Source organism: Ranitomeya variabilis, chromosome 1, assembly GCF_051348905.1.
Source record: "Ranitomeya variabilis isolate aRanVar5 chromosome 1, aRanVar5.hap1, whole genome shotgun sequence".
Classification (NCBI taxonomy): Eukaryota; Metazoa; Chordata; class Amphibia; order Anura; family Dendrobatidae; genus Ranitomeya; species Ranitomeya variabilis.
In genome coordinates this window covers 300,334,542-300,478,720 of record NC_135232.1, presented here as the reverse complement: position 1 = coordinate 300,478,720, position 144,179 = coordinate 300,334,542, and the positions used below count along the sequence as shown (strand labels likewise).

The 144,179-nt window shown below is 45.2% G+C and overlaps 1 protein-coding gene across 1 annotated transcript; it reads left to right on the top strand.

Moving 5' to 3' along the window:
• Window positions 1-54,565: 54,565 nt before the first annotated feature.
• Window positions 54,566-126,606, top strand: LOC143794439 (uncharacterized). Its single transcript, XM_077280962.1, has 6 exons — window positions 54,566-54,604; window positions 54,684-54,737; window positions 54,895-55,090; window positions 60,555-60,919; window positions 125,012-125,235; window positions 125,694-126,606. The coding sequence occupies exons 1-6, from the start codon at window positions 54,566-54,568 to the stop codon at window positions 126,604-126,606; spliced, it is 1,791 nt and encodes a 596-aa protein (XP_077137077.1).
• The last annotated feature ends 17,573 nt before the right edge of the window (window positions 126,607-144,179 follow it).

The following is a 144,179-nucleotide window of genomic DNA, read 5'->3' as shown; positions in this document are numbered from 1 at the left end:
AATAGCACAACCACATAGTATATCGCACAGCCACGTAGTATATTGCACAGACACATAGTATATAGCACAGCCACGTAGTATGTAGCACAGCCACATAGTATATAGCACAGCCCACGGAGTGTATAAAAGCCCACATAGCATATAACACAGCCACGTAGTTTATAACAGCCCACGTAGCATATAACACAGCTCACGTAGTATATAACAGCCCATGCACGCAGTATATAACACAGCCCATGTAGTGTATAACACAGCCCACGTAGTGTATAACTCAGCCCATGTAGTGTATAACACAGCCCACGTAGTGTATAACACAGCCCACTTAGTGTATAACACAGCCCACGTAGTGTATAACACAGCCCACGTAGTATATTGCACAGCCCACGTAGTATATAGCACAGCCCACACAGTATATTGCACAGCCCACGTAGTGCATTGCACAGCCCACGAAGTACACTGCTCAGCCCATGTAGTATATTGCACAGCCCACGTAGTAGATTGCACAGCTCACGTAGTAGATTGCACAGCCCACGTAGTATATTGCACAGGCCATATAGTATATTGCACAGCCCACGTAGTATATTGTACAGCCCACGCAGTATATAGCACAGCCCACGTAGTATATTGCACAGCCACGTAATATATTGCACAGCCCACGTAGTACACTGCACAGCCCACATAGTATATTGCACAGCCCACGTAGTATATTGCACAGCCCATGTAGTATATCGCACAGCCCACGTAGTATATCGCACAGCCCACGTAGTACATCGCACAGCCCATGTAGTACAGCCCATGTAGTATATCGCACAGCCCACATAGTATATCGCACAGCCCACGTAGTATATCACAGAGCCCATGCAGTATATTGCACAGCCCACGCAGTATATTGCAGAGCCCAAGTAGTATATTGCACAGCCCACGTAGTATATTGCACAGCCCATGTAGTACATTGCACAGCCCACGTAGTATATTGCACAGCCACGCAGTATATAGCACAGACCATGTAGTATATTGCACAACCCACGTAGAATATTGCACAGCCCATGTAGTATATTGCACAGCACATGCAGAATATAGCAATGTGGTCATCATATCCCTGTTAAAAAAAAGAATTAAAATAAAAAATAGTTATATACTCACCTTCCGTTGGCCCCGGATCCAGGCGAAGCGGTTACCGACGCTCCTCACGCGCTGCGGTCCCAAGAGTGCATTGCGGTCTTGCGAGATGATGACGTAGCGGTCTCGCGAGACCGCTACGTCATCATCTCGCAAGACCGAAATGCATGGAGCGGTCACCAGAGCATCGCTAGGAGCGGGAAAGGCCTGTTCTGGATCCGAGGGGCCGACGGACGGTGAGTATATAACGATTTTTTATTTTTTTAATTATATTTAACTTTAGATCTTTTTACTATTGATGCCGCATAGGCAATGTAACGGGGTCTACTGTGCTGTAGTACCTCTTCAGTACCACCCCGGGTATCAGGAGGTCCACTCTGGTTTGGCTGGATTCTGAATGAAGGACACTGGCTGGAATTCCTTTGTTACATGGGTGCATATAAAATCTCACTGCTTCTCCACGTATTTCCAGTCTAACCACACTTTATTCACAGGACACAGAATATATAACACAGATACAGAGGGCAGGCCAATAGAACAGCAGCAGGCCAAACATACATTACAATAGCTGCAGGTGGCTGGAGCCTGCCGATATTTACTGTGGGAATTACAAAGGTGGGGGAGGACAGAAGGAGAATATCTTGTCCCATCTGCCCAGGAGCGCAGCCTGTGGGCTGATGCCTTAGGGACATGCATCTCACATGGAACCTATTATACCTATATATAACGGCCCAACATATTTTGGGTGCTGGGGGATCCTGTAACAGGCAACATCAATAGCAAAAAGTTGGTCACACAGGATTAATAGCAGCGGTAACGGAGTGCATTACACCGCGGCATAACGCAGTCCATTACCGCTGCCATTAACCCTGTGTGAGCGCTTACTGCGGGGAGTATGGAGCGGGCACTGACTGCGGGGAGGAAGGAGCCATTTTGCCGCCAGACTGTGCCCTTCGCTGATTGGTCATGGCCGTTTTGCCGTGACAAATCAGCGACTTGGATTTCCATGACAGACAGAGGCCGCGACCAATGAATATCCACAACAGACAGACAGAGAGACGGAAGTGACCCTTAGACAATTATATAGTAGATTTGCTTTTGAGATTGAATTCGGAGTAATGGAAAGTAATGGAAAGTAGGCCTATTTGTGGGAGGATGTCGAGTCCATATGGGTTAAAATACATGGAGGGAAAAATAGTAACAAAATTTTCATTGGGGTCTGTTACAAACCCCCAAATATTACAGAAATCATGGAAAGTCTACTACTAACCCATAGCAACAGGTTTCTGCTAATAACCAAGAAAAATTATCTTTCGCAATTGGTGCAAAATCCAACCATAGGAGCTGCACTTTTAAACCTAATACTATCTAATAGACCTGACAGAATAATATATCTGCAGGTCGTAGGGTATCTAAGAAATAGCGACCACAATATTGTACAATTTCACTTGTCTTTCGCTAGGGGGACTTGTCAGGGAGTAACAAAAACACTGAACTTTAGGGAGGCAAAGTTTGACCAGCTTAGAGATACCCTTAATCTGGTTTACTGGGACAATGTCCTGAAAAATAAGAATACAGATAATAAATGGGAAATGTTTAAGAACATCCTAAATAGGCACTGTAAGCGGTTTATACCTTGTGGGAATAAAAGGACAAGAAATAGGAAAAACCCAATTTGGCTAAACAAAGATGTAAGAGGGGCAATTAACAGTAAGAAGACAGCATTGAAACTACTAAAGCAGGATGGCACCGTTGAAGCGCTAAAAAACTATAGGGAGCACCTTCTACCAACGTAGTCACTGAAATTTTTACTACTGATTTCGAGTATACTTGCTTATACTATATGTTATTTGTTCATTGCTTCTACGTTTATTCAAAAAATAAAGAATTTACACAAAAAAAAAAACTATAGGGAGAAAAATGGTTTATCTAAAAAACTAATTAAAGCTGCCAAAAAGGAAACAGAGAAGCACAGAGAGTAAAACTAATCCCAAACTGTTCTTCAACTTTATCAATAGTAAAAGAATCACAAGTGAAAGTGAAGGCCCCTTAAAAAATTGTGAGGAAAGAATGGTTGTAGATGACGAGGAAAAAGCTGATATATTAAACACCTTCTTCTCCCCGGTATTCATGGAGGAAAATGAAATGCTAGGTGAAATGCCGAGACAAAGAAAACCCATTATTAAGGGTCACCAATCTAACCCAAGATGAGGTGTGAAACCGGCTAAATAAGATTAAAATAGATAAATCTCCAGGTCCGGATGGCATACACCCACAAGTACTAAGAGAACTAAGTAATGTAATAGACAAGCCATTACTTGTTATTGCAGCGCCCCAGAGTCCTGGTCGTTGCAGTATTGTCGCTCCGCCGCTAAGGGGAGTGATGGTTCGTCTGATGGCACTAAAGGAGTTCACCTGACCAGGTATCACAGTCACACATTACACTTCACACGCCGGCCACCAGGGGGAGCAAAAGGTTCTATGTATTAGGCCACTTCTCACACTCTGGTAAAACTGGGGGTTGGATAGGAAGTTAGGGAGAAAGCTGACTGGGTTTTGCCCAGGCAACATCCAGTAAGAGAGGGTGTTGCGGGGAAAAATTCAGGGGGGTCCCTGTCAGGGATGGGATCCTGACAGAGGCCTAGCAAGAGACAGATCGTTAGGGAGCCATGCCTGCACTTCATTGCGGCGGTATCTTAAGAAAGGACAAGAAGCGAAGTATATTGTGGAGAAGTGAGAAACGAGATCACAGCAACAAAGGAGATAATACCGGGAGGAGTCATGCCCTAAGATCGTGGCAACATCCTTCTGAGGCGCGTAGCCGGTGGCCGGAACACCGAGGGAGTACTGGCTCTACGCTTTACTTCAATCACGGCAGGACAGTTGACTTTAGGTTGGCTGTCTCACCTTTTCACCTAAGCAGGCAACGGAGGCAAAATGTGGGAGAGGGGCGTCTCTAGGGTCCCTATAAAATAGCTCCAGGCCTACCCCCATCATACGGGTGCGTCCTATCCAAACTGGGGGACGGAGAGAGAGAACATCAGAAACAGATAGAAGAGTTGTGAGGACTATCCCGTGGTGCTCAGCAGGGAGGTACTACAACACACAGGCGCAAGTAGGAAGGCTACTGATTTCCACCTGCAAAGGGAACTCTGGATGTGCCTTCGGACTGGCCGGTTTCAGCAAGCCCTGTTAGCAGTGCTCTGGTTTGTGGATGCCGAAGCCTACAGTAAAAGGTAAAGAGACTGCAACCTTGTGTCCTCGTTATTTACCGCGACCTAAACCACCACCACCTACACTTTTAATTGGACGCCCCTTAGCAAGGCCACGGACCGGGTCGGGCCACCGTGACATCCCCAGAACCGAGACAGAGGGACCCGGTACCGAGTACCCCATTGCCCTGCATCTGGGGGCGCTCCATTATATTTAGGGACTCTATAGCAAAGGGGTCTGTTTCACAAGACTGGTGCATAGCAAATGTGGTACCAATATTCAAAAAGGGCTCTAAAAGTGAACCTGGAAATTGTAGGCCAGTAATGTTAACCCCCACATGACCAGGCCAGGGAAGAAAAGTAGAATTCAAATCCCGACTTGGATCATGACACCACCACATCAAAATCCTGTCATGGGCAGCCCAATCTCCAGACCTGAACCCCATTGAAAACCTCTGGAATGTAATAAAGAGGATGATGGGTAGTCACAAGCCATCAAACAAAGAACTGCTTAAATTTTTGTGCAAGAAGCAGTGTGAAAGACAGGTGGAAAACATGCCAAGACGCATGAAAGCTGTGATTAAAAATCATGGTTATGCCACAAAATATTGATTTCTGAACTGCTCCTGAGTTAAAATATTAGTATTGTTGTTTCTAAATGATTATGAACTTGTTTTCTTTCCATTATTTGAGGTCTGAAAGCACTGTTTTTTTTATTTTGACCATTTTTCTTTGTCAGAAAAAAAATGCTAAATTTATTGCTTGGAAATTCGGAGACGTAGTTAGACGTTTATAGAATAAAAGAACAATTTACATTTTACTCAAAAATATACCTATAAAGAGAAAATCAGACAAACTGAACATTTTGCAGTGGTCTCTTAATTCTTGCCAGAGCTGTATGTATGTGTGTGTTTGTAGAGACTGCTTTTCCTGTGAATACATGCGCTGTTAATCATATTCTGTATTCTGTGAATTAAAAAAGTTAAGACTGTAATAAAATGTTTACAGATTATATAAAATCCTGAAATCGCTGATCAGTGCCAGGGAAGGCAGCAGCGACTAAAAGTATGTTAATTCTAATGCATGTTCACAGGTGGTGCCAAGAGGTAGGAAGTAGCTTTAGTGCTAAAAAGTAAATGGTCTATTCGATCACATAGGAAAAGGAGCAGAGCTCACCATACATGTACAGTACATGGCCTGCTCCTAAAATTGGCCAAGGCGTATGAAGGTCCAATTTAATTATGCACTAAGAGCAGATATCAGGAGAAGAAAGAATCAGACACATTGGATTTTAACATTTGTTCCAACATAACAAAAGCCACAGCCAGAGATTTCTAGTAGCTGCTTGTTCCTCATTCCCCATTGAAATATACATAAAACAACTGAATTGATCTATAATTCTACACATTTGTATGAGAGTGTAAATAGCAATTGGATTAGTAAAACTTAACCTTTATTAGGTCTGATAAAACTGACTAACAATAACATATAGATGAAAAAAGAGGAGGGAAAGAACCCCTGTGCAATGAAGTGCCCTAATACCAACGCAGCATGGGGAGGACAAAAACAATAACAAACAATTATGCTCCCTCTTCTTACAATCAGGCTTCCGGTCACACAACTCCACTGGAACTGCCCTAACTAAGGTCACCAATGACCTATTAACTGACAAGAGCAAGCGACACTACTCTATCCTCCTCCTCCTGGACCTGTCCTCTGCCTTTGACACAGTGGACTATTCCCTATTACTACAGACCCTCTCATCCCTTGGCATCACAGACTTGGCCCTATCCTGGATCTCGTCATACCTAATTGACCGAACATTCAGCGTCTCCCATTCACACACCACCTCCTCACCTCGCCCCCTATCTGTCGGAGTCCCGCAAGGTTCAGTTTTAGGGCCCCTGCTCTTCTCCATTTACACTTTTGGCCTGGGACAGCTCATAGAATCTCACGGTTTTCAGTATCATCTCTATGCTGATGACACACAGATCTACATCTCTGGACCAGATATCACCACCCTACTAACCAGAATCCCTCAATGTCTATCCGCTATTTCATCCTTCGTCTCCGCTAGATTTCTAAAACTTAACATGGACAAAACAGAATTCATTGTCTTTCCCCCATCTCACGAGACCTGCCCAACGAACCTATCCATTACAGTAAACGGTTGCCCACTCTCCCCAGTCCCATAAGCTCGCTGTCTCGGGCTAATCCTTGACACTGATTTCTCCTTCAAACCACATATCCAAGCGCTTTCCACTTCCTGCCGCCTTGAACTCAAAAATATTTCACGGATCTGTACATTCCTAAACCAAGAATCTGCAAAAACTCTAGTCCATGCCCTCATCATCTCCCGCCTTGACTACTGTAACCTCCTGCTCTGTGGCCTCCCCTCTAACACTCTCGCACCCCACAACCATCCACAACCTGTCTCCTCCATACATCTGTGACCTCGTCTCCCGGTACTTTCCTGCACGCAACCTCCGATCCTCACAAGATCTCCTTCTCTACTCCCCTCTTATCTCCTATTCCCACAATCGTATACAAGATTTTTCTCACGCATCACCCCTACTCTGGAACTCTCTACCACAACATATCAGACTCTCACCTACCATCGAAACCTTCAAAAAGAACCTGAAGACCTACCTCTTCCGGCAAGCCTAGAACCTGCAGTAACCACCAATCGACCAAGCCACTGCATGACCAGCTCTATCCTCACCTACTGTATCCTCACCCATCCCTTGTAGATTGTGAGTCCTTGCGGGAAGTGTTATGACCCCAATGGCGAGGGTCTCAGAGATATCAGCAAGTCTGCGAAGTACAAAAATCCAGCTCATAGGGCAGTGGTAACTAGGTTGACCATATATCTACTCCTAACGCCAACACTAGAAGTAGCCGGGGAACATGCCTACGTTGGTCGCTAGATGTCTCGCGCCAGCCGGAGGACTAACTACCCCTAGAAGAGGAAAACAAAGACCTCTCTTGCCTCCAGAGAATAGACCCCAAAAGTTGGATACAAGCCCCCCACAAATAATAATGGTGAGGTAAGAGGAAATGACAAACACAGAGATGAACTAGGTATAGCAAAGAGAGGCCCACTCACTAATAGCAGAATGTAGTAAGATAACTTATATGGTCAACAAAAACCCTACAAAAATCCACACTGGAGATTCAAGAACCCCCGAACCGTCTAACGGCCCGGGGGGAGAACTCCAGCCTCCCTAGAGCTTCCAGCAAGGATAGGATACAGATTATGTACAAGCTGGACAAAAATGCAAACAAAAACAATAGCAAAAAGCAAGAAAGCAGACTTAGCTTAATCAAGCAGGAACCAGGATCAGTAGACAAGAGTACTACAGATTAGCTCTGATATCAACGTTGCCAGGCATTGAACTGAAGGTCCAGGGAGCTAATATAGCAACACCCCTGACCTAACGACCCAGGTGAGCATACAAGGGATGATAGACATACCCAGAGTAAAAACACTAGTAGCCACTAGAGGGAGCCAAAAGGTAAATTCACAACAGTACCCCCCCCTTAGTGAGGGGTCACCGAACCCTCACCAAGACCACCAGGGCGATCAGGATGAGCAGCGTGAAAGGCGCAAACTAAATCGGCCGCATGCACATCAGAGGCGACCACCCAGGAATTATCCTCCTGACCATAGCCCTTCCACTTGACCAGGTACTGAAGCCTCCGCCTGGAGAGACGAGAATCTAAGATCTTCTCCACCACGTACTCCAACTCGCCCTCAACCAACACCGGAGCAGGAGGCTCAGCAGAAGGAACCACAGGCACAACGTACCGCCGCAACAAGGACCTATGAAATACGTTGTGAATGGCAAACGACACCGGAAGATCCAGGCGAAAGGATACAGGATTAAGGATCTCCAATATCTTGTAAGGACCAATGAATCGAGGCTTAAATTTGGGAGAGGAGACCTTCATAGGAACAAATCGAGAAGACAGCCATACCAAATCCCCAACACGAAGTCGGGGACCCACACCGCGGCGGCGATTGGCAAAACGCTGAGCCTTCTCCTGTGACAACTTCAAGTTGTCCACCACATGATTCCAGATCCGCTGCAACCTATCCACCACAGAATCCACTCCAGGACAGTCAGAAGGCTCCACATGTCCCGAGGAAAAACGAGGATGGAAACCGGAGTTGCAGAAAAATGGCGAAACCAAGGTGGCAGAACTAGCCCGATTATTAAGGGCAAATTCAGCCAACAGCAAGAAGGTCACCCAATCATCCTGATCAGAAGAGACAAAACACCTCAAATACGCCTCCAGAGTCTGATTAGTTCGTTCCGTTTGTCCGTTAGTCTGTGGATGAAAAGCGGACGAAAACGACAAATCAATGCCCATCCTACCACAAAAGGATCGCCAGAACCTGGAAACAAACTGGGATCCTCTGTCCGACACAATATTCTCAGGAATGCCGTGCAAACGAACCACGTTCTGGAAGAACACAGGAACCAGATCAGCAGAGGAAGGCAGCTTAGGCAAAGGAACCAGATGGACCATCTTGGAGAAACGATCACATATCACCCAGATGACAGACATGCCTTTAGACACCGGGAGATCCGAAATGAAATCCATAGAGATGTGTGTCCAAGGTCTCTTCGGGACAGGCAAGGGCAAGAGCAACCCGCTGGCACGAGAACAGCAAGGCTTAGCTCGAGCACAAGTACCGCAGGACTGCACAAATGACCGCACATCCCTTGACAAGGAAGGCCACCAAAAGGACCTGGCCACCAGATCTCTGGTGCCAAAAATTCCCGGGTGCCCTGCCAACACTGAGGAATGAACCTCGGAAATGACTCTGCTGGTCCATTTAGCAGGCACAAACAATCTGTCAGGTGGACAAGAGTCAGGCCTATCAGCCTGAAATCTCTGCAACACACGTCGCAGATCTGGAGAAATCGCTGACAAGATAACTCCTTCCTTAAGAATACCCTCAGGTTCAGCGACTCCAGGAGCATCAGGCACAAAGCTCCTAGACAGAGCATCGGCCTTCACATTCTTAGAACCTGGTAAATACGAGACCACAAAGTCAAAACGGGAGAAAAACAATGACCAGCGGGCCTGTCTAGGATTCAGGCGTTTAGCAGACTCGAGATACATCAAATTTTTGTGATCAGTCAAGACCACCACCCGATGCTTAGCACCCTCGAGCCAATGACGCCACTCCTCAAATGCCCACTTCATGGCCAATAACTCCCGATTGCCCACATCATAATTTCACTCTGCCGGCGAAAACTTCCTAGAGAAAAAGGCACAAGGTCTCATAGTAGAGCAACCAGGGCCTCTCTGCGACAAAACGGCCCCTGCCCCAATCTCCGAAGCATCCACCTCAACCTGAAAGGGAAGTGAGACCTCAGGCTGGCACAAAACAGGCGCCGAAGTAAACCGGCGTTTCAACTCCTGGAAAGCCTCCACGGCAGCAGGAGCCCAGTTAGCTACATCAGAGCCTTTCTTGGTCATATCCGTCAGCGGTTTAACAACGCTAGAGAAATTTGCGATAAAACGATGGTAGAAGTTAGCAAAACCCAAGAACTTCTGAAGACTCTTAACTGATGAGGGTTGAGTCCAATCATGAATAGCTCGGACCTTGACTGGATCCATCTCCACAGCAGAAGGGGAAAAAATGAACCCCAAAAAGGGAACCTTCTGTACACCAAAGAGACACTTTGAGCTTTTTACAAACAAAGAATTTTCACGCAAAATCTCAAAAACCATCCTGACCTGCTCCACATGCGAGTCCCAATCATCAGAAAAAAACAGAATATCATCCAGATAGACAATCAAGAATTTATCCAGATACTTCCGGAAAATGTCATGCATGAAGGACTGAAAAACTGAAGGTGCATTAGAGAGCCCAAATGGCATCACCAAGTACTCAAAATGACCTTCGGGCGTATTGAATGCGGTTTTCCATTCATCACCCTGCCTAATGCGCACAAGGTTGTACGCACCACGAAGGTCTATCTTGGTGAACCACTTGGCACCTTTAATCCGGGCAAACAAATCTGACAACAACGGCAAAGGATACTGAAATTTGACAGTGATCTTATTTAAAAGCCGATAGTCAATACAAGGCCTCAAAGATCCGTCCTTTTTGGCCACAAAAAAGAATCCAGCACCAAGAGGGGAAGAAGAAGGACGGATATGCCCCTTCTCAAGAGACTCCTTGATATATGAACGCATCGCAGTATGTTCAGGTATCGACAGATTAAACAGTCTCCCCTTAGGAAACTTACTGCCAGGGATCAAATCTATTGCACAGTCACATTCCCTATGAGGAGGCAGTGCACTGGACTTAGACTCGCTGAAGACATCCTGATAATCAGACAAATACGCCGGAACTTCCGAAGGCGTAGAAGAAGCAATAGACAAGGGCAGGGAATCTCCATGAATTCCATGGCAGCCCCAACTTGACACTGACATAGCCTTCCAGTCCAAGACTGGATTATGGGTCTGTAACCATGGCAAACCCAAAACAACCAAATCATGCATTTTATGCAGAACAAGAAAACGTATTACCTCCCGATGTTCGGGAGTCATGCACATGGTAACCTGTGTCCAAAACTGCGGTTTATTTTTTGCCAATGGCGTAGAATCAATACCCCTAAGAGGGATAGGATTTTCCAATGGCTCAAGAACAAATCCGCAGCGCTTGGCAAATGACAGATCCATAAGGCTCAGGGCCGCACCTGAGTCCACAAACGCCATGACAGGATACGATGACAGTGAGCAAATCAAAGTTACAGATAGAATAAATTTAGGTTGCAAATTACCAATGACGACCGGACTAACAACCTTAGTAAGACGTTTAGAGCATGCTGAGATAACATGTGTAGAATCACCACAGTAGTAACACAAGCCATTCTGGCGTCTATGAATTTTCCGCTCATTTCTAGTCAGGATTCTATCACATTGCATTAATTCAGGTGCCCGTTCAGACAACACCATGAGGGAATTTGCGGTTTTGCGCTCCCGCAACCGCCGGTCGATTTGAATAGCCAGGGCCATAGAATCATTCAGACCTGTGGGAATGGGAAAACCCACCATCACATTCTTAATGGCTTCAGAAAGACCATTTCTAAAATTTGCAGCCAATGCACACTCGTTCCACTGGGTCAGCACGGACCATTTCCGAAATTTTTGGCAATACACTTCAGCCTCGTCCTGGCCCTGAGACATAGCCAGCAAGGCTTTTTCTGCCTGAATCTCAAGATTGGGTTCCTCATAAAGCAAACCGAGCGCCAGAAAAAACACATCAATATCAGCCAATGCCGGATCTCCTGGCGCCAGCGAAAAAGCCCAATCCTGAGGGTCGCCCCGTAAAAAAGAAATAACAATCTTCACTTGCTGAGCGGAGTCTCCAGAGGAACAGGGTCTCAGGGACAAAAACAATTTACAATTATTCCTGAAATTTCTAAACTTAAATCGGTCTCCGGAAAACAGTTCAGGAATCGGTATCTTAGGTTCTGACATAGGATTTCTGGTAACATAATCTTGTATGCCCTGCACACGAGCAGCAAGCTGGTCCACACTTGTAATCAAGGTCTGGACATTCATGTCTGCAGCAATCACAAGCCACTCAGAGGTAAAGGGGAAAAGAAAAAAAAATGAGAGAGAGAAAAAAAAAACTCAGAACTTTCTTTCTTATAATCCCGCTTCTGCAATGCATTTAACATTTAATACCGGCCTGGCAAACTGTTATGACCCCAATGGCGAGGGTCTCAGAGATATCAGCAAGTCTGCGAAGTACAAAAATCCAGCTCATAGGGCAGTGGTAACTAGGTTGACCATATATCTACTCCTAACGCCAACACTAGAAGTAGCCGGGGAACATGCCTACGTTGGTCGCTAGATGTCTCGCGCCAGCCGGAGGACTAACTACCCCTAGAAGAGGAAAACAAAGACCTCTCTTGCCTCCAGAGAATAGACCCCAAAAGTTGGATACAAGCCCCCCACAAATAATAACGGTGAGGTAAGAGGAAATGACAAACACAGAGATGAACTAGGTATAGCAAAGAGAGGCCCACTCACTAATAGCAGAATGTAGTAAGATAACTTATATGGTCAACAAAAACCCTACAAAAATCCACACTGGAGATTCAAGAACCCCCGAACCGTCTAACGGCCCGGGGGGAGAACTCCAGCCTCCCTAGAGCTTCCAGCAAAGATAGGATACAGATTATGTACAAGCTGGACAAAAATGCAAACAAAAACAATAGCAAAAAGCAAGAAAGCAGACTTAGCTTAATCAAGCAGGAACCAGGATCAGTAGACAAGAGTACTACAGATTAGCTCTGATATCAACGTTGCCAGGCATTGAACTGAAGGTCCAGGGAGCTAATATAGCAACACCCCTGACCTAACGACCCAGGTGAGCATACAAGGGATGATAGACATACCCAGAGTAAAAACACTAGTAGCCACTAGAGGGAGCCAAAAGGTAAATTCACAACAGGGCAGGGTCCTCTCTCCTCCTGTACCAGTTGTGACTTGTATTGTTCAAGATTATTGTACCTGTTTTTATTATGTACACCCCTCCTCACATGTAAAGCGCCATGGAATAAATGACACTATAATAATAAATAATAATAATAATAAAATGACAGTACTAAACAGTTACTAGGTATGTGACTTTGCAATCAAGTGAGCCTAGATAGAACTCAACTTGTTAGGAGGCTAAGCAAAAATTGGGCCAACTTTCCATTCATAGTTGCACTATATTCATCTATCCCACATGATAAGGGTTTATTGGCTGTGAACCATTATTTGAGCACTAGAGGCACACAATTTGAGAGACAAAAGAGATTTGTGTTGGAAGCATTACAATTCTGTTTGACCAGAAATGTATTCTTGTTTGATCGCAAATGCTTCCACCAGCTCAGGGGCACAGTGATGGGCAGCCCCTGTGCGCCTTCATATGCCAACTTGCTCCTGGGCTGGTGGGAGGAAACTGTCGTCTTTGGAGATCCTATGGTTTGTCCAGATGAGAGGATAATTTTGTGGCTACGATACATCGATGATGTTTTGGTCATCTGGAGAGGAGATGTCATAGAGTTTGGGAATTTTGTTAAAAGCCTTAATGTTAACAACATAGGCCTCCACTTTACCTATGAAGCTAGTTCCACCAAACTAACATTTTTGGACATCTGTATTGAAAGAAATGAGGTGGGTGAGATAGCAACAAGGACCCACAGAAAGGATACAGACACAAATTCCCTTCTCAGATGGGAAAGTAACTACCCGGTTCCACTTAAAAGAGGGATTCCCAAGGGACAATATCTAAGAATGCGTAGAAACTGTTCCAATCTGGACACTTTCCATGAACAAGCAAATGAGCTTAAAAGCAGGTTTCTGGAGAGAGGTTATCCAGAGGGGATTCTCAATAAGGCCTATAAAGAATCTATAAAAAAGGAAAGGAAGGAATTATTGATACCCAAGTCAAAGGTGGAGGAAGACAATATCATTCGGTTTATCACTAGATACTCTAATGGAGCAAATGACGTCAGGGACATTTTTCAAGAGCACTGGCCAATTCTCTAGATGGACAAAGACATAAAAAACATATTTCACCATTTCCACAGATTACTTGCAAGAAAGGGAGATCTCTAGGTGACAGACCCAAACTAAGGGTTGTTTCAAATGTGGTAGCTGTAAAGCTTGTGCCTCTATTACATCTACCAAAAACTTCATCAGCAATGTTACCGGCACCATCTACTCCATTCATCATTCCATCAATTGTCACACTAAAGGTGTCGTTTATAGAGCCACATGTGAATGCGGTTTGGAGTATGTGGGGAAAACAAAAAAGGAATTACGTAAGAGGGTTGGGGAGCACCTTCGAGACATCATTAATAAAAGAGAAACCCCAGTGGCAACCCATATGAACCTGTTATGGTTCTCAATGGCAAGAGAACATAGCCCAGCAAACAAGAACTAGCTCTTGGAAGGATGGAAACTAAACTGACCATGAACTAAACCTGCCGCACAACTAACAGTAGCCGGGTAGCGTTGCCTGCGTTTTATCCCTAGACGCCCAGCGCCGGCCGGAGGACTAACTAATCCTGGCAGAGGAAAATATAGTCCTGGCTCACCTCTAGAGAAATTTCCCCGAAAGGCAGACAGAGGCCCCCACATATATTGGCGGTGATTTTAGATGAAATAACAAACGTAGTATGAAAATAGGTTTAGCAAAATTGAGGTCCGCTTACTAGATAGCAGGAAGACAGAAAGGACACTTTCATGGTCAGCTGAAAACCCTATCAAAATACCATCCTGAAATTACTTTAAGACTCTAGTATTAACTCATAACATCAGAGTGGCAATTTCAGATCACAAGAGCTTTCCAGACACAGAAACGAAACTACAGCTGTGAACTGGAACAAAATGCAAAAACAAACAAGGATTAAAGTCCACTTAGCTGGAAGTTGTCTAGCAGCAGGAACATGCACAGAAAGGCTTCTGATTACAATGTTGACCGGCATGGAAGTGACAGAGGAGCAAGGCTAAATAGCGACTCCCACATCCTGATGGGAACAGGTGAACAGAGGGGATGATGCACACCAGTTCAATTCCACCAGTGGCCACCGGGGGAGCCCAAAATCCAATTTCACAACAGTACCCCCCCTCAAGGAGGGGGCACCGAACCCTCACCAGAACCACCAGGGCGATCAGGATGAGCCCTATGAAAGGCACGGACCAGATCGGAGGCATGAACATCAGAGGCAGTCACCCAAGAATTATCCTCCTGACCGTATCCCTTCCATTTGACCAGATACTGGAGTTTCCGTCTGGAAACACGGGAGTCCAAGATTTTTTCCACAACGTACTCCAACTCGCCCTCAACCAACACCGGAGCAGGAGGCTCAACGGAAGGCACAACCGGTACCTCATACCTGCGCAATAATGACCGATGAAAAACATTATGAATAGAAAAAGATGCAGGGAGGTCCACACGGAAGGACACAGGGTTAAGAATCTCCAATATCTTGTACGGGCCGATGAACCGAGGCTTAAACTTGGGAGAAGAAACCCTCATAGGGACAAAACGAGAAGACAACCACACCAAGTCCCCAACACAAAGCCGAGGACCAACCCGACGCCGGCGGTTGGCAAAAAGCTGAGTCTTCTCCTGGGACAACTTCAAATTGTCCACTACCTGCCCCCAAATCTGATGCAACCTCTGCACCACAGCATCCACTCCAGGACAATCCGAAGATTCCACCTGACCAGAAGAAAATCGAGGATGAAACCCCGAATTACAGAAAAAGGGAGACACCAAGGTGGCAGAGCTGGCCAGATTATTGAGGGCAAACTCCGCTAAAGGCAAAAAAGCAACCCAATCATCCTGATCTGCAGACACAAAACACCTCAAATATGTCTCCAAGGTCTGATTCGTCCGCTCGGTCTGGCCATTAGTCTGAGGATGGAAAGCAGACGAGAAAGACAAATCTATGCCCATCCTAGCACAGAATGCTCGCCAAAATCTAGACACGAATTGGGTACCTCTGTCAGAAACGATATTCTCCGGAATACCATGCAAACGGACCACATTTTGAAAAAACAGAGGAACCAACTCGGAAGAAGAAGGTAACTTAGGCAGGGGAACCAAATGGACCATCTTAGAGAAACGATCACACACCACCCAAATGACAGACATCTTCTGAGAAACAGGAAGATCCGAAATAAAATCCATCGAGATGTGCGTCCAGGGCCTCTTCGGGATAGGCAAGGGCAACAACAATCCACTAGCCCGAGAACAACAAGGCTTGGCCCGAGCACAAACGTCACAAGACTGCACGAAGCCTCGCACATCTCGAGACAGGGAAGGCCACCAGAAGGACCTTGCCACCAAATCCCTAGTACCAAAGATTCCAGGATGACCTGCCAACGCAGAAGAATGAACCTCAGAAATGACTTTACTGGTCCAATCATCAGGAACAAACAGTCTACCAGGTGGGCAACGATCAGGTCTATCCGCCTGAAACTCCTGCAAGGCCCGCCGCAGGTCTGGAGAAACGGCAGACAATATCACTCCATCCTTAAGGATACCTGTAGGTTCAGAATTACCAGGGGAGTCAGGCTCAAAACTCCTAGAAAGGGCATCCGCCTTAACATTCTTAGAACCCGGCAGGTAGGACACCACAAAATTAAACCGAGAGAAAAACAACGACCAGCGCGCCTGTCTAGGATTCAGGCGTCTGGCGGACTCAAGATAAATTAGATTTTTGTGGTCAGTCAATACCACCACCTGATGTCTAGCCCCCTCAAGCCAATGACGCCACTCCTCAAAAGCCCACTTCATGGCCAAAAGCTCCCGATTCCCAACATCATAATTCCGCTCGGCGGGCGAAAATTTATGCGAGAAAAAAGCACAAGGTCTCATCACGGAGCAATCGGAACTTCTCTGCGACAAAACCGCCCCAGCTCCGATTTCAGAAGCGTCGACCTCAACCTGAAAAGGAAGAGCAACATCAGGCTGACGCAACACAGGGGCGGAAGAAAAGCGGCGCTTAAGCTCCCGAAAGGCCTCCACAGCAGCAGGGGACCAATCAGCAACATCAGCACCCTTCTTAGTCAAATCAGTCAATGGTTTAACAACATCAGAAAAACCAGCAATAAATCGACGATAAAAGTTAGCAAAGCCCAAAAATTTCTGAAGACTCTTAAGAGAAGAGGGTTGCGTCCAATCACAAATAGCCTGAACCTTGACAGGATCCATCTCGATGGAAGAGGGGGAAAAAATATATCCCAAAAAGGAAATCTTTTGAACCCCAAAAACGCACTTAGAACCCTTCACACACAAGGAATTAGACCGCAAAACCTGAAAAACCCTCCTGACCTGCTGGACATGAGAGTCCCAGTCATCCGAAAAAATCAAAATATCATCCAGATACACAATCATAAATTTATCCAAATAATCACGGAAAATGTCATGCATAAAGGACTGAAAGACTGAAGGTGCATTAGAAAGACCAAAAGGCATCACCAAATACTCAAAGTGGCCCTCGGGCGTATTAAATGCGGTTTTCCACTCATCCCCCTGCTTAATTCGCACCAAATTATACGCCCCACGGAGATCTATCTTAGAGAACCACTTGGCCCCCTTTATGCGAGCAAACAAATCAGTCAGCAGTGGCAACGGATATTGATATTTAACCGTGATTTTGTTCAAAAGCCGATAATCAATACACGGCCTCAACGAGCCATCTTTCTTAGCCACAAAGAAAAAACCAGCTCCTAAGGGAGATGACGAAGGACGAATATGTCCCTTTTCCAAGGACTCCTTTATATATTCTCGCATAGCAGCATGTTCAGGCACAGACAGATTAAATAAACGACCCTTAGGGTATTTACTACCCGGAATCAAATCTATGGCACAATCGCACTCCCGGTGCGGAGGTAATGAACCAAGCTTAGGTTCTTCAAAAACGTCACGATATTCAGTCAAGAATTCAGGAATCTCAGAGGGAATAGATGATGAAATGGAAACCACAGGTACGTCCCCATGCGTCCCCTTACATCCCCAGCTTAACACAGACATAGCTTTCCAGTCAAGGACTGGGTTATGAGATTGCAGCCATGGCAATCCAAGCACCAACACATCATGTAGGTTATACAGCACAAGAAAGCGAATAATCTCCTGATGATCCGGATTAATCCGCATAGTTACTTGTGTCCAGTATTGTGGTTTATTGCTAGCCAATGGGGTGGAGTCAATCCCCTTCAGGGGTATAGGAGTTTCAAGAGGCTCCAAATCATACCCACAGCGTTTGGCAAAGGACCAATCCATAAGACTCAAAGCGGCGCCAGAGTCGACATAGGCATCCGCGGTAATAGATGATAAAGAACAAATCAGGGTCACAGATAGAATAAACTTAGACTGTAAAGTGCCAATTGAAACAGACTTATCAAGCTTCTTAGTACGCTTAGAGCATGCTGATATAACATGAGTTGAATCACCGCAATAGAAGCACAACCCATTTTTCCGTCTAAAATTCTGCCGTTCACTTCTGGACAGAATTCTATCACATTGCATATTCTCTGGCGTCTTCTCAGTAGACACCGCCAAATGGTGCACAGGTTTGCGCTCCCGCAGACGCCTATCGATCTGGATAGCCATTGTCATGGACTCATTCAGACCCGCAGGCACAGGGAACCCCACCATAACATCCTTAATGGCGTCAGAGAGACCCTCTCTGAAATTCGCCGCCAGGGCGCACTCATTCCACTGAGTAAGCACAGCCCATTTACGAAATTTCTGGCAGTATATTTCAGCTTCGTCTTGCCCCTGAGATAGGGACATCAAGGCCTTTTCCGCCTGAAGTTCTAACTGGGGTTCCTCATAAAGCAACCCCAAGGCCAGAAAAAACGCATCCACATTGAGCAACGCAGGATCCCCTGGAGCCAATGCAAAAGCCCAATCCTGAGGGTCGCCCCGGAGCAAGGAAATCACAATCCTGACCTGCTGAGCAGGATCTCCAGCAGAGCGAGATTTCAGGGACAAAAACAACTTGCAATTATTTTTGAAATTTTGAAAGCAAGATCTATTCCCCAAGAAAAATTCAGGCAAAGGAATTCTAGGTTCAGATATAGGAACCTGAACAACGAAATCTTGTAAATTTTGAACTTTCGTGGTGAGATTATTCAAACCTACAGCTAAACTCTGAAAATCCATTTTAAACAGGTGAACACAGAGCCATTCCAGGATTAGAAGGAGAGAGAGAGAGGAAGGCTGCAATATAGGCAGACCTGCAAGAGATTCAATTACAAGCACACTCAGAACTGAAGAGAAGAAAAAAAAAAAAAAAAAAAATCTTCAGCAGACTTCTCTTTTCTCTCCTTTCTCTGTCAATTAATTTAACCCTTTTGTGGCCGGTCAAACTGTTATGGTTCTCAATGGCAAGAGAACATAGCCCAGCAAACAAGAACTAGCTCTTGGAAGGATGGAAACTAAACTGACCATGAACTAAACCTGCCGCACAACTAACAGTAGCCGGGTAGCGTTGCCTGCGTTTTATCCCTAGACGCCCAGCGCCGGCCGGAGGACTAACTAATCCTGGCAGAGGAAAATATAGTCCTGGCTCACCTCTAGAGAAATTTCCCCGAAAGGCAGACAGAGGCCCCCACATATATTGGCGGTGATTTTAGATGAAATAACAAACGTAGTATGAAAATAGGTTTAGCAAAATTGAGGTCCGCTTACTAGATAGCAGGAAGACAGAAAGGACACTTTCATGGTCAGCTGAAAACCCTATCAAAATACCATCCTGAAATTACTTTAAGACTCTAGTATTAACTCATAACATCAGAGTGGCAATTTCAGATCACAAGAGCTTTCCAGACACAGAAACGAAACTACAGCTGTGAACTGGAACAAAATGCAAAAACAAACAAGGATTAAAGTCCACTTAGCTGGAAGTTGTCTAGCAGCAGGAACATGCACAGAAAGGCTTCTGATTACAATGTTGACCGGCATGGAAGTGACAGAGGAGCAAGGCTAAATAGCGACTCCCACATCCTGATGGGAACAGGTGAACAGAGGGGATGATGCACACCAGTTCAATTCCACCAGTGGCCACCGAGGGAGCCCAAAATCCAATTTCACAACATGAACCACTTTCACCAAGGTAATCCCAAAAAGATGTTTGTGGGAATTGATAAGATATTGCCACCAATAAAAGGAGGGGATTGGGATAAACAGATACTTCAAAAGGAGAGTAGATGGATTTTTAATCTTAGAACTGTCCAACCTTTGGGGCTGAATGAGCTTCATCCCTATAGTTGTTCCATGTAGTATTCAGTCAGATATAACACCCATTCTTCAAGTAATAGAAACTTTAGGCAGGGACAGCGGCCGTGGAGTGGGGGCGCCTGTTGCGCAGGATTCTAGGGCGCCATCCCCTGCATTAGGCAGGTCTCCAGTGCTAATCTGAGAACTAGCCTTCATTAGGCACACTGATAAACCCCCCCCCAGTATGTAAGATAATCCCAGTACAAACATCCCTGTTGCTTTACTTTTTTCCTCACCCTTATAACAGATCATTATAATTTCTGACTTTTCTGTGCACATCTTAGGGATTTGTAGGGACAGATATTTTGGGACAGTCTGCATTGAGTGGGGGTGCCACATGCGCAGGTTTCTTTTAGGGTGCCAACCTCCACGTTAGGTAGGGTATAAGGAGTGTAGGTTGATTATATATGGCACAATATGCTCACTCTTTTAGAATCTGTCATACGAGGGTATGAGGTGTTCTGTATATATTATTCTCTTTTTTTAGGAATCATATTTTTATCCCCAATGGGATATGTATGATATATGTACATATCCCTTTATTTTTCCATAATTGCTTAGTCTGGTATTCTATTTGAACTTGTCCACTCTCCATCCCATTATCTGATGTGTTTGGTAACAATTAGGTATACTACATCTCTGTATTCCCATATTGGTGTTATCATAATGTGCTGAGAAAACGCTGAATCATGCTAAAATGGTGTATAAGACAGCACTGCAAAAATTTGTGTCTGTCTTATATTTTTAGTTGCCTTTGCTCAAGAATGAATGTTTTTTATGGATTTCCAGACATCTATCAATGTATGAGCGGCACTAACTGGGACCGATCCACACGGTTTGCCACTCACCATAGTGTGGTATACGATCCGCAATTTAGGTATGGGGTATATGAGGCTCTAGATACGGCGAGGCACACTTGTTCCGCCCATGGAAACGCTTGCGTTCCATTGTAGCGGTGACTTGTGTTTCATGAAGCCGGGCGTGCACTCCCTGAATACCGGAAGCACTTTTCACAAGCGGCAGGCGCATCACACGCCGGGGGCGGAGCCTCCCCTGACGCGCCGCTCTGCTTAATCTTCAATACCACAGATCGGGGAAGACCTGTAAAGTGGCAGATGCAGGTACCATACTCCCCTGATAATTCAGTGTGGATGAAACACGTCGGAAGACGCCATCCAGAGCAGAGGCTTTGATTCCATCTTACCCTGTCTGAGAGATCTGATACTAAGCAGAGTCTCTCCAACTTGTGGTGAGATCTGTCCACATCGGTGGACTTATTAACATCATGTTGCACTATATTTGTCTGCGCTTTGAGAAATGATCCATTGTATAATGGGCATAGTGATCGCACAATAAATAACCATAGGGGATGCTCACAATTATTCATGAGGTAGCATGGTCCCATTTTTCTGGTTGGATAAATCACCTTGCTTCAATTACATTTGTATGAGAGCCATGCACATGTCAGCTTGATTTAATTGATTTAACACAAATCAAATTCATGTCAAAGTTTTGGAAATTCTGTAGATCCGGCAATTTGAAAGACTTGCGATTTGATTCACACAAATCGCTAAAAATGCCCACCAATTTTATACACAATGCAGAAGATTGCATCAACCCAAGAATGCGCACATAACCTCAGAAGTGACCAATAATCCCTTGTAGCTATAACATCACAATGTATAGCACAGCCATCAGATAGTACAGTACATCACATTGTTGAGCACAGCCTATCATAGCGTGCATAAAAGCTAAGGCAACAGAGCAATCATTTTAGGGTGAATCTGTATAGTGAGAGGATTCCAAAGCTCACAGTTTAGTGAAAGAAATAGGAGAAAAAATAGAAAAAATAAAAAAAACTTCAGCAACACAGAAGAACGATTAGCATTCATTTACCCATTGACATACCGTATCTGTGGATGTCACTTTGATATTACCAAAACTGTGTTTGCATTAAAGAGATTGAAAGAGATTAGATGAAGTTCTAGGAGACCTAAGAGTTTTATACACGTCTTTTCAGGCAATTGGAGTACCTGCAATTCTCGGCAAATTTATTTTGCTTTGAATCAATTTTTTTTTTAAAGTTTCCTCGAAGCCGGCAAATTCGAATTTCAAAAAATTCAATCATCTCTATGAGACTTCTTTCTCCAAGTAAAGATATTGCATGGCATACCCTGTGATTTTGTGGAATATATTTGACTTCAATAATGTCCTACAGAATAGGTCATTGTACTCTGATGCCAAGTTTATTTTGCAGTGCATTGGTAAAAGTTTCATTTCTTATTTTCTAAAAAAAACGAAGATGTATACTGGCTACGGAGCAACTGTGTCTAACTCTGCTGCAGGCTTAGAGGATGACGAGAATGGGGGTCTGGGTGCAACTGCATGACCTATAATTTTTGGAGTTATTCCTCTCTTTGTACCCTTTCTTAAACAACCCTTTTATCCACACTATTAGTATTCACATTACCCCTTATATGAATAAACATTATGCAGAATCTGCTACATAAAAGTGTTCTTCTTTTTTGATTCTGAAGGGTCCACAGTGCACTGACCTGAAACTTTTAAATGAATATCATATCATAAATGCGTTTTCCTAATGCATTAGCATGATCTGCCTACAAATTCTTGTTGGTTCAAACAGAGCATGTTGAGCAAATTACACCCAGGAGTACACAGGATTTCTTAGTCTTTGATGTTTCTTCGCATAAATTCAGCACAAAAAAAAATTCTTTTTTTCCCTCTTCCTCCATTTTTGCAATGCAGGCTTTTGATATCTCATGGAATATGTTAGTAAAGTGGATCAACCGCAACTAAATTTATGATTTTCGCAGAAATTGAAATTGCTCACAGACATTACCAAAATACATGTGCCTATTAGCAGTTTACATGGAAATAAAAGCACATTATGTTCCATTTCCAAACCTGAAAATATCATCTTTTCATTAAAATGGCATCTTCTGTTTCAAGAGAGATTACTGGAAGATAATTGGAGACAATAACATTGCATTCTGTAAGCTCAGAGGCAGCATTACATTGTAAATGAAGGACTATTAAAAATGAATTTTCTGGCTTTGATTGAAATTAGTTTCACAGATTAAGATTTAAATTTATCTTATGATATAGAAAATATGAATTCCGGTCTGCATCCATAGATGGTAAAATAAATGCTACCAAGACAAACTGTCAGGAAAATACTAATTTATAGAAACTGCACCTAAATATGAGACAAAGCCGCATTACAGAAAAAATGTGACCTAAGTAAGTTATAGAAATTGAATACAAGACAGGGCAGGTAACTGATATATATGGCAGCTTACTATGCATAGAAGTAAGGCTAGGCATTTACCATAGTCAGCTATTTCGTTCCGAGGTACCATTTGACATGGATTTGGTTATTAAAGTCTAGGGGGGTTCTACTGTCTTCTTGTAATAAACTCTTGTCTAAAATGTCAAATAATTGTCAAAGTTAACATCATGAGGTTACATGCAAATATAATTAAATGGAATGTGTCACCAGGTTTTTAACTACCCCATCTGTGAGCTGCATAACGTAGGGGCAGAGATCATGATTTCAATGAAGTAATTTACTGAGCTGCCTGATATCATTTTGATAAATTCTCTGTTTTACATGCTGCAGATGTAGCAGTTGTCTGAAAGCAAAACTCTATATAACCCCGCCCACAATAGTGATTGGCAGCTTTCTGCCTATGAACAGCAGTGACAGAAAGCTGACAATCAGTGGTGGAGGCGGGATTATACAGTTCTCATGAAAATGCTTGACTACCTGCTGATAAAGAATGATTTTATCAAAACTACATTAGGCAGTGGCATATCCCTGGCATCTTTACCACTATGTTATGCTGCTTTCAGATTAGGTGGCAAAATCCTGGTGACAGTTTCCATTTAAGGATTTTCTTCATGTTTTTCTTCTGAAATATTGATAAATATGTGCCTATTGCTATAATTCTCCTTCTTGACTGGTTGATGTGCTATACTATTCATGTGGTGCAAATTATCAAAGCCTGGACAGAATCTCAACAGACACCATTGTAGGGAAGTAGAGATGCTGCCCAAACTGCCAGCTTCCATTTTTTCCATTGAAGGAGATATGTGACAGATTGGATCCCAGAGCTAGAAGGCTGCCTAAACGGTACGGAACTTAACCAAGGGGAAGTAAAAGTCCCACTTAAGCGGGATTGAATGAGAAGGGATTGTATCAGTAGTACTTTAACGAACAGTTGTATACAGTGAAAGAAAACTCAATTGTGTGTATTGAAAGGAAGCAATGGTCACCATATTGGGACTTATACTCTCCAAAAGAAGGACAGCAGACTTTCAAGGTCCTTGTGAGGAGTCAAACCAATGCACCTAAAGCAGTTGGGCCATCATTAGTTAGTTGGGAACTGAGAGTAGCTGAGAGCGGTTGTAGTGTTACACCTCGACCCGTGTGGCCCTCTCAAGGGAAGACAAATTCTCCCATAAACATTTGCTGGATTGTCATGAGATGCAAGAGTGTGAAAATCAGGAGAAGTTAAGTGTTATTGAACTTACGTAACTATGAAGTGTCCATTCCTGCTTAAAGCAAGAGAAACCTTTGTGAAGAAACATATCTATTATCTGATGTACATAATTGTTATCAAGATCATTTTCTCCATGAAGTCTGCAGATGCTTATCACCCTACAGGAAGAACACACACTCACAGCCAGGACCTCTCCTTTTCATGTAGCATGCCAGGGCGTGGAAGATGAGTACCTCACCCACGGCTATCGCCCCATGCCACGTTACACCATTATACGTGAAAGAGTCTTTCCATCACTATTTAGCCTGAGTGATACAACATGGGAAATGTCTCTTTATCGTCTTGGCAGGGGTGGACATATCATTGGTGTAATGTGTGCATTTTGCCAAACAATTAAATATATTCATGGAAATTTAAATTAGTGTGTGAACATATATTTCCATTAAAAATTAACCTTTAATAATTCAATAAAAAACACCAACCCAATGAAATAAAGATATATTGTATATATACCAAAATATGAGACGTAATGATAAACTGACCTGCCAGATACCCTGCACTAGGCCTTGATTGCCCCTACCTAACTGTGGGGTTGGCACCCTAAAAGAGCAATTTGGCGCCCCCACTCACCGTGGGCTTTCCCTCACTGCCCTATTCCAACCCTATAAATATAGGTGGGAAAACAATTTATCAATAGTACAGAGATGAAGAAAAATGTTTAGACTATTCACTAGAATTTACTAAACAGGCAACAAAATACTAAAAATTCATCAAATTTTTTGATTAAAACTCCATAATAGCAATAATTTGTCACATAATGAATTTGACAAATAGGCTCAGATGCATCTCCTCAATGGGTTACCATTAGTGATGAGCGAGTATATTCGGTACTCGAGATTTCCCGAGCACGCTCGGGTGTCCTCCGAGTATTTGTAAGTACTCGGAGATTTAGTTTTTTGCGCCGCAGCTGAATGATTTACATCTGTTAGCCAGCTTGAATACATGTGGGGATTCCCTAGCAACCAGGTAACCCCCACATGTACTTATGCTGGCTAACAGATGTAAATCATTCAGCTGCGGCGCAGAAAACTAAATCTCCGAGTACTTACAAATACTCGGAGGACACCCGAGCGTGCAAGGGAAATCTCGAGTACCGAATATACTCGCTCATCACTGGCTACCATCAAAAGTGATTTAGAGGACAAATAATAGTATTGATTAAACCTCCTTCAAAATCAAAATTAAGTAAATATATTTATAATACCAGCAGCATTAGTGCCAAATAGGCAAATCTAGCCTGAAAGCTATTCAATGAGCATGATAAAGCAGCTAGGATCAGATGCAACCCGATGCGTTTCCCCGTCAGTAGCACGGTTCATCAGGAGGTATCACAATATAGATGCTGGATGCCATGATAGCTGATGACAATGTGTGCAGTCTCATAGTGTAATGCCCCAAAATTGTTGTGTATGTACACTACCGTTTGCCATTGCCGCTTCCAATAATTATAATAAAAAAACACTTCCTCCTTACCTGGCCGTGGTCCAGGGGCGACGACCCCTCCATACATTTCAAGCACATACTCGTCAGCAAATGACAATGCCTTCATATGCCGGCGACGTGCGTGCTGACTACAGTGGGGCAATAGTTAAACTCGGACGCAGGTTCAGCTACTGCAGCGGCAGAATCCTGCCACTGGGGCACGGTGAGTGGAAGAGAGGGGGCCCATCTGCTCATCGGGTCCCATACTCCAGTCTGGGCAGTAATGCCCTGATGCTGGCCCTGCATGGGTGTGCTGGGTGTGACACACCTGCTGATCTAATATTGATGCATGGTTGCCAAGCGTCCAGAATCAAGCCCATAAAAAAAGAAATGTAAGGCGTCCATGATTTTTTTTTTTAAGCTGAAGAAACTTAACTGTAATTACCAACATTTTTACAATTTACAGTGTATGCACCTGTTGTCTTCTTATCAGAATCATAGGCTATACACATTTATCTCTTATAATCATAACAATTTATTACAGTTTTCCAATGTGTCCGTAAAAAATATTGCTTGTTTGTGATTTTTTGATAAGCTGTGCAAAAAAAAAATGTCAATTTGGCACCTCTTTATTGATGGCTTATCAGAAGGATAGGTCATCAATATCACAATGGTGGAAAACCGCTGTAAACAAAATACAGTATTTATTGTACTGCTGTTTCCTAATTTTAGCAACATAAAATAGTATAATGACCCATAATAAATACATCTATATGTAGTTCTAGTGAATGCATTTCATTAATTTAGTGTCCTTGACATCAATTTTCTAAAAGCAGGAAAAGGGAGCTATATATTAAAGCTGTCATGTGCACTACCTATGATTCTGTTGTACACGTGAATATAAAACAATTTATTTGTCCTCTGTCCTCGTATCTGTCTCCCGGTAGAGAAAAGGCTGCCTTATTTATTTTCATCTATATGTATAACCTTGCTGTTACCCCAGGTGTAAAAGAAAAAGCTCCAAAATTGCATAGTTCCTACTGCAACTAATACATATTTTTTAATTTTAGACACCATGTATCTTTTTTTCTAGCTTTATATCGTGAACCATGTAAGATATCTAACACCATCATTGCTAACTCAATTCTGTATTATGCCAGACATCAAATACTAAGGAAGATGAGTTCAGACAATATGCTTTCATCAAGTAGGGAAATACATAGTTTTGCATAGCAGTGATGGATTTGACTGCTACATGCTCATCCAGATGTCCTTACTCTCTGGGTAAAACGGAAAGGTTGATTCTAGCAGTCACAACCGGTGCTTATTTGCATGTTTCTTCACAAAATACAAATACTTTAATCTAAGGTAGAAATACCTTCATAGCTACTGATGGTAAAAGTGCTGGGCATAACCTTACAGTAAACAAACTGGTTCCTAAAGTAATGTTTCATGTCTATTTCTCCAAATTGAGCATTTTCAGGGGAGATGATGACTTAAAATGTGGAAAAAATGCAAAAAGTGTCTGAAATGTCTGACCTCTGTGATTGCAAAGGTTTCTGTGCCAAATATTGAGTTCTGTTTTTCTATTGTATCGAATGCTTATTTCATGGAATGAAATGAAAATTAACTATGTAAAAAATCATACATTATTATCTTTAGATTCTGTCTTTCACAGTTGAAGTGTACCTATGATAAAAAATAAAGACCTCTCCATTCTTTGTAGGTGGGAAACCTTGCAAAATCGGCAGTGTATGACAATACTTATTTTCCCCACTATATATGTGGTATGATCTGTATGACTTTTAAGGACAGTGCCAAGTCTTCTAAGCATGGACTTAACAAGTTTGATACCTATTGCAACATCTATCTTTTTTCATTCTACAAGAACGAGCTCTTTTCGAGTCTAGATGCTGGATGGAGAGTGATGCTCAAATTGTCTCTTCAGAATTCCTCAGATATTTGGCTGGGTTCAGACCAGGAGACATACTTGGTCACTGAATTACTTTCACCCTGTTCTTCTTCAGAAACGCAACAGTATGTTTTTGAACACTGTCATGTTGGAAAAGTACGAGTTTACCAAGGGCGCAGAGTCAGGGCCGGCCCCAGAGATTACGGCGCCCTAGGCGAAACTATTTTGTTGCGCCCCTACTACTTTTAACATGCCTCTCAACTTTTGAAGATGGGAAAGAGGGACAAAGTTTGCGGCGCGCAAAGTTTAGGCCACGCCTCTGACCACACCCATTCATAACTAGCCACACCCATGTCCACGTCCCAACCACACCCATTTAGCACTGCTGATCACACTGTTTCATAAAGAATAATTATAAACAAAAAATATGGCCACACAGTGCTCCATACTGTATGATGGCCACACATGATGCTCCATACTGTATAATGGCCACACATGATGCTCCATACTGTATAATGACCACACATGATGCTCCATACTGTATATTGGCCGCACATGATACTTCGTACCGTATTATGGCCACACATAGCTACTCCTACACACGCGGCTGTGCTCCGTACACACGCGCTCCGCTCCATACACCTCGTACACATTTAGCTCCGCTCCATACACCTCATACACACACGACTCCACTCCGTACACCTCATACACATGGCTCCGCTTCATACACCTCATACACACACGGCTCCGCTCCATACACCTCATACACATTCAGCTCCGCTCCATACACCTTTTGCCTTTTGAAAAGATTTTTTATAATTTTTTCTATTTTTTCTCTGGCACCCCCTTAGGGTCAGTGCCCTTGGCGGCCGCCTAGTTCGCCTATACGTTCGGGCTGGCCCTGCGCAGAGTGATGGTAGCACCTTCTGTTTCAATAAAGAGCAGTACACCTGTGAACTCATGATTAGAGTTGAGCGACTTTTACTTTTTTCGGATCGAGTTGGGTTTGGCAAAACCCGACTTTGTCAAAAGTCAGGTCGGGTGAAATCGGCCGATTATTGCGAAAAGTCGGGGGGCCGACTGAAACACGAAACCCAATTCAAGTCAATGGGGAATCAAAGTCGGCAGTGAGTGGAGGACAGGAAAACACCTACAGTGCCCATTTTAATGCCAAAAACATCAATTCTTATTACTTAGCTTGTCAATCTTAATTTACTTTCTAATAATAGTTAGGCATTGAAAACTGAGGGTCATTTGGCTAAAGTTGTGGAGGGGTAGGGCTGGCTCAAGATTTTCGTGGGCCCAGGAAATGCGGAATACGTTACGGCAGTGGAGCAGGGAGAGGTAAGTATTTCAACTTTGCAAGTGCTGTGATCCTGAACAAGCAGGGGGGCCCACTTGTTCGTAGGAAGGTGCAGATGAAAGTGCAGGTTCCTTCATCAGGTGGAGGGGCATACTCGTTGGCGACGTCACTGGCACAGGGTCCCTCATAGTACGGCGCCTCTCACTGGCAGAGACACTTTTGCGTACTATGAGGGGCCCTGTGGCAGTGACATCGCCAATGAGTATGCCCCCCACCTTATGAAGGAACTTGCACTTTCATCTGCACCTTCCTCTTTGTCCCCGTGTAAGGTGGTATAGTATGCGGGAAGGGGAATCTGACTTTCAGCAGGGTCAGATTCTGGCTGTGTAGAGTGCAAGGGGAATGTAGTGGTCTGGGTCAATGTACCAGCAGACTCATCTAGCAGTGCCTGGGCAATGGGCAGGATGAGGAGGAAACACAGTTAGTAGACCCAAATAATAAAGTAGGCTAAATGCAGTTCAAATGTGGTAACAGGACTAAACAGGCGGCATTGCTTTGTTCAGTGGAGGAAAACTGTAATGAGTGGCAGACACAGTTAGTAGGCCCAAATCATAAAGTGGGCTAAATGCTGTTCAAATGTGGTAACAGGACTAAACAGGCGGCATTGCTTTGTTCAGTGGAGGAAAACTGTAATGAGTGGCAGACATAGTTAGTAGGCCCAAATAATAAAGTGGGCCAAATGCAGTTCAAATGTGGAAACAGGACTAAACAGGCGGCATTGCTTTGTTCAGTGGAGGAAAACTGTAATGAGTGGAAGACACAGTTAGTAGGCCCAAATAATAAAGTAGGCTAAATGCAGTTCAAATGTGGTAACAGGACTAAACAGGCGGCATTGCTTTGTTCAGTGGAGGAAAACTGTAATGAGTGGAAGACACAGTTAGTAGGCCCAAATAATAAAGTAGGCTAAATGCAGTTCAAATGTGGTAACAGGACTAAACAGGCGGCATTGCTTTGTTCAGTGGAGGAAAACTGTAATGAGCGGGAGACACAGTTAGTAGGCCCAAATAATAAAGTGGGCTAAATGCAGTTCAAATGTGGTAACAGGACTAAACAGGCAGCATTGCTTTGTTCAGTGGAGGAAAACTGTAATGAGTGGCAGACACAGTTAGTAGGCCCAAATAATAAAGTGGGCTAAATGCAGTTCAAATGTGGTAACAGGACTAAACAGGCGGCATTGCTTTGTTCAGTGGAGGAAAACTGTAATGAGTGGCAGACACAGTTAGTAGGCCCAAATAATAAAGTGGGCTAAATGCTGTTCAAATGTGGTAACAGGACTAAACAGGCGGCATTGCTTGGTTCAGTGGAGGAAAACTGTAATGAGTGGCAGACACAGTTAGTAGGCCCAAATAATAAAATGGGCTAAATGCAGTTCAAATGTGGTATCAGGACTAAACAGGCGACATTGCTTTGTTCAGTGGAGGAAAACTGTAATCAGTGGCAGACACAGTTAGTAGGCCCAAATAATAAAGTGGGCTAAATGCTGTTCAAATGTGGTAACAGGACTAAACAGGCGGCATTGCTTTGTTAAGTGGAGGAAAACTGTAATGAGTGGCAGACACAGTTAGTAGGCCCAAATAATAAAGTGGGCTAAATGTCTGCCAAAAAATTGTTCATAAACAGGTGGCATAGCTAGGTACAGGGGTGGGCTCCTCTGCTGAGTAGCAGACAGTGGTAGTTGGCGCAAAGTATTAACTGGTCTAAATGGAGGCCAGGGCCCCTGTATATTTTAACTATCATCTATCATTTCAACAAATTTGTATTGGCAGTGCCATTGAAGGATTTAACAGCACAGACTACACAGTGGTGGAGCAGGGAGAGGTAAGTATTGCAAGTGGTAGAGCACTGTTCGAGCTGGGGGGGAACACTCTCTTGTTGGCAGTGGTACTGGCACAGGGCCCCTCATATTACTATGGTGTGTCTGACGTTGGTTGTGCACCACCACCGTCAGAGACACTTCATTGTACTATGAGGGACCCTGTGCCAGTGCCTTCGCCCAAGAGTGGGCCCACCCACCAGTCCAAGCAAACGGTACTCTCACGGGTGCTTGCGCCAGGTGATGACCACGGCCCTGTGGGGGGAGTCAGCCCATTTAGGGAGCTATAAAAATGGCCTATGGTGGACATTCAGCAGGTGCAAATGGAGGAATTGGAGAAGTCAGTAAGAGGTGGCCAAAAGCAAGACATTTTTCAGGCAAGCTGCGTATCAGCAGGGGAAGGTGGGGCAAAATAATTTGAAATCGAAGATTGGTTCATTTTAATGAAGATTAGATCATCAACATTTTGGGTAGCCAGACGTGTCCTTTTTTCAGTCAGTATTGGACCAGCAGCACTGAAGACTCTTTCTGATAGCACACTAGCAGCAGGGCAGGCGAGCCCCTGTAATGCATATTCTGCCAATTCAGGCCAGGTGTCTATTTTAGATGCCCAGTAATCAAAGGGGAATGACCTGTGAGGGAGAACATCGGTAAGGGAGGAAAAGTAGTTTGTAACCATACTGGAGAAATGCTGTCTCCTGTCATTTTGAATCGATGCAGCAGTACCTGTCATGTCAGCGGTCATTGCGAAATCACTCCACAGCCTGGTCATAAAACCCCTCTGTCCAACGCCACTTCTGATTTGTGCACCTCTAACACCTCTGCCATGTTGCCCCCTACGGCTCGTGTGAGAACCATCACTGCTGCTGTGTGCTGGGAATGCCTGAACCAAACGGTCTACAAGAGTTGCTTGTTTGGTAGCCAATATTTGCTCAATGTTCTCATGTGGCATGATATTTTGTAATTTTCCTTTATATAGTGGATCCAGGAGGCAGGCCAAACAGTAATCGTCATCGGTTATCATTTTGATAATGCGGGGGTGCCTTTTTAGGATATGCAAGGCATACTCAGCAATGTGGGCCAATGTTCCAGGTGTCAATTCACTGCTTGTGCTGGGTTGAGGAGCACTTTCTTGCAAATCAACATCACTTGTGTCCCGCAAAAACCCTGTACCTGACCTTGCAACACCACCAGTTTCTATTGCCCCCTGAGAAGCATCCTCCTCCCATAAATATTCATCCCCATCATCCTCCTGCTCCTCCTCTTCGTCCGCCACTTCGTCCAGGAGAGTTCCCTGAGCAGACAATGGCTGACTGTCATCAAGGCTTCCCTCGTCCTCGGCTGCAGACACCTGCTCCTTAATGTGCGTCAAACTTTGCATCAGCAGACGCATTAGTGGGATGCTCATGCTTATGATAGCGTTGTCTGCACTTACCAGCCGTGTGCATTCCTCAAAACACTGAAGGACTTAGTGCATACTGCGATTGGACCATCAGTTTATGTTAAAAATCATTGCTGTGCACAGGCATACTCTCTAGTATTGGATCAGTATACTGTCTGGAAGCCACACACCGCATCTTTGCCAAAAGTACGACAGTCTGAACTATTTCTTAGGCCGGGGTCACACTTGCGATTGCAATACGAGAAACTCGCACATCAATACCCGGCACTGCCGCCGGCACTTGGGTCCGGAGAGTGCGGCTGCATAGAAATACATGCAGCCGCATGCTCCGATCCTGAGTGCCGGCGGCAGTGCCGGGTATTGATGCAAGGGACTCGTGCGAGTTTCTCGCAGTGCACTCGCAAGTGTGACCCCGGCCAAACAAGGTTATTTAGACTTAGCTGGTAAGCAAGCTAAATGTTTGCCCTAGCTAAATGAAAAAAAAAAACGAAATTATTTAGAATGACACACAAGTTAAATCTCAGACGCTGCTGACAGCCAAACATTATAAAAGCTACATCAAGATATACAAATGCATAATAAAAAGTCCAACAGGCAATTTCAGGAGGAATATAATTCTATAGGAAGAAATGTCACAAGAAAAGGACAATGTCCAATGAAAGACTGTACATTACAATTTCAACATGTAAATTATCAAGTAGCAAATTTCACAAGTAAAAGAAATGCTCCCCGTTGTGAGTGAAGTTTGATTTTAAAGAATCTTTATATTTGTTTTGCTTAATAGTTAAAGAAGCACTCCCATTAAGGTTTTTATTCATTAAATGTGCATATATATGCATGCAATGTAGTGTGAGTGTCTTAATATACTCCACTACCACTGCTTTTTCCGGGATCCAGTGCTGTTCTTCTTTTCTCAATGACGTCACCACAATTGCGATCACCTTGCTCACTCTGAGTGAACCAGAAGTCTCTTTTACAATGAATGCTTTGCACCTGGTTCTGATGCTCCATAGATAGTCATAGACATAGTGACCCAGAGTCTGCAGAGCGGTGACGTCACTGAGAAGAGAAGAAAAGCGCTGGACACCGGAGAGAGCAGCGGTAGGTGAGTATATTAGTACACCCACACTACATTACATGCATATATACACATTTAATGAATACAATTCTTAATGGGAGGACTTCTTTAATACATTTACAGAGCTATTTAAAAGGACTCCACCTTAATCAAGATAATGAATGAGACTATAATTAGATAAATAGATAGATAGACATGTTTTTTATATACTTGTTTATTTCCTTTGTGTGTATTGGAACGACACAAAAAAATAAGAGAAATAAAGGTAAATTGGATATAATTCCCAACCAAACCCCCAAAATGCGCTTGACAAAATTGTTGGCACCTTCAATTTAATATTTGGTTGCACACCCTTTGGAATAAATAACTGCAATCAACCGCTTTCTTTAACCATCAACAAGTTTCTTACACCACTCAACACGAATTTTGAACCATTCTTCTTTTGCAAACTGCTCCAGGTCTCTCATATGTGAAGGACACCTTCACTCAACAGCAATTTTAAGATCTATCCACAGGTGTTCAATGGGATTTAGATCTGTACTCATTGCTGGCTACTTCAGAACTCTCCAGCACTTTGTTTCCATCCATTTCTGGGAGTTTCAGCTTCTTGAAATATGTTTGGGTCATTATCCTGCTGGAACACCCATGACCTAGGACGCAAACCCAGCTTTCTGACACTGGACACAACAATGCGACCCAGAATCCTTTAGTAATCTTCCTAATTCATGATGCCTTGCACACAGTCAAGGCACCCAGTACAATAGGCAGCAAAACAACCCCAAAACATCTTTATCTTTGCACCTCCACCATATTTGACTGTAGGGACTGTGTTATTTTCTTTGTAGGCTTCATTCCGTTTTCATTAAGCAGTAGAATGATGTGCTTTGCAAAAATCTCTATCTTGGTCTCATCTGTTAGCAAGACGCTTTCTCAGAAGTATTTTGGCTTCCTCACATACATTTTAGCAAACTGCAGTCTAGCTTTTGTATGTCTCTGTGTCAGCAGTGGGGTCCTCCTGGGTCTCCTGCCAATTGCGTTTCATTTAATTTAAATGTCAATGGCTAGTTCGTGCTGACACTGATGAACCCTGAACCTGCAAGACAGCTTGAATTTCTTTGGATCTTGATTAGAGCTGCATATCCACCATCCAGACTATCCTGTGTTGCAACCTTTTGTCAATTTTTCTCCGGCGTTCACATCCAGGGAGATTAGCTATGGTTTGTAAACGTTTTAGCTATGTTGCGCACCATGGCTTGTAAACTTCTTAATTATGCTGTGCACCATGGACAAAGGAATATCAAGATATCTGGAGATGGACTTGTAACCTTGAGATTGTTGATATTTTTCTACAATTTTGGTTCTCAAGTCCACAGACAGTTCTCTTCTCCTCTTTTTGTTCTCCACGCATAGTGTGACACACAGACACACCATGCAAAGATTAAGTCAATTTCTCCCCTTTGTATCTGGTTTCAGGTGTGATTTTCATATTGCCCACACCTATTACTTTCACAGGTGAGTTTGAAGGAGCATCACATGTTTGAAACAAGGTTGTTTACCCACAATTTTGGAAAGGTGACAACTAGGGTTGAGCGACTTTCATTTTTTTAAGGTCGAGTCGGGTTTTGTGAAACCCGACTTTGTCCAGAGTCGAGTCGAGTGCAGTCGGCCGATTATCGCTAAAAGTCGGGGATCGACCGAAACACGAAACCCAATGCAAGTCAATGGGGAAGCATAGTCGGCAGTGAGTGGAGGCCAGGAAAACACCTACAGTGCCCATTTTAATGCCAAAAACATCCACTCTTGTTTCTGAAGCTTGTCAATCTTAATTAACTTTATAATAGTTGGGCATTGGAACTTGGGGGTCATTTTGCAAAAGTTGTGGAGGGTAGGGCTGGTTCAAGCTTTTAGTGGGCCCAGGAAACGTGGACTACGTCACGGCGGTGGAGCAGTGAGAGGTAAGTATGTCAAGTTTGCAAGTGCTGTGATCCTAAGCAAGCAGGGAGGCCCCCTCGTTGGCATTGGCACTGGCACAGGGCCCCTCAAAGTACAGCGGTGTGTTTGTACGGCGGGGGCGCCGCCCACCAGCAGCGACACTTTTGCGTACTCTGAGGGGCCCTGTGCCAGTGACGTCGCCAACGAGTATGCCCCCCCCACCTGATGAAGGAACCTGCACTTTCATCTGCACCTTCCTCTTTGTCCCTGTGTAAGGTGGTATAACATGCGGGAAGGGGAACCTTACTTTCAGCAGGGTCAGATTCTGGCTGTGTAGAGTGCAAGGGGAATGTAGTGGTCTAGGTCAATGTACCAGCAGACTCATCTAGCAGTGGCTGGGGAATGGGCAGGATGAGGAGGAAACAGATATAGGGCCAAATAATAAAGTAGGCTAAATGCAGTTCAAAATTGGTAACAGGACTAAGCATGCGGCATTGCTTTGTTGAGTGGAGTAGCAAACCCAGGAGCAGCAGACACTGTTTTAAGGGCCCAAACACACTAATAGGCCAAATGCAGTTTAATATTTGCTACTGTAGGCCAAAAGCCAGAAGGTGGAAGCTCAGCTTTGTTCAGTTGAGGACAACACCAGGGAGGGGCAGACACCGTTAGTAGGCCGGAACCACCAATTTTTTAAAAAACAGCACTTAATGAGAGCCAGAAGGTAGAAGCTCAGCTTTATTCAGTTGAGGACAACACCAGGCAGGGGCAGACACCGTTAGTAGGCCGGAACCACCAATCTTTTAAAAAACAGCACTTAATGAGAGCCAGAAGGTAGAAGCTCAGCTTTATTCAGTTGAGGACAACACCAGGCAGGCGCAGACACCGTTAGTAGGCCGGAACCACCAATCTTTTAAAAAACAGCACTTAATGAGAGCCAGAAGGTAGAAGCTCAGCTTTATTCAGTTGAGGACAACACCAGGCAGGGGCAGACACCGTTAGTAGGCTGGAACCACCAATCTTTTAAAAAACAGCACTTAATGAGAGCCAGAAGGTAGAAGCTCAGCTTTATTCAGTTGAGGACAAACACCAGGGAGCAGCAAACAGAGGTATTAGGCCCCATCCAGCAATTAAAAAAAAAAAAAAAAAAAAAAAAAAAAAGCTTAATCAGAGCCAGAAGGTAGAAGCTCAGCTTTATTCAGTTGAGGACAACACCAGGCAGGGGCAGACACCGTTAGTAGGCCGGAACCACCAATTTTTTTAAAAACAGCAGTTAATCAGAGCCAGAAGGTAGAAGCTCAGCTTTATTCAGTTGAGGACAACACCAGGCAGGGGCAGGCACCGTTAGTAGGCCGGAACCACCAATTTTTTTAAAAACAGCAGTTAATCAGAGCCAGAAGGTAGAAGCTCAGCTTTATTCAGTTGAGGACAACACCAGGCAGGGGCAGACACCGTTAGTAGGCCGGAACCACCAATTTTTTTAAAAACAGCAGTTAATCAGAGCCAGAAGGTAGAAGCTCAGCTTTATTCAGTTGAGGACAACACCAGGCAGGGGCAGACACCGTTAGTAGGCCGGAACCACCAATCTTTTAAAAAACAGCACTTAATGAGAGCCAGAAGGTAGAAGCTCAGCTTTATTCAGTTGAGGACAACACCAGGCAGGGGCAGACACCGTTAGTAGGCCGGAACCACCAATCTTTTAAAAAACAGCACTTAATGAGAGCCAGAAGGTAGAAGCTCAGCTTTATTCAGTTGAGGACAAACACCAGGGAGCAGCAAACAGAGGTATTAGGCCCCATCCAGCAATTAAAAAAAAAAAAAGCTTAATCAGAGCCAGAAGGTAGAAGCTCAGCTTTATTCAGTTGAGGACAACACCAGGCAGGGGCAGACACCGTTAGTAGGCCCATAACCACCTATTTTTAAAAACACAGCACTTAAAGAGAGCCAGAAGGTGGAAGCTCAGCTTTGTTCAGTTGAGGACAACACCAGGGAGGGGCAGACACCGTTAGTAGGCCGGAACCACCAATTTTTTAAAAAACAGCACTTAATGAGAGCCAGAAGGTAGAAGCTCAGCTTTATTCAGTTGAGGACAACACCAGGCAGGGGCAGACACCGTTAGTAGGCCGGAACCAACAATCTTTTAAAAAACAGCACTTAATGAGAGCCAGAAGGTGGAAGCTCAGATTTATTCATTTGAGGATAACTTGAATTAGGGACTGCAGACAGACTTACCAGGCTGTCCCCTGTGTGGACCATGCATCCAATACATTAACCCATTGCGCCACAAAGGACACGTAACCTTCCGTGGCCATGCCTACCGCTCCATGTGTCTGTTGTCAGGTGTACCTTTGGACTCACAGATTGACAGAATGAAAAGACAATGTGGTCTTTAACATGCTGGTGGAGGGGTGGGATGGCTTTTCTCGCAAAAGAATTGTCAACTGGGTAGCTCATAGCGTGGTACAGCGTAGTCCATCATGGCTTTATTAATATTAAATAAAATAAAAAAATAGGCTCTATGCACTGTAAAATAGGTTCCAGGGGTACACGGGCAGCAGTGGTCAGGTCAGTGGAGGCCTAGTGGAAGGAGGGACCGCAGACAGGCTTCCAAGGCCTAACATAATAAAATGGGCTGGCTGTAGGCACTTTATAATTGGTTCCAGGGGTACACGGGCAGCAGTGGTCTGGTCATTGGAGGCCTAGTGGAAGGAGGGTCCGCAGACAGGCTTCGAAGGCCTAACATAATAAAATGGGCTGGCTGTAGGCACTTTATAATTGGTTCCAGGGGTACACGGGCAGCAGTGGTCAGGTCAGTGGAGGCCTAGTGGAAGGAGGGACCGCAGACAGGCTTCCAAGGCCTAACATAATAAAATGGGCTGGCTGTAGGCACTTTATAATTGGTTCCAGGGGTACACGGGCAGCAGTGGTCTGGTCATTGGAGGCCTAGTGGAAGGAGGGACCGCAGACAGGCTTCGAAGGCCTAACATAATAAAATGGGCTGGCTGTAGGCACTTTATAATTGGTTCCAGGGGTACACGGACAGCAGTGGTCAGGTCAGTGGAGGCCTAGTGGAAGGAGGGACCGCAGACAGGCTTCCAAGGCCTAACATAATGAAATGGGCTGGCTGTAGGCACTTTATAATTGGTTCCAGGGGGACACGGGCAGCAGTGGTCTGGTCATTGGAGGCCTAGTGGAAGGAGGGACCGCAGACAGGCTTCCAAGGCCTAACATAATAAAATGGGCTGGCTGTAGGCACTTTATAATTGGTTCCAGGGGTACACGGGCAGCAGTGGTCTGGTCATTGGAGGCCTAGTGGAAGGAGGGACCGCAGACAGGCTTCGAAGGCCTAACATAATAAAATGGGCTGGCTGTAGGCACTTTATAATTGGTTCCAGGGGTACACGGGCAGCAGTGGTCTGGTCAACGGAGGCCGATTGTAATGAGTGTCTGCCAGTTAGTAGTCCAAAACAACAAATAAATGTGAATGTCTCGCATTAAAACAAAACAAAAACACTAAAGAGTGCAATCATTAGGTTCAGGGGTGGGACCCTCTGCGTTGTTTCAGACCTACTAATTTAGCGCAAAGTATTTACTGTGGTAAATAGAGGACACTGCCCCTGACTATGTTAAGTACCATCATACATGTCAACACAATGGTATTGTCAGTGGCAGGTATGGAAGGATATCAGCGCATAGACTAAACATTGGTGGAAGTGTGAGAGATAACTGTGGAAGTGGTAGAGCAATGTTTGACCTGGGGGTGGGTGAACTCTCTTGTGGCCGGCGGTACAGGCCCAGGGCCCCTCATGTTACAACAGTGTGTCTGACGTTGGGTGCGCACCACCACCGCCAGAGACACTTTATTGTACTATGAGGGACCCAGTAGCAATGCCGTCGACCAAAAGCGAGCACACCCACCTCTTCAGACAAACAGCAGTCTCACGGGTGCTTGCGCCAAGTCGCGATACCACGGCCCCGTGTGGGGAGTTTGGCCATTTAGGGAGGTGTAAACATGTCGTATGCTGGACAATCAGCTGCAGCAAATTAGACATTAGAAAAGTAATTCACAGTAGTCCACAGGCAAGAGCTTTTCATAGGAAAGCTAGGTGTCGGCCGGGCAAGGTGGGGCAAAAGATTTCGAAATCCAGTTGTGGTTCATTTTAATGAATGTTAGATCATCAACATTTTGGGTAGCCAGACGAGTCCTTTTTTCGGTTAATATTGAACCTGCAGCACTGAATACTCTTTCTGATAGGACACTAGCTGCCGGGCAAGCAAGCTCCTGCAATGCATATTCTGCCAATTCTGGCCAGGTGTCTAATTTTGATGCCCAGTAATCAAATGGGAATGATGGTTGAGGGAGAACATCGATAAGGGATGAAAAATAGTTAGTAACCATACTGGACAAATGTTGTCTCCTGTCACTTTCAATTGATGCAGCAGTACCTGTCCTGTCTGCGGTCATAGCAAAATCAGTCCACAACCTGGTCAGAAAACCCCTCTGTCCAACGCCACTTCTGATGTGTGCACCCCTAACACTCCTAGTCTGCTGGCCCCTGGAGCTCGTGTGAGAACGATCACATGCGCTGTGTGCTGGGAATGCCTGAAGAAAACGGTCAACAAGAGTTGATTGTTTGGTTGCTAATATTAGTTCCAAGTTCTCATGTGGCATAATATTTTGCAATTTGCCTTTATAGCGTGGATCAAGGAGGCAGGCCAACCAGTAATCGTCATCGTTCATCATTTTCGTAATGCGTGTGTCCCTTTTTAGGATACGTAAGGCATAATCCGCCATGTGGGCCAAAGTTCCAGTTGACAAATCTCCGGTTGTGATTGGTTGAGGGGCAGTTTCAGGCAAATCTACATCCCTTGTGTCCCTCAAAAAACCAGAACCCGGCCTTGCCACGCAACCAATTTCCAGTGCCCCCGGGAAAGCTTCCTCATTAAAAATAAACTCATCCCCATCATCCTCCTCGTCCTCCACCTCCTCTTCGCCCGCTACCTCGTCCTGTACACTGCCCTGACCAGACAATGGCTGACTGTCATCAAGGCTTTCCTCTTCCTCTGGTGCAGATGCCTGATCCTTTATGTGCCTCAAACTTTGCATCAGCAGACACATTAGGGGGATGCTCATGCTTATTATGGCGTTGTCTGCACTAACCAGCCGTGTGCATTCCTCAAAACACTGAAGGACTTGACACATGTCTTGTATCTTCGACCACTACAGACCAGACAACTCCATGTCTGCCATCCTACTGCCTGCCCGTGTATGTGTATCCTCCCACAAAAACATAACAGCCCGCCTCTGTTGGCACAGTCTCTGAAGCATGTGCAGTGTTGAGTTCCACCTTGTTGCAACGTCTATGATTAGGCGATGCTGGGGAAGGTTCAAAGACCGCTGATAGGTCTGCATACGGCTGGAGTGTACAGGCAAACATCGGATATGTGAGCAAAGTCCACGCACTTTGAGGAGCAGGTCGGAGAACCCAGGATAAGTTTTCAATAAGCACTGCACCACCAGGTTTAAGGTGTGAGCCAGGCAAGGAATGTGTTTCAGTTGGGAAAGGGAGATGGCAGCCATGAAATTCCTTCCGTTATCACTCACTACCTTGCCTGCCTCAAGATCTACTGTGCCCAGCCACGACTGCGTTTCTTGTTGCAAGAACTCGGACAGAACTTCCGCGGTGTGTCTGTTGTCGCCCAAACACTTCATAGCCAATACAGCCTGCTGACGCTTGCCAGTAGCTGGCCCATAATGGGACAACTGGTGTGCAACAGTGTCATCTGCCGATGGAGTGGTTGGCCGACTGCGGTCTGTGGAAGAGCTGTCGCTTCTGCAGGAGGACGAGGAGGAGGAGGAGGGGGTGCGAACGCCTACAGCCAACTGTTTCCTAGACCGTGGGCTAGGCACAACTGTCCCGAAATTGATGTCCCCTGTGGACCCTGCATCCACCACATTCACCCAGTGTGCCGTGATGGACACATAACGTCCCTGGCCATGCCTACTGGTCCATGCATCTGTAGTCAGGTGCACCTTTGTACTCACAGATTGCCTGAGTGCATGGACGATGCGCCTTTTAACATGCTGGTGCAGGGCTGGGATGGCTTTTCTGGAAAAAAAAGTGTCGACTGGGTAGCTCGTATCGTGGTTCAGCATACTCCATCAGGGCTTTGAAAGCTTCGCTTTCAACTAAACGGTAGGGCATCATCTCTAACGAGATTAGTCTAGCTATGTGGGCGTTAAAACCCTGTGTACGCGGATGCGAGGATAAGTACTTCCTTTTTCTAACCAGAGTCTCATGTAGGGTGAGCTGGACTGGAGAGCTGGAGATCGTGGAACTTTCGGGTGTGCCGGTGGACATGGCAGACTGAGAGACGGTTGGAGACGGTATTGTTTCCGCCGGTGCCCTAGATGCAATATTTCCTCCTACAAAACTGTTGATTCCCTGACCCTGACTGCTTTTGGCTGGCAAAGAAACCTGCACAGATACTGCCGGTGGTGCGGAAAATGGTGGCCTTACAGTGACGGAAGGGATGTTGCGTTGCTGACTAACTTCATTGGCCGACGGTGCTACAACCTTAAGGGACGTTTGGTAGTTAGTCCAGGCTTGAAAATGCATGGTGGTTAAGTGTCTATGCATGCAACTAGTATTGAGACTTTTCAGATTCTGACCTCTGCTTAAGCTAGTTGAACATTTTTGACAGATGACTTTGCGCTGATCAATTGGATGTTGTTTAAAAAAATGCCAGACTGCACTCTTCCTAGCATCGGATCCCTTTTCAGGGATTGCAGACTGAGCTTTAACCGGATGGCCACGCTGTCCTCCAACAGGTTTTGGCTTTGACACGCGTTTTGGCCCAGATACGGGATCGGCAGATGGAACCTGTTGCGATGTTGATGCCTGTTGCGGCCCCTCCTCCACCTCCGCTTCTGAACTACTGCCGCCTACACCCTGTTCCCCCAATGGCTGCCAATCAGGGTCAACAACTGGGTCATCTATTACCTCCTCTTCGAGCTCGTGTGCAACTTCGTCTGTGTCACCGTGTCGGTCGGTGGTATAGCGTTCGTGGCGGGGCAACATAGTCTCATCAGGGTCTGATTGTGGATCAGTACCCTGAGAGGGCAATGTTGTGGTCTGAGTCAAAGGAGCAGCATAGTACTCTGGCTGTGGCTGTGCATCAGTGCACTCCATGTCAGAATCTACTTGTAATGGGCATGGCCTGTTAAGTGTTTCACTTTCTAAGCCAGGGACGGTATGTGTAAAGAGCTCCATGGAGTAACCCGTTGTGTCGCCTGCTGCATCCTTCTCTCTTGTTGTTGTTTTTGCTGAAGAGGACAAGGAAGCGACTTGTCCCTGACCGTGAACATCCACAAGCGACGCGCTGTTTTTACATTTACCAGTTTCAGAAGAGGAGGCAAAAGAGCTAGAGGCTGAGTCTGCAAGGTAAGCCAAAACTTGCTGTTGCTGCTCCGGCTTTAAAAGCGGTTTTCCTACTCCCAGAAAAGAGAGCGTTCGAGGCCTTGTGTAGCCAGACAACGAACCTGGCTCCACAGCTCCAGACTTAGGTGGAATATTTTTATCCCCACGACCACCTGATGCTCCACTACCACCTACCACTACCATCATTACCAGCTGACAATGAACGCCCACGGCCATGACCTCTTGCACAAGACTTCCTCATTGTTTTAAAAACTTAACCAAAGTAACTTTATTTGTTGCTGTCAAACAACTTACACGGTGAGCTATAACTTCAGTATGATTTCAATATCCCTTTACAGGTTGGTGAGACCACAAGGAAAATCAGGCCCAATGTTACACACTCTGTTTTCTGTGGCACCAAATCACAGAGATGCCACACACGCAGGACTGTAACTCAAGCACAAATGTCAATATTAATCTCCCACCTATTTTATTTGTTATTTTTTTTCAGGGAGACTTTAGAAACCAAATAAGATAAAATGATTTTTTCAGGGACAATTTAGAAACCAAATAATAAAAAAAATAAAAGGCTTTCTATGGCCCACTGAGTGAGAGATGGCACACACAGGAGTCAGGAGTGGCACACAAGCCCTGAGGCCAATATTTTTCTCCCACTGATTGATGTAGTGATTTTTTTTCAGGTAGATTTTAGAACCCAAATAAAGCAAAAAAATTAATAGGCTTTCTATGGCCCACAATTTGAGAGAGAGAGATGGCACACCCAGGAGTCAAGACTGGCACACAAGCAGAAAGGGCAATATTAATCTCCCACTGTTTTAATTTTTTTTTTTTTTTTTCAGGGAGACTTTAGAAACCAAATAAGATAAAATGATTTTTTTCAGGGACAATTTAGAAACCAAATAATAATAAAAAAAAGGCTTTCTATGGCCCACTGAGTGAGAGATGGCACACACAGGAGTCAGGAGTGGCACACAAGCCCTGAGGCCAATATTTTTCTCCCAATGATTGATGTAGTGATTTTTTTTCAGGTAGATTTTAGAACCCAAATCAAGCAAAAAAATGAATAGGCTTTCTATGGCCCACTGAGTGAGAGATGGCACACACAGGAGTCAGGAGTGGCACACAAGCCCTGAGGCCAATATTTTTCTCCCACTGATTGATGTAGTGATTTTTTTTCAGGTAGATTTTAGGACCCAAATCAAGCAAAAAAATTAATAGGCTTTCTATGGCCCACTGAGTGAGAGATGGCACACACAGGAGTCAGGAGTGGCACACAAGCCCTGAGGCCAATATTTTTCTCCCACTGATTGATGTAGTGATTTTTTTTCAGGTAGATTTTAGAACCCAAATCAAGCAAAAAAATTAATAGGCTTTCTATGGCCCACAATTTGAGAGAGAGAGATGGCACACCCAGGAGTCAAGACTAGCACACAAGCAGAAATGGCAATATTAATCTCCCACTGTTTTAATTTTTTTATTTTTTTCAGGGAGACTTTAGAAACCAAATAAGATAAAATGATTTTTTCAGGGACAATTTAGAAACCAAATAATAAAAAAAAAAAAGGCTTTCTATGGCCCACTGAGTGAGAGATGGCACACACAGGAGTCAGGAGTGGCACACAAGCCCTGAGGCCAATATTTTTCTCCCACTGATTGATGTAGTGATTTTTTTTCAGGTAGATTTTAGAACCCAAATCAAGCAAAAAAATTAATAGGCTTTCTATGGCCCACTGAGGGAGAGATGGCACACACAGGGATGGCACTCTAGCAAAAATGCCAATCTTAATCTCCCACAAAAAAAAAAAAAAAAAACAGGGACTGTCCTACAATTACTATCTCCCTGCAGTAATCTCAGCCAGGTATGGCAGGCAGCAATAAGGAGTGGACTGATGCACAAATTAAATAAAAAGTGTGGACAAACAAAAAAGATAGCTGTGCAGAAAGGAAGGAACAAGAGGATTTGTGCTTTGAAAAAAGCAGTTGGTTTGCACAGTGGCGTACACACACAGCAATGCAGCTATCAGGGAGCCTTCTAGGGCAGCCCAATGAGCTACAGCGCTGAGGAAAAAAAAAAAAAATGTAGCTTCCACTGTCCCTGCACACCGAAGGTGGTGTTGGACAGTGGAAATCGCTACAGCACAAGCGGTTTGGTGGTTAATGGACCCTGCCTAACGCTATCCCTGCTTCTGATGAAGCGGCAGCAACCTCTCCCTAAGCTCAGATCAGCAGCAGTGAGATGGCGGTCGGCGGGAACGCCCCTTTATAGCCCCTGTGACGCCGCAGACAGCAAGCCAATCACTGCAATGCCCTTCTCTAAGATGGTGGGGACCAGGACCTATGTCATCACGCTGCCCACACTCTGCGTTCACCTTCATTGGCTGAGAAATGGCGCTTTTCGCGTCATTGAAACGCGACTTTGGCGCGAAAGTCGCATACCGCATGGCCGACCCCGCACAGGGGTCGGATCGGGTTTCATGAAACCCGACTTTGCCAAAAGTCGGCGACTTTTGAAAATGAATGACCCGTTTCGCTCAACCCTAGTGACAACAATTTTGTCTGGCCCATTTTGGAGTTTTGAGTGAAATGATGTCTAATATGAGTCCAGTTAAGGTAATAAACATGTATGTTGCAAAACATGCGTAACTGCAATAATTTTCAGGGAGAAATACTTTTCTGGAACAATTTTAAGGATGCTGACGCTTCTTCATGGCTATAGATAATGATAGATAGTAAACTTTTTTTCATTTACATCTGCATTTCGGTATATAGTAAATTATTTTTGTATATATTTTAGATTTCAGTTTATATCTAACACATAACACGAATTTAAGCATACTAGATGGACTTTGATACCTGACTCACAATAAGATTTCTAGACAGAAAAATATTGTTAATATGTTTATTGTTTTATTTTAATAAGAAAACAATGAGATTTGCATCAGATCCACAGGAACACACACCGGGACATGTATATCACCTATATTTCATCTGCTTTTCCATTCCTAGTGTTTCTCTTTCCTCTCACTACATTATTAAAGCAATAACCCACTTGCCAGTGACACATTGACCCAGAAAGATTCTGCAACCTCCTCATGCAGCTTGGGTGAAAATTGGCTTATAAATCATGAGTAAAACCATGTTTTTACTCTGCTCTGTGCAGTACTTTGTATCCTCTTAACACATTGAGTACCAAGAATACTTGGGATGTTGTGTGGTACAGTAAGGAATTTCTCCTATTAGTATAGAACAGAGTTTGGTCATGTCTCCTGGCCAAGATACATTAATATTACTTCTGGAGATGAGGTAATCAATTTGGTGAAGAATCAATTTCATGTTGAATTTTATGACATGGCCCTGGTAAATTTGAGCAATCTTAGATTCAATTTGCATGAATTGCCTCCCAAAATTCCCACCGCCATTTTACACAAAGCCAAAGAGGAGGCTCACATGACTTCATGCACGGTCATACAGGCTTTCCCACAATGCTTTTCAGATATCACATGGTATTGCACAGCCAATCTGAAGGGACTATCAGAGCCTGTAGAAAAGCTGACATGGAATTCAACAGCCATTTTGTAGTGACTCTGGATAGTGAGAGGGAAAGAAAGCCATAAAACAGTGAATAAACATTACAGATAATATGTGACAGTCATGCAATGAAGAACAGTTACCATTTGGTTACCCACAGTCGTGTATATGTTGAGGTCATTTTGATATTACTAGGATTGTGCTTGTGCTAAAGCAATTGAAAAGTGTTCCATACAGTCCCATGATATCTCAGAGTACTGTACATATTTTCATGGCAATTGGAGGCTTTGCAGTACTAGGGATTCAGAGCAAATCAGCTGACCGCAAATGGAATTCTTTAGACAAATTTCAAAAGGTTTGCTCATCTCTTGTACATTTTCACCATCTTGTATCTGATAAATCAGGACTTATTTCCTAATATTTTTAAGACTAAAACAGGATTGACAACCAACAGAAGGATTGCTAAGATTACAGCGATGCCATTAGCATACTATAGTTGTTACTGGAGGTCAAGAACTTAGAAACATTCATCTGAAAATGGGCTGCCACTCTACTATCAACTTCTACCCATTATACTGTAACGGTATCCACCACTGTTTAATAGGGTTCCATTAACTCCATCAGGTGCGGGTGTATAGAGCGGGCTAGGGAGCTGAGCCCGCTTCAAACACAGCGAATGCTGGCTACACTACAGATTTGATACTTGCCTGCAACAGCTTGCTTCTATCACTGCAGCTTAACCATTTACGTGCTGCCGGTAATCATTTAAATAGCATGATTTCCAGTGTGCGTGTGCACTAGCTTCCTTTGGCGCTCTTGCGATGCGATCGCAGGATGCCGATGAATTGTCATGGCAGCTGTGAGCCTGCTGAACACCTTCAATGCTGCCATGTTAGTCCATCAACATCATTTTGATGCAATACAGTAATATATAGAACAAGCAATCAAACAATTAAAAGCTCGAGTTCCCTAAAGGCACTAAAAAAATATAGTAACATTTTTTTTTTAAAGTTTTACAAATATTAAAAACAGTAAAGAAAATTCAAATCACACTTTTTTACCTTCTTTAAAAATACCGGTAAGTAAAAAATAAGATTATTTGGAATCCCCGCACCCATAAAAGTTTGAAAATAACCCCGAAATATCTGAATTGGGTTTACAAATTTATTTTTTATTAGTAATTATTACTATTCAGTTTATATTATGGGTTTTAAATGCATTAATGTATAGTAAAGATTTTGAGTGAATATTTTCTGATGAGCTAATAATGAGCTAAAAAAAAAAAAGATCAGAATTTTGGGGGGAACTAGGTGTAGGGTTAATTATGGACCTAGGTTAGGTTAGCCAATGCCTTTTTTCATTATCCTAAAACAATATGCATTAATTTACAGCTCGTAGCAATGTCTGTAAGTTAAAACAGAATACGGAATTACGGTAATGGAAAGTGGTCCTTGATATTTTTGCTATCATTACTTTGACATCCATGCAGCTCATACCATATCATTTTGTATAATGTCATATAGCAGAGCACAATCCCATCTTGGAAGTAAATTATAGCATATCTCTGATTGCAACAGATTGAAGAGGAAACTTATAAGTGATAAAGTTGCACAAAATGTATCAAAATAGCGCACATGGTATAAATTTGTCCCATCTAGTTAGGCATTTTGGACACATTTCTTAAAGGGAACCTGTCATCCCCCCAGGGCCTATTAAGGTAAAAGAGCCACCTTCTGCAGCACTAAGGCTGCGTTCTGTGAATGTGGCTCTTATGTTTTTGATCCCTAATAACGCTGAAATATTCACTTTTATAAATTGTGCGCCATACCTGTATTGAGTCCGGGGGGTATGTTTTCTCCCCCTGACTCAGCCGCCTCGTAGCCGTCCATCATCTCCTCAGTGCACCATGCGCCACCTCCTCTGTGTTTCATCACGTCACCAGCGCCGGTGCTGTGCCCTCATTTTTCGGGCATGCGCCGTGCGCGCTGCCCTGGAGCTCACATCAGCTGATGTACTGATATCGCGGCTGCGTGTAGCAGAGGCCCGAGATCCTGCCCCGCAGTATGTTATGATTTATTCACACTGTGGGGCTGGGAATGCCCGAGAAATATTTGCAATGTGCAGGCGCCAGTGATGGCACATGACAGAGAGGAGGCGGTGCCCGATGGGATGATGGATGGCTGCGAGGCGGCTGAGTCAGATAGTACCAGCGTTTCATTGCAGTATATCTGTTGTCTTAGACTACATCCACCAATCAGACCATACCTGATTCAGAAGTCTGTGCTAATTCATCTCAGCACAAACCACTAAGGCCGGTTTCACACGTCAGTGATTCCGGTACGTGAGGTGACAGTTTCCTCACGTACCGGAGACACTGACACACGTAGACCCATAAAAATCAATGCATCTGTGCAGATGTCATTGATTTTTTGCGGACCGTGTCTCCGTGTGCCAAACACGGAGACATGTCAGTGTTCGTGGGAGCGCACGTTTTACACGGACCCAATAGAGTCAATGGGTCCGCGTAAAACACGGACCTCACACGGACATTCTCCGTCTGGGGTCCGTGTGCGTGCAGGAGACAGCGCTACAGTAAGCGCTGTCCCCCCCACATGGTGCTGAAGCCGGTATTCATATCTTCCCTGTAGCAGCGTTTGCTATAGAGAAAATATGAAGAATAGTGTTAAAAATAAAGATCCATGTGTCCGCCGCCCCCCCACCCCCTGTGCGCCCCCCCGCTGGTCAGAAAATACTTACCCGCTCCCTCGCTCCTTCCTGGTCTGGCCGCGCCTCCTACTGTATGCGGTCACGTGGGGCCGATCATTTACAATCATGAATAGTCGGCTCCGCCCCTATGGGAGGTGGAGCCACATATTCATGACTGTAAATGATCGGGCCCACGTGACCGCATGCAGGAGAAGCCGCGGCCAGACCAGGAAGCAGCAAGGGAGGCGGGTAAGTATTTTCTGACCAGCAGGGGGGGCGCACAGGGGGTGGGGGGGGCGCACAGGGGGCGGGGGGGGGCGCACAGGGGGTGGGGGGGCGCCGGACACATGGATCTTTATTTTAAACACTATTCTTCATATTTTCTCTACAGCAAACGTTGCTGCAGGGATGATATGAATCGCAGCTTCAGCACCATGCAGAGTGGGTACCACACGCTCCGTGTGGTACCCACTCGCCATACGGGCGGCACACGTGTGCCGCACGTATGGCCTCCGTGAGTTCCCAGGCACACGGACACGGATAACTCCGGTACCGATTTATTCCGGTACCGGAATTATCTGGACGTGTGGGACAGCCCTAATGTGCAGACGGCCACAGCTCTCCTGACTTGAATTTGACAGCGTCATATATTGCTATGAAGCTGTAACATTGGGGTTGAGAGAGCTGTGTTCTGTCTGTACATTACAGTCCGATCTTGGACCGATATGCACAGAGGTTTCAATGAGCCCTAAGACATTTGCTTGTTTGTTAAAAAATAATGCTCAGATTTCATAATTTCCAGTATATTTTTTTTTTGCTACTGCTGATCTTCCATTCCTTGTATTCCAAGTTTCAGTGTAAGGGCTCGCTCACACTGGCGTATAATATGGAGGAGTGCAATGCGAGAAAACATCGCACTGCACTCAGACCAATGTTATTCAATGAGTCAGTGATTATCTGCAAGTTTTTCCCTCAGATCTAATCGGAATGAGAAAAAAAATCGCAGCATGCGGACTAGACTCTCCAATGCAAGTCAATGGGTCAGAGAAAAAAAAAATTACTCAGGCATCTCAAAGGAACCGCAAAATGTCATCAGCCAAGTACAGTAAATTCACAGGCAGAACTGTCAGAATAGATAGATAGAATATACAGATATACAGAATAGATAGATGATAGATAGATAGATAGAATAGATAGATAGATAGATAGATAGATAGATAGATAGATAGATAGATAGATAGATAGATAGATAAATAAGATAAATAGAATAGATAGGACAGATAGAATAGATAAATATACTGTAGATATATAATTTCACAAGTCTCCTACATATAATAAACTTGCACTCTTTAATTCCTTTCATGTGGCACTAAATTATGTTTTGTTTAGCCTTATTTAACCTAATAAATAAATAATAAAAAAAATACATGTGAATCCCCTTATTTTTAATAACCAGCAAAGGTAATGCAGGCAGATGTGGGCAGGGAAGGTCCATGGTTATGGGGCCTTTCCCAGCCTAAAAACACCAGCCTGTAGTTGCCCCAGAAGTGTTGCATCACTATGCTCCAATTACTATCCCAGTATTCAAAAGGATGTGACCATACAGCCTGCCATCCAGCAGAGACATTGAGCAGCATCTGCTACCACTGCTCAGTGTCTCCCTGTGAACTCGTATTCCCTGTCTGACAGCTCTGCAAGCATGAGAAAGTTCTCCTGCTCGCGGTGTTGTCAGGCAGATCCTGGAAGTTCAAAGACAATGATCTCACTTCACCTATCTGAGGTCAGCGCGAGCACCATGGGAAATTTCCCACTGCACTTGCTCTGACAACAGAAAGGTGAAGTGAGCTCATTGGCTGTGAATTCCCAGGACCTTTCTGACGTCACCGCCAGTATGTGAACTTTCTCACACTCGCGGTGCCATCAGACAGAGAATAGGAGTACACAGGGAGATACTGAGCACACGATGCTCAGAGTCTCTGCTGGATGACAGGCTGTATGGTCGCATGATGCAACCATGCAGCCTGCCATGTAGAATTAGCAGTGCTAGACCCGTTCTGGGACAAATGGATTTTATCTTCTCTGCGGAAAGGTGAGGAATATTTTTGTTTGTTTTTCAACCTCTTTTGCAGACAACAATGGCATTGGTGGAATGGGCGAGGTTGTAAACCATTATTTCTTATATTTAGGGACTCTGTAGCAATGGGGTCTGTTCCACAGGATTGGCGCATAGCAAATGTGGTACCAATGTTCAAAAAGGGCTCTAAAAGACACAAAATGAGAATGCTGGGTCTGGGGGACAATGTATGTAAATGGGTAACTGGCTTAGTGATAGAAAGCAGAGGGTGGTTATAAATGGTATATTCTCTAACTAGGTCGCTGTGACCAGTGTGATACCGCAGGGTGTCGGTGTTGGGGGCCTATTCTCTTCAACATATTTACTAACGATCTGGTAGAAGGTTTAGGCTACTTTCACACTAGCGACGAGCACTGCAGCGCACCGACGCATAGTGTGGAAGCGCCGCACAACGGGGGCAGCGGATGCTGTTTTTCAACGCATCCGCTGCCCCATTGTGAGGTGCGGGGGGGCGGGGGCGGAAATGCTGCAGACAACACACCAAAAAACGTTACAAGCAACGTTTTTTGGTGGCGACGGTCCAACGCAACACAACGCAACCGTCGCACGACGGTTGCGACGTGTGGCAATGCGTCGCACTGCATCGCTAATGCAAGTCAATGGAGAAAAAAACGCATCCTGCAATCACTTTTGCAGAATGCGTTTTTTCTTCAAAACGACGCATAGCGACGTGCAGTGCACGACGCTAGTGTGAAAGTAGCCTTACATAGTAAAATGTTGATATTTGCAGATGATACAAAACTATGTAAAGCAGTCAATACAAGAGAAGATAGTATTCTGCTACAGATGGATCTGGATAAGGCTACGTTCACATTAGCGTTTTTGGGCGCAGCGTCGTCGATGCATGCCGACGCATGCGTCATGCGTCCCTATCTTTAACATGGGGGGGCGCATGGATGCGCCGGTATGCGTTTTCTAGCGTTTTACGACGCATGCGTCGTTTGGGCGCACCAGACAGGGCGCGGCCGACGCTACATGTTGCAGTTTTCCGGCGTCATATTATTTAAAAAAAACGCATGCGGCGCACTTGCATCGTAAATGCGCCAAAAAACATTACTGTCTATATAAAATGCATAGGGCGCAAGTGCCTGCGTCGACCCGCGTTGTTCGACGCATGCGTCTTTTGTTTAAAAAACAAGTGAAGTGTCTAGACGGTGTCTAGACAGTGACAAGACAACCCATAGATATAAAAAAAAGTGTTTTGCATTGTACACTCACTGGCCACTTTATTAGGTACACCTGTCCAACTTCTTGTTAACACTTAATTTCTAATCAGCCAATCACATGGCGGCAACTCAGTGCATTTAGGCATGTAGACATGGTTAAGACAATCTCCTGCAGTTCAAACCGAGCATCAGTATGGGGAAGAAAGGTGATTTGAGTGCCTTTGAACGTGGCATGGTTGTTGGTGCCAGAAGGGCTGGTCTGAGTATTTCAGAAACTGCTGATCTACTGGGATTTTCACGCACAACCATCTCTAGGGTTTACAGAGAATGGTCCGAAAAAGAAAAAAAATCCAGTGAGCGGCAGTTCTGTGGGCGGAAATGCCTTGTTGATGCCAGAGGTCAGAGGAGAATGGGCAGACTGGTTCGAGCTGATAGAAAGGCAACAGTGACTCAAATCGCCACCCGTTACAACCAAGGTAGGCCTAAGAGCATCTCTGAACGCACAGTGCGTCGAACTTTGAGGCAGATGGGCTACAGCAGCAGAAGACCACACCGGGTACCACTCCTTTCAGCTAAGAACAGGAAACTGAGGCTACAATTTGTACAAGCTCATCGAAATTGGACAGTAGAAGATTGGAAAAACATTGCTTGGTCTGATGAGTCTCGATTTCTGCTGCGACATTCGGATGGTAGGGTCAGAATTTGGCGTAAACAACATGAAAGCATGGATCCATCCTGCCTTGTATGGAGCATCTTTGGGATGTGCAGCCGACAAATCTGCGGCAACTGTGTGATGCCATCATGTCAATATGGACCAAAATCTCTGAGGAATGCTTCCAGCACCTTGTTGAATCTATGCCACGAAGAATTGAGGCAGTTCTGAAGGCAAAAGGGGGTCCAACCCGTTACTAGCATGGTGTACCTAATAAAGTGGCCGGTGAGTGTATTTCACTTGCCTGCAGGATAGTACACAAGACACAGCTCTGCCTTCAAGAGATGTAAGTATATAATTTCTCTGCCCATTATTTTTTTATTGTTTGCAATGGTTTTTCTTTGTTATTTTTTTTTATGTGTTTTTTTTTTTATTGCAATTTATGGAGGTTTATTTAATGTTTATTGGGTTGTTCTGTACTTTAATGCGGCTGTGCCATTGTGGTTTTTTTTTTATTGAAATTTGTGTTTTTTTCTCTGGGTCTGATGTATTTCTGTTGTTATATTTTACCGTATGGCGTTTTCTTGGCTCCGGCCTTGTTGTTTTTTATTGTAATGTATGGCGGTTTCTACTGTATTTCCTTTTCTGTGCACTTTCTTTGTTTTTTTATGTGTGTGACTTTTTTAATTTTTTTATTTCAATTTATGGTGGTTTATTTAATTTTTATTGGGTTGTTCTGTACTTTAATGCGGCTGTGCCATTGTGGGTTTTTTTATTGAAATTTGTGTTTTTTTATCTGGGTCTGATTTATTTCTGTCGTTATATTTTACCGTATGGCGTTTTCTTGGCTCCGGCCTTGTTGTTTTTTATTGTAATGTATGGCGGTTTATACTGGATTTCCTTTTCAGTGCACTTTTTTTTTTGCAATTTTTAAAAAAAAGAAAAAAGGTATATGTGTTTCTTATTTTTTTTAAGTAAGGGGCTGTTGTATTGCAATTGATTTTTTTCTTTTCTGGGACTGGTATTCTGCTTTTGCTATACTCTGGCATTGTGTCGGCTCTGCCATTGATTTTTATTTTAATGTATGGCGGTGTGGTGTATCTGCAATTGCTCAGCGATTGTTCTGTTGGCATTGTCCTATGAGTGCACTGTTCGTTGTTGTCGTAATTTTATGTAGGGTATTTTTGCTGTTTTCTTCTATGTGGCTGCGTATTTTGCATTGTGTAAATGTAATAATTTTTTCCACTTTTCCTTGCAGAATTATCTTGGTCAACAAAAAAAATGGCCACAGAGTCAAGCAACACCTCACAGGGCAGTAAAGTGAGTACATTATCTAATGTTGGTCAGTATTCAGTGTCATTTGTACACGTGTCATTTAACTTTTTTTTAAATTTAACAGAGTTCTTCAAGTGAAGAGGAAGAAACCCAGCAGGTTCAGCGACCTCGGGGCCAAGTTGCGGTGGCAAGACGGCGAGTAAGTATTTTTTAAAACAAAATTTGGAATGTTATTTATTTATTTATTAATTTTTTTTCAGTATATTTTTTTGGGGGTGGGGGGGTTAGCAATTTTTATTTAGCTTTCAAACATTAATGTCTTTCTTTTATTCTAGGTTTCACGATGGGAACAAGAGGAGGGGGTCGACATAGATCTCCTCATCACCTGTATCCAGGAGCGAGTCCCGTTGTGGGACAGCCGTGACCCCCAGCACTCGGACCAAGTGGTGTTGAGGCAGCTGTGGAACGAGGTTGGCCAGTCGCTGTGGGATGGCTTTGACAGCGCTTCTGCAAAGGACGAGGAAGAGTTTCGTAAGTATTGTAGAAACGCAGCTCTGACCCATCAGGCCAAGATCACACAACCGTGTGTGATGTGATCAACTCCTGCAAGTTGGTTGCATCGCACACAGTTGTGTTATCATGGGAAAATGTACAATTTCTAACCTTTTTTTTTGCTTTCACAGTCAAAAAATTGAGAACAAGATGGCGTTCCATGAAGGACCGTTTCAATCGGGGCCTGCGAAAGGAGGAGGAACAGGCTGGAAGTGGTGCTACTGCGGCAAGGACAACTACATATAAATATAATAGGCTGCTTAACTTCCTGAGACCGGTCCTTGCCCGCCGAGCATAAGTATTTGGTGTACCGATTCTAACGCATCGGGTATTGTATAATATGCATGTCCTCGTAGTATATTGCCCAGCCACGTAATATATTGCCCAGCCACGTAGTATATGCCTAGCCATGTAGTATATTGGCCAGCCACGTAGTATATTGCCAAGCCACATAGTATATTGCCCAGTGACGTAGTATACAGCACAGAGCCACGTAGTATATTGGACAGTCACGTTGTATATTTCCCAGTGACATAGTATACAGCACAGAGCCACGTAGTATATTGCCCAGCCACGTAGAATATCGCCCAGTGACGTAGTATATTGCCCAGCCAGGTTTGTCACAGCTTAAAAAAAATAACATATACTCACCTTTCCGCGGGAGCCCGTGTAGTCCACAGCAGTTTCCGGTCCCAGGGTTGGTATGAGCGCATTGAGCGCAGGACCTGTGATGACATCTCGGTCACATGACCGTGACGTCATGGCAGGTCCTTCTGCCACCGTAAAAGATGGCGGCCGGCGCAAACGCCTACGGAGGGTGAGTATAGCAGGTTTTTTATTTATTTTTTTATTTTTTACATTACATTTTTTAATATTGATGCCGCATAGGCAGCGTCAATAGTAAAAAGTTGGGGACACACAGGGTTAAGAGCGGCGGTAACGTAGTGCGTTACCCGCGGCATAACGCGGTGCGTTGCCGCCGGCCTTAACCCTGTGTTTAGCGATGACAGGGGAGTATGCGGGCGACAGGCACTGACTGCGGGGAGTAAGGAGCGGCCATTTTCTTCTGGACTGTGCCTGTCGCTGATTGGTCGCGGCAGCCATGACAGGCAGCTGGCGAGACCAATCAGCGAATGAATAACCGTGACAGAAGGACAGACAGACTGCCAGACGGAAGTGACCCTTAGACAATTATATAGTAGATAATTACATTGTGTTGTGTTATGTAATGTTAATTTTATATTCCACAGGAGGTGGCGAATGTGAAATGTTATTTTTTGTATACTAATGTTGTCCTTTTATTTTCACAGAACACACAGCAGCACACTCGAACCTGGTCGGCCATCTGGAGCGGTCCTTCATGAAGCGCCATCGGACCCGTCAAATCCATCCCACAGCGAGAGCAGGCATGCACCACACTCTGGAGAACCGGCAGCCAGTCCACCTGGTGTTCCCCTGTATGAGGCCTCAGGCGCTCCTTCTTTGGGGTATTCCCGCCAGCGTCAGCGGGCCTCGGACAGGCCGCTAATGCCCGAATATTTTCATTTGGGCACGGTTTTCCAAAACTGTTTCAAGGTGCTGGGAGATAGGATGGACACTGCTCTGGCCACTATCGACCGGCGCCTTGAATCAATGGAATCCGAGCTCATGAGGCCGACAAAACATTTTTTTAGTGCCATTGCAAAGGGCATGGTGGAACACCTTACACCGGAACTCCAGATCTCGGTGATGCAGGCCTGCAACAACGCCTATGTGAGTGCTCTGCAGCAGGCTAGGATCATGCAGTCAGCGACTACAATGCCTGTAGTACCAACGCTGGCTAGCATGACACCTAGTCCTGCTGCACAGCAACTCTACAGAGGTCCGGGTGCTGAGGGACGCCGCCACCAACACCATCGCACCGAGCCGCCGAGTCCTGCTCCTGCCAGGACCTCAAGCACCAGACGACGCCACACAAAAGAACACCAAGAGGGAGAGAGGCCCAATAAGAAAAAACGTACATCAGCGGCGGCTCCGGCTGCTCCAAATACAAGTCAAAGCACAAGGTCGGGATCAAGCCAGAGCAGGAGTAGCCAGAGCCAGTCCAGTACATGCAGAGTGTTGGTGCCTCCTCCCTCCCCTCCAGAGGTGGCAATGTCCCCACCGTCGGCAACTGTATGGTCCGAAATCCCCTCCAGTATAATGGAATACGGTTCTTCCTCCTCTTCCCACTCCCCAACAAGAAGCTATCAGTCCCCATTGATTGCTGACATCCCTTCCCCGTAATCTTTCCCCTTTTTTTTTTATAATGTTAAAAATAAAAAATGTTATGTTTAAAACCATTTTTATTTCTATTGTTCAAAATTCGTCGCCGGCAACACACACCGTGTGCCGTGTACACAAATCTTTTTATTTTTTACACTTCATATCTCCAATGTCAGACACTATTTTATCAATTGTTTAATCGCCAGCTTTTCTGTGTCTTTCCTGGAACTATGAGGTGTTAAAAACACAAAGAGCATAAAAAAATGTTATATTTTTAAAAATACAATAAGGTCATGGGTCAGGTGAGGTGGTAGCAATGGTCACGTGGCCAAGTGTCGCCAGTATTAGACTCAGGATGTATTTCAGCATCCTGAGTTCAATAGTTTGAACTCACTAGAGTTGAGCGAACATGATCGGCTCCCTCCTTGGCAAGCTATAACGCTTGCCGACTAGTTGCATATGGAACCCGGCTTCCTGGAGCGCGTCGGCTGATCAGCTTTTTTCCGCCGCCGCAGCTGCATGTGCCACGGCTGTGTGACAGGCACAACACATGCACAACACAAGCCTATTTGTTGGGCTCGCCATGCATGTATAGTGCCTGTCACACAGCCACGGCACTTGCAGCTGCGGCGGAAAATAGCTGATCAGCCGGCGCGCTCCAGGAAGCCGGGTTCCATATGCAACTAGTCGGCAAGCGTTATAGCTTGACAAGGAGGGAGACGATCATGTTCGCTCAACTCTAGAACACATGGCTATGTGACCATAAATGTGGTGGTTTTGCATAGTGTATTTGGGAACTGGTGATCACCTGAGTACATTTTTTGTGGTGTTGGACACTTTGACCAGGTATTAGGAAAATGGACATTGGAATAGTTTAAACATGGTTTTATTGACAACAACATTTGAAAAAAATGCGAAGCAGGTATTGAAAGTAAAAGCACAATAAAGTAGTTTTATTCAAAGCACAAGACAGTCGAAAATCTAGTTACATTACAAAATTGAAAGAACATTACATTATGCCACTTTGAACTGGTTTTAGCAAACATTGAATGGACACAATAGTGTAAAAGTCTTTTATTGTCATTACATTACAATCAAACAGGTACTACTTTATTTTATTCTAAGCACAATAAAGTTATTTTCAGTTAAAAGCACAATAAAGTATCACATTAAAACCTAAACACTACACCATTTCATCTTGCCATGACACACGCCCAATATCAGAAACAAAATAGGAAGCAAATCGATCCCTCATCTGCCCAATTTCAACAGTTGTCCTCAGAGGATGATGTTGGTAATCGGGCAATGGGTTTGATATGGGTTCATCTAGTTCCACGTTTGGTCTCTCTTTTGCCATAATATAATTGTGTAGAACCACACAAGTCTTCACCACCTCATCCACTGTCTCAATTTTGAGATTAATGGCGGATCCTAAAATACGCCATTTGGAGACCAGGATCCCAAAGGCGCACTCCACAGTTCTTCTGGCCCTGGACAGTCTATAATTAAAAACTCTTTTGGTGTGGTCCAAGCCCCGACTGGAGTAGAGTTTCAGTAGGTTGGCACACATTTGAAATGCCTCATCCCCAACCACAACAAATGGCATTGCCGGGCCTTCTGTGTTGGGAAGAGGTCGTGGCTGGGGGAAATTAAAATTGTTCCTATATAACCTTAGGCCCATATCAGACTCTTTAAATGTCCGTGAGTCATTTGTACTGCCAAACGCTCCAATGTCCACGGCGATAAACCTGCAGTCCGCACCTGCAATTGCCATGAGCACGGTGGAAAAGTATTTTTTATAATTAAAGAACTGAGATCCAGTTCTTGCAGGCTTTGTAATCCGAATGTGCTTCCCATCCACAGCTCCAATGCAGTTCGGGAAAGAACAAAGTTGATCAAATTTTTGGGCGTTGGCCTCCCATAATTCTGTTGTTGGGAGGGGTAAAAATTAATCCCGGAGATTGTCCCACAAAACACGGCATGTGTCGGCAACAATTCCTGAAAGTGTGGAGACTCCAATCCTAAATTGAAAATGCAGGGATCTTAAGGTCTCTCCGGTAGCCAGGAAACTGCCAAACAGATGAATTAAAAAATTTCATTAAGTACATTGAAAAAAAAACAGAATTTAAAAAAAAAATAAAAAATTACATTGCTGAACATATGACAGGCGTTTACATTGCAATATAACGTACCATAGGGTCACCAGCAGCCGTTCCTCTGCAGAAATTGATCTCCGTAGCTGTGTGTCCTGCCTGGTAATGGCTCCTTCCACAAGACGCAGCAAATAGCGGAAACTGTCTTGAGACATCCTGGTAAATTCGAAATATTTTTCACGATTGTCATTCAACTCACCAAACAAGCAATGGTAGGCTCCACGGCTCTCCCGGACTTCAACTATAGGGTGTAGCCAAAAGCGCCCATGACTCCTTCTCCGTTTTTCTCTTTTCCTTTGTTCGTAATAGGCAATAGCATAAGCATTAGCCAAGGCAAAATCCAACTCCATATTCATGTAGATACTCTCCATGGGACGCTCCATCTTGATGCTGGAAACACAAGCAAAATGGGAGGAATTCATCTTTGCCAGGGTATATATACACAAATTCCATTACACCCACCCTCTTCTATCCATTGGTGGTCTTTACCTAGTGTCTAGACACTTTTGGGGGCTTTTTTTTCTTCAATTGTGTGAAGAATGTCATCATTTTAGGGTAACGCATGCGTCAAAAAACGCAAGCGTTGTCACAAAACGCAGTATTTTTCGACCCATGCGTTTAATGCATGCGTCAAAAAACGCTGCGTTTTGTATGCGTTTTTATATGCGTTTTGTGTTGCGTTGATCGTCTTGATCGTCTTGAAGGTACTAATCGTCTACATGACTCTCTCATTCTAGATCTTCTGAGCTTTGTCCTCCATCACAATTATTTTCTTTTTGATAGGGCATACTACAAACAGGTCTCAGGCGTGGCCATGGGCGCACGCTGTGCGCCGGCCTACGCAAATATTTTTCTTGGATGGTGGGAGGAGACTATTGTTTATCGTTCCCGGGGATTTCAGGACCATATTAAACACTGGTACCGGTTCTTGGATGATATCTTTCTTGTTTGGGTAGGTACGGAAACGGCCTGTGTACAATTCCTTAGGGAATTGAATGATAATATGCTGAATATCTTTTTAACATATTCTTGTTCTTTGGATTCAGCAATATTCTTGGATCTCCGTATTCGGATTGATGGCAACAGATTGGTGACAGATTTATTCCGTAAGCCCACAGCCACTAACAACCTTTTACAGTATCAAAGCTTTCATCCACTACACACTCGGAGGGGTATTCCTATCGGACAATTTCTACGGACCCGCCGCAATTGTACGACGGATGAGGATTTCCAACAGCAGGCAAAGGATCTAACTATGAGATTTCAACAGAGGGGATACCCTCGGAGGACGATATCGCAGGCTTTCCAGCGGGCTAGAACCTGGAATCAGACCTCTCTCTTGATGGCACAGCCTCGACCGCAAGAAACCACTGTGAGGTTCATCACGGAATTCAGTACCAACTGGCACCAGGTGAGAAACATTCTTGCAAAAAATTGGGACATCTTGACGTCAGATGCTCAAACTTCGACGTGTGTCAGTCCTAGACCCTTGATGACGGCTAAAAGGGCTCCTAATTTACGGGACATATTAACAAGGAGTCATTTTTCACGACCAGTCACTAGACTGAATCGTGGTATCCACCTCATTCTGGCACTTGGCCACTCTCTTCCCACTCCCTGTAGCGGTGGGATATGGGGTAATGAAGGGTTAATGCCACCTTGCTATTGGAAGGTGACATTAAGCCAGATTAATAATGGAGAGGCGTCAATTATGACACCTATCCATTATTAATCCAATTGTTGGAAAGGGTTAAAAAACACACACACACATGATTTAAAAGTAGTTTAATGAAATAAACACAGCGGTTGTTGTAATAATTTATTGTTCTCTCAATCCATCAGGAACGCCCTCGCTTGGAAAAATAATAAACGCACAAGATACATACCTTCTGGTGAACCGTCTCATCCCACGAAGTAATCCATCTGAAGGGGTTAACTAATATTACAGGCACGAGCCCTGCTAAATGCAGCGGTGCTCGTGCTTGTAATTCCCCGGCGAATGAATGAAATGTAGGTCATTGACCTACATTTCCTTCAGTCGCGGTGATGCGCCCCCTGGTGGATGTCCTCATATGACCTGGAGCGTGGGAAAAAGTTCCCAGGCTGCAGTTCATGAGAACATCCACCAGAGGGCGCCTCACCGCGACTCAATGTAAGTACAGATCCTGCTTTCCTTTCAGCACCCGGGGATTACAGGTACGAGCGAGTGGTTTATCGCAGCTCGTGCCTGTAATATTGGTTAACCCCTTCAGATGGATTACTTCGTGGGACGAGACGGTTCACCAGAAGGTATGTATCTTGTGCGTTTATTATTTTTCCAAGCGAGGGTGTTCCTGATGGATTGAGAGAACAATAAATTATTACAACAACCGCTGTGTTTATTTCATTAAACTACTTTTAAATCATGTGTGTGTGTTTTTTAACCCTTTCCAACAATTGGATTAATAATGGATAGGTGTCATAATTGACGCCTCTCCATTATTAATCTGGCTTAATGTCACCTTCCAATAGCAAGGTGGCATTAACCCTTCATTACCCCATATCCCACCGCTACAGGGAGTGGGAAGAGAGTGGCCAAGTGCCAGAATAGGCGCATCTTCCAGATGTGCCTTTTCTGGGGTGGCTGGGGGCAGATGTTTTTAGCCACGGGGGGGCCAATAACCATGGACCCTCTCCTGGCTATTAATATCTGCCCTCAGTCACTGGCTTTACCATTCTGGCGGAGAAAATTGCGCGGGAGCCCACGCCAATTTTTTCCACCATTTAACCCTTTATTTCAGCAGCTACAGCGCTGAAATTTTGCACATACACACTACTAACACTAGTAGTGTGGAATATGCAAAAAAAAAAGGGGATATGAGATGGTTTACTGTATGTAAACCATGTCTCATATCCTGTCGGGTTTGTGCAGGAGAAATGAAAAGCCGGCAATTGAATTACCGACTTTTCACTAACAGCGCTGCGTATTTCTCGCAAGTCACACTGCTGGTCCGTGTGGAATCCGTATTTTTCTCGCCCCCATAGACTTTCATTAGCGATTTTTTTGCGCAATACGCTGACAAACGCAGCATGCTGCGATTTTGTACGGCCGTAGAAAGCCATATTATACTGAACCGTAATATACGGCTAATAGGAGCAGCCCCATTGAGAATAATTGTGCCGTTTATTTTGCGAGTTTTACGGACGTAATTTCTGCGCTCTTACGTCCGTAAAACTCGCTAGTGTGAGGCCGGCCTTACTCTGCATACCAAAAGGTTTATTTCATTGTGGGCGGCTGTGCCTCATGTGTGTTTTTTATATCTAGGACATGCTGGGTTGCACCTTATGCGTTTAGTCCACTTATCATTTCTAGGAGCTGCTCATTTGCACCACTAGTATGCTCCGTATTTGTGGCTATTTTGGGGTGCAGCTATATATCCTTTTCTGACTCCAGCAGGGACTTAATCTATTTGCACGTTTCTCCATAATTACATGGACTGTCTGTGACCATTTTGAGCAAGTTTGGGGACGCCCTTATTTGGCTCTCTGATACAGGACCAGGGATCTGGTACAATACGGTATACTTACCTTGTCATGTTCTGGGGATATATAATATGGAATTGTTGATTGTTATTTAATTCGGATTATATATATATTTTCTTTGTTCTCTACAGTTTCATATATATGTGTATATATATATATATATATATATACAGTGGGGCAAAAAAGTATTTAGTCAGTCAGCAATAGTGCAAGTTCCACCACTTAAAAAGATGAGAGGCGTCTGTAATTTACATCATAGGTAGACCTCAACTATGGGAGACAAACTGAGAAAAAAAAATACAGAAAATCACATTGTCTGTTTTTTTATCATTTTATTTGCATTTTATGGTGGAAAATAAGTATTTGGTCAGAAACAAACAATCAAGATTTCTGGCTCTCACAGACCTGTAACTTCTTCTTTAAGAGTCTCCTCTTTCCTCCACTCATTACCTGTAGTAATGGCACCTGTTTAAACTTGTTATCAGTATAAAAAGACACCTGTGCACACCCTCAAACAGTCTGACTCCAAACTCCACTATGGTGAAGACCAAAGAGCTGTCAAAGGACACCAGAAACAAAATTGTAGCCCTGCACCAGGCTGGGAAGACTGAATCTGCAATAGCCAACCAGCTTGGAGTGAAGAAATCAACAGTGGGAGCAATAATTAGAAAATGGAAGACATACAAGACCACTGATAATCTCCCTCGATCTGGGGCTCCACGCAAAATCCCACCCCGTGGGGTCAGAATGATCACAAGAACGGTGAGCAAAAATCCCAGAACCACGCGGGGGGACCTAGTGAATGAACTGCAGAGAGCTGGGACCAATGTAACAAGGCCTACCATAAGTAACACACTACGCCACCATGGACTCAGATCCTGCAGTGCCAGACGTGTCCCACTGCTTAAGCCAGTACATGTCCGGGCCCGTCTGAAGTTTGCTAGAGAGCATTTGGATGATCCAGAGGAGTTTTGGGAGAATGTCCTATGGTCTGATGAAACCAAACTGGAACTGTTTGGTAGAAACACAACTTGTCGTGTTTGGAGGAAAAAGAATACTGAGTTGCATCCATCAAACACCATACCTACTGTAAAGCATGGTGGTGGAAACATCATGCTTTGGGGCTGTTTCTCTGGAAAGGGGCCAGGACGACTGATCCGGGTACATGAAAGAATGAATGGGGCCATGTATCGTGAGATTTTGAGTGCAAACCTCCTTCCATCAGCAAGGGCATTGAAGTTGAAATGTGGCTGGGTCTTTCAACATGACAATGATCCAAAGCACACCGCCAGGGCAACGAAGGAGTGGCTTCGTAAGAAGCATTTCAAGGTCCTGGAGTGGCCTAGCCAGTCTCCAGATCTCAACCCTATAGAAAACCTTTGGAGGGAGTTGAAAGTCCGTGTTGCCAAGCGAAAAGCCAAAAACATCACTGCTCTAGAGGAGATCTGCATGGAGGAATGGGCCAAAATACCAACAACAGTGTGTGGCAACCTTGTGAAGACTTACAGAAAATGTTTGACCTCTGTCATTGCCAACAAAGGCTATATTACAAAGTATTGAGATGAAATTTTGTTTCTGACCAAATACTTGTTTTCCACCATAAAATGCAAATAAAATGATAAAAAAACAGACAATGTGATTTTCTGGATTTTTTTTTTCTCAGTTTGTCTCCCATAGTTGAGGTCTACCTATGATGTAAATTACAGACGCCTCTCATCTTTTTAAGTGGTGGAACTTGCACTATTGCTGACTGACTAAATACTTTTTTGCCCCACTGTATATATATTTATAGAGGGCCTTGTATTGTACATCTTTATGCGGGCAAGGGTATGTGGTTGTTACTGTTTTTAATTGGTTTTATATTTTGTGCTGTTTGGTGTTCACATTAACCCCTTCACCCCCAAGGGTGGTTCGCACGTTAATGACCAGGCCAATTTTTACAATTTTGACCACTGCCCCTTTATGAGGTTATAACTCTGAAACGCTTCAACGGATCTTGGCGATTCTGACATTGTTTTCTCGTGACATATTGTACTTCATGATAGTGGTAAAATTTCTTCGATATAACTTGCGTTTATTTGTGAAAAAATGCATATTTGGCGAAAATTTTGAAAAAATTTCGCAATTTTCCAACTTTGAATTTTTATGCCCTTAAATCACAGACATTTGTCACGCAAAATACTTAATAAGTAACATTTCCCACATGTCTACTTTACATCAGCACAATTTTGAAGTCATTTTGAGGGGTCTATATGACAGAAAATACCTAAGTGTGACACCATTCTAAAAACTGCACCCCTCAAGGTGCTCAAAACCACATTCAAGAAATTTATTAACCCTTCAAGTGTTTCACAGGAATTTTTGGAATGTTTAAATAAAAATGAACATTTAACTTTTTTTCACACAAAATTTATTTCAGCTCCAATTTGTTTTATTTTACCAAGGGTAACAGGAGAAAATGGACCCCAAAAGTTGTTGTACAATTTGTCCTGAGTACGCTGATACCCCATATGTGGGGGTAAACCACTGTTTGGGCGCATGGCAGAGCTCGGAAGGAAAGGAGCGCCATTTGACTTTTCAATGCAAAATTAACTGGAATTGACATGGGACGCCATGTTGCGTTTGGAGAGCCCCTGATGTGCCTAAACATTGAAACCCCCCACAAGTGACACCATTTTGGAAAGTAGACCCCCTAAGGAACTTATCTAGATGTGTGGCGAGCACTTTGACCCAACAAGTGCTTCACAGAAGTTTATAATGCAGAGCCGTAAAAATAAAAAATCATATTTTTTCACAAAAATGATCTTTTCGCCCCCATTTTTTTATTTTCCCAAGGGTAAGAGAAGAAATTAGACAACAAAAGTTGTTGTGCAATTTGTCCTGAGTACGACGATACCCCATATGAGGGGGTAAACCACTGTTTGGGCGCATGGCAGAGCTCGGAAGGGAAGGAGCGCCGTTTGGAATGCAGACTTAGATGGATTGGTCTGCAGGCGTCACGTTGCATTTGCAGAGCTCCTGATGTACCTAAACAGTAGAAATCCCCCACAAGTGACCTCATATTGGAAATTAGAGCCCCCAAGGAACTTATCTAGATGTGTTGTGAAAACTTTGAACCCCATGTGTTTCACTACAGTTTACAACGCAGAGCCGTGAAAATAAAAAATCCTTTTTTTCACACAAAACTTATTTTTTAGCCCCCAGTTTTGTATTTTCCCAAGGGTAACAGGAGAAATTGGACTCCAAAAGATGTTGTCCAATTTGTCCTGAGTACGCCGATACCCCATATGTTGGGGTAAACCCCTGTTTGGGTACACGGGAGAGCTCTGAAGGGAAGGAGCACTGTTTTACTTTTTCAACGCAGAATTGTCTGGAATTGAGATCGGATGCCATGTCCCGTTTGGAGAGCCCATGATGTGCCTAAACAGTGGAAACCCCCCAATTATAACTGAAACCTTAATTCAAACACACCCCTTACCCTAATCCCAACGGTAACCCTAACCACACCCCTAACCGTGACACACCCCTAACCCTAATCCCAACCCTATTCCCAACCATAAATGTAATCCAAACCCTAACCCTAACTTTAGCCCCAACCCTAACTGTAGCCTTAACCCTAGCCCCAACCCTAGCCCTAACCCTAGCCCTAACCCTAGTCCTAGCAATAACCCTAACCCTAGCCCTAACCCTAGCCCTAACCCTAACCCTAGCCCTAACCCTAGCAATAACCCTAGCCCTAACCCTAGCCCTAACCCTAACCCTAGCAATAACCCTAGCCCTAACCCTAACCCTAGCAATAACCCTAGCCCTAACCCTAGCCCTAACCCTAACCCTAGCCCTAACCCTAGCCCTAACCCTAACCCTAGCCCTAACCTTAACCCTAATGGGAAAATGGAAATAAATACATTTTTTTTATTTTTTTATTTTTCCCTAACTAAGGGGGTGATGAAGGGGGGTTTGATTTACTTTTATAGCGGGTTATTTAGCGGATTTTTATGATTGGCAGCCGTCACACACTGAAAGACGCTTTTTATTGCGAAAAATATTTTTTGCGTTACCACATTTTGAGAGCTATAATTTTTCCATATTTGAGTCCACAGAGTCATGTGGGTCTTGTTTTTTGCGGGACGAGTTGACGTTTTTATTGGTAACATTTTCGGGCACATGACATTTTTTGATCGCTTTTTATTCCGATTTTTGTGAGGCAGAATGATCAAAAACCAGCTATTCATGAATTTCTTTTGGGGGAGGCGTTTATACCGTTCCGCGTTTTGTAAAATTGATAAAGCAGTTTTATTCTTCGGGTCAGTACGATTACAGCGATACCTCATTTATATCATTTTTTTTGTTTTGGTGCTTTTATACGATAAAAGCTATTTTATTGAAAAAATAATTATTTTGGTATCGCTTTATTCTCAGGACTATAACTTTTTTTTTTTTTTTGCTGATGATGCTGTATGGCGGCTCGTTTTTTGCGGGACAAGATGACATTTTCAGCGGTACCATGGTTATTTATATCTGTCTTTTTGATCGCGTGTGTTATTCCACTTTTTGTTTGGCGGTATGGTAATAAAGCGTTTTTTTGCCTCGTTTTTTTTTTTCTCACGGTGTTTACTGAAGGGGTTAACTAGTGGGGCAGTTTTATAGGTTGGGTCGTTACGGACGCGGCGATACTAAATATGTGTACTTTTATTGTTTGTTTTATTATTTAGATAAAGAAATGTATTTATGGGAATAATATATTTTTTTTTCTTTATTTAGGAATTTTTTTTTTTTTATTTTTTTTTTACACATGTGGAAAAAATTTTTTTTTATTTTTTTACTTTGTCCCAGGGGGGGACATTACAGATCGGTGATCTGACAGTGTGCACAGCACTCTGTCAGATTGGCGATCTGCTGTGCAGGGCTGCAGGCTTACCAGCGCCTGCTCTGAGCAGGCACTCGGTAAGCCACCTCCCTCCCTGCAGGACCCGGATGCCGCGGCCATCTTGGATCCGGGACCTGCGGCGAGGAGGGAGGTAGGAGAACCTCGGAGCAACGCGATCACATCGCGTTGCTGCAGGGGTCTCAGGGAAGCCCGCAGGGAGCCCCCTCCCTGCGCGATGCTTCCCTATACCGCCGGTACACCGCGATCATGTTTGATCGCGGTGTGCCGGGGGTTAATGTGCCGGGGGCGGTCCGTGACCGCTCCTGGCACATAGTGCCGGATGTCAGCTGCGATATGCAGCTGACACCCGGCCGCGATCGGCCGTGCTCCCCCCGTGAGCGCGGCCGATCGCGTATGACGTACTATCCCGTCGGTGGTCATACGGGCCCACCCCACCTCGACGGGATAGTACGTCAGATGTCAGAAAGGGGTTAATAAAAATTATATATATATTTTCATAATTTTGTAGTAGGTGTGCACATATTTATGCATGGGCTTTCTTCTTTGGTCTGATATTGCATATTCCATGCATTTGGTAGCACCCTGCCCCAGTGGTATTAGAATTATATATTATTGTGGAATAGTAGTGCACTTGAAACTTTAACTATCGGTTGTGTTGCGTTGACGACGCTGCTCCAAAAGACGCTAATGTGAACGTAGACCAAGTTGGAAACTTCAGACGAAAGATGGCAGATGCGGTTTAATGATAAATGTAAGGTTATACACATGGGAAGGAATCAATATCACCATTACACACTGAAAAGGTAGGGATGAGCGAGTATAATCGTCGGTATTCGGTACTCGGTGAGTAATGAAGTACTCGCAGCACTCAGAAAATAGTGAGTATTTCACTACTCGCCTCGTACTATTTGGATCTCCCGCCCAACATATAGTTTATATATATATATATATATATATATATATATATATATACACTCACCGGCCACTTTATTAGGTACACCATGCTAGTAACGGGTTGGACCCCCTTTTGCCTTCAGAACTGCCTCAATTCTTCGTGGCATAGATTCAACAAGGTGCTGGAAGCATTCCTCAGAGATTTTGGTCCATATTGACATGATGGCATCACACAGTTGCCGCAGATTTGTCGGCTGCACATCCCAAAGATGCTCCATACAAGGCAGGATGGATCCATGCTTTCATGTTGTTTACGCCAAATTCTGACCCTACCATCCGAATGTCGCAGCAGAAATCGAGACTCATCAGACCAAGCAACGTTTTTCCAATCTTCTACTGTCCAATTTCGATGAGCTTGTGCAAATTGTAGCCTCAGTTTCCTGTTCTTAGCTGAAAGGAGTGGTACCCGGTGTGGTCTTCTGCTGCTGTAGCCCATCTGCCTCAAAGTTCGAAGCACTGTGCGTTCAGAGATGCTCTTAGGCCTACCTTGGTTGTAACGGGTGGCGATTTGAGTCACTGTTGCCTTTCTATCAGCTCGAACCAGTCTGCCCATTCTCCTCTGACCTCTGGCATCAACAAGGCATTTCCGCCCACAGAACTGCCGCTCACTGGATTTTTTTTCTTTTTCGGACCATTCTCTGTAAACCCTAGAGATGGTTGTGCGTGAAAATCCCAGTAGATCAGCAGTTTCTGAAATACTCAGACCAGACCTTCTGGCACCAACAACCATGCCATGTTCAAAGGCACTCAAATCACCTTTCTTCCCCATACTGATGCTCGGTTTGAACTGCAGGAGATTGTCTTGACCATGTCTACATGCCTAAATGCACTGAGTTGCCGCCATGTGATTGGCTGATTAGAAATTAAGTGTTAACAAGAAGTTGGACAGGTGTACCTAATAAAGTGGCCGGAGAGTGTATATATATATATATATATATATATATATATATATATATATATATATATATATATATATATATATATATATACAGTATATATATATATATATGTCATTGACACACATATACAGTATATATATAATCCAACTGAAGCCCTTCATTCTTCTGTAAAAAAAAAAAAGCAATATAAAAAAGCAACAATATCCCATACCTGTTCGCCGAACAGTCAAGTCCCACGCTGCAAATCCATCTCAAGGGGTTAAATACATTTACAACCAGGAGCGCTGCTAATGGGGAAGACAGGGGAATGAATGAAATGCAGGGAACAGAGGTGGCATGAATTCATCTGTCCTCTGTAGTGTGGGAAAATATTCAGAAACATTCCCATGCTACAGTTCATATGAGTTCATGCCGCCAGGGAGTGGAGCTTCAGTAACGGCACCGCTAGTCACCGAAGCTTCGTTCCCTGCATTTCATTCATTCCCCAGTCTTTTACAACCAGGATCAACCACATAAGCAGTGCTCTCTGTGGCAAATGTATTTAACCCCTTGAGATGGATTTACAGTGTGGGACTTGACACTTCAACGGACAGGTATGGGATATTGTTGCTTTTTATTTTGGATTTTTTTTACAGAAGAAAGAGGGCTTTGGTTGGATTGAGCGTACAATAAAGATGTACCGTATTTTCTGGTGTATAAGATGACTGGGCGTATAAGACGACCCCCAACTTTTCCATATAAAATATGGAATTTGGGATATGCCCGCTGTATAAGACGGGGGTCATCTTATACGCCCAGTCATCTTATACGGCGTGTGGTTCCCAGGGTCTGAAGGTGAGGAGACTCTCCTTCAGGCCCTGGGATCCATATTCATGTAAAAAATAAAGAATAAAAATAAAAAATATGGATATACTCACCCCTCCGAGAAGCCTGGCTGTCACCGCTGCAAGCGTCTGCCTCCGTTCCTAAGAATTGCAGAGCTTGAAGGACCTTCGATGATGTCGCGGTCTTGTGATTGGTCATGTGACCGGTCACCTGACCGCGACATCATCGAAGGTCCTTCACGCTCTGCAATTGTTAGGAACGGAGGCAGACGCTGGCAGCGGTGACAGCCAGGCTTCTCGGAGGGGTGAGTATATCCATATTTTTTATTTTTATTCTTTATTTTTTACATGAATATGGATCCCAGGGCCTGAAGGAGAGTTTCCTCTCCTTTAGACCCTGGGAACTTAGACCCTGGGAACATCCAGGATCGCTCCCTGCACACGCCGTACCCGGCGTATAAGACGACCCCCGACTTTTGGGACAATTTTTAGGGGTTAAAAAGTCGTCTTATACGCCGGAAAATACGGTACTTAAAACCTGTGTGCTTCTTTCATTAAAATACTTTATTCTTAATGTGTGTGTATTTTTATCCCTTTCAAACTATTGGATTAATAATGGATAGGTGTCTTATTGACACCTCACCATTATTAACCAGGCTTAATGTCACCTTACAATAGCAAAGTGACATTAACCTCTTATTACCCCATATGCCAATGCCACAGGGCAATGGGAAGAGAGAGGCTAAGTGCCGGAAAAGGCGCATTTTACAGATGTGCCTTTTCTGAGGTGGCTGGGGGCAGTTGTTTTTAACCAGGAGGTGGCCAATAACCATGGTCCCTCTCTAGGCTATTAATATCTGCCCTCAGTCACTGGCTTTCTCTCTGGCAGAGAAAATTGCGCAGGAGCCCACAACAGTTTTTTCCGTGAATTAATCCTTTAATTTAACCCCTACAGCTCCCAAATTTTACACAAACACACTACTAACATTACTAGTCAGGGACCTATAAAAATCTAACAGATATGCAATGGTTTACTGTATGTAAACCATGTCTCATATCCTGTCGGGTTCTGCTATGATTATGCAGAAGCCGACAATTGAATTACAGGCTTTTCTGCTACCTAACGCTCTATGAAATATAAAGATATATATATATATATACGTATGTGTGTGTGTGTGTCAATGAGGGTCCAGCAGACAATTACTCGCATTTTCCATTGACTAACATTGGACTCGCTACTCGTACCGAATACCCGAGTATTATGGTATACTCGGTACGGGTATAGCGAGTCCGAATATTTCACTACTCACTCATCCCTATGAACAGGAAACCACTGGGTAAATCTGACAGGGAGAAGGACTTGGGGATCCTAGCTAATGATAAACTTACCTGGAGCAGCCAGTGCCAGGCAGCAGCTGCCAAGGCAAATAGGATCATGGGGTGCATTAAAAGAGGTCTGAATATACATGATGAGAGCATTATACTGCTTCTCTACAAATCCCTGGTTAGACCGCACATGGAGTACTGTGTACAGTTTTGGGCATCGCTGCTCAGGAATTATATAATGGAATAGAGCAAGTACAAAGGAGGGTAACAAAATTAGTGAAGGGGATGGGGGAACTACAATACCCAGAGAGATTAGCAAAATTAGAATTATTTAGTCTAGAAAAAAGACAACTGAGGATCTAATAACCATGTATAAGTATATAAGGGGACAATACAAATATCTCTGCGAGGATCTGTTTATACCAAGGAAGGTGATAGTCACAAGGGGGCATTCTCTGCATCTGGAGGAAAGATGGTTTTTCCACCAACATAGAAGATTTTTCCTTACTGTTAGGGTTGTGAGAATCTGGAATTCCTTGTCTGAGGAGGTGGTGATGGCGAACTTACTCGAGGGGTTCAAGAGAGGCCTGGATGTCCTGGAGAGCGTAACAGTATTCTATCTTACAGTTATTAGGTTCTTTAGAAGGACATAGATCTCAAGATTTATTCTGCTGGAATATAAGCTGAACTGGATGGACAAATATCTTTTTTCGGCCTTGCTAACTATGTTACTATGTAAGTATGGTTTAATTAAGATTTATTAAAGGAGTCTGTATCATTCTTTCAATTAAAGGACTTTTTCTGTGTGTGTGTGTGTGTTTTTAAACAATATGACTATGGGGTTAGTAATGGGGTTGTCTTATTGATGCCTCTCCATTACTAACCTCGGGGCTTGATGTCACCTGACAATACAAAGGTGACATCAACCCCCCAAACCATATCCCACTTGCTAGCGCTACAGGGCAAGTGGGAAGAGTGAGGTTAAGTGCCAGAATTGGCACATCTTAGAGATATGCCTTTTCTGGGGTGGCTGAGAGCTGATGTTTTTAGCCTGGGGCAACCAGAATCCATGGCCCCTTCCTAGGCTACTAATATCAGTCCGTCTGCATAGCCTTTGCTGGCTATTAATTATAGGGGGACCCTATGTCATTTTTTGAGGGTCCCCCATTTTAATAGCCTGTCAAGGTTAAGTATATGGTTGTGAGCTGATATTAATACCCTAAACATCAGTCCCCAACTGTCGGCTTTCCTTCTGTTGGTTAAGAAAATTACGAGGGAGCCCATGCCATTTTATTCAGAAAATAATAATGGTTTATTAAATAAATACATGTACAGCAAACTGCACACACACTGCACTAATTGTATTTGTCACTGACATCTGTATATCTTCCTATTCTATGTGTATTTTTTCATGTAATCCATCTCTTCTATCCTGTCGGCTCCTGCTGTGATTTTACACTACGTGGCCTGTTGTGAACTCTGTTTTTGGGCTCCCTCTTGTGGTCACAAGTGGTACTGTGTGAGTGTTGTCTTTGGGCTCCCTCTGGTGGCTCTTTGTGTCATTCTGCAGGTCTGAGGCTGTTTCAGCTGTCTCGTTATCTGTTAGCTGGTTTCTATTTAGCTCACCTGGACTTTCAGTGGTTGCCTGCTGTCGATGTATTCAGTGCTATTTTGATCTCTCCTGAATCCCTTCGTTATCAGTCTCGCCAAGAGAAGCTAAGTTTCTGTTTGGTTATTTTTTGCTCATCAGTGTTCAATATGTTTCTTGGTTATTTATTTGTCCTTGTCCAGCTTGCTAATATGTGATTTCCTTGCTTGCTGGCAGCTCTAGGGGGCTGAGTTTCCCCCCTCACACCGTTAGTTGGTGTGGGGGTTCTTGTATTCTCAGCGTGGATATTTTGCATAGGGTTTTTTACTGACCGCACAGTTCCCTGCCTGTCTTCTGCTATCTAGTATTAGTGGGCCTCATTTGCTGAATCTGTTTTTATTTCTACGTTTTGTATTTTCCCCTTACCTCACCGTTATTATTTGTTGGGGGCTTCCTATATCTTTGGGGTCATTTCTCTGAGGCAAGTGAGGTCTTACTTTCTCTATAGGGGTAGCAAGTTTCTCAGGCTGCGTCGAGACGTCCAGGAATTTAGGCACGTTCACCGGCTACCTTTAGTGTGTTTGTTAGGATCAGGTTTTGCGGTCAGTCCAGTTACCACCTCCCTAGAGCTCATTCTATGTTCAGTAACTTAGCTAGTTCTTTCTGTGATCCTCAGCCACTAAGGATCATAACAGTGGCCACTGAATTGACGGCTTTTAGCCTATCAATTTATCTATCTATTATCTGCTAACTATCTCTCTATTATACAGTGGGTACGGAAAGTATTCATACCTCTTTAAATTTTTACTCTTTGCTTCATTGCAGCCATTTGGTAAATTCAAAAAAGTTAATTTTTTTCTCATTAATGTACACTCTGCACCCCATCCTGACTAAAAAAACAGAAATGTAGAAACTTTTGCATATTTATTGAAAAAAAAAACCTGAAATATCACATAATAATCTTAATAATCTTTATTTTTATATAGCGCTAACATATTACACAGCGCTTTACAATTTGCACACATTGTCATTGCTGTCCCCGATGGGGCTCACAATCTAAATTCCCTATCAGTATGTCTTTGGAATGTGGGAGGAAACCGGAGTACCCGGAGGAAACCCACGCAAACACAGAGAGAACATAAAAACTCTTTGCAGATGTTGTCCAAGGTGGGATTAGAACCCAGGACTCCAGTGCTGCAAGGCTGCTGTGCTAACCACTGCGCCACCGTGCTGCCCATCACATGGTCATAAGTATTCAGACCCTTTGCTCAGACACTCATACTTAAGTCACATGCTGTCCATTTCCTTGTGATCCTCCTTGAGATGGTTCTACGCCTTCATTGGAGTCCAGCTGTATTTAATTAAACTGATAGGACTTGATTTGGAAAGGCACACACCTGTCTATATAAGACCTCACAGCTCACAGTGCATGTCAGACCAAATGAGAATCATGAGGTCAAAGGAATTGGCCAAGGAGCTCAGAGACAGAATTGTAGCATGGCACAGATCTGGCCAAGGTTGCAAAAGTATTTCTGCAGTACTCAAGATTCCTAAGAGCACAGTGGCCTCCATAATCCTTAAATGGAAGAAGTTTGGGACCACCAGAAGTTTTCCTAGACCTGGCCCTCCAGCCAAACTGATCAATCGTGGGAGAAGAGTCTTGGTGAGAGAGCTAAAGAACCCCAAGATCACTGTGGCTGAGCTCTAGAGATGCAGTAGGGAGATGTGAGAAAGCTCCACAAAGTCAATTATCACTGCAGCACTCCACCAGTCGGGCCTTTATGGCAGAGTGGCCCGACGATAGCCTCTCTTCAGTGCAAGACATATGAAAGCGAACATAGAGTTTGCGAAAAAAACACATGAAGGACTCCCAGACTATTAAAAATAACATTCTCTGGTCTGATGAGATGAAGATAGACCTTTTTCATGATAATTCTAAGCCGTATGTGTGGAGAAAACCAGGCACTGCTCATTACCTGCCCAATACAATCCCAACAGTGAAACATGGTGGTGGCAGTATCATGCTATGGGGGTGTTTTTCAGCTGCAGGGACAGGACAACTGGTTGCCATTGAAGGAAACATGAATGCGGCCAAGTAAAGAGATATTCTGGGTGAAAACCTCTTCCAGAGTGCTCTGGACCTCAGACTTGGCCAAAGGTTCACCTTCCAACAAGACAATGACCTTAAGCACATAGCTAAAATAACAAAGGCTTCATAACAACTCTGTGACCATTCTTTTACTGGCCCAGCCAGAGCCCTGACCTAAACCCAATTGAGCATCTCTGGAGAGACCTGAAAATGGCTGTCCACCAACGTTCACCATTCAACCTGACAGAACAGGAGAGGATCTGCAAGGAAGAATGGCAGAGGATCCCCAAATCCAGGTGTGAAACTTGTTGCATCATTCCCAAGAAGACTCATGACTGTACTACCTCAAAAGGGTGCTTCTACTCAATACTGAGCAAAGTGTCTGAATACTTATGACCATGGGATATTTCAGTTTTTCTTTTTTAATAAATTTGCAAAAATTTCTACATTTCTGTTTTTTTTTCAGTCAAGATGGGGTGCATTAATGAGAAAAAATTAACTTTTTTGAATTTACCAAATGGCTGCAATGAAACAAAGAGTGAAACATTTAAAGGGGTCTGAATACTTTCCGTACCCACTATATATATATATGTTTTGAAGAATATTTCCTTTGAAAACTATGTGTAAATGATAGAGAATTTCTTTATGTAAAAGCTCATGTTAAAATCACATTGCAATCAGATGGCAATCACACTGCATTCGGATGTAAAATGGCTGCTAGGTGTGAAGCATGGGATTGTACCCATATGACACTCGCATGACACTCGCATTACACTCGTGGGACTCGGACTGATTTTTCATATGTTTTGTGTGACTCCAGCCTTATTGATTTAATTTTCATTTTAAACTTTTTTTTGCAGTAGATGAGTTGTGTATTGTAATGAAGAATATGGCTTCTATTATAAATTATTAAGGATATTAGAAGTCACCTTGCAGCTCTGTATAGAGTATTATAGCTGTCACATGCAGCCTCCTGCTTTTATATGATCACAGAATTACTCACTGACTTGTCATATAATTTATAGCAAGCCTGATAATATACCTTGTATAGCACACATATATTAAACCCTGTATGTAGTTCTCACTAAGGACCTTATATTGAGGACAATATACGGTAGATATGAAATGCCATTTTGTGTTAAAGTTGCAGTTTTTATGTAGCCTGAATAATCCAAAGCAAACCCTAAAATTCAAACTCTAGGCCAGTGCAAACCCATTATACATACTTCAGACTTTATTCTAGATCCAAATATTCAGACCTCAGAAGGTAATCCAGACCAGACCACAATGTTTAGACTTTAGATCCCATAATTCAGAACCCAGATGGGACCCCTTTAATTACTCAGCCATCCTGATTCCTGGAACAGCTTCTACAATCCAGCCTTCTCTCTAAATATGGGCACACCTGGCTGGCTAGAACCAAGAAATAGGACCACTCTCTTAATAAAAAACTGTTGTTGTGCTCCATAAATGTTGTATTGTCTAGCATGGGAAAGAGAATGTTTCATCCAAAAGTGTTTGAAATTCCTTAGCTGCTTCTTTCTTTAGATAGAACAGTGTCCAAGGGCATTTTCCATTTCAATGTATCCTGCACAATTCATACTACGGAAACTAGTTTATTCAACCATAAATCATAAGCCACAATATCAGTCTTCTGAAAGCTGGTATTGTAGAGATACAGCGGGTTTTGAGTTAAGCGTAGATGGGGCAAATGCCCTAAGCTCTGGGTGTCAGAGCTGGTGCCAGAAAACTACTCTCCATCAAGACAGCAATTTTTTTCCACATGGAGTCTAGTTATAACTCTTCTACTAAAGAAAGCTATCTCTCCCTCTCGAAAGATGCATGCTTAGCTTGGCAACGGACACATGTATTCTAAGTAGTCATCAGGGAATAAGCCTCTTTCAGTCTCCACTGGCAGTAACAGATCTCTCAAAACAAAGGTTTGGGCTGTTGGAATATAAGAGCTCGATTCTCATCTCCTGTAATATCTGCTGTAGGCTTAGAGTTGGGAAGACTCTTTACACATTAGATGGTAGGTTTAGATGACTTTTATCTTATGTGTATGGCGGCCTAGCCACAGGAAGATTAAAGGGGTTGTCCGGGTTTGGTACCGGATTCTTTGGTGCTGGTGACGAGATTGGGCAGTCATATGACCGCAATTATGTGGGATGCATCCTTTCGGCCACAGTCCAACTAGACATGCCCAGCCTCACTCTATTCACTTTTATTGAGCAAAAGCCAAGCATGTCTAGTCAGAACGTGGCCAAAAGTATGTATATCACATAATTTCAGTCACATTACCGCCCACTCCGGCATCAGATAATCCTGACAGCGTGTAATGTGCATGCTGTGAGTATTCACAAGTCTAGTCACATAGAGTGACTGCAGACTTCTGTGCCAAACCTTGCTAACCTCTTTAAGTTAGATAACAATCAACTTACATGGTTGAATAGAGTGAGAGAGCTTATTTCCTAGATTTTGAGCTTCAAAGTATAGGGTTAATTTTGGAATATTAAATTGTATGAAATAACAAATGTTGCGACCACTTATATTTCAATTTGTGCCACAAGCAGGTCCCAGATCTTGTGCTGCAGTTCGGGAAATGTTATTAACTCTAGTTGATCAATGAATTGTTTAAGGTGTCAGACACTTAAAGTCCTCAAACGTTGTCTCCTTGCGATAGTGGCAGTGGGTGGATCAGGCTTTTCTTTGATGAAGGCTCCATGGGTACACTTATGCTTTGTAAACTAAAATTTGGTTTTGCAAGATTGTTTAAAGTGTTTGCGAAACCAAAGATTAAAAAGACTTATTTAATCTTAGCGCGTAGGTGCCTCTTACCTCATATTGTACGGGGTCTGTATTCAGGCTAGGTTCATTGAAAGGCCATTGAAAGATTTTTTTAATGTTAGTAAATAGTATAACTAATGTATTCAAGGTAACAACACAAGGTAAAATTGCTTTTTCTTCTCTTTGTAGATACTGGACCCTAGTGGATTTGCTTATTTTTTCTATGTGTAACGAAATGCATCATTTATGCTATTTAGCCGGGTTCTATAATAAAGTCTGCTATATTAATGCTGGTGGGAGTCCAGTGTTATATGACTAATTTAAAAAATACAGGCTCATGTCCGGTGCCAGACTGCCCTTTCAACGTAGCTCTCTACTGGGTTTCCATAACCAGTGTCACTAGTTTACCTGGCATGTCTTATGCTGCAAATGTCAATTTATTTTCCCTATTAAGTATTTTTTTTAACAGAACTCTGGTCATGTGGATAACCAATTAAAGGACAACAGCAGGAATACAATTTAAAACAAGAGCTGCTTAATTAAGAAAAAAATGCTTGCGTTAGAGATTTGCATCCCCAGACTTTGTACCACTTTTCCATTATAATTGTGTTGGTTTTCTTTCCTGAAAAAAATATAAGGCTTTGGCGTGATTTCCTATATTGCACATTTGAGGTTTATGACCTAAGAATATTTTATCTTTAATTTTTGAACTATTATCACACCCAGACATACATCATATACTGTATATGTAAATGGATGAACGATGGCCACAATTATAGCAGGTCTGAAATACTAGTAAATATTCTAAACATATATATCTTTCTCAGATATGGTACAAAAAAAACCTTGTATAGATGAAAAAAAGGACATATTGTCCATTCTGGCAGGGAATGAGTTACCAGTGGGTACCACTAAACAGATGAGTATATGTCCTCCTCCTTCCCTCACCACCCCTGCAGGGAAATGTTTCAAATTGAGCAATCACAGAATCCCCAGGCAATGCTTTTTATCTTGGCCTCGCTCACCTTTACCTACCTAAAGTGTGTTCCAGAAGCTGCAGGAGGTGCAGTTACCGCTAATGGAAGAGTCTGGAACAGAGTTTTTCTTTCATATCATCTCAGAACGCCAAAACTGGGGATCACTGAAAGATACAGACACAGGAAGCCAACAAAAGTTCTACACGCGGAGCATATCAACTCTATTATCAAAGTGAACTTTTCTAACTTTTGGACATTTATTTTGTATACGTTTATCGCTAAACTGACCTGAGACTTTAATCCATCCTGTCTTAGAAAGTAATAATAACCCCTCATGGTATACTATACTGTGTGTTTAAAAAAATAGAGAGAGATTCTGCAGTGCAAAATACAGTTAATGTAAAATAAAAATATAAAAAATACATATTTTTTCCCATTAAACCAGTAATCGTTCTAAAAGGTGGCATCATAAATAAGTCATGGGTTAGATACATGGGTTGTGGTGGAGAGTGTGTATCGTGCATGTGTGTAAGTAGATTTAAATGATCTGTAGAAGAGTTTAGATTGAATCATTTTTCTCATATTGTAAATGAAAACAGATATCAATGGTCACCGCGAACCATTCGCAAATAATATAAGGGCACAATATAATGATTGCTTTTTTATGTCATGGAAAGTGTAGCCGGAATTGATCTTTGAACATGTCAGGCTAACACAATAGTAGGGGCTCGGTGAGCTCAGATTTCCGCTGATTCTCAATATAATGAGGTTGTACTGCTCTGTAGAGGACCTGGGTCCCTTTAGTGCTGATCGAAGATTTCCTTCACAGAAAATCTCAAAGTCAACATTCTGATCAAAGTTCTTTAGAGATCAGTGATATTTTGCTGAGACTATTGTAACAGGGATTTTCTTTGACAAAAAATCTCAAACTGGTGCCAAAGGAATATGAAAACTCTTTACACAACCACACCTTCTCCCTTTTCTGTCAAATTTAGGCCTCCAAAGTAACCATAAATGGGTACTAAAGAAGAAAAGATTATCACTGTTGATTACCAGAATGAGGAATGTCTGTCTCCCATTTGAGTGGAGTGCTCATGTTTGATTATCAAATATAAATTTCACCGCACTCTCTCAGGGAATATGATGCCAAATTATTAACAATTTTATTCAATGTGTTCAGGGAGCATAACAGAATATTTCAAAAAAGCGATAAGAGACGTTTCGGCTCCACCAGAGCCTTCATCATACTCGCTGTAAACAATAAAAGAAAATAAACAAAATAAAATAACAAAAATAAACAAATAATAAAATGACAATCAATACATGGTAGATCCTTATATCCGTAAGAGTCCCCAGAGATCCAGGTCATCCTATTGGAGATAGATCAATAAGCATATGAACATCTATTTACACATATATACATATATACACACAGATGGGACTCCCTATATAGTCAATCAGGGACTGGTATCCAAAAAGTAACATACTATTACCTTGTTCAGAGAGTTTAGAGCGTATAGGGCGAATAGGGATAAGGATCCCGGTGATGCTGCAGAGAATTGGAAAAGTACATTAGTAAATTAGAACTGAAAAGAAGAGCCATGGAAGAGAGAGGGTTGAGTAGAAGGGTAAATACCTATGTTTGCGTAGTGCCCAGGCGTATTTGCGCAATGTTTGGACAGCTTTAAATCTGTAATAGCAATTATGTTATGTGAGTGTGCATATAGCAGAAGTGCTGGGTAGGTGAAGGCATCCATGCGGTCGCCAGAGTATTTACCTGGATAAAGGAAGGAAGTAGCGGCTCTCCCGTGCCTAGCTGCGGTGATTGCTGCCTCTCTGCCTGTAGTACAGCGTTATATAGCGCTATAGAGCGCGGGACCGGAAGTGACCGGTCCGAAACCGGAAGTGACGTATTGCTAAGCTTGGGGCTAACTGCGCATGCGCTGGCTGTTGCTACGGAGACAGGAATGCCAAACAAGAGCTAGGAATGGCCGTGGAGGGAGTGGTGTGAAGTGGATGACATCAGTATAGTCCCAATGTAGACCGGAAGTGACGTATCGCCATGTTTGAGTGTGTGTTGTGTACACTTGCTATTGTAATGGAAGCAGGAATGTTTATCAAGCGCTAATGATGACAGTGAGGAGGGCAATATGGTGTAAAAAGGAGGAATAGAGCGCTATAGGCTGGGCAGGTATTGTGAGTTTGGAGGACTGATATGCAAATGAAAAGAAAAGGAAAAATGATAATAATAATCCAAAATAAAGAATTAAAAAATAAAAATAATGTAAACTTGCAAAAATAAGTAAAGAAAGAGGAGGAAATGAAGCAAAAAAAAAAAATGACAAAAATAAATAAGATGATGCAAATAAAAAAAAATAAAAAAATTGGAAAATAAAAATAATGAAAAAAATGAAAAAAAGGGGATAAAAAGGAGCTGAAAAAAATGAATAAAATGAATGAAAAAACTGAAGTCTAAGCATGGAGCAAGAGCAAAACTCACCTAGGGTCGCGGTATACTAGCGAGTCTGGAAAATAATAGAGAAAAAATATTAATAAAGATGTTCACAGGAGCCAGTCCACTTCCCTATTGAGACCCTTTGGTGCCATTGTATCCAATTTGTGGATCCAATATGTTTCCTGTGATTTGAGTAGTCTAATGTGGTCCCCTCCCCTTCTGGGGCGAGGAACATGTTCGATAATTTGGAATTTTAGCTGTGCCACTGTGTGTCTGGATTTGATGAAATGGTCTGGCAGGGGTAGCCAGGTCCTGCCACACCTAATTGTTGATTTGTGGCTAGCAATTCGGTCTTTAATTCGTTGTGTGGTTTCTCCCACGTATAGGAGGCCACATGGACACTTCACTAAATATACCACAAAGTTTGAATTACAGGTAAAAAAACCTTTTATTGGGTAGGAACGTCCGGTCCTCGGGTGGGCGATGTTTTCTGACCTGATCACATTTGTACAGGCAGCGCAACTAAGGCAGGGGAACGTACCGTTACGGCGAGAAGATAATAGTTTTTGTGTGGTATTAGGGCGTGTACGCCCTATATCGGCTCTCACCAACTTGTCCTTTATGTTGGGTGGTCTTTTGGTACACATTAGTACAGGTTCCCCAAAGGTCTTGATGTCAGGATAGGCCCTGGATAGAAGCGGCCAGTGTTTTCTGATAATGGAGTGTACTTTGGGCATGAGCGGGTGGTAGGTGTGCACGAACGGAACTCTCTCGATCGTGGAGAGGGAGATTGCGGTACTAAGGCATGTGTTTTCTCCTCCTGGAGCAACCGATTGGGGTAGTGTCTTTGTTGAAACCTCTGAGCAATTGTGTCCAATCTATCCTTGCGGGTTATTGGGTCAGAGACAATACGTGAAACCCTGTTAAATTGCGAACATGGTAGACTGTTTTTCATGGATCTCGGATGGCAACTGGTATAGTGGAGTAGGCTATTACAGTCCATTGGTTTGCAATACAGGTCTGTAGTGAGATGCCCCTGAATATCTAGAAGAACTCTAGTGTCTAAAAATGGTACAGATTTTTTGTCATGATGGATGGTAAATTGGAGCTCAGGGAGAATGGAGTTGAGTTGGGAATGAAAAGACATCAGTAAATCTGTTGTACCCGTCCAGACGAAGAATACATCATCAATGTAGCGATGATAACCTAGAATATGTTGCCGAAACAGATCATTGGTGTATACATGCATGATTTCGAAAAGATTCATGAAGGCGTTGGCGTAGGCTGGAGCAACGTTCGAGCCCATTGCTGTGCCGCATCTCTGGACGTAGAACGTGTCCCCCCAAAGAAAGTAGTTTTCATAAAGTACTATGTGTAGGAGGTCCAAACAGAATTGGATGGCGTCATTAGACATGTTGGATAGTTGTAGTAGGTACTTAGTGGCTTCCATGCCCTTACTGTGTTGGATAGAAGTGTAGAGGCTGTTGACATCTAGTGTAACCAGGGTACTGTCAGGGGGTACTGTGTCTAGTTGTCTAATGATACTGAGAAAATGTCCGGTGTCTAAGAGGAAGGATTGGGTGTTTTTGATGAGTGGCGTTAGGGTTTTCTCAAGGAAGGTGGAGAGAGGAGATAATACGGAGTCAGTTGAGGCTACAATCGGTAGGGGCTACTCGAGATTACCGAGTCTAGTACTTGGCTATTTCTGCCAGTTCCACAAAGAATGAATGGAGCGCGGGGACAGTATGAAGCGATGGCCGGGGGACCACCACGGTGCAGGAAGACTACTGTACACAAGATGAGGTGCAAACAACAAAGGGTAGATTTATTGAGAGGCAAGGAATGAAGTGGGTGAGGAAGATGCAAACAGGGGTATACAATGGCAAGAGACACTTTACAAGACTTATACACTTTATCTTGTCCGTAAAGTAGCACGGTGCTCCAACTATTACAGACTCAGAAAATGTCTCACAAGCAACTTTAAACAATACACAAATAACGATGCTACTCTATGTATAACCTCCCTGGCCCTTACTAAGCAGGCCACACGGCTGCCGTGTACTGACTACTCAAGCCTACACTAGGCCCTAACAGGTGCACCAAACAGGAACAGACTCACGGTGATGTTGGGGACTCAGGTCCAGTCCCAGGGGGCCCCCAGCAGTCTATACGGTGGTGCGCACGGCTTTCTGTCAGCTCTGTGAAGCGTGGTCTTCTCCTTGCTTCTGGATCCTAGGGATGCTCCTGGAAACTGTAAGTCCCTTTCTCAGTATCTTCGTGGCTTCACAAACTAGCACAGAACAGCCACCTTTGCTGTACCCGGAAAAGTCTTGCAAATTTCACAAGTACACTCTGTCCCAGCCTGGGACCTTTCTTGTAGCAAACAGCACACAGTTCTCTCCAGCAGCTTCCGCTCACACACACAGTTCAGGCTCAACTCCTCCCCTAATTCTAGGGCAGTTCATCTTCACAGCCTAAAGCAGGGGGAAGCAGGACATTCCATCACACCAGACAAGGGGTGCTGTCTCTTAAAGTGGCAGCGTGTTACTGTCCATAACAGCACCACCCTCTTACAAGTATATGCACTGCCGCTTCATTGAAACTAGTGACAGTAGTCCCCTGTTATGGAGGAAGGAAGGGAGTTTCCAGCACGTTCATCCCGTTTGAATAAAATTTCAATTTTATTTGAATATTTTAAAAACCATTAAAAAAAAGAAAGAGAGAAAGACTCTCTGCCTGACGCATTTTTGGTGCACCACAGTGCCCTTAGTCTCATAACGTGCTGGAAACTCCCTTCCTTCCTCCTTTATTTGGCTGAAGTCACCAGCAGGTACGGCACCCACCAGCTATATTCAAATTGCAATGGCTTATTATATATGTCTCAGCGTGTCAAGCTCCAACTTTTTCCCTCTCCCCCCCTCTCTCCCATAGTCCCCTGTTATGGTGAGTGGTAGAGGACTCAGTGGTCAGACCCTCACCGATATACAAGTGGATAGGTGGCCTTCTTACCAAATACTGGATGCCAAAGAGGTCACAGCTTTGAGAGCAAAGGAATGGTGTTTCTCAGGTAGATAAGTATGTCTTTTTTTACTTTATTATACCATCAGAGCTAAAGGAGTGCACAATGCACAATCAGTTCATAACTGGATACACAAAGTGTTCAAAAAAAGTCGAAAGAGCAGTTATTTATTTATTTTACTCACTTATATAGCGCCATTAATTCCACCTCGCTTTACAGAAATTATCATCACTGTCCGTATTGGGGCTCACAATCTAAATTCCCTATTAGTATGTCTTTGGAGTGTGGGAGAAAACCAGAGAACCAGGAGGAAACCCACGCAAACATGGGGAGAACATACAAACTCCTTGCAGATGTTGTCCTTGGTGGGATTTGACCCCGGCAAGGCTACAGTGCAACCCCCTGAAACACTATGCTGCCCTCTGTTCATCTATTCTGTAATGTGAATATATTACTGGCAAGACCTGTCAGACCTGCAAAAAAAGTTACTATCTGATCTGAGATTATGAGAAAGAAAAATTCTTCAGCTTGTCATGTTGGCTGAATCAGAATAGCTGACCTTGACAAGCCGTCATCATGTTCATTTGGAAACTTCCAAGAAAGTCACAGGATTCTTGTTTACAGCATGCAGATAACACAGCGGCTATGTATAAAGTGCATGGGTCTCTTATATTTGTGTGTTTCTAAATACAGTATAATAGCTTTTTAACTCTTAGGCCATGTGCACACGTTCAGGATTTTTCGCGTTTTTTTCGCATTTTTTCGCTATAAAAACGTGATAAAAACGCGAAAAAAATGCTAACCTATGCCTCCTATTATTTACAGTGTATTCCGCATTTTTTGTGCAAATGTTGCGATTTTTTCCGCGAAAAAATCGCATCGCGGAAAAAAAGCAACATGTTCATTAAAAATGTGGAATTGCGGGGATTCCGCACACCTAGGAGTCCATTGATCTGCTTACTTCCCGCACGGGGCTGTGCACACCATGCGGGAAGTAAGCAGATTATGTGTGGTTGGTACCCAGGGTGGAGGAGAGGAGACTCTCCTCCACGGACTGGGCACCATATAAGTGGTAAAAAAAAAAAGAATTAAAATAAAAAATAGTGATATACTCACCTTCGATGTCTTCCCGCCTCTCAGGTGCATGCTGCCGCTTCGGTTCCTGTAGCTGGTGTGCGGTGAAGGACCTGCGATGACGTCACGGTCCTGTGATTGGTCGAGACCGGTCATGTGACCGCTCACGTGACCGCGACGTCATGGAAGGTCCTGCGCGCACACACCATCTATACGGAACGGACACCGCTGAGGTCTGCAGGTGAGTATAAGCATTTTTTTTATTATTTTTAAACATTTTATCTTTTACTATAGATGCTGCATAAGCAGCATCTATAGTAAAAAGTTGGTCACACTTGTCAAACACTATGTTTGACAAGTGTGACCAACCTGTCAGTCAATTTTCCAAGCGATGCTACAGATCACTTGGAAAACTTTAGCATTCTGCAAGCTAATTACGCTTGCAGAATGCTGAAAAAAACGGAAAAAAAACGCAAAAAAAATGCGGATTTCTTGCAGAAAATTTCCGGTTTTCTTCAGGAAATTTCTGCAAGAAATCCGGACGTGTGCACATACCCTTAGGGTATAAGTGTCACACACTAGACACTGGATTGTTTAGAAAGAAAATGACTCCTGACAAGATGTAATATATAGAATAGCTGCCAGATACAGCAGTGCAGCCTCATACCATGTGGCTACACCTGGCAGTCGCCAAAGCATAAACCCGATGAACGGTGGGGGTGTAGGGTATTGAACCCCTACTCATCTCTTACTGATGACGTATTTTATGTATACTATAGTACAATGCCAAGACACAGGGCTGTCACCAGGAATTTCGGGGCCCAATACTGGTAACATTTTCGGGCCCCCTTGAGACTCCACCCAGGCTCCACCCCAGCCCTGCCTTTACCCCTCGAACCTTCCACAGTCCCACCACCCACTCTTGGAAAAACTCTTCTGCACCACGTTCTCATCAATCACACACAACAGTTCCCATCTAACATCAGATCACATACACAGCCATCAGCTTTTGTTATGGCCATAAGATATTTTCAGCCACCACCACGACAAGGTAGACTCTTTTAGCCGTGCCCTACTTTAACCTATTAAACATTTCTTTAAATATCCAATAATATTTTTAGGTATATTTTTTTTTTATTCAAGAGAATGAGTCACATACATTTTTTAAAATGACCAATAATACCACTTACAAGGGACAAATACCGTCACACCATGACCAGATCACATATTACCACTACATAGTGACCGAATAATACCACATACAAGAGACAAATACAGCCACACCATGGCCGGATCACATATTACCACCACATAGTGACCAAATAATACCACGTACAAGAGACAAATACTGCCACACTATGACCAGACAAAATATTACCACCATATAGTGAACAAATAATATTGACAAACTGAAAGGATCTGACATATAGTGTATGTCTGTATGTCTGAATAATGTTCCACTGCTGAACAGAAAAAATTGAGAGCCAGCAGTGGCTTCCAGAAAATGAACGGTGATAGCTCATGTGTGGCTCTCTCCATTCATTTCTGTATATAGATGATATAGGAATATAGATGATATATCCTCATAATATACCATAAATATCCATGATGGGACAAACTTTCTAATTATATGGTCAACATATACAGATATACACTTGGACTTAAAGGGGTTGTCCACTACTTTCAATTAACCCCCCAATGTACCCCCCCCGGGGCCCCTAATGAATTGTGCCATTACCTTCTGTTGACGTTTTCGCCTGTGAGCGGCGCTATTCCTCCTGCTGAGTCCGGGTCACATGACCCCCAGACTGCAGCCGCCGCTCATTTCCGCCGACGTCACGTCAATTTCCAGGCTCTGAAAATTGACGTGACGTCAGCAGCAGGCGTGACCAGCCCCCACAGTCAGCAGTCACTCAGCAAGAGTGACTGGGCTGTGGGCGGTGCTGGGGGCTGCCTGCAGGGCTGTGCTGGGGGCGGGCGGGGCTGTGTGTGCTCACTGCTCAGTGCTGGGATCATGATGTGTGGCTGGGCTGTGCTTCGGTCGCCGGGGGTCTGCCGGTGCTTGTGCCCGCCGGCGCCGGTGTTTCTGCCCGCCGGTGCATGTGCCCGCCGGCGCCGGTGCTTGTGCCCGCCGGTGCTTGTGCCCGCCGCTGCCGGTGCTTGTGACCGCCGGTGCTTCTGCCCGCCGGCGCTGTGTGTGTGTGTGCCGGCGCTGTGTGTGCGTGTGCCAGCGCTGTGCGTGTGTGTGCAGGCATCGTCCGATGGGACTACAAGTCCCATCGGGCTCTGCCTGCTACACTGACAGTGAGTGACACATTAGCCAATGATGGGACAGTAGTAGTCCCATCATCCGGCTAATGTGTTGAATGTAAAAAAAAAAAAAACACAGTACATACATACATACATACATACAACACCATGCGACGACATGCACCATGCGACGACATGCGACAACATGCACCATGCGGCGACATGCACCATGCGCCGACATGCGCCATGCGCCGACATGCGCCATGCGACGACATGCGCCATGCGACAACATGCACCATGCGACAACATGCACCATGCGACGACATGCACCATGCGACGACATGCAACAACATGCACCATGCGGCGACATGCACCATGCGGCGACATGCACCATGCGACGACATGCACATGCGTCAACATGCGACGTGCACCATGCGTCGACATGCGCCATGCGTCAACATGCACCATGCGTCAACATGAGACATGCACCATGCGACGACATGCACTATGCGTCGACATGCACCATGCATCGACATGCACCATGCAACAACATGCGACATGCACCATGCGACGACATGCAACATGTGACATGCGACATGAAACATGCCACATACAGTACGTACATACAACAGACATACAGTACATATAACATAGATTACATACTCACCATCACTTGTCACTTTGATCCCCGAAGCCATTGTCATCTGTAAAAAATATTAAAATAATAAACAACCAATATACTCCCTGATCCGCAGAAATCCAATTAAAACAAGTGTCCCACGACGATCTCCCGTGGAGAGCAGGAGCCTCTGCTGATGCAACCACTCTCCAGGGGCTCTAGGAACACAATGAGGGGACGAAGGTATCCTTCCACAATGTATTCCCCACAATGTATTCCTACACCCCTGTGAGAAAATAGTCCCTAGTCTCACTTTATGGCATGCTGTATGAGAAAGTTCCCACGCAGCTTTTTGCCATAAAGTGAGACCAGTGAACTTTAGTAACCTCAGTGATGCACTACAGGAGCCATTGTCTTCTGTCAGTGTGTCACTGAGGGTCCTATAGAGCAGTGACACCACCCAATGTCACTGTTCTATAGGGGAGATCGTCGTGGGACACTCGTTATTAATTGGACTACAGCGGACAGGTAGTATACGGTTTATTATTTTACTTTTTTGCAGGTGCTGGAGTATGGTAAGTATGGTTAAATGAAGAATATTAAAATACTTTTTCCTAATGTGTGTGTGTTTCATTAACCCTTTTTTAGTATTGGATTAATAATGGATAGGCGTCTTATTGACGCCTCTCCGTTATTAACCCGGCTTAATGTCACCTTACAATAGCAAGGTGACATTAACCCCTTATTACCCCATATCCCACCGCTACACGGGAGTGGGACTGAAATACATGGCACTTTAATACGTGGCACTGAAATACGTGGCACGTGGCACTTACGTACGTGGTACTGAAATATGTGGCACGTGGCACTGAAATACGTGGCACTTACATAGGTGGCATTTAAATCCGTGGCACTTAAATCCGTGGCACTTACATACATCGCACTTGCATACATGGCACTTAAATACGTGGCACTTACATACGTGGCACTTACATACGTGGCACTTACATACGTGGCACTTATATACGTGGCACTGAAATAGGTGGCACTTAAATCCGTGGCACTGAAATACGTGTCACGTGGCACTGAAATACGTGTCACGTGGCACATACGTGGCACTTACATACGTGGCACTTACATACGTGGCACGTGGCACTTAAATCCGTGGCACTTACATACGTGGCACTTACATACGTGGCACTTACATACGTGGCACGTGGCACTTAAATCCGTGGCACTTACATACGTGGCACTTACATACGTGGCACTTACATACGTGGCACTTACATACGTGGCACGTGGCACGTAGCACTTACATACATGGCACTTACATACGTGGCACGTGGCACTTACATACGTGGCACTTATATACGTGGCACTTACATACGTGGCACGTGGCACTTAAATCCGTGGCACTTACATACGTGGCACTTACATACGTGGCACGTGGCACTTAAATCCGTGGCACTTACATACGTGGCACTTACATACGTGGCACTTACATACGTGGCACTTACATACGTGGCACTTACATACGTGGCACGTGGCACTTAAATCCGTGGCACTTACATACGTGGCACTTACATACGTGGCACGTGGCACTTACATACGTGGCACTTACATACGTGGCACGTGGCACTTACATACGTGGCATGTTGTGAAATTGGATTCTGGGCTCCCCCGGTGGCCACTTGTGGAATTGAACTTGTGTGCATCATCCCCTCTGTTCACCTGCTCCTATCAGGATGTGGGAGTCGCTATATAACCTTGCTCCTCTGTCAGTTTCTTGCCGGTCAACAATGTAATCAGAAGCCTTCTGTGCTTGTTCCTGCTACTAGACAACTCTCAGCTAAGTTGGACTTTTGTCCTTGTGTGTTTTTGCATTTTGTTCCTGTTCACAGCTGCTGTTTCGTTACTGTGTCTGGAAAGCTCTTGTGATCGGAAATTGCCACTCTGGTGTTATGAGTTAATGCTAGAGTCTTAAAGGAATTTCTGGATGGTGTTTTGATAGGGTTTTCTGCTGACCATGAAAGTGTCCTTTCTGTCTTCCTGCTATCTAGAAAGCGGACCTCGATTTTGCTAAACCTATTTTCATACTACGTTTGTCATTTCATCTAAAATCACCGCCAATATATGTGGGGGCCTCTGTCTGCCTTTTGGGAAAATTTCTCTAGAGGTGAGCCAGGACTGTCTTTTCCTCTGCTAGGATTAGGTAGTTCTCCAGCTGGCGCTGGGCATCTAGGGTTAAAAAACGTAGGCATGCTACCCGGCCACTTCTAGTTGTGCGGCAGGTTTAGTTCATGGTCAGTATAGTTTCCATCTTCCAAGAGCTAGTTCTCATATATGCTGGGCTATGTTCTCTCGCCATTGAGAATCATGACAGTTTGACCGGCCCAAAAAAGGGTTAAATTACTGGCTGAGAAAGGAGAGAAAAAAGAAGTCTGCTACAATTTTTTTTTTTTTTTTTTTTCCTCTAGTTCTGAGTGTGCTCTTAATTGAATCACTTGCTAGTCTGCCTATACTGCAGCCTTCCTCTCTTTCTCTCCTTCTAATCCTTGAATGGCTCTGTGTTCACCTGTTTCAAATGGATCTTCAGAGTGTAGCTACAGGTTTGAATAATCTCGCCACAAAGGTACAAAATTTGCAAGATTTTGTTGTTCATGCACCTATGTCTGAGCCTAGAATTCCTTTGCCTGAATTCTTCTCGGGGAATAGATCTCACTTTCAAAATTTTAAAAATAATTGCAAATTGTTTTTGTCCCTGAAGTCTCGCTCTGCCGGAGACCCTGCACAGCAGGTCAGGATTGTAATTTCCTTGCTCCGGGGCGACCCTCAAGACTGGGCTTTTGCATTGGCACCAGGGGATCCTGCGTTGCTCAATGTGGATGCGTTTTTTCTGGCCTTGGGGTTGCTTTATGAGGAACCTCATTTAGAGCTTCAGGCGGAAAAGGCCTTGATGTCCTTGTCTCAGGGGCAAGATGAAGCTGAAATATACTGCCAAAAATTCCGCAAATGGTCTGTGCTTACTCAGTGGAATGAGTGCGCCCTGGCGGCGATTTTCAGAGAAGGTCTCTCTGATGCCATTAAGGATGTTATGGTGGGGTTCCCTGTGCCTGCGAGTCTGAATGAGTCCATGACGATGGCTATTCAGATCGATAGGCGTCTGCGGGAGCGCAAACCTGTGCACCATTTGGCGGTGTCTACTGAGAAAACGCCAGAAAATATGCAATGTGATAGAATTCTGTCCAGAAGCGAGCGGCAGAATTTTAGACGAAAAAATGGGTTGTGCTTCTATTGTGGTGATTCAACTCATGTTATATCAGCATGCTTTAAGCGTACTAAGAAGCCTGACAAGTCTGTTTCAATTAGCACTTTACAGTCTAAGTTTATTCTATCTGTGACCCTGATTTGTTCTTTGTCATCTATTACCGCGGACGCCTATGTCGACTCTGGCGCTGCTTTGAGTCTTATGGATTGGTCCTTTGCCAAACGCTGTGGGTATGATTTGGAGCCACTGGAGGCTCCGATACCTCTGAAAGGGATTGACTCCACCCCATTGGCTAGTAATAAACCACAATACTGGACACAAGTGACTATGCGTGTTAATCCGGATCACCAGGAGGTTATTCGCTTTCTGGTGCTGTATAATCTACATGATGTTTTGGTGCTGGGATTGCCATGGCTGCAATCTCATAACCCAGTCCTCGACTGGAGAGCTATGTCTGTGTTAAGCTGGGGATGTAAAGGAACTCATGGGGACGTACCTTTGGTTTCCATTTCATCATCTATTCCCTCTGAGATTCCTGAATTCTTGTCTGACTTTCGTGACGTTTTTGAAGAACCCAAGGTTGGTTCACTACCTCCGCACCGGGAGTGCGATTGTGCCATAAACTTGATTCCGGGTAGTAAATACCCTAAGGGTCGTTTATTTAATCTGTCTGTGCCTGAACACGCTGCTATGCGAGAATATATAAAGGAGTCCTTGGAAAAGGGACATATTCGTCCTTCGTCATCTCCCTTAGGAGCCGGTTTTTTCTTTGTGTCTAAGAAAGACGGCTCTTTGAGGCCGTGTATTGATTATCGACTTTTGAATAAAATCACGGTTAAATATCAATATCCGTTACCACTGCTTACTGATTTGTTTGCTCGTATAAAGGGGGCCAAGTGGTTCTCTAAGATTGATCTCCGTGGGGCGTATAATTTGGTGCGAATCAAGCAGGGGGATGAGTGGAAAACCGCATTTAATACGCCCGAGGGCCATTTTGAGTATTTGGTGATGCCTTTTGGTCTTTCAAATGCCCCTTCAGTCTTCCAGTCCTTTATGCATGACATTTTCCGCGATTATTTGGATAAATTTATGATTGTGTATCTGGATGATATTCTGATTTTTTCGGATGACTGGGACTCTCATGTCCAGCAGGTCAGGAGGGTTTTTCAGGTTTTGCGGTCTAATTCCTTGTGTGTGAAGGGTTCTAAGTGTGTTTTTGGGGTTCAAAAGATTTCTTTCTTGGGATACATTTTTTCCCCCTCTTCCATCGAGATGGATCCTGTCAAGGTTCGGGCTATTGGTGATTGGACGCAACCCTCTTCTCTTAAGAGTCTTCAGAAATTTTTGGGCTTTGCTAACTTTTATCGTCGATTTATTGCTGGTTTTTCTGATGTTGTAAAACCATTGACTGATTTGACTAAGAAGGGTGCTGATGTTGCTGATTGGTCCCCTGATGCTGTGGAGGCCTTTCGGGAGCTCAAGCGCCGCTTTTCTTCCGCCCCAGTGTTGCGTCAGCCTGATGTTGCTCTTCCTTTTCAGGTTGAGGTCGACGCTTCTGAAATCGGAGCTGGGGCGGTGTTGTCGCAGAGAAGTTCCGACTGCTCCGTGATGAGACCTTGTGCTTTTTTTTCCCGTAAATTTTCGCCCGCCGAGCGGAATTATGATATTGGGAATCGGGAGCTTTTGGCCATGAAGTGGGCTTTTGAGGAGTGGCGTCACTGGCTTGAGGGGGCCAGACATCAGGTGGTGGTATTGACTGACCACAAAAATTTAATTTACCTTGAGTCTGCCAGGCGCCTGAATCCTAGACAGGCGCGCTGGTCGTTGTTTTTCTCTCGGTTTAATTTTGTGGTGTCGTACCTACCGGGTTCTAAGAATGTTAAGGCGGATGCCCTTTCTAGGAGTTTTGAGCCTGACTCCCCTGGTAATTCTGAGCCCACAGGTATCCTTAAAGATGGAGTGATATTGTCTGCCGTTTCTCCAGACCTGCGGCGGGCCTTGCAGGAGTTTCAGGCGGATAGACCTGATCGTTGCCCACCTGGTAGACTGTTTGTTCCTGATGATTGGACCAGTAGAGTCATCTCTGAGGTTCATTCTTCTGCGTTGGCAGGTCATCCTGGAATCTTTGGTACCAGGGATTTAGTGGCAAGGTCCTTCTGGTGGCCTTCCCTGTCACGAGATGTGCGAGGCTTTGTGCAGTCTTGTGACGTTTGTGCTCGGGCCAAGCCTTGTTGTTCTCGGGCTAGTGGATTGTTGTTGCCCTTGCCTATCCCGAAGAGGCCTTGGACGCACATCTCGATGGATTTTATTTCGGATCTGCCTGTTTCTCAGAAGATGTCTGTCATCTGGGTGGTGTGTGACCGTTTCTCTAAGATGGTCCATCTGGTTCCCTTGCCTAAGTTGCCTTCTTCTTCCGAGTTGGTTCCTCTGTTTTTTCAAAATGTTGTTCGTTTGCATGGTATTCCTGAGAATATCGTTTCTGACAGAGGGACCCAATTCGTGTCTAGATTTTGGCGGGCATTCTGTGCTAGGATGGGCATAGATTTGTCTTTTTCGTCTGCTTTCCATCCTCAGACTAATGGCCAGACCGAGCGGACTAATCAGACCTTGGAGACATATTTGAGGTGTTTTGTGTCTGCGGATCAGGATGATTGGGTTGCTTTTTTGCCTTTGGCGGAGTTCGCCCTCAATAATCGGGCCAGCTCTGCCACCTTGGTGTCCCCGTTTTTCTGTAATTTGGGGTTTCATCCTCGATTTTCCTCCGGTCAAGTGGAATCTTCGGATTGTCCTGGAGTGGATGCTGTGGTGGAGAGGTTGCATCAGATTTGGGGGCAGGTGGTGGACAATTTGAAGTTGTCCCAGGAGAAGACTCAGCTTTTTGCCAACCGCCGTCGTCGTGTTGGTCCTCGGCTTTGTGTTGGGGACTTGGTGTGGTTGTCTTCTCGTTTTGTCCCTATGAGGGTTTCTTCTCCTAAGTTTAAGCCTCGGTTCATCGGCCCGTACAAGATATTGGAGATTCTTAACCCTGTGTCCTTCCGTTTGGACCTCCCTGCATCCTTTTCGATTCATAATGTTTTTCATCGGTCATTGTTGCGCAGGTATGAGGTACCGGTTGTGCCTTCCGTTGAGCCTCCTGCTCCGGTGTTGGTTGAGGGTGAGTTGGAGTACGTTGTGGAAAAGATCTTAGACTCTCGTGTTTCCAGACGGAGACTCCAGTATCTGGTCAAATGGAAGGGATACGGTCAGGAGGATAATTCTTGGGTCACTGCCTCTGATGTTCATGCCTCCGATCTTGTCCGTGCCTTTCATAGGGCTCATCCTGATCGCCCTGGTGGTTCTGGTGAGGGTTCGGTGCCCCCTCCTTGAGGGGGGGGGTACTGTTGTGAAATTGGATTCTGGGCTCCCCCGGTGGCCACTTGTGGAATTGAACTTGTGTGCATCATCCCCTCTGTTCACCTGCTCCTATCAGGATGTGGGAGTCGCTATATAACCTTGCTCCTCTGTCAGTTTCTTGCCGGTCAACAATGTAATCAGAAGCCTTCTGTGCTTGTTCCTGCTACTAGACAACTCCCAGCTAAGTTGGACTTTTGTCCTTGTGTGTTTTTGCATTTTGTTCCTGTTCACAGCTGCTGTTTCGTTACTGTGTCTGGAAAGCTCTTGTGATCGGAAATTGCCACTCTGGTGTTATGAGTTAATGCTAGAGTCTTAAAGGAATTTCTGGATGGTGTTTTGATAGGGTTTTCTGCTGACCATGAAAGTGTCCTTTCTGTCTTCCTGCTATCTAGAAAGCGGACCTCGATTTTGCTAAACCTATTTTCATACTACGTTTGTCATTTCATCTAAAATCACCGCCAATATATGTGGGGGCCTCTGTCTGCCTTTTGGGAAAATTTCTCTAGAGGTGAGCCAGGACTGTCTTTTCCTCTGCTAGGATTAGGTAGTTCTCCGGCTGGCGCTGGGCATCTAGGGTTAAAAAACGTAGGCATGCTACCCGGCCACTTCTAGTTGTGCGGCAGGTTTAGTTCATGGTCAGTATAGTTTCCATCTTCCAAGAGCTAGTTCTCATATATGCTGGGCTATGTTCTCTCGCCATTGAGAATCATGACAGTGGCACTTATATACGTGGCACTGAAATACGTGGCACTGAAATACGTGGCACTGAAATATCGTGGCACTATGACTGTCAGAAAATGTTCATTAAACGGTTAGGGGTGAGGTTAGGGGTAGGGTTAGGGTTTGGATCCCTTTATCACCCTGATGGTGGTGGGTGTTTTTTCAGTTTTTTTTCTATAAAAACGCATCATCGGTGAGGGTGGAAGATATGGTTATCGCAATCCCAGTGATGACATAACCAAAGTAAAGACCATAAATATAAAGTAATGAACAAGTACTGAACAATCCCTTTAATATATGATACTAAAACTGTTTTGAATCTATAAAATGCACAGTGTAGACTACAGTCTACAAATCTGTAATTTCTCAGTGTGAATGCAGATTTTTGGTTACTCATATTACACTCAGAGAGTGAATACAAGGATGTGATTTGAATACTCCCAATGTTGTCACCACGGTTTCTCTCACGGAGAATTTGTGTCAGTGTCATTATGTGAACCCTGTGGACAATCAGTGGCTGCTTCACTGTCTTCGCCTTAGGAAGAAGTGGCTTACATTTGGTAATTCTTAAAAAAAATGCAGCAACACTCACTTCCTACAGATATAAGAGTTTGCTTAGAAGGTGGTGAGAGTGATGCGGCCACTGATTGACCACAGGGTACAATCGCTGCGAGACACCGCGCCGACACTATTGGAACGTGCAGGCACTGGAATCTAGTAAACATACAGACTGAGAGGGGGTTGTTAGAATAGTGGACAAACCCTTCAAAGTTCTATATGTATGTATATATCCCTGCAACAAAATATTAAAGTGTATGTATATGAATAAATAATTTATTCCATACATACACATAGAAGTATATATTGGTGTGTATATAAAAGGTGTGATCGCATATTGGTGCAATCTGTGCAGCTAAAATGCAATGGGGGCCATTTCTACCTCGAAAGCAGGTGGAATTGTGACTTAGGATGAGCTGTTATTTCTGCAAATGGCCCATATATTGTTTCTGAAACTGGGGCCTCTCCTGTATATGAGCACAAATAGTGTAAAATAAGAACACACATAATATATATACATGCACACAAGCGTATGTAGATGGACACATATAACCACACATGTACTGTGTAATTTACATATCTAAGACATATACGCAGTAGGATCTCTTTACAGTATATCATATGTATACTAAACTATATATACTATGAAATAGATGAGAAAGAAAAAAAGCTCAAAGCTTGATCACCATGGTTGTGCAGTGCTTGGTGCTGCTTTACAGCTTGTGACCAAGATGTGACCTCTCCTCATCAGCCTGAACAGAGAGGAGGGAGAGGAGGGAGGGGTTTGGGTGTGTTTTGGAGTGGGTGTGCTAAGTTCGGGCTTAGAGGACAGTGCAAAGCATCATGGAACTTGTAGTATTAGGGCACAATAAGGAAGTAGTCGATTAACCCCATGAGAGCTGAATCCAGCACTGAAGATGTGCTGCTACAGCATGATAACAGGTAATATTGTTAAAATAAACACAGTAGATGTTTTCAGTGGCACATAATAGCAAGATTTATGAAAAAAAAAAAAAACTTTATAGTAGTGGACAACTTCTTTAAGTCAGAGCTAAGTATACACTAATATAATCAATTCTACCCCCATAAAGTGGCCATATTGCGCTCATATAACTGGTCTGTGCAGGCAGTCAGCAGAGGATTTTTATGCTCTGACTTTTCAAGAGTCTACAGCACTGATCAGACCGTTCTTGGGAGAGGTAACAAGAACCTTTCTGCTGTCTTCACTTGTCTTTGTTAGTGGGTAATTTTAAACAATTGTGAACCTTTTTTTGCATTGTGTCATTCCTCTGTTATTTCTCCTGAAAATATATGAATGACCTGACAAATGGCTGATATCATTCATCTGGGTGTCCCTATCCAGTCTAACCTAGGCTAATCATTACTGACAGTATCAGACTGTATGGACGCATCTTATTTAGGAGGGGAATGGTTATCCCTAGTTGCCAGTTAGGCCTGGGATACAGATTTTGCAATGTGACTGATTGATTTTAACGATCGAGTGACAGCTGCAGTTCTGAGAATTGCACGGCACACAGTAAATTGCTTTGTACAGCAGCCGTAGCTCTAGGGAAGATCATGTAGTTGTGTCTGCTTAGGGTAGGCGCTATACGCACATTTCAAGGAGCAACGACAGAGGAACTGCACAACAAGGGGTCCACAGGCACTATATATTAAAGGGGTTGTCCACTACTAGAACAGCCACTTCTTGATCAAAATGTGTGCTCCCGATAAAATAATAAAGCCTATACTCACCTTCTGTGCCAATGCCGTTCCCGTGGTGTCGGACCCCGACCGCACTCATTTCTAAACCCACATACACTCACCGGCCACTTTATTAGGTACACCATGCTAGTAACGGGTTGGACCCCCTTTTGCCTTCAGAACTGCCTCAATTCTTCGTGGCATAGATTCAACAAGGTGCTGGAAGCATTCCTCAGAGATTTTGGTCCATATTGACATGATGGCATCACACAGTTGCCGCAGATTTGTCGGCTGCACATCCCAAAGATGCTCCATACAAGGCAGGATGGATCCATGCTTTCATGTTGTTTACGCCAAATTCTGACCCTACCATCCGAATGTCGCAGCAGAAATCGAGACTCATCAGACCAAGCAACGTTTTTCCAATCTTCTACTGTCCAATTTCGATGAGCTTGTACAAATTGTAGCCTCAGTTTCCTGTTCTTAGCTGAAAGAAGTGGTACCCGGTGTGGTCTTCTGCTGCTGTAGCCCATCTGCCTCAAAGTTCGACGCACTGTGCGTTCAGAGATGCTCTTAGGCCTACCTTGGTTGTAACGGGTGGCGATTTGAGTCACTGTTGCCTTTCTATCAGCTCGAACCAGTCTGCCCATTCTCCTCTGACCTCTGGCATCAACAAGGCATTTCCGCCCACAGAACTGCCGCTCACTGGATTTTTTTTCTTTTTCGGACCATTCTCTGTAAACCCTAGAGATGGTTGTGCGTGAAAATCCCAGTAGATCAGCAGTTTCTGAAATACTCAGACCAGCCCTTCTGGCACCAACAACCATGCCACGTTCAAAGGCACTCAAATCACCTTTCTTCCCATACTGATGCTCGGTTTGAACTGCAGGAGATTGTCTTGACCATGTCTACATGCCTAAATGCACTGAGTTGCCGCCATGTGATTGGCTGATTAGAAATTAAGTGTTAACAAGAAGTTGGACAGGTGTACCTAATAAAGTGGCCAGTGAGTGTATAGTGATATAACCGAGGTTAAACTGCGTGGACTATTCCGTACATTATATAATGAGTCATTATTTATCATTAGGGTCATTATTAATGACCCTAATGATAAATATAAGAATGCAGAACTACTCTATCACGCCTGTGCTCTTAAGTGGTTTACACAGTGCTTTTTTGGATGACAGTTTTCTGCTAAAAAATGCAGGGGATCTTTTGTCAGGGGGGTCTATTACACCTCAGGGGGTCTATTACACCAGTGGTCCAACGGGAATCAGTCAGGAAGGGTTGTGACTTCAGGCCTGATCATACATATGCAGCGCCCCAGAGTCCTGGTCGTTGCAGTGATGTCGCTCTGCCACTAAGGGGAGTGATGTTACGTCTGATTGCACTAAAGGAGTTCACCTGACCAGGTATCACAGTCACACATTACACTTCACACTCTGGTCACCAGGGGTAGCAAAGGGTTCTATGTATTAGGCCACTCCTCACACTCTGGTAAAACTGGGGGATGGATAGGAAGTTAGGGAGAAGCTGCCTGGGTTTTGCCCAGGCAACATCCTGTGAGAGAGGGAGTTCCTGGGAAGATTCAGGGGAGTCTCTGTCAGGGGTGGGATCCTGACAGTGGCCTAGCGAAAAGGACAGATCGTTACGGAGCCGCGCCTGCACCCGTTGCGGCGGCATCCTAAGAAAGGACACGAAGCGAGGTTTATTGTGGAGAAGTGAGAAACGAGATCACAGCACAAAGGAGAATAGAACCAGTAGAAGTCGTGCCCTAAGATCGTGGCAACATCCTACTGAGGCGCGTAGCCGGTGGCCGGAACGCCGAGGAAGTATTGGGCTCTAAGCATTACTTCAAACAGCGCAGGACAGTTAATTATAGGTTGGCTGTCTCACCTAAATCACCTAAGCAGACAACGGAGGCAATTGTGGGAGAGGGGCGTCTCTAGGGTCCCTATAAAATAACTCCAGGCCTACCCCGTCATACAGGTGCGTCCTAGCTATATCATCTGGGGGACAGAGAGAGAAAGAACATCAGAAACAGACACAACAGTTGTGAGGACTATCCCGTGGTGCTCAGCAGGGAGGTACTACAACACACAGGCGCTAGAAGGTAGGCACTGATTTCCACCTGCAAAGGGAACTCTGGATATGCCTTCGGACCGGCCGGTCTCAGCCAGCCCTGTTAGCAGTGCTCTGGATTGCGGATCCCGAAGCCTTCAGTAAAGAGGTAAAGAGACTGCAACCCTGTGTCCTCGTTATTCATTGCACCTTGCACCGCGCACCATCATCACACCTTTCATTGGACGCCCCTTAGCAGGGTCACGGACCGGGTCTAGCCACCGTGACAACCCCAGGACCGAGACAGAGAGGCCCAGTACCGAGTACCCCACGGCCCTGCGTCTGGGGGCGCTCCAACTTGGCGTCATGAACAGGATCTACTCAAGCCTGAAGAATCAGGTCGTGTGTGCCTTGGAACTGTGTCTGAATTGTGCTTGAACCGTGATTTATTGCAAAGACTGTGTATTGCTATTTGCCGCCAAAATTTCCCGCCAAAAACCGCCGCCATTACAGCGCTAAGAGGAGCGCAGGAGAAGAAGAACGGCGTGGAGTGGGCGTACACAAGCTGAAGAGCGCAAACAACAATGGCCGCCCAGTCTAAGTATTACTGTATCCTGAGGACGTGTCCATCAGCCGCTGGGGTCCGCCTTCTCATTCTCTATGGAGGGTGGAGACCATGGAGATGGGGCCACCCCCGAAAAAGAGCGCGGGAAGAAGATCCAGAGGAGAAGACAAAGATGGCGACTTCCAGGACACCGCATGGGGATGACCCGGCCCAGCGCAGGGCAACATCACACGCAGCAGTCCCGGATTCACCGTTGCTGCAGGGGCTGACCATCGCGGAGCTGCCGATGGGGAGGCCCAGCAGACAGTCACCTGATGACTGGGAAGCCTCAGCTGAAGCCCGGCAGCTGGCGCGCTGCCGAGAGGCCCACGCTCGTGTGAGTTCCCGGTTGGGCCATCCTACAGAGATTCGCCTGTCCCCTATGTCCCCCACTCTACCCGCTCCGACCTCCGCAGACCCACGAACCCTGCCAGTGGATCATGAGCCATGGGAGCCGGACCTGAGGATCCTGCCAGTGACGGAACGCCGATGACACCTGGTGGCGGCGTGGAGGAAACAACACCGACTTTTGGCCACGATCGACCTAACGGGTGATGTGGAGGTCCCACCATCGAAGTGGGATGTGGTGGTAATCTTTAACTCCCATGAAGGAAGGGGAGTCATCCAGGAGATTGGGGAGCCACTAAAGGTCCACGTCACCCGGAGCGAGGTGGAGCCTTGCTATGGAGAGATCGATGCGGATCGCGACCTGGAACCCGGGGATGCCGTGACCTACGCCCGGTGGCAAAGAGGGACTGGTTGGACGGCCCGGGGCGTCCAGCGGTGCGCAACTCTTCAGGCCGCTACTGAGACTCAGGGGACCGTACCCGTTGTGGGAAAGGTGACAGAAGCCTCTGCTGCGGACCACCAGGCTGCCCAGGCCCATCGTGTGACTTTGGGTCCCACCCGTTCTCGGCTGAGAAGGGTGGTCGGCGAGGTGAAGCCGCTGTCGCCAGAACCAGAGTAAGCCTTAAAGTCATGGAACTGTAAATAGTTGTTTGTTTGTCTTCTACTGTTTTGCTGCTAGTACCCGACCAGGGTTGTCCTTAAAGGGATCCCTTCGTTTACCCGAGATCCCTATTGTTTTTGCTTTTTGTTTTTGCTTTTGTTCATCATTGGTTACAAGGACTGCCGAATCATAGACGGTGAATGGTTCACAAACTGTGTTGTAAATAGTTCGCACCTTCTTAAAGGTGCCCCCTACTGGTTTTACAAAAAGGAGAATTTTTTGAAGAGACTGTTCTTGAATACAACGCAGAAGTTCTTGCCTTAAACGGACTTGCAGATAGAGAGTCTGCACTACCTCAAAGAGACTTGGTCCCCTCTTAAAGGGAATGTTCATGTGTTGCACTTAAGTATAATGTTACTTTAAGAATGCTGAATAGTAATGGATAGTGTGTAGTAATTTAAGAAATAATAGGAAATGTTTGATGATGTTACTAGAGATTGAGGACAGGAAAGACTTGAAAGAAAGTGAACCGGTAGGGGATAGTGAGTCCTCCTGGAAACCATAGAGAGATGGTTGATTGATCTTATACTGTGAATAAAAATTGAGCTTATAGAAGAAAAGAGGCAGTAGGCCCGGACGAGTAGCCAGGTGGTCCTGCATGTTCAAAGTCAGAGAATAAAGAAAAGTGTTGCATTTAGAAAAGAGAAATAAAGACAAAGTTAACTTATATTTTAGAGTTTTATAGTAGGCCTTTAGTGGGTTCAGCTTATATGCCCTTAAAGGAAAAGTTAAATTATTGTTCAAAATTTGCACTTAGTAGATAGAATACCCGGCTGGGTAATGATGGTTATTTATAGTCAAGTTAATCATAAGTGTTATTTATAACCTTGAGTAAAAATGTAAATATATTTCCGTTTGTAACGTTCAAGTGTCCTTACCTCCCATAATGGGAAGCACTGTTAAATTTACTTGTTTATTGCATTTCAAAATTTTGTATGTCTTTTGATAACATGTATTGTTGTTCTTCTTCCCAGTCCGGGAGTACTGGATTTAACCGGGGGGGAGTGCAGCACCCCAGAGTCCTGGTCTTTGCAGTGATGTCGCTCTGCCACTAAGGGGAGCGATGTTACGTCTGATTGCACTAAAGGAGTTCACCTGACCAGGTATCACAGTCACACATTACACTTCACACTCTGGCCACCAGGGGGAACAAAGGGTTCTACTGTATGTATTAGGCCACTCCTCACACTCTGGTAAAACTGGGGGTTGGATAGGAAGTTAGGGAGAAGCTGACTGGGTTTTGCCCAGGCAAAATCATGTGAGAGAGGGAGTTCCTGGGAAGATTCAGGGGGGTCTCTGTCAGGGGTGGGATCCTGACAGTGGCCTAGCGAAAAGGACAGATCGTTACGGTGCCGCACCTGCACCCGTTGCGGCGGCATCCTAAGAAAGGACACGAAGCGAGGTTTATTGTGGAGAAGTAAGAAACGAGATCACAGCACAAAGGAGAATAGAACCAGTAGGAGTGGTGCCCTAAGACCGTGGCAACATCCTACTGAGGCGCGTAGCCGGTGGCCGGAACGCCGAGGAAGTATTGGGCTCTAAGCATTACTTCAAACAGCGGCAGGACAGTTAATTATAGGTTGGCTGTCTCACCTAAATCACCCAAGCAGACAACGGAGGCAATTGTGGGAGAGGGGCGTCTCTAGGGTCCCTATAAAATAACTCCAGGCCTACCCGGTCATACGGGTGCATCCCAGCCATATCATCTGGGGGACGGAGAGAGAAAGAACATCAGAAACAGACACAACAGTTGTGAGGACTATCCCGTGGTGCTCAGCAGGGAGGTACTACAACACACAGGTGCTAGAAGGTAGGCAATGATTTCCACCTGCAAAGGGAACTCTGGATGTGCCTTTGGACCGGCCGGTCTCAGCCAGCCCTGTTAGCAGTGCTCTGGATTGCGGATCCCGAAGCCTTCAGTAAAAAGGTAAAGAGACTGCAACCCTGTGTCCTCGTTATTCACTGCACCTTGCACCGCGCACCATCATCACACCTTTCATTGGACGCCCCTTAGCAGGGTCACGGACCGGGTCTAGCCACCGTGACAACCCCAGGACCGAGACAGAGAGGCCCGGTACCGAGTACCCCGTGGTCCTGCGTCTAGGGGCGCTCCACATACACTAGAACCACAGTCAGTATAGGCTAACACACTTATTTATGAACAGGAAAATACATATACTGTACACTATACATTACATACAACATACACTATTACATATACAAGGATCACATATATATATACACACACACACACACACACATATATATATATATACCCAATACAATAAATATTGGGGTATAGTTCAAGTGGGATAAACTTTCTAGCCCTGCAGGTGCCCTAATTTATACCCCTTCCTAGCTGCAGAGGTTGGCACCCTAGCTTGGATGCAATATAGCTCTCTCGCTCACCAACAACTCTAATGGTCCCTATTATAGTCTAAACTAGGTAAATTATTGCCGTCGAAAAATAGCCATTAATCCAAATACCGCTATTTATGAAAAAAAACAATATTATTGGGGTATTCAACGGCCAGAGAGAAAAATTTAACTCATTATTAATCCAAATACCCTATAATTAGTGAAAACATATAATACCAACAGACAAACCTTTACCAAGCGTGATTATTCAAAGAAAATAATTATAGGTATAGAGTCCCCGACACTTGAAAACAAGGCCACAATATTCGAACACCTTACTCAAGTAAATATAATCTTTTCAAGTAATACCACTAGTGTTGAGCATTCCGATACCGCAAGTATCGGGTATCGGCCGATACTTGCGGTATCGGAATTCCGATACCGGTATTCCGATACTTGCCGCGTATCGGATACCGGAATCGGAAGTTCCAAGATTCAAAATTCAGAAATTCAGCCAATGAGAATGATTCCAAGTGTGGGCACATCCTGTTTAGCATGGAGGGCATGAAAGTACTGGCAAGGCTGTGATTGGCTGCTGAAATGATGTCATGATGCAGTTTAAAAGTCGCTGGCGCCATTTTGCGATCACTCTGCTGTGAATTCAGTTAGTGACAGGACGCTGTTTGCTGACTGAGGGACAGTTTAGAGATAGCGATTTGCTTCTTTGTGCTTTCCAAAGGCTAATTTAGCAACCGCTGTGTTCACCTACTAGTCACCTTGCTTTTGCCTTGTAGCGCTGTTTTCACAGCGATCTGCAAGGTCTGTGTGTGTGTGTGTGTGAGTGCAGCCCACTCTCTAGTCTGAGTGCAGCCACATAGGCCATCCATAGCTGGTTGTATTCAGTTCAGGGAGGGTGGTTCATTGCCTCATACTGTTTTTTTTTTTTTGTTTTTTTTTCAAGTAGTGTAGTCTGCTGCTAATTAATTAAAAAAAATCCTATTAGTGTCTTTCCACCCGTCTCCAGCTAATTTGTGGAAAAACACTACATAGGATAAAGTAGAGGAGGGTTTTTGGGCCTTGCAGCGCCGTTTACGGCTGTCTGCACGGTCTCCGTGTGACTGCAGCTCGCCCTGTAGTCTGTGAGCAGCCGTAGCCTGGTTGTCTGCAGCTCAGGGTTGTTCACTGCGTCATACCGCCAAATCAATTTTAATTTTTTTTCAAGTAGTGTAGTCTGCTGCTAATTAATTTAAAAAAATCCTATTAGTGTCTTTCCACCCGTCTCCAGCTAATTTGTGGAAAAACACTACATAGGATAAAGTAGAGGAGGGTTTTTGGGCCTTGCAGCGCCGTTTACGGCTGTCTGCACGGTCTCCGTGTGACTGCAGCTCGCCCTGTAGTCTGTGAGCAGCCGTAGCCTGGTTGTCTCCAGCTCAGGGTTGTTCACTGCGTCATACCGCCAAATCAATTTTAATTTTTTTTCAAGTAGTGTAGTCTGCTGCTAATTAATTTAAAAAAATCCTATTAGTGTCTTTCCACCCGTCTCCAGCTAATTTGTGGAAAAACACTACATAGGATAAAGTAGAGGAGGGTTTTTGGGCCTTGCAGCGCCGTTTACGTCTGTCTGCACGGTCTCTGTGTGACTGCAGCTCTATCTGTTGTCATGAAGACAGAAAAAAGCACAGTGAGGTCAAAAATACTCTGTTGTAAAAAAATCACAGTAATAAGCAAGTGCTAGTCAAAAGATGTAAAGAAAACAGGGTATTTAGTTGATACGTTTTTTTGCAAAAAAATGTATACTAAGCTGCTCCACCAAATCGCCAAGGTATACCCTTATAGAGCAGTCCTAACTAATGTATGCAATCCCTATCTGATGTATTTAAAACCTGATTATCTGTATAGTACCTGTATAAGCAGGGTTCAGAGAGAAAAAATATACATGTGGACATGCAGGATGGAACAGCTTAAATGCAAATGACCCACAGAGGAGTGGTGGACTCCCCAGTCTTGTAGAACAAGAGAACAATTATAGAACCAGAAACACATGGGCTACTTGCACACTGAACAAGTCTGTAGGAACCTGTTCACACCACCAGAAAACTTGAAGACAGAAAAAAGCACAGTGAGGTCAAAAATACTCTGTTGTAAAAAAATCACAGTAATAAGCAAGTGCTAGTCAAAAGATGTAAAGAAAACAGGGTATTTAGTTGATACGTTTTTTTGCAAAAAAATGTATACTAAGCTGCTCCACCAAATCGCCAAGGTATACCCTTATAGAGCAGTCCTAACTAATGTATGCAATCCCTATCTGATGTATTTAAAACCTGATTATCTGTATAGTACCTGTATAAGCAGGGTTCAGAGAGAAAAAATATACATGTGGACATGCAGGATGGAACAGCTTAAATGCAAATGACCCACAGAGGAGTGGTGGACTCCCCAGTCTTGTAGAACAAGAGAACAATTATAGAACCAGAAACACATGGGCTACTTGCACACTGAACAAGTCTGTAGGAACCTGTTCACACCACCAGAAAACTTGAAGACAGAAAAAAGCACAGTGAGGTCAAAAATACTCTGTTGTAAAAAAATCACAGTAATAAGCAAGTGCTAGTCAAAAGATGTAAAGAAAACAGGGTATTTAGTTGATACGTTTTTTTGCAAAAAAATGTATACTAAGCTGCTCCACCAAATCGCCAAGGTATACCCTTATAGAGCAGTCCTAACTAATGTATGCAATCCCTATCTGATGTATTTAAAACCTGATTATCTGTATAGTACCTGTATAAGCAGGGTTCAGAGAGAAAAAATATACATGTGGACATGCAGGATGGAACAGCTTAAATGCAAATGACCCACAGAGGAGTGGTGGACTCCCCAGTCTTGTAGAACAAGAGAACAATTATAGAACCAGAAACACATGGGCTACTTGCACACTGAACAAGTCTGTAGGAACCTGTTCACACCACCAGAAAACTTGAAGACAGAAAAAAGCACAGTGAGGTCAAAAATACTCTGTTGTAAAAAAATCACAGTAATAAGCAAGTGCTAGTCAAAAGATGTAAAGAAAACAGGGTATTTAGTTGATACGTTTTTTTGCAAAAAAATGTATACTAAGCTGCTCCACCAAATCGCCAAGGTATACCCTTATAGAGCAGTCCTAACTAATGTATGCAATCCCTATCTGATGTATTTAAAACCTGATTATCTGTATAGTACCTGTATAAGCAGGGTTCAGAGAGAAAAAATATACATGTGGACATGCAGGATGGAACAGCTTAAATGCAAATGACCCACAGAGGAGTGGTGGACTCCCCAGTCTTGTAGAACAAGAGAACAATTATAGAACCAGAAACACATGGGCTACTTGCACACTGAACAAGTCTGTAGGAACCTGTTCACACCACCAGAAAACTTGAAGACAGAAAAAAGCACAGTGAGGTCAAAAATACTCTGTTGTAAAAAAATCACAGTAATAAGCAAGTGCTAGTCAAAAGATGTAAAGAAAACAGGGTATTTAGTTGATACGTTTTTTTGCAAAAAAATGTATACTAAGCTGCTCCACCAAATCGCCAAGGTATACCCTTATAGAGCAGTCCTAACTAATGTATGCAATCCCTATCTGATGTATTTAAAACAAAAAAAAAAATCCTATTAGTGTCTTTCCACCCGTCTCCAGCTAATTTGTGGAAAAACACTACATAGGATAAAGTAGAGGAGGGTTTTTGGGCCTTGCAGCGCCGTTTACGGCTGTCTGCACGGTCTCCGTGTGACTGCAGCTCGCCCTGTAGTCTGTGAGCAGCCGTAGCCTGGTTGTCTCCAGCTCAGGGTTGTTCACTGCGTCATACCGCCAAATCAATTTTAATTTTTTTTCAAGTAGTGTAGTCTGCTGCTAATTAATTTAAAAAAATCCTATTAGTGTCTTTCCACCCGTCTCCAGCTAATTTGTGGAAAAACACTACATAGGATAAAGTAGAGGAGGGTTTTTGGGCCTTGCAGCGCCGTTTACGTCTGTCTGCACGGTCTCTGTGTGACTGCAGCTCTATCTGTTGTCAGTTCAGCCCCCAAAAAAGAAATAAATAATAAAGTTCACCAAACACACCAGTTACACCACTTTACATTTGTGTAGGCCACATTAGCTCATATTAAAGTCTAGTCCACACTTTAGAAAATTAGTGTTTCTTATACCTGTTAGGAGGAGTTGCTCAGGAATAAGCACACAAATCCGTTAGTACTTTTCTGCTTATCTTTATCAGTCAACCAAGATGAAGAAGGCAGTGAGTAAGGCACGTGGGCGTGGGCGCGGAGCAGGGAGGGGACGTGGGGATTCTGTGCCTGCTGCGGGCACCGGTGACTCATCAGCACCCACTTTCACCAGGCAACAGTCGTTCATGCGCAGCTTTGTGTCAGAGCGCCGTACACCGCTGCTGCGTGAAGACCAAATTGAAGCCGTTGTCGGATGGATGGCAGCTAATGCATCAACTTCCATTAGTGCCACATCCTCTCAGACACAGAGCACTGGAGAGCAGCCATCTGTCTCTTCACCACCTGCCAAATTGCCCAGGCAGACAGAGAGCCCAGGACAGGAGCCGTCTCTACTTCTGTTCTCTGAATCTCTTGGCTTGGAAACAGGGGGCCAGCCAAGCAGCATTGGAGAAATGGAAGAAGAGGCAGGGTGCAGTGATGCCCAACAGCTTTTTCTGTCTTCCTCTGAAGAGGCGGGTGGGCCAGTGGCTCCGGTCACCACATCGCAGGCCGCATCAGCTGATGATGACACTCAGGTGCCACTTACTGGTGCGTGCTCTGCTGCTGAGACTACCCAGGAGGAGCAGTTGGGGGCAGAGGGTAGTGTAGATGATGAGGTCCTCGACCCATCTTGGCGTGAGGGACAGGAAGGTGGTGGGAGCAGCTCTGAGGAAGAGATTCCCCGTACGGCCCAAAGAGGGAGAGGGAGGGGGAAGACTGCGGATCCTGCAGCCTCCGCTTTGGCACCCGTTAGGAGCATGTCTCTTCCAAAAGCCAAAAAGGGCGCTCCCAAGACTTGCAGTGCCTGGTCCTTTTTTGACACAGTTGCAGATGACATTTGCTATGTCAGATGCAACGTGTGTCATCACAAAGTCAAAAGAGGTCGAAATGTCAGCAGCCTCAATACCTCCAACATGTGGAAACATGTGCGCACCAGGCACCCGGCGTTGTTAGAAAAACACACTGAAGAGGTAGGCCAACCAACAGCGGCAGCTACCACCTCTTCAGCTCGTGTTGCCTCTTCCTCTAGCTCACACGCAGCTGGTTCGGCTTCCTCCCAGGATCGCCGTGGAAGAACCTCTGGCCCTGTTGTCCAGAGACCCGCTGTAATTCCACCCGCAGCACCACTTTCCCAGTCATCCACACACTCCCAGCCCAGTCTACAGCCATCGGTAGTACAGGCATGGGAGAAAAGGCGGCCTTTCTCGTCAAACCACCCACGAGCACAGGCTCTGACTGCAGGCATTGCCAAACTTCTTTCACTGGAAATGCTGTCATTCAGGCTGGTGGAGACTGACAGCTTCCGTGACTTGATGTCATTGGCAGTCCCACAGTACAATGTGCCCAGCCGCTTTTACTTCAGCAGGCAAGCCGTCCCTGCCCTGCACAAGCATGTGGAGGGACACATAAAACACGCGCTACTGAACGCCGTCAGTAGCAAGGTCCACCTCACCACCGATGCGTGGACCAGTCAACATGGACAGGGGCGATACCTTTCCCTCACTGCCCATTGGGTTAATGTCGTTGAGCCGGGTACAGACCGTGCGAGTGGCGCAGGACGTGTCCTGCCCACTCCAAGGATTGCAGGAATCCATTCTGTACGCATTGACTCCTCCTCTTACACCAGTTCCTCAGAATCATCGCTGCAGGAGCCGTCACAGTCCACCTCCACATGGACCCGTGATGAACGTGTACCTGTTACGACCGACATGAGCACAGCCGTGGCCAAACGTCAACAGGCCGTCTTGAAATTAATTTTTTTGGGGAATCGTAGCCACACAGCGCAGGAGCTCTGGAATGCCATCAAGCAGGAGAGCGATGTGTGGTTTGTGCCAGCGAATCTCCAGCCAGGCATGGTAGTGTGTGATAATGGCCGAAATCTGGTGGCAGCTCTGGGCCTCGGCAACCTCACTCACATCCCATGTCTGGCACATGTGCTCAATTTGGTCGTGCAGAGCTTTTTGAGGGACTATCCGGATCTTGATGCACTGCTGCACAAGGTCCGCCTAGAGTGTGCTCACTTGCGGCGTTCCAGCACGGCAAAAGCGCGCATTGCGGCTCTGCAGCGCCGACACCGCCTGCCGGAACATCGCATCATATGTGACCTACCTACCAGGTGGAATTCCACGTTACATATGTTGGAGCGGTTGTGTGAGCAGCAGCAAGCTGTAATGGAGTACCAGCTGCTTCAGGCGCAAAAAAGTCGCAGTCAGCGCCGTACAGACTTCACAACCACAGAGTGGGCCACTATGAATGACGTCTGCCAGGTTTTGCGTCCCTTTGATTATTCCACGCGGATGGCGAGTGCAGATGATGCACTAGTCAGCATGACTGTCCCCCTTATCTGCCTGCTTGAAAAATCACTGCAAGCGCTAAGGGATGATGTTGTGGAAGAGGTGGAGGATGAGGATTCACCATTTCCATCATCTTCTGGACAGTCAGCGCCACGTGGTTCCTCACAAACGCTTAGGCAGGGGACAGTTTGTGAGGAGGATGAGGAGGAGTCAATGGAGGAGGAAGACATCCGTCCAGAGGAGGGAGTTACCGAATTGTCCAGTACTCAGTGTGTACAGCGAGGGTGGGGTGATGACGAGCGGGCAGAGATCACGCCTCCAGCAGGGGACAGCGTTTCTTGGGCAGTTGGCAGTCTGCAGCACATGGTGGATTACATGCTGCAGTGCCTGAGAAACGACCGCCGCATCGCCCACATTCTCAACATGTCTGATTATTGGGTGTTCACCCTCCTCGATCCTCGCTACCGGGACAACGTAGAAAGCCTCATCACACCGTTGAACCGTGAGCGAAAAATGCGGGAGTACCAAGACACACTGGTCAATTCCATCATCTTCTCCATTCCAACTGAGAGAAGTGCTGCTAGTGCATTCCAAAGCAGCTCAGTGCGTCCAGGCAGTGGTGGAGGCTCTGCACAAAGAGGGAGCAGAAGCAGTGCCTCTGCCCAAGGCAAGACCAGTATGGCCCAACTGTGGCACAGTTTTCTGTGCCCCCCACAAAAGTCTACACCATCACAGACGGCTCCAGTCAGCAGGAGGCAACGGTTCCGTCAGATGGTGACAGACTACATGTCTTGCCCTCTTGCTGTACTCCCAGACGGCTCTTCCCCTTTCAAGTTTTGGGTCTCAAAGCTGGATACATGGCCAGAGCTAAGCCAGTATGCATTGGAGGTGCTGTCTTGCCCTGCGGCCAGTGTATTATCGGAACGTGTCTTTAGTGCTGCAGGTGGTGTACTAACTGACCGTCGCATGCGACTATCCTCCGATAACGTTGACCGGCTTACTTTCCTGAAAATGAACAAGGCCTGGATCTCGCAGGAATTTGCCACTCCTCCTCCTGATTAAATAATTAGGTCACTGTATACGTTATCCAGGTCTCCTGTTGTGTTCATCTTTCTACCACCTGAACTTAAATTCCTGTGCTCCAACACCGCCAGTTGAGGCTCAGAAGTGCCGTCTGCACAGTCAAAACATACGACCCAGTGTTATTGGGTTTCAGTAACGTCAGCTGATCCCCAGCTGTGTAGCCGGCAATGTGTCATGCGACCGCCACGCTGACACAACAACTGAAATGTAAGGGAATCTGTCCCCCCCCCCCCAAGGCGTTTGTTACTGAAAGAGCCACCTTGTGCAGCAGTAATGCTGCACAAGGAAAAGGTAGCTATTTTTGTTTAGCTCCTTGCACACGCAGAACTTAACACTTATAAAATGTGTCCCCTGCAACCGTAAAACCGTCCCGGAGGTGGGACTTTCCTTCGTAATGTGACGCAGCACAGCCGTCATTCCTACCCCCCCGGCGCCGCGCACCGGCTCCTCAGCGTTGTTTTATTCCGTCCCGGAGCCTGCGCTGTTATGTTATCCCGTGGCCAGGCACACTTAGCGCTGCCCGTCTTCTGGCATCATTTGGTGTCAGGATGGCTGCGCCTGTGCGGCCGCGCTGGCAGAGAGCCCGCCTCGCAGTGTCTTCTGATTTAATCCCACTGGGGGCCTGGGATCCATGGACATGCGCAGTGCATATCTGAACCTCCACCTCTCACTCATTTCCCTATGGCTTCTTCAGACTGTTCGGTGTCAGCTGGTCCCTAATAGCATGCCATGGCCGTGACACCGCACAGTCTTAAGAAGCCGTAGGGAGGGGAGTGAGAGGCGAGGATATGCACTGCGCATGTCCATGGATCCCAGGCCCCCAGTGGGATTAAATCAGAAGACACTGCGAGGCGGGCTCTCTGCCAGCGCGGCCGCACAGGCGCAGCCATCCTGACACCAAATGATGCCAGAAGACGGGCAGCGCTAAGTGTGCCTGGCCACGGGATAACATAACAGCGCAGGCTCCGGGACGGAATAAAACAACGCTGAGGAGCCGGTGCGCGGCGCCGGGGGGGTAGGAATGACGGCTGTGCTGCGTCACATTACGAAGGAAAGTCCCACCTCCGGGACGGTTTTACGGTTGCAGGGGACACATTTTATAAGTGTTTAGTTCTGTGTTTGCAAGGAGCATAATGAAAAGAGCCACCTTTTCCTTTTGCATCTTTTGTGCTGCACAAGCTGGCTCTTTCAGCTACAAACGCCTTGGGGGGGGGTTAAAGGTTCCCTTTCGACTTTCTCAGGCTTCGGCCTACATTGTGTTCCTCTGCTTTTCCACCTGTCCCTGGGCTCCAACACCGCCTGTTGCCGTCCAGAAGTGCTGTACGCACAGTCAACAGTCGCTCCTCTGTTATTGGGGTTCAGTAACGTCAGCTGTTCCCCTGCTGTGTGTGTGACAATCCCTCCTACCTCCTCCAACCTCCTCCTCCTCCACCTGTCCCTGGGCTCCAACACCGCCAGTTGCCGTCCAGAAGTGCTGTACGCACAGTCAACAGTCGCTCCTCTGTTATTGGGGTTCAGTAACGTCAGCTGTTCCCCTGCTGTGTGTGTGGCAATCCCTCCTACCTCCTCCAACCTCCTCCAACCTCCTCCTCCTCCACCTGTCCCTGGGCTCCAACACCGCCAGTTGCCGTCCAGAAGTGCTGTACGCACAGTCAACAGTCCCTCCTCTGTTATTGGGGTTCAGTAACGTCAGCTGTTCCCCTGCTGTGTGTGTGGCAATCCCTCCTACCTCCTCCAACCTCCTCCTCCTCCACCTGTCCCTGGGCTCCAACACCGCCAGTTGCCGTCCAGAAGTGCTGTACGCACAGTCAACAGTCGCTCCTCTGTTATTGGGGTTCAGTAACGTCAGCTGTTCCCCTGCTGTGTGTGTGGCAATCCCTCCTACCTCCTCCAACCTCCTCCTCCTCCACCTGTCCCTGGGCTCCAACACCGCCAGTTGCCGTCCAGAAGTGCTGTACGCACAGTCAACAGTCCCTCCTCTGTTATTGGGGTTCAGTAACGTCAGCTGTTCCCCTGCTGTGTGTGTGGCAATCCCTCCTACCTCCTCCAACCTCCTCCTCCTCCACCTGTCCCTGGGCTCCAACACCGCCAGTTGCCGTCCAGAAGTGCTGTACGCACAGTCAACAGTCCCTCCTCTGTTATTGGGGTTCAGTAACGTCAGCTGTTCCCCTGCTGTGTGTGTGGCAATCCCTCCTACCTCCTCCAACCTCCTCCTCCTCCACCTGTCCCTGGGCTCCAACACCGCCAGTTGCCGTCCAGAAGTGCTGTACGCACAGTCAACAGTCCCTCCTCTGTTATTGGGGTTCAGTAACGTCAGCTGTTCCCCTGCTGTGTGTGTGGCAATCCCTCCTACCTCCTCCAACCTCCTCCTCCTCCACCTGTCCCTGGGCTCCAACACCGCCAGTTGCCGTCCAGAAGTGCTGTACGCACAGTCAACAGTCCCTCCTCTGTTATTGGGGTTCAGTAACGTCAGCTGTTCCCCTGCTGTGTGTGTGGCAATCCCTCCTACCTCCTCCAACCTCCTCCTCCTCCACCTGTCCCTGGGCTCCAACACCGCCAGTTGCCGTCCAGAAGTGCTGTACGCACAGTCAACAGTCGCTCCTCTGTTATTGGGGTTCAGTAACGTCAGCTGTTCCCCTGCTGTGTGTGTGGCAATCCCTCCTACCTCCTCCAACCTCCTCCTCCTCCACCTGTCCCTGGGCTCCAACACCGCCAGTTGCCGTCCAGAAGTGCTGTACGCACAGTCAACAGTCCCTCCTCTGTTATTGGGGTTCAGTAACGTCAGCTGTTCCCCTGCTGTGTGTGTGGCAATCCCTCCTACCTCCTCCAACCTCCTCCTCCTCCACCTGTCCCTGGGCTCCAACACCGCCAGTTGCCGTCCAGAAGTGCTGTACGCACAGTCAACAGTCCCTCCTCTGTTATTGGGGTTCAGTAACGTCAGCTGTTCCCCTGCTGTGTGTGTGGCAATCCCTCCTACCTCCTCCAACCTCCTCCAACCTCCTCCTCCTCCACCTGTCCCTGGGCTCCAACACCGCCAGTTGCCGTCCAGAAGTGCTGTACGCACAGAGCCAAACACCTCGCCAATGTGTTAGTGGGGTTCAGCACCGCCAGCTGTTCCCCTGCTGTGTATACGGCAACGTGTACTGCGACCGCCACGCAGTCACAACAAGTTTACTTTAAGGGAACCTGTCCCCCCCCCCCCCCCCCCCCAGGCGTTTGTTACTGAAGGAGCCACCTTGTGCAGCAGTAATGATGCAAAGGGAAAAAGTGCCTCTTTTCGTGGTGCTCCTTGCACATGCGGAACCTAACAGTTATGAAATGTGTCCCATCACAGCGTAAAACCGTCCGGTAGGTGGAACTTTCCTTTGTCGTGTGACGCAGCACAGCCATCATTTTTACCCCCTTGGCGCCGTGCGCCGCCTCCTCAGCGTTGTTTGAATCTGTCCCGGAGCCTGCGCTGTTAGGTTAGCCCTTGGCCATGCACACATTTTGCGCTGCCCGTCTTCTGACATCATTTGGTGTCAGGCTGGCTGCGCCTGTGCGGGTGCGCTGGCCGAGATCCCGCCTCGCAGTGTCGTCTAATGTAATCCCACCGCGGGCCTGTGATCCGTGCCCGTGCGCAGTGCATATCCTCGCCTCTCACTCCCCTCCCTACGGCTTCTTCAGACTGTGCGATGTCAGCTGGTCCCTAATAGCATGCCACGGCCGTGACACCGCACAGTCTGAAAAAGCCGTAGGGAGGGGAGTGAGAGGCGAGGATATGCACTGCGCACGGGCACGGATCACAGGCCCGCGGTGGGATTACATTAGACGACACTGCGAGGCGGGATCTCGGCCAGCGCACCCGCACAGGCGCAGCCAGCCTGACACCAAATGATGTCAGAAGACGGGCAGCGCAAAATGTGTGCATGGCCAAGGGCTAACCTAACAGCGCAGGCTCCGGGACAGATTCAAACAACGCTGAGGAGGCGGCGCACGGCGCCAAGGGGGTAAAAATGATGGCTGTGCTGCGTCACACGACAAAGGAAAGTTCCACCTACCGGACGGTTTTACGCTGTGAGGGGACACATTTCATAACTGTTAGGTTCCGCATGTGCAAGGACCATAATTAAAAGAGCTAAGTTTACCTTTTCCAGCATTAGTGCTGTACACAATGGCTCTTTCAGCTACAAACGCCTGGGGGGGGGGTTAAAGGTTTCCTTTCAACTTGCTCGAGTGCAGGCTTCGGCCTACACTCCGCTCCCCCTGCTCCTCCTGCTGACCCTGGGCTCTAACACCGCCAGTTGGGGCCCGGTACTGCTAGCTGCACAGAGAAAAACACCAGCCAATGTGTCAGTGGGGTTCAGCACTGCCAGCTGTTCCCCTGCTGTGCAGCCGGCATCGTGTCCTGCAAAAGCCACGCAGACACAAGAACTGAAATTGAAGGGAACCTGTCCCCCCTCCCCCAGGCGTTTTTACGTTATCCAGCCACCTTGTACAGCGGTAATGCTGCATGTGTGCAAGGTGGCTCAGAAACGTATTCTCCTCGCACATGTGGAACTGAAAACACGTCTGCAATGTGTCCTCTGTGTGACCATTTAACCGTCCCGGTGGTGTGACTTTCCTTTGTAATGACACGCTGCAACCCCCTTGGTAGCGCTGCCCGTCTTCTGGCATCATTGTTTGGCTGGCTGCGCCTCTGCGGCCGCCCTGACCCACACAACGCCCCTCGGTGTCTTATTTATTGGGACTGCGAGGGTGTGATTGATGGGCAGGATCAGTGCATCAGTTCGCCTGTCCCTCCTCTCCTTCCGCCTTCTTCGGACTGTGCGGCTTCATGGCCGTGGCATGCGATAAGGGATCAGATGACGCCGCACAGTCTGAAGCGGGTGTAAGGACCCGAGTGTGAGAGGCCAACATATGTGCTGCGCCAGGCCCTGAATCCCAGCCCCGCAGTGTTTTTACAATGTTAAGACACTGCGGGGCTGGGATTCATGGTCATCGCGAACCGCACCGGCCGACATTAAATGATGTCAGAAGATGGGCAGCGCTAACAGCGCTAGGCCAGGGGATAACACGACAGCGCAGACTCCTGTACAGCAAATAACAACGCTCAGGAGGCTGCACCCAGCACCAAGGTGGGATTCTTGACATCTGTGCTGCGTCTCATTACAAAGGGAACTCGCGCCTCCAACACAGTTTGACTGTATAAAGGGCTAAATGTTATACGTGTTTCATTCAGCGTGTGCAAGGAGCGAAATTAAAAGAGCAACCTTTGACTTGTGCAGCACTACTGCTGCATAAGCTGTGGCTCTTCTACTTTCTAACCCCTGAGGGGGGGTTAAAGGTTACCTTTGAAATTGGTTCAAGTAGGCTTCGGCCTACACTCTGCTCCCCCTGCAGAGCCCGGGCTCCAACACCGCTAGTTGCTGTCCGGAAGTGCTGGCTGCACAGAGCCAAACACCTCGCCAATGTGTCAGTGGGGTCCAGCACCGCCAGCTGTTCCCCTGCTGTGTAGCCGGCAACGTGTCCTGCGACCGCCACGCAGACACAACAGACCCAAAGCTGCCGCCAGTGCAGGCTTCGGCCTACACTCCCCTCCCCCTGCTCCTGCTCCTCCTCCTCCTGCTGACCCTGGGCTCTAACAAACCGCCAGTTGGGGCCCAGATGTGCTAGCTGCACAGAGAAAAACACCAGCCAATGTGTCAGTGGGGTCCAGCACCGCCAGCTGTTCCCCTGCTGTGCAGCCGGCAACGTGTCCTGCAAAAGCCACGCAGACACAAGAACTGAAATTGAAGGGAACCTGTCCCCCCTCCCCCAGGCGTTTTTACGTTATCCAGCCACCTTGTACAGCGGTAATGCTGCATGTGTGCAAGGTGGCTCAGAAACGTATTCTCCTCGCACATGTGGAACTGAAAACACGTCTGCAATGTGTCCTCTGTGTGACCATTTAACCGTCCCGGTGGTGTGACTTTCCTTTGTAATGACACGCTGCAACCCCCTTGGTAGCGCTGCCCGTCTTCTGGCATCATTGTTTGGCTGGCTGCGCCTCTGCGGCCGCCCTGACCCACACAACGCCCCTCGGTGTCTTATTTATTGGGACTGCGAGGGTGTGATTGATGGGCAGGATCAGTGCATCAGTTCGCCTGTCCCTCCTCTCCTTCCGCCTTCTTCGGACTGTGCGGCTTCATGGCCGTGGCATGCGATAAGGGATCAGATGACGCCGCACAGTCTGAAGCGGGTGTAAGGACCCGAGTGTGAGAGGCCAACATATGTGCTGCGCCAGGCCCTGAATCCCAGCCCCGCAGTGTTTTTACAATGTTAAGACACTGCGGGGCTGGGATTCATGGTCATCGCGAACCGCACCGGCCGACATTAAATGATGTCAGAAGATGGGCAGCGCTAACAGCGCTAGGCCAGGGGATAACACGACAGCGCAGACTCCTGTACAGCAAATAACAACGCTCAGGAGGCTGCACCCAGCACCAAGGTGGGATTCTTGACATCTGTGCTGCGTCTCATTACAAAGGGAACTCGCGCCTCCAACACAGTTTGACTGTATAAAGGGCTAAATGTTATACGTGTTTCATTCAGCGTGTGCAAGGAGCGAAATTAAAAGAGCAACCTTTGACTTGTGCAGCACTACTGCTGCATAAGCTGTGGCTCTTCTACTTTCTAACCCCTGAGGGGGGGTTAAAGGTTACCTTTGAAATTGGTTCAAGTAGGCTTCGGCCTACACTCTGCTCCCCCCTGCAGAGCCCGGGCTCCAACACCGCTAGTTGCTGTCCGGAAGTGCTGGCTGCACAGAGCCAAACACCTCGCCAATGTGTCAGTGGGGTCCAGCACCGCCAGCTGTTCCCCTGCTGTGTAGCCGGCAACGTGTCCTGCGACCGCCACGCAGACACAACAGACCCAAAGCTGCCGCCAGTGCAGGCTTCGGCCTACACTCCCCTCCCCCTGCTCCTGCTCCTCCTCCTCCTGCTGACCCTGGGCTCTAACAAACCGCCAGTTGGGGCCCAGATGTGCTAGCTGCACAGAGAAAAACACCAGCCAATGTGTCAGTGGGGTCCAGCACCGCCAGCTGTTCCCCTGCTGTGCAGCCGGCAACGTGTCCTGCAAAAGCCACGCAGACACAAGAACTGAAATTGAAGGGAACCTGTCCCCCCTCCCCCAGGCGTTTTTACGTTATCCAGCCACCTTGTACAGCGGTAATGCTGCATGTGTGCAAGGTGGCTCAGAAACGTATTCTCCTCGCACATGTGGAACTGAAAACACGTCTGCAATGTGTCCTCTGTGTGACCATTTAACCGTCCCGGTGGTGTGACTTTCCTTTGTAATGACACGCTGCAACCCCCTTGGTAGCGCTGCCCGTCTTCTGGCATCATTGTTTGGCTGGCTGCGCCTCTGCGGCCGCCCTGACCCACACAACGCCCCTCGGTGTCTTATTTATTGGGACTGCGAGGGTGTGATTGATGGGCAGGATCAGTGCATCAGTTCGCCTGTCCCTCCTCTCCTTCCGCCTTCTTCGGACTGTGCGGCTTCATGGCCGTGGCATGCGATAAGGGATCAGATGACGCCGCACAGTCTGAAGCGGGTGTAAGGACCCGAGTGTGAGAGGCCAACATATGTGCTGCGCCAGGCCCTGAATCCCAGCCCCGCAGTGTTTTTACAATGTTAAGACACTGCGGGGCTGGGATTCATGGTCATCGCGAACCGCACCGGCCGACATTAAATGATGTCAGAAGATGGGCAGCGCTAACAGCGCTAGGCCAGGGGATAACACGACAGCGCAGACTCCTGTACAGCAAATAACAACGCTCAGGAGGCTGCACCCAGCACCAAGGTGGGATTCTTGACATCTGTGCTGCGTCTCATTACAAAGGGAACTCGCGCCTCCAACACAGTTTGACTGTATAAAGGGCTAAATGTTATACGTGTTTCATTCAGCGTGTGCAAGGAGCGAAATTAAAAGAGCAACCTTTGACTTGTGCAGCACTACTGCTGCATAAGCTGTGGCTCTTCTACTTTCTAACCCCTGAGGGGGGGTTAAAGGTTACCTTTGAAATTGGTTCAAGTAGGCTTCGGCCTACACTCTGCTCCCCCTGCAGAGCCCGGGCTCCAACACCGCTAGTTGCTGTCCGGAAGTGCTGGCTGCACAGAGCCAATCACCTCGCCAATGTGTCAGTGGGGTCCAGCACCGCCAGCTGTTCCCCTGCTGTGTAGCCGGCAACGTGTCCTGCGACCGCCACGCAGACACAACAGACCCAAAGCTGCCGCCAGTGCAGGCTTCGGCCTACACTCCCCTCCCCCTGCTCCTGCTCCTCCTCCTCCTGCTGACCCTGGGCTCTAACAAACCGCCAGTTGGGGCCCAGATGTGCTAGCTGCACAGAGAAAAACACCAGCCAATGTGTCAGTGGGGTCCAGCACCGCCAGCTGTTCCCCTGCTGTGCAGCCGGCAACGTGTCCTGCAAAAGCCACGCAGACACAAGAACTGAAATTGAAGGGAACCTGTCCCCCCTCCCCCAGGCGTTTTTACGTTATCCAGCCACCTTGTACAGCGGTAATGCTGCATGTGTGCAAGGTGGCTCAGAAACGTATTCTCCTCGCACATGTGGAACTGAAAACACGTCTGCAATGTGTCCTCTGTGTGACCATTTAACCGTCCCGGTGGTGTGACTTTCCTTTGTAATGACACGCTGCAACCCCCTTGGTAGCGCTGCCCGTCTTCTGGCATCATTGTTTGGCTGGCTGCGCCTCTGCGGCCGCCCTGACCCACACAACGCCCCTCGGTGTCTTATTTATTGGGACTGCGAGGGTGTGATTGATGGGCAGGATCAGTGCATCAGTTCGCCTGTCCCTCCTCTCCTTCCGCCTTCTTCGGACTGTGCGGCTTCATGGCCGTGGCATGCGATAAGGGATCAGATGACGCCGCACAGTCTGAAGCGGGTGTAAGGACCCGAGTGTGAGAGGCCAACATATGTGCTGCGCCAGGCCCTGAATCCCAGCCCCGCAGTGTTTTTACAATGTTAAGACACTGCGGGGCTGGGATTCATGGTCATCGCGAACCGCACCGGCCGACATTAAATGATGTCAGAAGATGGGCAGCGCTAACAGCGCTAGGCCAGGGGATAACACGACAGCGCAGACTCCTGTACAGCAAATAACAACGCTCAGGAGGCTGCACCCAGCACCAAGGTGGGATTCTTGACATCTGTGCTGCGTCTCATTACAAAGGGAACTCGCGCCTCCAACACAGTTTGACTGTATAAAGGGCTAAATGTTATACGTGTTTCATTCAGCGTGTGCAAGGAGTGAAATTAAAAGAGCAACCTTTGACTTGTGCAGCACTACTGCTGCATAAGCTGTGGCTCTTCTACTTTCTAACCCCTGAGGGGGGGTTAAAGGTTACCTTTGAAATTGGTTCAAGTAGGCTTCGGCCTACACTCTGCTCCCCCTGCAGAGCCCGGGCTCCAACACCGCTAGTTGCTGTCCGGAAGTGCTGGCTGCACAGAGCCAAACACCTCGCCAATGTGTCAGTGGGGTCCAGCACCGCCAGCTGTTCCCCTGCTGTGTAGCTGGCAACGTGTCCTGCGACCGCCACGCAGACACAACAGACCCAAAGCTGCCGCCAGTGCAGGCTTCGGCCTACACTCCCCTCCCCCTGCTCCTGCTCCTCCTCCTCCTGCTGACCCTGGGCTCTAACAAACCGCCAGTTGGGGCCCAGATGTGCTAGCTGCACAGAGAAAAACACCAGCCAATGTGTCAGTGGGGTCTAGCACCGCCAGCTGTTCCCCTGCTGTGCAGCCGGCAACGTGTCCTGCAAAAGCCACGCAGACACTTGCTCTTGGACCTTCTGCTCCCCATCCTGGTTCCAGTACCGTCAGCTGGTTCCGGGCAGAGCCTTTGGCTTAGGTGCCTCCCTTTGGTATCCGAGTTCCACCAACGTCAGGTGGTCCTTGGTAGTGCTTTCAGGCACGGGTACCTCCTGCTTAGTAACCGGGTTCCAGTAACGTCAGCTGGTCCTCGGTAGTTCCATTGGCTCTTGGACCTTCGGCTACCCATCCGGGTTCCAGCACCGTCAGCTGGTTCTCGGCAGTGTCTTTTGCTCTTGTACCTTCTGCTCCCCATCCTGGTTCCAGTACCGTCAGCTGGTTCCGGGCAGAGCCTTTGGCTTAGGTGCCTCCCTCTGGGTATCTGAGTTCCACCAACGTCAGGTGGTCCTTGGTAGTGCTTTCAGCACAGGTACCTCCTGCTTAGTAACCGGGTTCCAGTAACGTCAGCTGGTCCTCGGTAGTTCCATTGGCTCTTGGACCTTCGGGTAGCCATCCGAGTTCCAGTTCCATCAGCTGGTTCTCGGCATTTTCTCAGCCTTCTTGTACCTTCTGCTACATTTCCAAGTTCAAGAGACTAAACACGATGACCCGGAAGACCACCCCTAAGATGACGACGACACCAGAGACGACAACCACCGTGATGACGACGACCCTGGAGACGATGACCCTGAAGACCACCCCGATGACGACGACCCCGGAGACCACCCCGATGACGACGACCCCGGAGACGACGACCCTGGAGACGACGACGACCTGGAAGACCGAGAAGCAGAAGAACAAGAGGCTGCAGAACAAAGAGCAGAAGGACATTAAGCATAACACAAAATATCAGAGCAAAAAATATTATGTAAATTATAAGCAGAAGAAGACTAAGCAGTGTATGGGGGTGAGTCCGTTCCTCCTCGTGGTGCCCCTGGATAAAGCCTGATGCTGCAGGCCAAACTGAACGCGGACAAATGTAACTGTTTTGTGACAGGCAGAACGGAAGGTGTAATCTTCAAACTTTTATAGATAACAACTACGGGAATGCCTGTCACAAATAAGAATATGATGAAGAAGTAGAATATGATGAAGATAATAGTAAACTAAAAACAATATGAACAATGTAACCCAAAAAATAATAGGTAGAAGATGAAGAAGAAGATGAATAAGGTGAAGAAGTTGATGTCAAAGAAGCTGATGATGAGGATAATTAAGAAGAAAGCGTGGGAGAAGTAAAAAAAAAGGTGAAGGGCGTGGAAGCAGTGAAACATCAATATCTGACATTAAAAAAAAAATTAACATAGTCAAATTCTTTCTAACGCCGAACGTCATAAAAAAAAACGCAAAATCCTGCTATTCTATTACATTGGGCTAAACCTCTGTGCCTTTAATATCTCCGCCACGTCCCCCAATACATCCTACATTATTCTTAGTTGTTTTCCTTCATGTAGAATGAACCTACAAGTGTATAAAGGGTTTCTTTTAATTCCGATATTTTCGTCCCATTGACTTGTATTGGTATCGGGTATCGGTATCGGATTGGATCCGATATTTTGCCGGTATCGGCCGATACTTTCCGATACCGATACTTTCAAGTATCGGACGGTATCGCTCAACACTAAATACCACACCAATAGATAGTAAAGTAGGAATATACAAGTCAGTTGCCCAAGACTAAAATGGCTCAGGTGGAAGAACCTAAACATCCCTCACATGCCCGTAATTAATGTCCCTACCTTGCTGCGTAGATTGGCTCCCTAACTTGATTGCAATGTGGCACTCCCGCACACAGATGGCTGGCCCTGCATCAACCTGGTAAAGTTCTATACTAACGATTGCCCACAATGAACAATGTTCACTTCACCAAGATGTCACTCAGAAAATTAACTATATCCTTGCATGTGAAGATAGATAAATTGCAAACCAACACGAGGGTAAAGTCTCAAGCAAAAACATTCATTAAAAGTTTTCAGCACAGCACTGGTGTTTACAAATTACCCAATGGGTCACTCAATTCACATGGGACATGGGATGGGAATACATTGTAAAAGCTCATGGTTAGTGAGCCCCAAACAAAAAATGAAAAAGGCAAACAAAACTTTAAGGGTATGTGTCCACGTTCAGGATTGCTTCAGGATTTGGTCAGGATTTTATGCAGGTAAAATCCTGACCAAATCTGCAACTGAGGTCACTGGCAGGTCACCTGCGTTTTTCATGCGTTTTTTTATGCGTTTTTTGATGCGTTTTTCAGGCGTTTTTTCCGCATGCGTTTTTTATGCATTTTCCCATTGTCTGCGTTTTTTTGTAAGTTGCAATAAAGCTTATTGAAAGGTGCCTTCTGGGAAGGAAGTAAAAAAAGGGCTTTCCTGTTTGCAAATACATTTTTTGCTGCAATGCCTCTAGTTTTATTGCCAAACCAAAGAATCAGAATTATCTACTTATTATTATTATGAGGCTGAATATGCTACAAACGGTAAGTATATATTAACCCCTTAATGACTAATATATTAACCCCATAATGACTGTGTATATTTTTTCAGTTTTCTGTTTTCGCTCCACTTCTTTCCAGAGCCATAATTTTTTTTTTTTTTTTTAATATGGCCATGTGAGGGACAGTTGTCCTTAATGACATCATTGTTTTTGCCATGGTATTGCTATGAGCGCGGACAACATGGTTACAAGGAGACCTCTTGTTTTTATGCCAAAGCACTGATGACCCCCCATCAGGTGACAGTGGTCAGTGGTATGCGTTGCTGCCCGTCTGCTGGAAGCGCCATTTAATTGACACCAGTCAGCTTTTGACTGTGGCATTTTACTAGTGAATAGGTGCGGGTGGCTCGTGATTCCACTTGCGCCGATTGCGGGCACATGGCAAATGATGAAAACATTGGACATGTCCTGGATTTGATGCAGGCTCACCGCCGGAGCACACATCAAAGCGGGGGTACTGCCATTGGATGTACTATACCGTGCGATGATATATATATATTTTTGGGGGGGACATTTTAATCTTACCATATATATATTTTTTTCTTTCTTTAAGCAGCAATGAGCATGACGAAGGCACCGCTTCTGGGTTCACCCCCTCCTTGAGGAGCGTGCAGAAAAGGGTCACTTTATCAATCTGTACGGTGATTTGCGCAGGTCTGTATTTTTTTGGGGGGTGGGTTTTCCCACAATTATTATTTTTTAATTTATGTTATTTTCACATTGTTATGCAGATATCCAGAAAAGTTTCAGTCATTTTGCCGGATTCCCATCAATTGCTTTGATGATTTGTTACAAATTCTTCGTCCACATTTAACCCTTCAAGACACAGTGATGAGGCAGGCTATCTGTGCTGAGGAAAGGCTGCTCATCACCTTGCGGTAACTTTTTAAAATAGTTTTACTACATTTAGTCTCACCATTCCAGTCCACACAACAACAATGCACCCTGTGATTGTTTGCAGCGGTCATGTGATGTCAGTATTGCTTTATTAGTTCATTAGTTCATCACTACTGAAGCTACCGCCCCACCAACACCGGAGCTCCTGCAACCCCAACCTACTGACTCCTTCCCCATAATCCTGCAGAATGCAAGGGCAGGGTCCTCGCCCCTCTGTATCAGTCTGTCATTGTAAGTTTGTCTACTGTAAGTGATATCTGTAACTTGTATGTAACCCCTTCTCATGTACAGCACCATGGAATCAATGGTGCTATATAAATAATAATAATAATAATTAGTTTTCCAATAAGAACCCGCACTAATACCACCTTGCCGATGCTAGCAATCAGTTATGATATTAATGGTTGCTAATTAACCCTTTTTTTTTGTGTCGTTTCAGATTTTTGGCCACAGGAGAGAGCTTTGCATACCTGCATCTTCAATTTAGAGTTGGAAAGTCAACCATTTCTAAAATTGTTGGAAGCACATGCGATGTTATCTGGCAGAAATTGCAGCCCATAGTGATGCCTTCCCCAACCGAGGAGACTTGGCGTCAGGTCGCAGCAGGCTTTCACACTGTTGCCAACTTCCTGAACTGCATAGGTGCAGTTGATGGAAAGCATGTAAGAGTGATTCAGCCACCACGGTCCGGATCTGTCTTCTACAATTATAAAAAATATTTCTCGGTGATCCTGATGGCGGTGGCTGACGCACATTACAAGTTTGTGGCCATCGATGTTGGTGCCTATGGCAGAACGGGGGACTCCCCGGTGTTGAGAACTTCTCAGATTGGACTGCAAATTCTCCGAGATGGCATTACGCTCCCAGCCCCTCAACCTCTTCCAGGGACCACACATCCAGTCCCTTTTGTGATGGTATCAGATGAGGCTTTTCCACTTATGACAAACCTGCTGCGCCCATATCCACGAAGGGGACTGAATGCCCAGAAGAGGATTTTTAACTTTAGGCTGAGCCGGACACGAGGAGTTGTGGAATGCACCTTTAGAATCATGGTTAGTCAGTGGAGGATCTTAAATACTGCCATACAGTTGGATATTAGGACAGTTGATTCTGTTGTGAAAGCTTGCTGTGTTCTTCACAATTATGTTAGGGACTACAGTCCTGAAGTAGATGTGGAGACACTGTATGAACCTTTTGATACAGCAATCAACTGGGGTCCTGCAGGTCCCAACATGAGTGGTTTGCGTGTTCGAGAAACTTTTGCTGATTATTTCATGAGTACCGAGGGTGCCGTGCCATGGCAATACTCCTGTGTTGGTGGTGCGCAGCCTCAACAGCAAACATCCACTTGACAGGAGACATCACCAGGGTTCTGTAGTCGGATTCTGACTGATGTAGTCGGAGTCGGTGACCATTGTGGCTTATTCTGAGTTGGAGTTGGAGTCTGTGTCATGCTAATTTAGGAGTCGGTCGTTTGCCTTTACAACTCCACAGTCATGGGCATCACAGACATAAGTCTTCAGGAACAAAATAAAGAATGATCCTATTTTTGATTTATATGGTATACTTGTCCTGTTATGTTATGTAAAAATAAATCTTTGAAATACTATGTGGTTTTGTTATCTTTTGTTAACGTTCACAAAAATTGACAGGATTATGACTCTCTCTCTATATTATATTTTTCAAGATGGTGGTTAAGAGTCATATGTAATAAATAGTTGACCCTTTTTACAATATATTAATTTTTCCCCATGAACGATAATGGTACCTATAGGTATACCATACAAAAAATTTATGGTCCAGACAATTAAGCATTTGCTAAATTGCTAAAGCATTGAACAAGTTTTTCACCTGTGAACCATTCTCAATCATATAAATTTTTGCTAATGTAATATGTTTTTAAGTTATAAAGTACATGTTGTGTTTTTAATTTTCTTTCCCTTTTAGTTTAATTACACAAATTTTGGGGCAATTTTACAGACCGTAATAGCAATCTAGGCCGGTTTGGATTCTCTCGCATCAACACCTGGTGCCTCCGCTGCCACTGTGCCCTCAGTGTGTAACATAGTAACATAGTAACATAGTTATTAAGGTTGAAGGAAGACTTTAAGTCCATCTAGGTCAACCCATAGCCTAACATGCCCTAACATGTTGATCCAGGGGAAGGCAAAAAAAACCCATGTGGTAAGAGTAAGCTCCATCATGGGGAAAAAAATTCCTTCCCGACCCCACATACGGCAATCAGACTAGTTCCCTGGATCAACGCCTTATCAAGGAATCTAATATATATACCCTGTAATATTATACTTTTCCAGAAAGGTATCCAGTCCCCTCTTAAATTGAAGCAATGAGTCACTCATTACAACATCATACAGCAGAGAGTTCCATAGTCTCACTGCTCTAACTGTAAAGAATCCGCGTCTGTTATTATGCTTAAACCTTTTTTCCTCCAGACGTAGAGGATGCCCCCTTGTCCCTGTCACCAGTCTATGATTAAAAAGATCATCAGAAAGGTCTTTGTACTGTCCCCTCATATATTTATACATTAACATAAGATCACCCCTTAGCCTTCGTTTTTCCAAACTAAATAGCCCCAAGTGTAATAACCTATCTTGGTATTGCAAACCCCCCAGTCCTCTAATAACCTTGGTCGCTCTTCTCTGCACCCGCTCCAGTTCAGCTACGTCTTTCTTATACACCGGAGACCAGAACTGTGCACAGTATTCTAAGTGTGGTCGAACTAGTGACTTGTATAGAGGTAAAATTATGTTCTCCTCATGAGCATCTATGCCTCTTTTAATACATCCCATTATTTTATTTGCCTTTGTAGCAGCTGCCTGACACTGGCCACTGAATATGACTTTATCATCCACCCATACACCCAGGTCTTTTTCATTGACGGTTTTGCCCAGAGTTTTAGAATTAAGCACATAGTTATACATCTTATTCCTTCTACCCAAGTGCATGACCTTACATTTATCCCCATTAAAGCTCATTTGCCATTTATCAGCCCAAGCTTCTAGTTTACATAAATCATCCTGTAATATAAAATTGTCCTCCTCTGTATTGATTACCCTGCAGAGTTTAGTGTCCTCTGCAAATATTGAAATTCTACTCTGAATGCCCCCTACAAGGTCATTAATAAATATGTTAAAAAGAAGAGGGCCTAATACTGACCCCTGTGGTACCCCACTGCTAACCGCGACCCAGTCCGAATGTGCTTAATTAATAACCACCCTTTGTTTCCTATCCCTGAGCCAGCCCATTATTCTCATTTCATGTAACAACCTTTTGTGAGGCACCGTATCAAAAACTTTTGAAAAGTCCATATACACTACATCCACTGGGCTCCCTTGGCCCAGTCCGGAACTTACCTCTTCATAGAAGCTGATCAAATTAGTCTGACATGAACGGTCCCTAGTAAACCCGTGCTGATACTGGGTCATGAGGTTATTCCTCTTCAGATACTCCAGTATAGCATCCCTTAGAATGCCCTCCAGGATTTTACCCACAGTAGAGGTTAAACTTACTGGCCTATAATTTCCGAGTTCAGTTTTTGTCCCCTTTTTGAATATTGGCACCACATTTGCTATACGCCAGTCCTGTGGTACAGACCCTGTTATTATGGACTCTTTAAAGATTAAAAATAATGGTCTATCAATGACTGTACTTAATTCCTGCAGTACTTGGGGGTGTATCCCATCCGGGCCCGGAGATTTGTCAATTTTTGTGATTTTTAGACGCCGCCGTACTTCCTGCTGGGTTAAGCAGGTAACCTTTAATTGGGAATTTTTATCACTAGTCATATTGGCTGCCATGGGATTTTCTTTTGTAAATACTGATGAAAAAAAGGCATTTAACATATTGGCTTTTTTCTCATCCTCATCCACCATTACACCCAGACTATTTTTAAGGGGGCCAACACTATCATTTTTTAGTTTCTTACTATTTATGTAGTTAAAGAATATTTTGGGATTATTTTTGCTCTCTCTGGCAATGAGTCTCTCTGTCTCAATCTTTGCTGCCTTGATTTGCTTTTTACAGAATTTATTTAATTTTCTGTATTTATTTAATGCCTCCTCACTACCTACTTCCTTTAATTCTCTAAATGCTTTCTTTTTGTCCCTTATTGCACCCCTTACAGCTCTATTTAGCCATATTGGTTTCCTCCTATTTCTAGTATGTTTATTCCCATACGGTATATACTGTGCACAGGTCCTATCCATGATGCTAATAAACGTCTCCCATTTTCTTTGTGTACCGTATTTTCCGGCGTATAAGACGACTGGGCGTATAAGACGACCCCCCAACTTTACCAGTTAAAATATAAAATCTTCTTAAAAGTCGGGGGTCTTCTTATACACCCTATGTCGTCTTATAGGGCCGGTGAATATGTGCCTTTTGGGGGGGGGGGGGAGTGATCCTGATGCCGAGGGGGCGTCTCACAGGAAAGTGAGTATCCCCCATTACCTTATCGTAGCGGTGCAGCGTGGGGGTCTCAGTGCTGGGAGTGGCGGCGGCGGCGGCTGCTGTACTCTGGTGCGGCGGCTGCTGTGCTCTGGTGCGGCGGCTCCTCTTCTGTGTGGGGCCTCTGTGCTGTGAGGTGGCGGTGGTGGCGGCGGCATATCTTTATCCAGTTGGGGCTCCTCCGGCATCTCCTTAGCCCTGGAGGCCCCGCCGCAACTCCATCGGTGCAATGCAGCGGCCATTTTCCCGGAGGCAGCTCAATAGGTGCGATGCGGTGGCCTCCGGGAAAATGGCCGCTGCTCAGATTCAGATCTCGTCCCGAAATCTCGGGACACGAGATCTGAATCTGAGCAGCGGCCATTTTCCCGGAGGCCACCACATTGCACCGATGGAGTTGCGGCGGGGCCTCCAGGGCTAAGGAGATGCCGGAGGAGCCCCAACTGGATAAAGATACGCCGCTGCCGCCGCCACCTCACAGCACAGAGGCCCCACACAGAAGAGGAGCCGCCGCACCAGAACACAGCAGCCGCCGCCGCTCCCAGCACTGACACCCCCACGCTGCACCGCTAGGATAAGGTAATGGGGATTACTCACTTTCCTGTGAGACGCCCCCTCGTCATCAGGATCACTCCCCCTCCCCACCCACCATATACACCGGCGTACACGACGATTCCCGGCGTATAAGACGACCCCCGACTTTTAAGAAGATTTTCGGGGGTTAAAAAGTCGTCTTATACGCCGGAAAATACGGTATTTTTATGCCTCAGGATATCGTCCCAGTTAATTGCACCAAGATCCTCTCTAATCCGTTGGAAATTTGCCCTCCTGAAGTTTAGTGTCCTTGTCACCCCTCTACTACACATCTTATTAAAGGAGACATGAAAACTTATAATTTTGTGATCACTATTCCCCAAGTGACCCCCAACCCTTATATTTGATATGCGGTCTGGCCTGTTGGTTAATATTAGGTCTAGCAGTGCCCCCCTCCTTGTTGGGTCCTGAACCAGTTGTGAAAGGTAATTGTCTCTCATAGTTGTCAAAAACTGATTACCTTTACTGGAACTGCAGGTTTCTGTTCCCCAATCTATTTCAGGGTAGTTGAAGTCCCCCATAATAATGACTTCTCCTTGAGTCGCAGCTTCATCTATTTGCTTTACGAGGATATTCTCCATTGCTTCCATTATTTTTGGAGATTTATAACAAACCCCTATCAGTAATTTATTATTTTTTCCCCCTCCCCTTATCTCCACCCACAGGGACTCTACATTTTCTTTAGATTCACCTATATTATCACGCAGGATGGGTTTTAAGGTCGATTTTACATACAGATACACCCCACCCCCTCGTGTGGCTGCATGTATTTCTGTACAGCCGCATACTCCTGTCCCGAGTGCCGGCGGCAGCGCCGACTGTTGCTGCAAGAGACTTCTGCGAGTTTCTCACATCACACATGCAAGAGTGCCCGTGCCGATCTGATGAAGTTGTGGCAAACATAACTTTACTAACTTAATAATCACAAATCAAAGTGATGAAATACACTGAGGCACATTTTAGACAGGTTATGCAATTAATCTGTAGCCTACATCACTAATTTTGAAACAAATTTAGTTTTGTAAAATATACAATTATAAAAATCAATTAGACATACTTTTATTAAGAACATTTTTCAACCAAGAAAATAACATATCAGAAGTCAAAGCTGTATACCAAATGCCAGGGTGGCAACATTAATCATGACCCACCCACAAACTAACACCCACTCGGAAAAGTCATATAAAACAAAGGAGAAAATGGGTGTAAAGTTGTGAAAATAGACAACCAGGTATAAACTTGCTAAAATAGCACATACAAAAATAAGGTCCAATAACAGCAAGACAATTCAGAATGTGAAAAGTCACACAAGGCAAAAGACGTGTCACTAGAAATGTCAAAAATGTTGCATTTAATTTGTTCTAAAATGCATGGTGAGCCCAGACACATGAAGGCACAGTTGGCGATAGCTCATTAGTAGGTACTGCCAAAGAGACAAGATTACCAGTATAGTCACCCAGGACCATGGAACACTTGACAGACTTTCCTCTTGCAACATAAATAAAACCAAAATTTCTTGTTACTAAATACGTAACATTTTAAAGCTTTACAAAACATATATTACGACTAGTGTTGAGCGATACCTTCGGATATTCAAAAGTATCGGTATCGGATTGGATCGGCCGATATCCAAAAAATATCGGATATCGCCGATACCGATACCCGATACCAATACAAGTCAATGGGACACAAATATCGGAAGCTATCCTGGATGGTTCCCAGGGTCTGAAGAAGAGGAAACTCTCCTTCAGGCCCTGGGATCCATGTTCATGTAAAAAATAAAGAATAAAAATAAAAAATATGGATATACTCACCCTCCGACGGACCCTGGCTCTCACCGGTGCAAGCGTCTGCCTCCGTTCCTAAGAATGCAGTGAGTGAAGGACCTTCGATGACGTCGCAGTCACGCGCCGGTCACGCGACCAATCACAAGACTGCGACGTCATCGCAAGTCCTACACTCACTGCATTCTTAGGAACGGAGGCAGACGCTTGCACCGGTGAGAGCCAGGGTCCGTCGGAGGGGTGAGTATATCCATATTTTTTATTTTTATTCTTTATTTTTTACATGAATATGGATCCCAGGGCCTGAAGGAGAGTCTCCTCTCCTCCAGACCCTGGGAACCATACGCACCGCACAAGCCTGGGAACTTATAGGAACTTCCGATTCCGATTTCCAATATCACAAAAATATCGGAACTCGGTATCGGAATTCCAATACAGCGAATATCGGCCGATACCCAATATTTGCAGTATCGGAATGCTCAACACTAATTACGACACATGTATATGGGTGACAGTATGAAACGTGTATTATATGTACAGCATAACCTGTTTAACCTTTTTTTTTTAATGGACAAGGAATGGTGATACTCCCATGAACATTATGAATAGAAGAAGCATTTAATGGGTCATGCCATCTCTCAGGAGTCTCCTGTATCAACACACAGGACAAGAGCGTGCATCTGCATGTATTTTTATGCAGCAGCACACTATGGGCCTGAGTGGCGTGGGTAGCGCCGGGTGTTGATAAGGGAGAGTCGTGACAGATTCTCGTATCCCACACGCCAGTGTGAAACTGGCCTCACCCATTAAATGCTTATTCTTTTCATAATGTTAACGGGAGTATCACCATTCCTTGTACCTAAAATAAATTGTAAACAGCTTATGGTATACATATAATACACGTTTCATACTGTCATCCATATACATGTATTGTAATATCTTTTTTCGATATTTGTAATTGTTAGCTACAATTTTTATTTCAAACAAACTTTATATTTTTATTGCACAATTCAAACACCATTTTGAACCTGACATATAAGCTAATCAATATTGCTATTAAAGTGCATCTGTCACCCTCTTTTCCGCATATAAGCTGTGGCCAATGCCATCAGCAGCTTATCTATAGCATTCTGGAATGCTGTGGATAAGCCCCCGATGTATCCTGAAAGATGAGAAAAAGAGGTTAGATTATACTCACCCAAGGGCGGTCCTGGTGCTGTCCGGATCCGATGGGCGTGGCAGGTCTGTGTCCTCCCATCTTCATACGATGATCTCCTCTTACTTGCTTATGCCGCGGCTCCTGCGCAGGCGTAATGATTTGCCCTGTTGAGGGCAGAGCAAAGTACTGCAGTGCGCAGGCGGCGGGAAAGGTCAGAGAGGCCCAGCACCTGCGCAATGCAGTACTTTGCTCTGCTCTCAACAGGGCAAAGTACGCCTGTGCCAGAGCGGCGACAGGAAGACAAGAAGAGGACATCATCGTATGAAGATGGTAGGCGCCGGACCGGACCGCATCGCCCATGGGACCGGACCTCACCAGGACCGCCCCTGGGTGAGTATAATATAACCTGTTTTTCTTATCTTTCAGGTTACATCGGGGGCTTATCTACAGCATTACAGAATGCTGTAGCTAATCCCCTGATGCCGGTGGCCACAGCTTATATACAAAAAATGGGGTGACAGATTCCCTTTAATCCAACCAAATGTTTCTAATTTTTTGAAAAATGTAGTTTAGGTTATGGTAAGTGGGAGGTGAGGCTTCACAATGAGAAGGGGTAATGGAGGACGGGTAATCCGAAGTAGAAAGGTTGGGCATAAAGTCGGGTTGTGAAATAGAGGCAGTGGACAAAGGGTAGTTACTAGAATGTAATAATTGTGAATTTTTTATGACAGAACTAGGATTACCGGAATCGTGAGGCACACGTACAGCTGAAGAATAGGAACCATGGAACAATGAAGAATGTGAAGGTGGAAAAGAGGAAGAATGTTGAGATTGGAAAGAGGAAGTATGGGGTAAAGGGAAAGAGGAAGTATGGGGTAAAGGGAAAGAGGAAGTATGGGGTAAAGGGAAAGAGGAAGCATGGGGTGAAGGGAAAGAGGAAGACTGTTGAGGTTGATAAGTGTTTTGAGGATGTTGACTTGTGGTCATGTCAGAGTTACGTTGTCGTAGTGCTAGAGCTTCTATTGCGTTACAAATTTCACTACCATTTATTTAATTTGTGCTTTTTTGAAGCATAGAGACCACATTACACACAACTGAGGCACAAGACCATTGGTTTACTGATGGTACTTTTCTAATCCCTGATGCAACGGAGGCTCCGAAGTGGTCCCAATTATCGGGGGACTCCATGCTATTTAGAAAGCGCATTGCTTGTTGTGTAACTGCACGGGCTTCCTGATTTTGAATAGCATTATCATTACGTGCTTGACGGTGGCGCACTGGTTGCCTCCGATTTATCGGCCTCACATTTATGTCCTGTCTTACTCCGGTTTGTGACATGCCAGTTGCTGAGCTCCCTATTGCAGGTTGTATGACACTTGCAGAAGGATCTGCTGAATGATGTTGCACAGCTTCGCATGATGTCAATAGAGCATCTTCTGTCACTGAGCTCTGTTCTTGGGTGTGTTCTTCATGCTGTGGTGCTGCAATGTTTCCTTCAGTCCTGTACAAATAAAAATGTTGAAACATCAGTATGTTGACATTTAACAGACAATAAGACAAACATATTTCACATCACTTTCACTTAAAAATAAAAAAGTTTATTACACAAATGGTGAACTGAAGACTACGCTACTCATGCAAAGAAAAAACTATTTTAAATATCAGATGATGTTTTTTTTGGCCATGTAACTGACATGAAGAGTTAAAGATTTTCAATAAAAACGAAATCTTTCCTCATCAATGTGCCTTTATATTTTTTTGATATTATTTTGGTGGTACCCAAATGTGAAACACCAAAATGGAACCTTATTTTGGTTTTTTAAACACATACTTTATTTCACTCATAAAATAGGTGTCAAATGTGAGGGGCCTGTTATAATATGTATATAAGTTAATGGTACCAGGACACAGGCTGGGATCAGGGGGTGTCAAGCATTGATGCGGTTTCCCGCCACTGCTACGGGGTGTCCAGTCAAAAGGGTGTGTCTGGCGGTGCTGCTGCTGGTGTCTGTGACTACATTTTGTTATCGGCCAGAGACCCCTAGAGTTACGCTGTTTACTGTGCGTTGTAATGCTGGAAAATGGCAGACGAAGCCTTTGCATGCACTGATGGACATCTTAGCTATGAGATCTAAATCTGCAAATGCACCTCCCCAGGCAACCATTTTCATGGCGTCCACCGCACAGGAAACCACGGAACTACAGGTGTCTCTGGCCTTTCAAAAAATTCCGGGACAGCCCCCCTCAGCACCGCAGAGAACAGCCTCAATGGAGAAGCCCGCAGCACCACCGGAGACACAATCATTATTGCAGGCAAACGCGCATCATGGGAGCAATACGCCGCACATCGGAACACCTCCTCAGCCCAGCTAGCAGCCTGCAGCAACGCTACACTCATGCCTCCTCCAGCAGCGACCCTGGGATCTCGCTTCACCGCAGCCAGCACCCATGTTAACAAATAAGAGGCATGGATTAGAATAGGCACCACAATTTAACAAAATATTTCTTATCGAGATTTTTTCTAATCACAATTTATGGAGCCTCCGAGAATCAGCAGCGTCTTAAAATCTGAAAAATAAGTTATGTTAAGGATAAATTTGAGACAAACTTACATTTGGAGATCACGTGTGTTGAGCAGAAACTGCAGATCATTATAATATGAGCACTTTCTCTGTTTTGGCGAAGAACCACTTTTCTCATGTTCTAGTGCACTTTTTTTGAATCGATCCCGGACAGATCGCCATCTGGTTTTCACATTGTTAACTGAAATGTGTATAAAACATAAAAAATTGTTAATTGGTTTTCTTTTACACGGTTAATTATCTGTATACATAAAATTTACTTATGTATTTCCTTTTTTCTTTGTGGGGGCATTCCTGTAATTTCAGGATATAGCTCTTCCAGCACTTTCTCCCAGGCCTCATCCCGTAAAACCCGATTGTGGTAATCTTCACTTGTGGGATCCCACAAGACGGGTCTGTTATGAACCTAGAGTAATCAAAATTCAAGTGTTATTTCTTATTTAATTCTGACACATAAAATGTGGATCTATTATTAAATTTATAAATTTAAGGTTTAATAAAAAGTAAATATGCTAAAAAAAAGATAACATTAACCAAAGTTCAAATATGATGACATGAAATAACCTTATCAGCAATATCATTCGTTGCACATTAATCGACATCCTTTCAAATGATGCCATCTTGTCTTTGGCTCAACAAACAAGATATTTTTCCTGTTAATAAATAACAAATAAGTGTCATTACTCAATTGTAAGAAAACCCTAAATAATTTTGGTTTGGTTAAGGAATTAACTATTTTTGGGGATTATAAGCCATTTTATAAAATGGTGGCCCTTCAAAAAATACATGGTGAAGCGGGGTCCCAGGGTCACTGCTGGAGGAGGCAGGAGTGTGGGATGAGGGGGTGTCTGATGTGCAGTGCGTGCTGCCGGTGTTTGGTGCTGATGTGGTGACTGCCGCTGCTGCCTGTGATGTCCAACGCTGATATATCATCTACTGAGATCTTGCGAACAAGATCTCCATCCGCGCATGCGCCGTCCCACGACAAACATTACGGAGTCCAACACACAGGAGGAAAAACCGGAAATGCGTGTGGCTCTTGATTTTCAAGAAATGTAGCCAGAGTACCCCAGCAGCAGCAGCAACCCCGGCCAGCAGCAGCAGACAACAAGGACTGCTGAAGTGCCAACAGCAGAGGCGGCTGGCAAACACTACTCCCACCCTGCATCAACGGTAAGGTATATACGCATTCTAAGACACACAACCATTTTACCACAATTTTCCCAAATAACAAGTGTATATTATAATGCGTAAAAGACAGAATCTCTATTTGGTCCTATTCATTTAAAGGGAACCTGTCAACCCCAAAATTCTATATGAGCTAAGCCCACCGGCATCAGGGGCTTATCTACAGCATTCTGTAATGCATTCTGTAATGCTGTAGATGAGCCCCGATGTATCCTGAAAGATGAGAAAAAGAGGTTAGATTATACTCACCCAGGGGCGGTCCCACTGCAGTCCGATAGGTGTGGCGGTCCGTTAGGTGTGGCGGTCCGTTACGGGGTCTCCCATCTGCTTACGATGACGTCCTCTTCTTGTCTTCACGCTGCGGCTCTGGCACAGGCGTACTGATATGTCCTGTTGAGGGCAGCGTAAAGTACTGCAGTGTGCAGGTGTTGGGCCTCTCTGATCTTTCCCGCCGCCTGCGCACTGCAGCACTTTGCTCTGCCCTCAGATAAGCCCGCTGCCGGTGGGCTTAGCTCATATTCAATTTTGGGAGTGACAGGTTTCCTTTAATTATGACATAAAGTCACTGTTTTAAAACCTAATTTTGAAAAAAAACTAATTTTAATTCCCTCGTTTATGTGTGAGTACCTTTAAAAATTATGCAAATACCAGGCCGCAGCAGTCTGCTTATCTGTCTGGTTATCAAAAATAAGAGGTATCCCCAAAAAAAAAAAATGGCGTGGGGTCCCCCATATTTTTGCTATCCAGCCAGATGAAACAGACTGCTGAGGCCTGGTATTTAAGGCTGGTAAGGATCCTTGCCAGCCTGATAATACCAGGGTGCAGCAGCCTGCTTATTTGGCTGGTTATCAAAAATACGCGGGATCCCCTTTAAAAAAAAAATGGCGTGGGGTCCCCCGTATTTTTGCTATCCAGCCAGATGAAGCAGACTGCTGAGGCCTGGTATTTAAGGCTGGTAAGGATCCTTGCCAGCCTGATAATACCAGGGTGCAGCAGCCTGCTTATCTGGCTGGTTATCAAAAATACGGGGGATCCCCTTTAAAAAAAAAATGGCGTGGGGTCCCCCGTATTTTTGATATCCAGCCAGATGAAGCAGACTGCTGAGGCCTGGTATTTAAGGCTGGTAAGGATCCTTGCCAGCCTGATAATACCAGGGTGCAGCAGCCTGCTTATCTGGCTGGTTATCAAAAATACGCGGGATCCCCTTTAAAAAAAAAATGGCGTGGGGTCCCCCGTATTTTTGATATCCAGCCAGATGAAGCAGACTGCTGCAGCCTGGTATTAAAAGACTGGCAAGGCCCATGCATTTTGGCCCTCACCAGCCTCAAAATACCAGCCTGCAGCAGCCCCACAATTGGCGCATCAAAAGATGCGCCAATTGTGGAACTTTACCCTGCTCTTCCCACTCCCGTGTAGGGGTGGGATATGGGGTAATAAAGGGTTAATGTCACCTTGCTATTGTAAGGTGACATTAAGCCTTGTTAATAATGGAGAGGCGTCAATAAAGACACCTATCCATTATTAAAGTTTGTAAATGGGTTAAAAAAAAAACACACAGCCAGAATACAATATTTTAATGAAATAAAACACAACACATTTTTGACCATATTTTTATTGTACTCTCATTCCTGCGAAGCCCTCGATCTCCTGTAAAAAAAAAACACAAAAAAATAAACCAACAGTATACTACCTGTTCCGCCGTAGTCCTAAATAACAAAGGTCCCACGACGAGTCCAGCTCTGCTATATTTGAATGCCAGGCTAAGCCTGACATCCAGATACAGCAGAGCTGCTTACCGGAGGAGATTCCCCGGCGGTGAGGAATGCATTTCTCACGGCCAGCTGTTCGTGAGTACAGGTGACCGGAGATAACCCCATCCCCGGCAGTCACGTGCACAGCTGGCTGGGACATATACTACACCGCCAGGGAGAGGGTAATTGCCGGTCACCTGTACAGCTGATAGCTGGCCACGAGATCCATTCCAGTGACGACCGAGGCATCTCTCTGGTAAGCAGCTGGGCATCGCTCAGGCAGAGGGCGGCTACAAAAACAAAAAACCACAGGAAGAACGGGACGGGAGGGGACGGGACGGACGCACTGACCTCTCTCTCATGTGAAGTTCATGTGTCACGTACTTCCGTATGTGACACAGGAACTCAACAAATGTTAATTAGCCGACATGCATAGTAAGCTGCATAGACGCAGTTACCACGCATGTGAACCATGCATCTAATGATTATCTATGGGTAAATAACGGTGCGGCGACGTAGCGTCGCCGCATTGTAAACAGACATGCTGCGTTCTGAAAAGACGCGCCACATGTCTGCCTCCGTGTTTTACCGCATAGTGGAGACGGGATTTCATAAAATCCCCTCCACTATGCTGTAACATCTGGACGCTGCGTTTTTGACGCTGCTGCTCAACGCTGCTTCAAAAACGCAGCGTTTCCTGAACGTGGACACATACCCTTAATGTTCTTTCCAGCTTAGAAAATCCAATATCCAAATGCCATTTTATGGGAATCTCAGGTAACAGAAGGGACCCCATTCTTTATCTTCATCTATTAGTCAGAATGGAGACGACCAACAATCAGTGTCTCCTGCTCTGGAAGACCCAACACTTCCATTATTTCCATGGACAGCCCAGTGATTACAGACAACCATGTGCAATACTTAATTTCTTCTTTGGAGGTGCTGTAGAGAAATTCAGCACTTGTTGCCGGGTACTCGCTTACTGCAGGAGGTTTGTGCAGAAGGTATCAATAGAGAATAAGACTCAGTGACTAAACCCACATTCACTACATGGACATCCAATGATATAAAGACAAGAACACCGATGTGGGGCTATAAGAGAGATTTTATTTATAGATGGGGGTTATTATATATTTTACTATTATGTATATGTGTAAATCATTCATTGCTCAAAATAATCCTATTTATGGGTCGTGTTGATCCAGAGGAAGGTGAAAACCCCCTGTAAGGAATAGGGCAATTCTCATATCAGGGGGAAAATTCCTTCCTGACCCCAAATAAAACATGGCAGTCAGAATAAATCCCAGGATCAAGGGCTGATACCAAACCTGTAGATAAATCACCTCTAAAAACGGATTGAACTATTTATCTTTTTCTTAGTTTTATACTAAGGTAGCTACTGTATATTATGTGTGTCAGCTATAAATTATCTGAAAACCTGCCTATATTTTTTTTTAAGTATTTATAATACGTCATTAATTAATAGGTGAATTACTTATACATCTATCAGATTAAATCTATTTAAGGTTGTGTAGATCGAGAGGAAGGTGAAAAATTTCTTCCTGATCCCAAATATGGTGATCGGGATGAATCCCAGGATCAAGGACTCACAGCTAATGTGTGATACATAATATTTTTATTTGGGGGGGGGGAATATTCCTTCCTGACCCCAAATATGGCGATCAGGAAGTAGTGAAACTGAAATTTAAAAAAATATATATATTTTAATTAATTGTTATATATGTTTTTATTTTGCACAAAATAAACTACTTTTAAGAAAATAATTTTTTTACATTTTTAAAACTTTTGCACTACTTATGTGTGAATCGTACTTATTGATATATTGCTAAAACCTATTTAAGGCCGTGTAGATCCAGAGGAAGGCAAAAAAACCCTATGAGGAATGGGCCAATTGTCCTCATATTGGGGGAAAAACTCCTTCCTGACCCCAAATATTGCGATTGGATTAAATCCCAGGATCAAAAGCCAGAATCTCTATCTATGCGCTAAGTGTCTATGTGTGTGTGTGCGCTTATCTCGTAGTGTGGGGTCTATATCTATCTTGTAGTGTGAGTGATGTGGATGTGATGGGTGAAATACTTACTGGCCTGTGCTGAGGTGAGTTCAGGGATAATAGCCTGTAATAGACTATGGTTCCTTAACTCACCAGATGGACAATAAGCACAGGCCGCTCCTAGGGGTGCATAAAATCTTAGGGCTGGAGTGATGTCAAATGTCAGCCCGGAATTGGAAGTCAAGGGCCTGGTGCAGCGACACAATGGCAGTGGTCTGACATGAAGATGTTATGAAGATGGTGTTTTAGAGCAGCCTAGGTGACAAACAGCAGAGACATGAGGTATGGGTCAGGAGGCAAAAAATTCTGGGCAGTTGGCACGGGTTCATCCTGCAAGACATAAGAGGAAGACATTTCAACAACTTCTATCTCCTGGATTTTATCTTAGAGGGGTGGTCATTATAATGAAACATTCCTCTGTGTAACATCAGACATAATGTACAAATATAATGATCGGTATCCTGTGTGTGTACAGCAGTCACTCACCAGATGATTGTGGATTCTTTCACAGCCCAGATATTCTCATCCACCTAGAATAACAGAGACATAGTCATTGGCAGAAACAGTGGGAGAAGACAAGGATGGTGATAATTGCCACAAGGTGAGAACATTTGGTGGGATTTATACTTAGAAATGGATGATCTTACCGGGCCCAGCTTGGTGACACATAACTCAATCCGGCCACTGGGAGAAGGGCGTTCTTTTCCTCCGGCCACTGCAAAACATGGTTCTCCAGAACTGGCCTGAATGGTATGAATGGCGGCCGTGCTCTCCTTTTCACCAGATCCTCCCAGCTGATGGTGGTAAAGAATGGATGCTCTCTGATGTTCCCGCACACACCCAATCGATGCTGAGGATTTTTGCACAGCAGCTTCTTGATAAGATGTTTCACATCAGCATCAAGCCAAGATGGAATTTCAGGCTTTCCTTTGGTTATAGCTCTATAAGCCATTTTGCAGACGGAGCCGGTGTAAAATGTGGAGCGTCCTGTTGCCATCTCGGACACCACAATCCCCAGGCTCCACCAATCCACTGCTGTGCCATATCCTTTTTTGCGAAGCACCTCAGGGGCCATGAAATGGAAAGTGTCCGTCACTCCAGAGATGTTATTGGAGGAGGTGACACCATCATGGGCAAGCCCCAGATCGATTATACGGATATGGCCATTTGCATCCAACATGATGTTTTCCGGCTTAATATCTCTGCAATAAAATAAGACAACAGAGTAAGAAATCTATCAAGTGATACAGGAAATAGAAAATGGGTCACTGCAAGATCTGATAGAATAGACAGACAGGAGAACAGGAAAGTTGGGGGCAATATTTCTAGTATGTAAAGTGGACAGAAAGAAGGAAGAAAGTTCTGCTTACCGGTGGACGATGTTGTGTCCATGGAGGAACCATACAATCTCTGCTGTGTAGAATCTGATGGAGAGAACAGAGTAAAGTATTAACGCCATTGTTAGGTGTCGAGTTCCCGCCACTGCACAGGGGGAATCTCGAACCATGTCTACTACGATCTCCCATTCTCCTCCAGCCGCAGTGGAGCCTGCTCAGCGGAGACGTCGGTCCCAGCGTCTGGCTTAGGCTGATACTGGATGACTGGTTACTACTGCCCTCCCAGGCTCTACCTTTGTAGCCAGCAATGTCCAGCAGCAAGCAGGTCTTGCTTTTCCCATACTGAGCATGCCCACGGGACAACCTCCCATTGGAGGTCGGGGGTCACATGCTTAGGTTCTGTTGTAGTTCCTATTGGACCACTAGGAAGGTCCTTGTCTGCTGCAGCTATATAAGGTTCGCATGGCCGCACGGCCATGCGCTAGTATTAACCTTTGTTATGAGCTTTGCTGCTTTAGTGGTCATGTCTGCATGAGGTCAGGGTTGGCTGAAATAAGCCCCTAGAATACCGGCACCTCCGGTGAGGAGTTTTCTGTGTTTGGATTCAGGGCTTGGCTGAAATAAGCCCCTAGAATACTGGCTCCTCCGGTGAGGAGTTTTGTATGCTCTGCTGACTGCGTGACCACTGGTTGCTCTCTGCTGTGAGGTTAACAGGGCACAGCGTTCCCCTATCTATGCGATTTTGTGAAGCAACAGAGTTCGCTTATGCCGCCATATAGTGCCGCCAATTCTAGCAGCAGGTTACTCTCCTGCAAAGTGGACCCCGAGTTGCGTACGCACCTATTATTACATATATATATACTCGGTGCGTTCCGCCAACCCTAACAGCCATCACTGGCACCTACTTCCCACCTGGGCTACATTCCCTGTCAGCCCTTTTTCCGTTACATAACAATCTGCGCTTTTATTTCCACCCCTTTCTCACTTTTTGGTATCTTCTTCCTCACCTTACATTGTCGATGTTCAAGTAGCCGCACATCTCAATTAAAGCCTGCAGGCTGCCGCCAGACAGATACTCCGTGATGAAATAAGCACGCGTCCGAGACTGGTGTGAGGCATAGTGTTGACATAAGAATGAGCAGTCTCTTGCTGCCAGGAGTATCCGCTGCTTTCTCATAATGATGTTTTCATTGACCTCCCTTTTCTTGATCATCTTTACAGCCATATAGATATTTCGGCTGGGGATTGATGTCAGGACCACCTGAGGAAAAAAATAATCAATGCTTAGAAAATGTGTATGGGTGGTGTAAACAACTAGTTTATCTACTGCACAATAACCAGGTGGTTTGTGAGTCTGATAGTAACCTAGACCTTATAGCTAAGCCATCAGCATAGTGCAATATCTGCTCTACGGATGCTCTATGGATAAATCTTAAAGGGGTATTCCATTATCACCATATGAGAACAAGTAGAACAAACACTGGATAGCTCAGTGAGCTAATTGGGATAAGTATTGGTTTTATATCAATGTGCAGCTAATTTAAAGTTTACTGAAACATAGAGCTCAAAGTATATATTGTATCCTAACAGCAAGCAGCATACATGGAACACCACATGGAAATACACCATGTTCCCCAACTCCCCACAGATGTAATACCTGAGATCAATTCTTCAATGAATCAGAATACCCATTTAAAACAGCACTACACCTAACTATATCGATCAGATGAGCCAATATGTGAAATAATCATTTGGGCAGGGGAGCGTCTGGATGTTTTTTCAGTCATACCATAGAACAACACTTCAATGAACATCTATCTACAGAAGATAACATATGGAGATAAAAGCAAACGTAGGTTGAAAAATGTATAAAAACTTACTTTGCCAAATCTGCCTCTACCCAAGATATCATGGATGGTAAAATTGATCATGTTAAGCCTGGGGTAGGGGCTAGATGTTCCAGGGTCCCTGCTGCATCCAGGTGTTGGCTCT

What these genes read in the sequence shown, in the direction of transcription:
- LOC143794439 (XM_077280962.1), top strand. Translation starts at nt 54,566, where the DNA reads ATGGCCACAGAGTCAAGCAACACCTCACAGGGCAGTAAA. An exon ending in ACACCTCACAGGGCAGTAAA is followed by an intron (nt 54,605 to 54,683) that starts GTGAGTACATTA and finishes TAAATTTAACAG; the next exon opens with AGTTCTTCAAGTGAAGAGGA. An exon ending in TTCAGCGACCTCGGGGCCAA is followed by an intron (nt 54,738 to 54,894) that starts GTTGCGGTGGCA and finishes CTTTTATTCTAG; the next exon opens with GTTTCACGATGGGAACAAGA.